This window comes from Narcine bancroftii, chromosome 10 (assembly GCF_036971445.1).
Source record: "Narcine bancroftii isolate sNarBan1 chromosome 10, sNarBan1.hap1, whole genome shotgun sequence".
In the NCBI taxonomy this organism is placed as follows: Eukaryota; Metazoa; Chordata; class Chondrichthyes; order Torpediniformes; family Narcinidae; genus Narcine; species Narcine bancroftii.
The window spans coordinates 46,969,844-47,114,022 of record NC_091478.1 but is presented as its reverse complement, the minus strand read 5'-3'; the positions used below and the strand labels follow the sequence as shown (position 1 = coordinate 47,114,022).

The 144,179-nt window shown below is 45.1% G+C and overlaps 2 protein-coding genes across 4 annotated transcripts in view; both read right to left on the bottom strand.

The window, feature by feature from the left end:
• The window catches only part of supv3l1 (SUV3-like helicase), a 58,125-nt gene extending 7,157 nt beyond the window's left edge, over positions 1–50,968 (bottom strand). The window contains exons 1-13 of one of the 3 annotated variants that reach the window (XM_069900853.1): positions 50,575–50,965; positions 48,965–49,042; positions 32,435–32,542; positions 28,357–28,471; positions 27,027–27,195; positions 25,014–25,125; positions 23,409–23,486; positions 17,253–17,344; positions 16,064–16,244; positions 9,396–9,489; positions 4,625–4,844; positions 3,901–3,981; positions 3,613–3,789 (exon numbers count right to left, since the gene is read on the bottom strand). In XM_069900853.1, the coding sequence (XP_069756954.1) occupies positions 3,613–3,789; positions 3,901–3,981; positions 4,625–4,844; positions 9,396–9,489; positions 16,064–16,244; positions 17,253–17,344; positions 23,409–23,486; positions 25,014–25,125; positions 27,027–27,195; positions 28,357–28,471; positions 32,435–32,542; positions 48,965–49,042; positions 50,575–50,809 (1,740 nt within the window). In that variant the 5' untranslated portion in view covers positions 50,810–50,965. Of the gene's footprint in view, positions 1–3,612; positions 3,790–3,900; positions 3,982–4,624; positions 4,845–9,395; positions 9,490–16,063; positions 16,245–17,252; positions 17,345–23,408; positions 23,487–25,013; positions 25,126–27,026; positions 27,196–28,356; positions 28,472–32,434; positions 32,543–48,964; positions 49,043–50,541 lie in introns of all 3 variants that reach the window. The other 2 variants (XM_069900855.1, XM_069900854.1) reach the window with 2 other exon arrangements.
• Positions 50,969–54,898: 3,930 nt separating this feature from the next.
• On the bottom strand, positions 54,899–122,363 carry vps26a (VPS26, retromer complex component A). Its single transcript, XM_069900856.1, has 9 exons — positions 122,256–122,363; positions 112,325–112,474; positions 87,896–87,971; positions 80,847–81,003; positions 77,686–77,850; positions 75,374–75,480; positions 75,208–75,276; positions 67,760–67,902; positions 54,899–55,790 (listed from the first exon to the last, which is right to left on the bottom strand). Exons 1-9 carry the CDS (start codon positions 122,256–122,258, stop codon positions 55,680–55,682), a joined length of 981 nt encoding a protein of 326 aa, XP_069756957.1. The 5' UTR covers positions 122,259–122,363; the 3' UTR covers positions 54,899–55,679.
• Between the last annotated feature and the right edge of the window lie 21,816 nt (positions 122,364–144,179).

Here is a 144,179-nt window from a genome sequence, read left to right as displayed (position 1 = left end):
CGAGGTCCACCTTGGAGAAGATCCATGCACCGTGGAGGTTAGCGGAGAAATTCTGTATGTGTGTTGGGTATGGTTGCATCGTTCAACCACCGGATGCATGGCCTCCAACCCCAGCCCCCACAGGATCTGTGCCCCGCATGTGCCATAGGTCCTGATGGTGGAGCCGTTGGCCGCCTGCAGGGTTGGACTGCGTGATTAGGTGCGAGTCTCCAATGCGGTGAGGAAGAGGATGCTCAGCTCAGACTGTGTCCACCAGGAATCAGCGGCGGCCAGTGGACCTGTCCGTCACATGAAGGAGGCTGTTTGTGTGGACAGCCGTCACAGCCATTAACGGCAGCTGGCCTGGTCGTTTCCCTGAAACCTGCAGGGTTGGCGGCACTTACAGGCTTGTGCCTCCCAGCGCTGATGGTAGAACCACCAAGGCAACTGGCCCTCCTCTGGCTTGGTCTTGGGGGCGGGCGGCGGACTGCTAGTTCCTGGACGTTGCACCAGGTTGAGGGCTGCCTCGTTCTCCCTCTTTGTGAGCCAGGGGGGCATCCGCACAGGCTGCTGTCTTTCTCAGGTCTGAGACGTCCTCGTCCGTAAGGTGCAGCCGAATGTCCTCCGGCATCCGCTCCAGGAATATCTGGCGGAAGAGAAAACAAGGCTTGTGGTCTTCTGCCAGGGCCAGCATCTCGTCCATCAGTGCCGAAGGACTATGGTCTCCAAGCCCATCCAGGTGTAAGAGCCTGGAAGCCCGATGCTGAGGGGTGAGCCTGAAAGTTCCCAGCAGCAGGTTTTTAAGGGCTGTGTACTTGCCCACAGCCGCGGGGTGGTAGATGATGTCGTCCACCCTCGCCGCCGTATCTTGGTCCAGGGCCCTCATGACATGGTAAAACATTGTGGAATCTGCGGAGATGTTGCGGAGTTGAAACTGTGCTTCTGCCTGCCCGAACCACATTCTCGATCGGTGGGTCCAAAAGGGAGAGAAGCTTGAAGAAGACAGCGTTAAGCTCTGCCGAATCCATGGTGTTCAGGAGTCCAGAAATTCGTCTGGGCTCATCGGGGTCACTACTGTGGGGGTGTGAGCAGTGGAAGAAACACAGCCACCATGTTGAGGATCGTTAACGACTGTTTTTATTCAAATTCAGCACGCCCCTATAAGGGCAGCAGGAGCTCAGTCACCTGGTGTATTGTGACATCATAATCGCTGCCCAGGGTGCGCGCTGGAAGGGATGCTGGAGTCAGAGAGAAACGTCTGACGGTGCCATTTCCCCATGGCTGCCTCACCATCTGGCGATACAAGAGGGGCCGGTTCGCCATGAGGATGTGCGCTGCCACAACTGTCATTTTTTTTGGTACCAATCCCATCTTTGAGTGAGAAGAGTGTATTCAAGCCCCACACCAGAGATCTGAACAGATAATCCAGGTTTATCTTAAGTTCTATGGAAGGTGACATTTGTTGAAGACTGTTTCTGACCTCTCAGATCTGAAAGCTTCAATCACCATATACTGAAAAAAACGGAGGTATCCAGTAATCTACTAGATTGCTTCCAGGAGTCAAGGGGCAATCAAATTTGAACTTCAGTACAACTCGGATTATCTGAAATGAGATTCTCCAAAATCCTCATTTATCCAAATTTTTTTTGGAGTCGAACTGACTAGGGACGTTGGGCTCCCAGCATGAGTGGGGCCTTGGTGGGGAGTTGTCTGTGATCAGCGGTGGCCAGCATTTTTTCTTGGTGAGAATTAAACATTATTTTAATGATTAAAAAGCTTTCCCTTATTGTTTGTGGTTTAAACACTGTTACATGTGATTTGCTGTTGCTACTGGGCTGTTTATAAAAAAATGACCAGTTCTCCGACAAAACCATTTATCCGACATAGGCCTGGTCCTGACCATTTTGGATAATAGAAACTCTCTGGAGTTTACACATATAAAAGATGATCTCATTGAATCGTACAAGGTGCTTGACAGGGTAGATGACAAGATGTTTTCTTTTGTGAAAGAATCTACATTCTAAGGGATGGCTCATTTAAAAATGAGGATTTTTTTTTTCCATGTCATAGAGTTAGAAAGCATAGAAACTGGCCCTTCAGCTCAAAGTCATCCATGCTGATTGAGCGCCTCTCTGCACTAGACCCATTTGCATTATTTGACTCATATCTCTCAGAGCCTTTTCCATCCACATACCTGTCTAAATGTCTCTTAAACACTGTAATTGTATCCACCTCCAACACACTCTCTGGCAGCTTGTTCCATAAATCCCAGCATCTTCTATGTGATAAAATTTACATCTTTCCCTTCTCCTTTTAAACCTATGCTCTCTAGCTTTAAATTCTCCTAAACTGGAAAAGGACCATCACCTTGTCTATGCCCTTCATGATTTGATAAACCTCTATAAAGTCATCCCTAAACCTCTTTCATTCCAAGGAAAACACAGTCTCTCTTACTACTTCAAGTTATCCAGAACATGCAACATCTTTACGAATCTTTCTGCACCATTTACTGCCTAATGAGATATGGCATGACAACCTCACACAATGCTCCCAGCACAGTCTTCCATCTTGTACTACTGTACTGTGATGGTTCAACTCTTGTATGCAATGCCCCAACCAATGAAACAAATGCCTTCTTCACCATCCTGTCTACCAGTGTTGCCACTTGCAGAAAATTATGTTCTTGTCCACTTACGTGGCTTTGTTCCATAACTTTCACTGTCATTCACCATGCATGCACTATCCTAATTTAACTTCACACAATGAATCTCTTTGCACTTGCCTGAGTTAAATTCCATCAGCTATTCCCTTCCCTGCTTTCCCAGTTCACCTAGGCCCTGTTGTAACTTTAGACAACCTTCTTCAATGTCCACAATACCATCAACTCTGGTGTCATCAACAAATTTACTAATCATGCTGTGATATTTTCATCCAAATAATTCGTAGACATGACAAACAAAAAAAAGTTATGATTCCCAAAGATATGGAGGTACGGCCATCAAAGATATGGAGGTACGGCCATCAAAGATATGGAGGTACGGCCATCAAGAATGTGGTGATAAAGCTTGAAACTTCAGGGAAAATCAAGGTTAATGGATAATGCAGGAAATTAAGCTGAACGAGCAGATCAGCCACAATCTTGCAAAGCAAACTCTTGGGCCACTTGCCCTACTCACTGCAAGCTCTTGGGCCACTTGCCCTACTCACTGCAAGCTCTTGGGCCACTTGCCCTACTCACTGCAAGCTCTTGGGCCACTTGCCCTACTCACTGCAAGCTCTTGGGCCACTTGCCCTACTCACTGCAAGCTCTTGGGCCACTTGCCCTACTCACTGCAAGCTCTTGGGCCACTTGCCCTACTCACTGCAAGCTCCCTTAAACAGCAATGCTTGTTACTGGCCAGGTGATCTGTTTTAATGAGGTTGATTGAGGTAAATATTGGCCAGGACAGATGGAAACACAAGAGACAAGATCTGCCAGCTTTCCTGCAATGATTACACTTAAAAAGACATGCCATCGGCTTAAAGCACCTTGAGGAGGCCTGATGTTGAGCAAGATGCTGAATAAATACAAGCTCTGTTTAAATAGTAACTGAATGTACGGGAGGGCTGACAGTGAAAGTCTGAGTAACATACCTTTAGGAAAGAGGTGCAGACAAAGGGCTGTTTCTTGTTGATTGGTGCAGTACAGAAGACGTATCGTACACGGAGATTTAAAGGAATGTGTTGAATCATATCGGCCAGGAACTTGAAGTCATCAATATTGCAAACAAAATAGAGTCCGTCCACCTGTGAGAGGCTCACAAATATATCCTGTTCCCAAAGAAAGATTTGTGAATCAGGTTAATTTTATATCTGCAGCAAATCGACAATTAAATGATTTGAATGAGAAGATTTAACAAGATCTAACAGTGAAACACTTACAATCAGATTTGATAGGGTAGCTTCAGGCAATTGATAGGCAAACATCTCAATCTGATCTGCCGTAGGGTGCAATCCTGCCATCTTGAAAGATTAATCACAATTAACAGATAAATACTTCACAAAAATATCTTCTCTAACCTGCCCTATTCTGCAAAAGCTGAGCTGACCACTAGATACCCCTCCCCTGGCATCATGAGGGTACAACTAGCCAACAGCTTTTTAAACAAAAAAACCCATATTTAAGGTTGTTACATTGCTCTCATTCAGTATTTATAAAATCTACATTCAATTAATATTGCTATTCTTGTCCAGGATGCACGCCCTCTCTCAAAGGCCTCCAGTAAGCAGGAGGTCAACACACACCCCCTCTCCAGGGACACTCAGGCACAAATATATCCTTAGAAAGACCGCTCCCTTCTGATCAATGCTCAATAGTGTCAAACTTACTCAAATGCTTGTCTGTGGGACCTGGCAAAGGTACATCAACACTTCAGAGAAATAAAAGTTATTTTAAAAACAGTAATGTATGTAATAAATATTTAAACCACTGAATTATCAATTAGTCTTATGTTCTTTCTTTCTCCAACCTGTCTTGATATAATTACATTATTCTTCTCATTCTTTCTGAGCATCCTCAATATAAAAGCTCAATATAATATAAATATCTCCCCTCACCCTTACTATCTGACCCTCCCCAGGTTTCCAAGTAAAAGAAAATGATCACCTCAATGGGATCGACTGGTCGACTCAAGATCTCTTGGAGCACAGGAAGATCATTTTGATTCATTGTGGTTACTTCGCCTTCCTTAAATGTTGTAGAGAACCTGCCAGCTCTTCCAGAGATCTGCAGGGCTTGGGAAGTGGTTATCCTGTCCATCTCCTTCTCTCCCTTTTCATTTATACTCGGTTTCATCAGGGAATTGAAAATAATCCGTTTTATACTCCTGTACAAAAGACAAGTGTTTTTGTGTTGCAAGGTCATTATCGAAAAGCTAAAAACTGCAGTTGGAATCTTAAAATAAGTGCTGAAATATTCGGGTTCATCCAGCACCTGTACAGGAAAAAAACCAAAAGTTAACAATTTGATGATCTTTCATCAGAAATAGAGCTATACAGCATGAAAACAGGGTGTTCGCCCTATTCACATAATCGCAAAGGTGCCTACATGAGCTAGGCCCACTTGCATGCGTTTGACCTGTATCCCTCCAAACCTTTCCTATCTGTGTACCTGTGCAAATGACTTTCAAATGTTGTAATTATACCCATCTCTACCACTTCCATGCACCCACTATCCTCTGTGAAAAACTTACCAGGTCCCCTTTAAAACTTTTTCCTCTCACCCTATATTTATGTCCTTTAGTTTTAGACTCCCCTATGCTAGGAGAGAGACAGTGATTATCCACCTTACCCATGCCCCTCAAAAAGATCATCATTCATCTCCAAGGTAAACAGTCTCAGACTATCTAGCCTTTCTTTATAACTCATGCCTTCCAGTCCTGGAAACATCTTGTGAATATTTTCTGCACCCTTTCTAGCTTAATGGTGTCCTTCTTAGAGGGTGTACACAAAACCAGCTTGTTTTAAGTGGCAGGGATTGCTTGTAATATGGTGAACACTAAAGATTGTGTTATTCAATGATGATGCCACTTGCCAAGATGGTGAAGTCTTAGTTAATCACAGATCACCTATCTGGAGGAGGTATTGATAGTGCAAGGTGTTTCTGTGTTAATTTGAGTTAATAGTGATTTGTGTTAATCTTTAGTTTAATGTTAAACTATCCATATAGGCACACATATGCACAATACAACTCCGATTATCCAAAATTATTCCGGAGAACTGGTCACTTTTTAAAAAACAGCCCAGTAGCAACAGCAAATCACATGCAACAGAGTTTAAACAACAACAAACAACAAGGGAAGGCTTTTTAAGCATTAAAAATAATGTTTAATTCTCACCAAAAAAAATGGTGACCACTGCCAATCACCAACACCTCCCCATGAGGCCCCGCTGCTGCCGCTGCCAAGAGGCCACTCTCCTTAATGAAACCGGGACAAGGGATTCTTCCAACTGATTGGGGCTAGGAAATAGTGCCACGCAGTTTGAGAGGGAGAGTTGGTGAGAGAAGTCAATAGGGGAAGGTAAAGTCAAAATGGAAAGAGAGAGGGGAGCCAGTTACTTGAAATGAGGACAATCACCATTTTAATTTCATGCCAGGTGAATTTTTTTTCCCAACCGGTGAGGTCAGTTCAGCTCCGAAAAAATTTTGAATAAATGAAGATTTCTGATTTGTATCAGATATCCTCATTTATCCAAAATTTTCAGATAAATGAGGATTTCAGAAAATCCAATTTCAGATAATTGGAGTTGTACTGTATATGTCTTAGTAAAGTTAGTTCTGATGGACAATGTCACACACAAATGTCACATCACATTTACAGAGACACCATTGCACTCAGAGAGAGAGTTCATTTCAGAGTCACCAAGTCTGGAAGAAGCAGACCATAATGAAACTGAAGTGAGTCTTAATTGATTCCAAGACAATGGATGTGTATACACAGCTTATGTGGCAGCTGGTCAATTAACCAAGTTCTTCCTTGAGTGACATGTGCTCAGACTTTAAGGAGTCATAAACACTTAAACCTCTTGGACAGAATGAGGTCAGATTTTTTTATAGATGTTATCATTTGAAGAAAAGTGTTTTGTGTTTTGGAGAAATGAAACTGAAATAGTGATGATGTCATGTCACATGATCAGAGAAACATATAATTGAAGGCAGAGAGAGATATTTTGAAACCAAACTGACCATTCTGTAAAAGACACAGGGGTGAAACAGTAGTCTCTGGAGAGAGAGGGATTTGCTGTTCTGCAATGTATTATCCTTATCATAGGAGATACTCAAAATAAGTGGCTTTAAAGTAAGTAAGACCACTTCACTCTTGATTAAGAAAGAAATCATCCTAAAGATCAGTTCTGTGACCCTAATGATCCATGAATGTCCAATCCCTATTTAACTCCATCCCCCATGAGAAAGGGCTCAAGCCCCCCAGTTCTCCTCCACCACCACTCCTCTCTGCCTGGCAAAATTAGTCCTTACTCTCAGTAATTTCTCCTTTGACTCTACCCATTTTCATCAAACTAAAGGTGTTGCTATGGTCACCCATATGGGTTCCAGCTATGCCTGCCTTTTTGTTGGCTACATGGAGCAGTCCATGTTCCACGTCTATACTGGTATCCATCTCCCTCTTCTCCGTTACATCGACGACTGCATTGGTGCTGCTTCCTGCACACATGCTGAGCTCATTGACTTCATCAACTTTGCCTCCAGCTTTCACCCTGCTCTCAAATTTACCTGGTCAATTTTTGACACCTCCCCCCATTTTCAGCCTCTATCTTCAGAGACGGCTTAGCTATCCATATCTACTATAAGCCCACAAATTCTCACAATTACATGGACTATTCTTCTTCCCACCCCGTCACTTTCAAAAATGCCATCCCTTTCTCTCATTTCCTCCATCTCTCCTGCATCTACTCTCAGAATGTGGTTTATCTTTCCAGGATGAAAGAGATGTCTTCCTTTTTCAAAGAAAGGGACTTACCTTCCTCCATCATCAACTCTTCCCTCACATGCATCTCCCATATTTCACACACATCTGTTTTCACACCATCCTCCTGCTCCCCTTGACCTCACCTACCACCTCTCCAGCCTCTACGTCCAACATATCATTCTCCACAACTTCTGCTATCTCCAGCAGGATCCCACCACCAAGCACATCGTTCCCTCCCTACCGCTTTCTGCAGAGACCACTCCCTACACAACTCCCTTGTCCATTCATACTCCCCAATCACTTCCCACCGATCTCCCTCCTGGCACTTATCCTTGTAAGCAGAGCAAGTGCAATACCTGTCCTTACACTTTCTCCCTCACCACCATTCAGGGCCCCAGACAATCCTTCCAGGTGAGACGACACTTCACTTGTTAGTCTTCTGGGTTGGTATACTGCATCCAGTGCTCCCGGTGTGGCCTTCTGTACATTGGCGAGAACCGACGCAGACTGGGAGATAGTTTCATTGAGCACCTGCACTCTGTCAACCTGAGGATGGGGGATCTCCCAGTGGCCACACATTTCAATTCGATGTCCCATTCCCAGTCTGATATGTCCATCCATGACCTCCTATTCTGTCGAGATGAGTCCACACTCCAGTTGGAGAAATAACACCTTCTTGGTAGCCTCCAACCTGATGGCATAAACATTCTCCAACTTCCATTAACCCTCTACCCTCTTTTTTTTCCCCATCTCACCCCATCCTCCCTCTCTTCTTTTCCCTTCACAATTTCTCCATATACCACCAAGCCTCCTCGGCCCTCCATGCATTCCTTCCTATTATACTTCTCTCTCTTCAGCCTATTCTCCCTTTTTTCAAATCTCTGAACATTTATTTCTTTCACCAGTCTTAATGAAGGGTCCCGACCCAAAACGTTGACTTACTGCTTCTACTAGATGCTGCCTGGCCTTCTGTATTCTTTCAGCATTTGTGTATTTTCATTTCATCAAGAGACTAGTGAGTTTAAAGAGATCTGAAGACATGATGTTTAAAGTGTTTCATAATTACTTCTGAACTGCAATTTAATAATCTTCAAGCAGCACAAGATGTTTGATGCTGAAGTTTAAAATTGACTTTTCAGACTTAAGTTCAAACTGTAATGGTTTGGATTTTGACACAAACACACATATCTACATCTGCGCATAGTGGGAATTAAGTTAGAGTTAAGTTTAGAGATAAGTAAGAAATGTTATGTCATTAATTTTTAATAAAAACTATTCCTTTGAATTTCCCATTGGTGAATTTTCCATTGCTGTTCCTTTGTCAGTTAATAACAAAATTAATTAGTTCATAACAAAGGCAAATGAGGGCAGAGAAGAGGAGAAAAATTTCTGGAACTGAGAGGCGCCTGTTATTACTATTGCTGTTCATTTCTATTTGCTCAATGATCCACAGAGATCCACAGAGAAGACCTGTCTCATAGTACAGAGTGCCTTCACAAAATTCAAGAGCCCAAGTAAAGAGACAAGATTCCTGTCACTTATGGTGGATAATCCGATGATCACCACCACAATCCAAAAGAATTCAGGTGTTGGTAAACAAGAAAATCTGCAGATGCTTATGCAGAAATGCCGGGGAAACTTAGCAAGTCATGCAGCATGCACAGGAAGTAGAAGCAGTCAACCTGTTTGGCCTGAAACATTGACTGCCTTTTACTACCTCTGGATGCAGCGTGGCTGCTGAGTTTCTCCAGTACTTTTGTATTATGCAGAATTCAGATGTTCATCATTAGTACACATGAGCCACTTAGGTAGATTACATCTTCAGGGGATGAGATAACAACCAAGAAAATAACCTATGAGCTGTACCCATTCATGACCTGCTAATAATTATGGAGGGATAGGGAAAGATGGGCAGAGATAAAAACTTTTCAAAGTTAGTGGTATACTCACAAATTCAAGCCCATTCCAATGGCATCAGTGGCAACCATGATCTTACAAGGATCATCTGGGTCATTAAATTTTTTTGCCTGAGCCAACTTTGTTCCTATGGTTGAAGATAGAGACAAGATCAGTAAGTCAAGGCATAAAACCAATACAACCGCTGGGTATTCCCTGTGTATGACCTTTCATCCAAAGCTACCAATGACCCAGCTGCTGAGTGTACCCAGGTGTCGCTTTATGGCCTGAAGATGAAGCTGTGATTATGTATCACTTTCTCTCAATTTGATATTTTCAAATAAAAATACATAAATAAAATAAGGCTTTACAGAATACTAAGACGGAACAAGATAACGTTATTACCAGGAACTTGAGCAGTTTGTTGTTTTCTCTGGCCCACTGGCTCCAACAACAAAAGCGAGGAACTGGATATTCTTGCCATTTGTTGTATTCCAGTTTAGGAATACCAAGAACTCCGTTTCAAAGCCTAGATTATAGCACCCCATCTGTTGAAACTGGGAGGAATATGGAGAATCTCCTCCACAGTCTGTCTAGCTCTCTCAAACAGTTTTGTGAGGCTCCATCAAAACAAGAGGTTAAGTCAAATTTATTGTCATCTGATTGTACAGCTCAACCCACAAAACAACATTCTCTGGTCTTCGGTGCAGACATCTAACCCAACATACCACACATACAGACAATACATATGCAGGACAAGTATCCACCCATATAAAAATAAGTAAACAAACATTTGTTTCATGAATATTATTGGACAGCTAGTGTGAGCAGTTCCTTTAGTCATTCAGCATTCTCACTGCCCATGGGAAGAAGCTGTACCTTAGCCTAGTGGTGCTGGCTCTGATATTCCTGTATCTTTTTCCTGATGGAGGCAGCTGAAAGATGCTGCCTGCAGGGTGGAAGGGGTCCTCAATGATTTTGCACACCCTCTTCAGACAACAATCCCGATGGATCATGTCAATGGGGGGGGGGGGGGGGGTCGGTGGGGAAGACTTCAGTGATCCTCTCTGCCACTCTTATGGTTCTGTGGATTGACATCCGATCCATTTCTCTGCAGCCACCGTACCACAGCCAGCCAAGAACTCCTGTAGAAGGTTGACATGATAGTGGCCAATAGTCTTGCCTAATTCAGTCTTCTCAGGAAGTGAAGTCACTGTTGCACCTTCCTGACAAGTGAGGAGATGTTGAGTGTCGACGATAGGTCACTAGTTAAGTGAACTCCAAGGAACTTGGTGCTCTCCACTCTCTCCACTACAGAGTTGCTGATGTGTAGTAGAGGTTGGTCATTCCTGGTCCTCCTGAAGCCAATGATCATTTCCTTAATCTTGTCTACATTGTCTTACTTCCATACATTTTCATGAGATCTTCCACCTCTGAAGTGCGACTTATCATTGCTGCTGATGAGGCCAATGACTGTTGTGTTATCTGCAAACTTGATGACAGTGTTGGAACAGGATCTGGCTGAGCACACAGTCCTCAATGTGATGGTGGTGAAGTTCTGTTACCGACCTGGACAGACTGTTGTCTTTCCGTTAGAAAGTCCAGAAAATGAAAGGTGAAAGAAGGCTCTTGTGATCATGTAGCTCTTTAATATCTCCAGCTTTTGTATAGGCTTGACCTTGGCTTTACGTGGATTCTGGAGCAAGCCTTCTAGTTTAACCTTCCATTTTTTTTTCTGTGATCTCCATCAGGGATCAATTCTCACACCAAGGTACGTTAATCTGCCCAGGTAGAATGTACCCAATTCCAGAGTCATTAAATGACCATTCCTTACAGCTGTTGCAAATACAGGTTTTCTCTTTGCAAATCACGTGGAAGTCTTTTGTCTTGTTAACATTCATTACTAATCCTGCAGCTTTACAGAAGCTCTGCAGAATTTTGACATTTCTCACCATTCCTTCATAGAAGTCGCTGAGAGAGTGAAGGCCTGAGCAGAGCAACATGCCGCACCTTCATTCTTAGTTATTTATGCTCCTGTGCCTTCACTCTCCAGGGTGCAGATTAGGGAGTCTATTCCAATATTAAACAGGGTAGGTGATCTCCTTATTTGATGGCCCTCTTGACCTGAATGTGCTCCGATTTCTCATTAATGACCTCTATAACCGTGCTGTATTGCGTATAGGTCTTCAATCTGGTCTCTAAAGAACTTTGGTAACCACATTTTTTCTAGAGGCTTCATGATGAGTTGGTGTCCTACAAATTAAATGCTTTGGCAAGATCTAAAAACAAAACAGACGGTTTTTTTTGACATCTTTTCGATCCTTTCAAGATATTCTTCAGGATCATAATGTTCTCATTGCAACCTGGAGTTTAAGCTAAAAATCCCTTCTGCCTGGGATCGATCACCACTGAGTCTTTTTGCTATCATCTTGCAAATAGCTTCAGTAACATTGGCCCAATTATTATCAGTCACCAGTTACCAATCTTCTTCAGCAAATCGCTACCCTCGGTTTTTGGGATTAGGAACAGAGAGAAAAGACTTTTTACCAGAATGTTGCCTGGGTTTAAGCATCTGGAGTATGGGGAGAGATTGGACAGATTGGGTCTTTATTCTTTGGAGCGTAGAAGGTTGAGAGGGGATTTGATAGAAGTATTTAAGATTATGAAAGGGATAGACAGAATGGATGTGGATAGACTATTTCCGTTAAGAGGAGGAAAGTTTAAAACAAGAGGACATGAGTTAAGAATTAAGGGGCAGAGGTTTAGAGGTAACATGAGGGGGAACTTCTTTACTCAGAGAGTGGTAGCTGTGTGGAATGATCTTCCGGGAGAAATAGTGGCGGCGGAGTCAATTGTATTATTTAAGAAATGGTTGGACAGGTATATGGATGAGAAGAAGATGGAGGGTTATGGGCATTGTGCAGGGAGGTGGGACTAGAAAGAGGTGTTTGGTTCGGTGCGGACTAGAAGGGCCTAATGGCCTGTTTCCGTGCTGTAATTGTTATGTTATGTTATTATGTTAAAGGTAGTATGTGCTCCTTCTTTTGTATCTTGTTTGGACCTGGAACACTATCCTCTTCAATTTCTTTAACTTCCACCTCATCAACTCAATATGTTTGAGGAGCACTCAGCCTTTATTCTTCCTCCATAACCTGACAACCCATCTAGATTCGCCTTTTTATTGCCCAGTTATTGAGGACTCACTCAAATACTTCCCCTTTGCTGAGGAGGCATTCCTGCAAAGTAGGGCCTCCCATCATTTGGTGGGCAATCCTTTTTACATGTGACCTGGGAATTCTTACACTCGGCTTTTTTTTGGCATATCTTTGGCAGTTACCAGAATTTGGATTTTTTGTAAAAGACATAATGCACTTCTTTCCACACTTTGTGATGGGTTGGTTACAGTAGTCTCCAACAAGGTCTAGGGTGATACTTTTAATCATCTTTTGCCCTCTTGTTTCATATTAGACTCATCACCTGTTCCACGTCTCCTTCACTATCCCTTCTCCTCAGGTTGCCTCCCCAGAGGTGGGGGTGCAATGGGTTTGATCTTGAGCGGGGAGTTAGTTTCCCTAGTTCAACCTATTCCTCAGACATTTCTTCGGCTACCTCTTCCCACTCTGGAGTATTGTCTCTGTCGACCTTGAGGCCCCTTCCCTCATCAGAGATTTGCTTGTTGGTCTTTCAGTTTTTCCCTTCTCCACTTACAACAGGGGTAGGTCCTTCTCCTCTATCCACTTTGTCTTTCAGCCAGACTTTCCTTGTTCAAGGTGCTCAGCCTTTCTTTTTTTCATTTCTGACATGTTCATTGCCTCGTCTTTCATGTTGTCCCTGCCCGATGCTTGTGGCAAAGGACTCCTTGCGCACCTTGCAGACAAAGTCTTTTGCCTCCTATGTACTTGTTCCCTTGCATTTGGCAATAATGCGCTGCAATAGGGTGGAACTCCCCGCTACCACCGCATCTCAAGCAGGCTGCTTTTATTCACCAGATTTTCTCAGATGCGCCTGGAATCCCACCTCCCCCCCCCCCCCCCCCACCCCCAGTGTAGAATTAGATTTCCCTGCAGCCTTCTTGTTTGTCTCAGGACAAGTACTTCTCACTGCTAAGCAGTTACATGCACCTTTCTTATCCAAGTACCTTTTAATCACCGTAATTGTTTTTGCATCTATCACCTTGACTGGTTGCTCACGCCTTTGTCTGAAAATCGTACCCCACAGATATCCTTTAAATTTCTCCCCTCGCATTTCAAACCAGTGCCTGACACTGGATCAAGGACTTCTGGGCATCACTGAGACTAGCAAAGGTTCTCTGTGAAAGGTTAACAAGTCATTAACCCCTCTTCTGACCAAGAAATACAAGTTGTACAAGCCCAAGGATTCTTGAATGTGCCAGCACAGAGTTAAAATGGTAAAAAAGGAATATGGGAAATTAGCTTTCACTAGTACGAGCAAGAGTTATGGTACATTAGTTTGGCCATTGTTGGATTACTGCGTGTAATTTTAGTCATCAGTGTACAGAAAAGATCTGATTATACTGGAGAGGGGGCAGAGTATATTCACCAGGATTTTGGCGAGATGGAGTGGTTCACATTTAAGGAGAGGTTGGATAGACTGGATTTGTTTTCTATACCCAAAGGAAGACAAGTTAGGATTTGATAAAGGTACTGTATATGCCGTTGTATAGGATAATTCGTGTATAGGAGGCCCTGGAATTTCCACCTTAAATGATGGTTTTGAGCTATATCTTTTGAATAAGATCACTGCCCTCCCAAAATTTGGCATTTACCTCTGACCAGCAAATAGTGTTAAAAAGCAAAACACAGTATTTGAGTAACAAATTATATTTAAAGATTTAAATTTTACATGGATATTTTAAAAATACAGTTGGCTCCTGTAACAGTCGGACCGGGCAGATGGACTCCGCAAAGGAGCATTGAGACTTCACAAATAGCTGTCGGGGTATGAGTGAGATTGTGTCGGAGCCGACAGGAAGACGGCAGCAGTGTTGCGACTTAATCGCAAGGTAGGAATTTCAGACCCTTTGTATGAGGGAGAGAGATAGTAGGAAAATTTTTCACAAAGTTTTATACTAGACAGCAAAATTTTATGTAAAGGGCAAGAGGTTTATAGTTAATCATTCTTCCCACCAAAATACAGCATCTTACATTTCTCAGCATTAAATTTCATCTGCCAGTTTATATGCATAATTCCTAACAGGGCACTAAGTGACATGCAAGAGCTGCCCCAGTATTAGGTCAGAAGAGCCAATATTCACCAATGATTACACAGTATTAATGTAGGATTATTAACCTTATAGAGTTGCCAGTAAGTCAGTTGCTCAAAATCATGAGCCATTTATCCATTTTGAGCAGTGGAAAGGTTTGTAACCAGATAACCGCTTTATATAATTGACAAAAGGACCATAGGATACATGAGGAAACATTTTATAATCTGGAACTTTCCTGAAAAGAGGGTAAAAAATAGATGCAGAAGTAAAAAGGAATTGGAGAAATACACAAAAAAATAAACTATGAGGAAAGAATGGGGCAGTGAGAGCATGGAATCAGATCTTTCAAGGAACTTCTGTGATGAATAATTTTTGACTTTTCACTCTCTTGAAGATCCTCCATTTATGCTCACAATTTACTATATTGTCTGAACCAACTTCCTTTTTTGAAAATGATAGCCTTTGTAATCAAATCTAGGTCTTGTAAATGATGGAAACCAAACAGTAAACATTCCTTAGGGTCAAAACCTCAGTTCATCTCAACTTTTGCTTAGACAACTTTGTGCCACTGTCACAATGAGGTTTAATTTTACAGTACACAAGAAAAGCCTTTTGCATGCTCACACATCCATCACATTTCTATTAATAGTTTCCTCTACATCAACAGACCCAATTTGCCATTAACAAATTCTCATCGATCCCCATTTATAGCATAGCTTGGTATTATGGGGCGCTGCCAGAGCTACTGTAACTACACCACTGCCACTGATGCAGACCCGGGTAAGTGGAGAGACAGCACTGCTTCAAAGAGTTCAACCACCTGGTCCTAATGCCAACAGCTCCGCACAAGCTTTAAATGGCCTGACAAAAGATGATGACGGAGTATGGAAATAAAATTCTTTGCCAAAGATGACGGCGCCTGTGCTCAGCAGCTGCCACGAGGGGTTGCAGACTATAGAAAGCAGCGGAATGATGCATGGCACCATAAACAGGAAAAACACCCCTTGCTGAGAAGGACAAGCAGAGGAGATGACCCAACAGGGAAGGTGACCAATGCAGCAAACCAAAAAGGGGCTCAGTTTCTGAGGGACAACACAAACTGTGGGTAACTTGCAATTGGGGGATCTGTATGGGCTATGGAGTGCTGGAGATGGGCTCGTGAGAACCAAGGATCGGAGCTGGGATTCGAGAGGGCAAGAAAGGCTCCTGATGGGCCTCGGGCACTAAAAGGTTCCCGACCGTGTCAGAGTTCGGGTTGCCAATGCATCGACCAGGAATCTGTATGGCTGCAGACGCTGCAGGAGCACTGGAGGCAAATCCAGGAATACTAAGTGACATTGAAGGCTCTCCTTTGCTTCTTTTCTTCTTCTACTGTATCTCACACTAAGTGACATTAATGGCAACTCCATGTCTGCCTTATGGCAGGCAAAAAGCAATTTTATGTAATATTACGTTCTGAACTATTACATGACAAAGAAGTCTTGAAAGTATTTACCTGGTGGAAGACTTCCATAGATCACCGCACATTCCAGTCCTCGTGCTTCTATCTGACGGCTCAGAGAGTAAATGTCAGCTTTATTGAAACACACAATGCAGTCACCAGGTTGGAGATTATCAAGAGACTCCAGAGCCAAGTCCAAAACAGTCAAGGGAGTTAGCCGTTCGTACGTTTCAACCTAATTAACACATCATCATTACTAGAAATAATTCTCAAAGTATATGGCAGAGCAAATTTTTCAGTGTCAATAAAACTACAGTAATATTTAAAATCCAGCCCTAATCCCCGTCAGATGACATGGTTGTGGAAAGGCTTAGAATAAATTATGCCACTAAAACAAATGTCATACAATTTTGCTCTATTCAGGTGACAGTTCAGTGCATGAAATATGAACTAGGAATGACAGCTGTGGTGACAGAGCATAGAACAGGAGAGAAGGAGATTGGGAGTGAGGGAGGTTGAGAAGAATAAGGAATGAAAGAATAATGGCTTTAAAGAGTCACAGCATGAGTAAAGCCAAAGAAGCCACTAGACAGAGGATTCAAGATAGTCAGGTAGTCAGGGACATCTCAGAATGCATTTGGTTGCAAAACCATTCCTTCATGTTGACAAATGATAAGGAGTGAGCACATCTCTTAAGAGTCCAGAGTCAAGATCACATCACCAAGGGTAGTTCAGCAAGGAGCAGGGAAATAAACAGAAGCTTCTGAGTCAAATTCACAATGGCATTGTTAGTGCAAGTCATAAAGGGTCAGAGGGCATTATCAAGAGGAAAGGTAAACTGCCACTGTAGTCTGCATTGGTACCAATTCACAGATTAAAGAGCAGAATTTCAAACAGTCCAATCCCTGGATTACTTCCTGGCAATGGGTTTAGACCAGTTGAACATGTGGCAAAGGAGCTTTAAATTTCTGGATTACTGGGATTGTTTCTGGGGAAGGTGGAACATGGACAAGTTGGACGGCTGCAACTGACACAAAAAGAGGGTCAAAAAATTTTGCTGGGAAATTTGCTAGTTCTGCTGGGAAGGGAATAGTTGGGGAGGATGGAATGTGTGGAGGTTGAGGAGTGGAGTAAACTGGAGAAGGAAAACAAAATCAGTCCAGTACTCTACTACATTTTTAGATTGATCCTTTCTCCCTGAAGTGTCAATCCCCAATCCTTAACCCAACCTTAAGATACTTACCTCCACCTCCTCTCCTGTGTCATACATCAGCTCCATCACCAAGTTAATAGCTGCAGCTTCTCCACAGATATGGATTTCTTCTGCACAAAGTCCTGCAATATGATTATATTACAAAGGCAAATCAAATACACCCAAGAAAATATTAAGCACAAGTTAAAAAAAACTACATAGAATTTCCATTTTACGTCCTTGCAAACTCTCCATAAAGATAAAGCCCTGTCAGTAGAGGATAAATAAGCCCTTGCACTGCCTCGTCAAAAGGTTGTAAGAGAATATTGCTGAAAGCTTCCAGCTCCAAAACTACTGATGAATTTACTGGAAATACTGATACATGAAATCTGCATGTTAGGAAAATATAGCTGGCAACAGCAATCCAAGTACAGGCTGGAATCCTGAAGAGGATGGTCAACAGAAACAAATAAGACTAACAAGGATTGGAGTGTATGAAAGTAAACGAAGAGTCTGCAGATGCTAGGGAACTAGTACGAGAGACAACAGTGCTACAGGAACTCACACAACAATCACAGAAAGCAATAAACAGTCAGCGTTTCAGGATGGAAACCTTCATCAGGCAAATTTCTGAATAAGAACGATGAAGGTGGAAAGGGGAAGGGGGTTAGAGATAGTTCAAAAGATATGAGGAGTTCATTCTGTTTCTGATCAGTTTGTTTTGTGGGATGCAATGAAAGCTTTTTTACGAGGTCAAATTATCAGTTATGCATCTAAATTGAAGAAAGAGAGAGTTAGAGAAACTGAGGATTTGGAGAAGAAAATAACAATCTGTGAAAAAGAATTTCAAAAGAAAGCTACTGAATTTCAAAAGATCCAATTAACTAATTTAAAGTTGAAGTATAATAAGTTACAGTCATATCGATTTGAATGTCTGTTGAATCGTTCAAAAAATAAATTTTATGAATGGGGTGAGAAAGCTCATAAAGTATTAGCTTGGCAATTAAAAAAAGAACAGTTATCTAGGATTATATCAGCTATTAGAAATAAATCGGGTATTACTTTTAGTCAAAAAGAAATTAATGATGAATTTTGTAATTTTTATAAAAAACTTTATTTGACTGAATGTAAAGAGATAAAAGAAGATGCAATAGACTCTTTTTTGAAAAATATTAATTTACCACAGTTAACTCAAGAAGATAGACAGGAGTTAGATAAACCTTTTATGGATAATGAAATTGAAATGGCTATAAAAGATATGCCAAATGGAAAAGCGCCTGGTGGAGATGGTTTTTCTATTGAGTTCTATAAGACTTTTTATGTTGATATATCTTCCTTATTTAAGAATGTAATACAACAACGTTATGATACTTTTCATTTACCTGAGTCCTGTTCTAATGCTATAATTACAGTTATACCAAAAAAAGATAAAGACCCTTTACAGGTAGCTTCTTACCGTCCTATATCATTCTTAAATGTAGATTATAAAATAGTGGCTAAAGTTATGGCTAATAGGTTAGCTCAGTATTTACCAAAGATAATACATCGTGATCAAACAGGTTTTATTAAAAATAGGTATGCTTCGGATAATATTTTACGATTAATTACTTTAATAAATAGATCTAAATCTCAGAAAAATTATCCAATGGCGGTTTCATTGGATGCAGAAAAGGCATTTGATAGAGTAGAGTGGAAGTTTTTATTTAAAGTACTTGAGAAGTTTTCGTTTGGTCCCTCATTTATTGGTATGATTAGGGCTTTGTATAATGGCCCAAAAGCTGGAGTTGTTACTAATGGTTTGCTTTCAGAATCTTTTAATTTAACAAGATCTACTAGACAAGGATGTCCATTATCACCCGCTTTGTTTGCTTTAGTTATTGAACCTTTAGCACAATTAATACGTCAGAATGAAAGTATCAAAGGTATGAGAGTTTTGAATGAAGATTATAAAATAAATTTATTTGCGGATGACGTTTTGCTGTATTTGGTGGATCCTGATGTTTCTCTGCCAGCACTTCAAGATTCTTTAGAGATTTATGGTCAATTATCTGGTTATAAGGTTAATTGGACTAAAAGTGAAATTTTATCAATTAGTAAAGATGATTATTCAATGTTTAGAAATATTATGAATTTGAAGTGGACGAAACAAATTAAATATTTGGGAATTAATGTTAATACTGATTACCAAAACTTATATTCACTTAATTATCTTCCTTTAATGAAGAAGATTAAGGCAGATTTAGTTAAATGGAAAGATTTACCTTTGGGTTTATTAGGAAGAATTAATACTATAAAAATGAATATTTTTCCTCGTACACAATATTTATTCCAATCAATTCCCTGTTGTTTACAAAAAAGATTTTTTAAGGACTTATTAGGGATTTTTTGTGGAAAGGAAAATTCCCTAGGGTGGCGTTGAAAAAATTGATGTGGGATTTTCAATTTGGAGGGTTACGACTACCTAATTTTCAATTTTATTATGAAGCAGCTCAATTTAGATTTCTTAGCGTATTAATGGCCACACAAGAAACGCCTAGTTGGGCACAGATAGAATTGGCAGTTATTTCTGAAAAATTTTCGAATGAATTTTTATTTCGATGGAATAAAAATTTGTTACGAACTTACAATGTACCAATATTGAAACATTTAATGAATTTATAGACAAGTAAATTACATAAAATGGGATTGAAAAATAAGTGGTCGGGAAGATTACCATTATTTAATAATCAACTTGTTCCTTTCACGGTATCTAATACTATTTTGAAACAATGGGAGGAGAAAGGAATACATAATTTATCTGACTGTTTTTTAGAAGGTCATTTTTGTTCTTTTGTAGAATTGCAAAAGAGATTTGATATAAGTGGTCATTCTATATTTGTGTATTATCAGTTAAGATCTTTTGTAAAACAGGTATGTGGTTGCCAAATGAATTTATTGTCTGAAACTGATTTTGAGAAATACGTGCTCTCATTTCCAAAAAAGGGTTATATATCAGGCTTGTATTCGTATTTTGTTGGAATGTGAAAGTAAAATAGATTGGGATAAAGATAAAATGAAATGGGAAAAAGATTTAAGCTTAACAATAACTGAAGAAGATTGGTCTGAAATTTGTCGTAACAGTGTTCGAAAATTGATCAATGCTAGATTGGCGATGATCAATTATAGTTTTATACATCAATTATATTTAACACCCGAAAAATTTAAAAAATTTGGTTTTAGGAAGTCAGATCTTTGTTTTCGTTGTGATCAGGTTTCTGGTACTTTTTTACATGCTGTTTGGTTGTGTGATCGGTTACAACAATTTTGGAAAGGTATTCAATCTGTATTTAATAATCTATATAATCTTCATATTGTATTAGACCCTGATATATTTTTTATTAGGGAATATGCAACCGTTGATTGATTTAGAATTAGATAATTACCAGATTTCTTTTATTTATTTAGTGTTGGCAGTGGCTAAGAAATGTATAGCGATTACTTGGAAGAATAGAAATGTATTGTCTTTAGATAGGTGGTATTCAGAGATGAAGTTTTGTTTGGTCATGGAAAAAATATCATTTTCTATACAAGATAAGATGTCTTTTTATGAGTTAAAGTGGATCCCATTCATTGATTAGATACAATTTAAATAAGTTTGAATTAATCTTTTTTTTTCATTTTTCTTTTTTTAAAAAAACTTTTCATTTATATATATATTTTTTTCTATATATGTTTTTTTTCTTTCCTTTTTTTAGTTTTTTTTATTAGTTGGCTTTTTTTCGTTTTAAGATTTTTTTTGTTTGTTTTTGTTTTTTTTATATATAGTTTTATATAATAAAAATTTTGTGGACTAATAATTAATACTTAATTAATATATTTTTTAATATATATATATTGATTTTCTTTTTAAGATATTAAAAAAATTTTTTTTTCTCTTATTATACTAACTATTAATTCTTCACTCTTTATTGTGGGGGTGGGGAGGGGGGGGTTTAGGGGTTAAAAATAGTTTCTTTTCTTTTAGTCTTAGTTTTTAGTTGTCAGGGGGAGATTTTGAGATTGGTATTGTATTAATTATGTTACTTTGTATTTGTATTACTTTGTTTTGTATTTTTTTTTGTATGTGAATTACTGACTTTCTTTATATGTTAAAATTAATAAATAAAGTTTAAAAAAAAAGATATGAGGAGAAAGCAGGAACAAGGTATCTGAGTACATTAAATGGCAAAGCAGGTTCAAAGATCAAGCTTATACTTGCTCCTGGTTTCTCCATTTCTAATCAGTAGCTGCTGCTGAATCTTCTCTCAGTCAAATGTTTGAAGGTGATCAGCAGGCATCTTAATGAAATAGAGTTGCTTAAACTTCTTCCAGTTGCAAAGATCAACAGGCAGAATTCCAAATCAGATTAGATAACAGACCTATTCTTCGGTGGCATGTTACCACTTTCTGATGCAAATGATAACTATCTAGAGTCAACAAATTCGAGGAAGTTCCCTCACCAATATGGTTCGCTCTCCAATCAAGTAAATCTTTAGAATCCATTTCTAAAGATTGGCCAATTAGCTTGACGCCTGTAGTTGGAAAAATGCTTGATGCCGTCATTAAAGATGAAATAGTGAAACTTTCGGAACGCAAGGGTTCAATCAGGCAGACGCAGCATGGTTTTAGAAAGGGAAGATCTTGTTTAACAAACTTGTTAGGATTTTTTGAGGATATAATGGGTGCGGTGGATAGAGGGGAACAGGTTGATGTTGTATATTTGGATTTCCAGAAAGTGTTTGATAAGGTGCCGCACAAGAGACTTCTCAGTAAGTTACAGGAGAGTGGAGTCCGGGGAAGTCTACTGGCATGGATCGAAAATTGGTTGTCTGACAGGAGGCAGAGAGTCAGGATAAGTGGGAGTTTTTCAGGTTGGCAGAGAGTGGCAGGGGTCAGTGCTAGGCCCACAACTGTTCATCATTTAAATTGATGACATTTGGAGGAGGGAACAAAATGTGGTGTAGCCAAGTTTGCGGATGACACCAAATTGAGTGGAAGAGCAAATTGTAATGAGGATGTGGAGAGTCTGCAGAGGGATAGAGTTAAGCTGGATGAGTGGGCAAAGGTCTGGCAGATGGAGTACAATGTTAGTAAGTGTGAGGTTACCCAGTTTGGCAAGAAAAATAAAAGAGCTGAATATTATTTAAAGGGTGAAAAACTATAACATGCTGTTGTTCAGAGGGACTTGGGAGTGCTTGTGCATGAATCAAGTGGGTGCAGCAGGTTATTAAGAAGGCAAATGGAATGTTGGCCTTCATCGCTAGAGGAATTGAATTCAGGAGTAGGGAGGTAATGTTGCAACTGTAGAAGGTACTGGTGAGACCGCAACTGGAGTACTGTGTCCAGTTCTGGTCTCCATATTTGAGGAAGGATATACTGGCTTTGGAGGCGGTCCAGAGGAGGTTTACTAGGTTGATCCCTGGGATGAAGGGGTTGACTTATAATAAAAGATTAAATCGTCTAGGATTGTATTCGTTAGAGTTCAGAAGAATGAGAGGAGATCTTATAGAAACATAGGATTGTGAAGGGTATGGATAGGATAGATGTAGGAAGATTTTTTGAGCTGGCCGGGGAAACTAAAACAAGAGGACACAGTCTCAAGATTCAGGGGAGTAGATCTAGGACAGGGATGAGGAAAAATAGTTTTTCCCAGAGAGTAGTGAATGTTTGGAATTCTCTATCCAGGGAAGTGGTTGAGGCTGCTTCATTAGACATATTTAAAATTCGGTTAGATAAATTTTTACATGATAGAGGAGAAGGCAGGTAGGTGGAGTTAAGTCATAAATTAGATCAGCCATGATCTTATTGAATGGTGGAGCAGGCTCGATGGGCCATTTTTGGCCTACTCCTGTTCCGACTTCCTATGTTCCTAATATGGACAGTACTACTCTCCTCACTACCTTTCCCATCAAACATTCCCAGAATAGGAAATGCATCAGTAAAATGCAAAATAAAGCTTGCTCTACTCTGCCAAGTCTAGCACACTGAAGCCAGCTACAGCACAGGTTTGACTGAGTTAATTCCCTCTTGTTAACCTATCAGTTATTCCCATCATCTAGACATTGTTTCCAACCATCATCTAGACATTGTTTCCAAAGGCAGCATGCAGCCACTCCATGACACATGTATCGTTTGGAAGAAATATAAAGTACAGGCGAAGTGTACTGCAGTTCAATATAAAGCCCTCACCCAATAGTGCTCTAGTCCAGGCCCATCCTCTGGAAGGATCTCTGATCATCTGGATTTCATCAATTACAGCAATTTCATCTGCAAAACATTGTAGAAAATTAATTTCTTCACAAGACACACTCGGAGGCCTCTCCAAACTCACTGGCATTTCAGTTCTCTCCCCCCCCCCCCCCCCCAACACTAAGCTGTCTTCACATTTACCGCCCTACCTCTGGCAACATCCCTGCACAAACAAGGTCATTGGGAAGCACCAAGCCTTGGTGCTTGATCTCTGGGTATTACCCTCAAACATTTGCCACTACCTTTCAAAATTGCTCTACCTCTTAATTAATAAAACTACCTCAGGAAGGGTGCAACACATCAAGTTCTCATCGCAAAAGGAGCTCAAACATTGATTGAAACTCTGATTATGATAAGCAAAAGAGGATGAGGAGTTTAAACAGTCTGCAAATGTTTGCAAGTAGCCCACATACTGTATATCAACCTCAAAAACCAATCATTGGATCACAGTACAGGGAGCACATGTCACAGCCCATCATTGACACATGCATATTTACAGACATACAGCATAGTAACAGGCCCTTCTTGCCCACAGCCTGTGCCACCCAATTACATCTAATTGACCTACAACCCTGGTACGTTTTTAAGGATGGGAGGAAACCAGAGCACCCAGAGGAAACCCTTGTAGAAATGGGGAGAATGTACAAACTCTTTACAGACAGCGCAGGATTCAAACCCCAGTCGCTGGTGCTGTAACAGCATTGCTCTAACCACTACACTAACTGTGCCGCTGAGAGGTAACTGAGCCGCTGTGAGGTAACGCTTTCAAGGAATTCATGGTTCAATGCGTAATAAAAAATTAAAAACCTTCAGGTCCCCTCATTTACATCAATCATGCTGTACATTTTGAAATACTAAAATTTATATGCTGTATAACCATGATACAGCAAAGTAGCCCATGGCACCTCACAGATCATCAAACGTTGACAAAGCAAGAAGTTCAGTGACAGAGATATCATTTGAGGGGCAACAATGGCTGCATAATTGACAAAGCAGTTAGTGCAATGCCTTTACAGCGCCAGCTATCAAGTTCTGGGTTTGAATCCTGTGCAGTAAGTGATCTGTACTTTCTCCCAGTGTCTGCGTGGGTTTTCTCCGGGGACTCCAGTTTCCTCCACCCTTCAAAGCGTACCAGGGGCATAGGTTAATTGGGTGTAAATTGGGCAGCACGAACTCGTGGGCCGAAATGGCCTGTTTATCGTGCTGTACATCTAAAAAAAAATGTCTGTGTACTTGAAAAAGCAGAGAATGCATTTTTTTTTAAATTAAATATCTAGTGCATTCAGCTGCAATCTTACAAAGCTTTAATCCAACTAAAGAGAGCAAATTTATAAAGAAAAACAAGTTACTAATGATGCTAATAATGGTAGAAAGACTGGGATCCAAGTCAATGTTCTAGGTATTTTTAGAGGGTCTGGTGGAATTTGATATTTAGTTTTCAAAAATTGATGTGTATATTTTTGTTTGTATTTCACTCCACTTAATCAAAAAGCAAAGCACATCACTACAGTAATGCAGGCAAAAAGTGATTAAGTGTACACATACATGGTGTCGTTACACTACACATTTCAATGGTACAGGCAACATGACTTGACTGCCTCCCATCTGGATCAACAAAGGTCCGCTCTTCCCCAGTCACCAAGTCGCATGGCACTCCCTTCAAATAAAACACAAGCTTTAGATGTTTGTGGCAGTTCTAAAAAGTGAGCATTTCTACTTTTGATACCTTCTGAGTTACCCCCGGTTATGCTGGATGTATCAAAGGAAAGAGGTTCACAGCTTGCAAATCAGGACCACTGTTCACTTTACAGCTTCTTTCTTTTTCACTTTCTAACTCATTATCCACCTTTCCTGAAGTTAGAAATATAACATTTGACCCAGTCACTTACCTTGTGTAATCCACATTAAAGTATCATCCTGCACCCATCCACAAGGCTTTCCACAATAGCCAAGTAATGGAAATGAATCAGATTCTTTGTAAACCATTCTCAAGCCAGGAGTAATGTCATTTATATCAAACTCATTCTGGCTGAAATCAGTACAAGCTATGAAATACGCAAGTCTGCAAACACCATAATTGTAGTAAAAACAAAAGTTCTATAGGAACTCAGCATCCATAGGTGATAAAGATATATAAACAATGTTTCGGGCCTGAGCCCTTTAAGGCCTACTGAGTTCCTCCAGCATTTTTGTGTTTCCAGAACAAGCTGGGTGGGATTTACCCAACAGAAGTATTAAAATGTTGGTTCAAGAATTAACTATCTAAATATAAATCTATCTTAGAAACATTACGGCACCTGAGATTACATTTCAGGGGCAGTTAGACACTAAGAGCCAAGGCATAGAAGGATATGGTCCCAATTCAAGCAAATGGAATTATTATAAATAGGCAAAAAGGTCAGCATGCATATTTCTGCGCTGCATAATCCTATGGCTCAGTGAGACTACAATTTGGGTCATCAACAACATTCCAGCTCTTTGTGCAGCAGACTGTTCTATGTATCGTGTTTAGCTGAACACCACCACTAAAGGGATCTTGGGAACCAGAAAGCTAGATTTGGTTGGTGGAGTTTCACCTCAGTATAGGTTGAGGAGTACACACTCTACAATGCTACTTCTGGTTGAACAATATACAGGTGCTTAACCTTTCATCTGGAATTCCAAAAACTGCCACTTTTTTCAGTAGATGACATTACACATAAGTATCATTAATTTCCTGCAATAAATTCTCCATTTCCAGCTGCATGGGGACGATGGGTAACGAAGTTGGCCATTCTTCCTGCATTGAACTGTCACCGCGATCCAGTGCGGTGCCCCGTAAACTTCAGGCTCAGCAGCACTTCACCCCTGTTGCTGCATCGGGAGTTAGGTGGGGGGGGGTGATGGATAGTGCTGCACTGCTGGGGTGTGTCTGAGGTGTCTGAGGGCTGGCCCAACGAGCTGGTGGAGCACCTGCAGCTCTGCACCTCGTATCCAGCCTTCTGCCCCGCTTGGCCACCGACTCTGAGCAGCGAACTTTGACCGCCTTTTTGGCTGAGTTCCCGGGTCACCCCATCGCCTCCAACCTTCAACTGACCAATGTGCTGGTTGAGAGCCTCCTGTACAGCACATGTTGAAACCCCTCCCCCACCCAGACTAGAGCACAAAATAGACTGGGATCGGCCCTGGGGGGGGGGGTTGCTGACAGACAGACAGTTGGAAGAGATGGACGGCAGGGGCTAGGTGCAAGACATTTGCTTAAAGGGACCAAAATCAAAATGATTCCGAGATTTGAAAGATTCCAATCAACGACACCTGTAGTTTCTATTTTAAATGATGACAGAGGAACTTGGAATGGAAAAAACAACAAATTCAACATCTATGCAATGGCATTTTTCACTAAATATTACAGGAAAACAATCAAGAAATCACCCCTTCCTAAGATAAAGAACTCCACAACAAACGGCTAATTGAAAGAGATTTAAGTTTTTAACAATTCCTGAATGAAAGTTAGAGGATCTACATAATTATTGTTTTTATTCACAGATTTTCACTGAAGAAATTTTCAGACATACTGACAGCATCATTGCTCTTTTGATATATTTCATGTGCAAGCAGTTTCAAAGGTCCACAATAGACTCCCGATTTGGCAGCTAAGAAACTCTGGATGGCCTTGTGTGTTTTTCCACTGTTCGTTGGCCCAGCATGAAATATAATCTTTCTCTGAATTGCTCTGGCCTCTGGATACCTGCAGGAAAAGACATTTGAGGTTATATGGACAAAGCAAAAAGCCAAAAGGTAGGAACATTTCTTGCATGTCTCTGAATCAGATCTCATTAGTCAATGAGAACTGCAACAGAAAGAAAGTACATTGAACCACTTTCCATAACTCCGCAAGATCTGACACACATTCATGTACTTCTGAACAGTACAGAGAGAGAACTGACTTGGTACAAAATTTCTTATTGTATAGATGCTGCCTCGCTTGCTGAATACTTCCATCATTTTCTGTTTTTACACTAACTGAAACAAAACTGTTGTACCGCAGGAGACAAGTGGCCAATATGTGCACAAAAGTTAACACATAGCGTTATGTAATAATTCTCAGATAATTTGTAACAATGTTTATTGAGGACATCAAAAAGAACTTGTCTGTTCTTCTTCATGGGATCCTTTACATCCACCTGATAGAGCAGATGGATTCTAGTTTAAAGTTTCAACAACCAAGTTCATCTCCAATTAGCCACCATATTTCACAGCGACTCCCTGGAAACCATTTTCCAGAACACCCTGAACGGTGTTTATATACTATGGCACAAAGCCATTGTGAGAAGACTACATCAAGGCAAGGCAGCAGCAAGTTCTTTTTTTTTTGCAGAAAATTGGATCTACAACTGAACTCAAGTCAGGTGGAAGAAGTAAAAAACACAATGCTGGAGAAATTCAGCAGGTTATATGTGTTCTTTATGTAGCAAAAACACATAACCAACATTTTGGGTATGGTGGAGAAAGAGTCAACCTGAAAATGGGACTGGTACACCTATCAAAGGTGAGAATACCAAGTTTGGATCCTTCTTCATGCAAATCTACCCATCTATTAACCCTGAAATTTGATTTGTGTTGTTATTGGACAATTAATTGAGATATTCAATTTTGGCTCAAAGAAATGTACATTGAGAGATTACATTTATTAATGCCTTCAAAAAGGGTTAAGAAATGTGGAGTCTGATACCCCTGATGGTGAGAATAGGAAGACAAACAACATGGAAATAAGGGAGACCACCAGAAATCTGCATCCTCATTTTGTGAGGACCCAAACTCCTAACCTCATTAGTTGACATGAAGTTAATTACAGCCTAGAATTTTTGAGAGAACACAGATATCAGGTGAGATGTCTGTAGAACCTTACCAGTTGGCCGGTAATCTTAGATCACTGATTTTGCGCAGATCATCCATGCAATCTAACATTGGGAAAATCTGTTTGGCATGTCTCATGAAATATGGAAAGAGTCCATCAACATGACCTGCAAGTAAAATTTATCATTAAACAAGCTTGTACAAAAATTGTTGCAGCATTTCCATCAAATCAGTCTCAACACCAGGACATGGGCCTGCAATGAACAAGTTGAAGGACCTTTTAAAACACCATATAAAGCAAAGCAAGTAGAACAGTTTCACGTGCTATTTACAGTAAATAAGCTGAGAGTGTTCTAATGTTGACACTCAGTTTCATGATGTGGATTTGCTCATTAAGTCTTACATTCCTAACATCGGAGTGAGGTACTTATGTGGAACTTCATGATGTGCAATTCCTGACAGTTGTTCTTCCTTCACGATAGTGTGCTAGCCGAGGGGAGGGAGGAGAGACTGCTGAGGAGGAATTCATCAAAGCCAATGTAAAGAGAGACAAAAGACAGGCTGGTTAGCTTAACTTCCTTGATTAACAACATTCTAGAGTCCTTTATTAAGGATGAGGTTTCAGAGGACTTAAAAGCTCAAGATAAAATAGGCCAAAGGATACATGATTTCCTCCAGGGGAGACTTTGCCTGACAAAACCGTTGGGAGTTCTCGGAGGAAGTAATGAGCAGGACAGACAAAGAAGAATCAGTCCATGTTGTTTACTTGGATTTTCTGAAGGCCTTTGACAAGCTGCCACACATGAGGCTGCTAAACAAGATAGGAGCCCATGGCATTATGGGAAAGGTCCTAGCATGGATAAAACATTGGCTGACTGGCAGCAAGCATAGAGTAAGAATAAAGGAAGCCTTTCTGGCTAGGTGCTGGTGGCTAGGGGTGTTCTGCAGGGGTTGATATTGGGTCTGTTAATTTTCGCAATGTACGTAAATGATTTAGATGGCAAAATTGATAGCTTTGTGGCCAAGTTTGCAAGATAGGTGGAGATGCAAGTAGTGTGGAGGAAATGGGGAGTCTGTCGAGGGACTCAGATAGGTTAGGAGAATGGCAGATGGAATCGTGTAGGAAGTGTATGGTTGTGCACTTTGATAGAAGCAGATTATTTTCAAAATGAAGAGAAAATTTAGAAAGTGGAGATTCAAAATGGACCTTGGAGTCCTAGTGCAGGAGTCCCTAAAGAGTAACTTGCAGGTTGCATCAGTTGTAAGTAATACAAATACAATGTTAACATTCAGTTCGAGAGGACTACAATATAAAGGTTAAGATGTAATGCTAAGGCTTTACAATCTATAGGTTTGACCACATTTGGAGTATTGTGAGGAGTTTTGAGATCCTCATCTGAGGGAAGATATGCTGACACTGAAGAGTCCAGAGGAGGCAACTGAAAATGATCCTGGGGATGGGAGGGTTAACATAAGGAGCATTTGATGGCTCTGGGCCTGTACTGGCTGGAGTTTAGAAGGGTGTTGGGAGTGGAATCTCATCGTAACATTCCCAATATTGAAATGGCTAGACAGAGTGAATGAGATGTTTCCAATTGTAGGACAGCCTAGATCTAGAGGGTACAGCCTCAGAATAAAAGGTTGTCCCAATCGGTTGATATGTTTTTGATTAGTAGGAGCCTCAAGGTGATGAGAAGAAGGCAGGAGAATGGGGTTGAAGGAAAAAAAATACAACAGTGATGATTTGAATGGCGGAGCAGACTTAATGGGCTGATTGGCCTGATTTTGCTCCTAATGGTCTTATAAAGAGAGCTGTCTGAGCTCAAATAGTTGGTAGATGAATAAACTATTGTTAATATAATGCTAAGGTAAACAAAAAAATGTTGAAAATATTTATGAGATTGGGTACCACCTACGGAAGGAAAAACAGAATTAACATTTCAGGTTGATGACCTACCAAATCCACAAATATTTTGCCATTTGGTCCATTGTCCATATCCACTCTCTTGTGTGGCAATGCAGTCACTTAGATGACCCTGTGCTCTTGGACGTTTACTTCTCTCATGTCCTGATTCCATTTTGCTTTTATTGTCCTAACTTCCACAACCCCGAAAAAGCAGGAACTTCAGGTCATTATATCCTCTACATAATGAAGTTCTTTCTACACACCCTCCACCCTACTGTATCTCTTACCAAAGGCCAATCTATATCCACGTTCTATTATCAACTAACAAAAAGTTTTTTTTTAAATATAAATCGACTACCCAGTACAGGAACAAGCCCTGCGACCCAACTTGTCCCTGATCCTAAATATGCTAATCCCAATTTGTTGCATTGGCCCTGTTCCTCTCTACTCCTTTTCCATCCTGGTGTAAATGTATTATAAATGCTGTAATTGTGTCTGCCTCTGCCATCTCCTCTAGCAGCTCATTCTATACAACCGTGTGTGAAACATTTGCTCCTCACATCTCCTTTAAATCCCTCCTCCATAATTCAAATCTATACCCTTTCTAGTTCTAGACTTCCCTGCCTTTGGAACAAGTCTGACATACCCCATAATACTGCAAACCTTTACAAGGTCACCCCCCACCCCATCCCCCACTGATCCAGTGAGAACAAATCAAGCTGACTCAATCTCCCATTGTAACTAAGGACCCCTCCCCCCCCAACCCCAATCCAGTGAATTTCTTCTGATGCTATCTCATTTTTTCTTCTAATGCTATCTCATTTTTCTTCTAATGCTATCTCATTTTTCATTTGATGTGGTGATCAGAATTGTACTCCAAATGCAGGCGAATAATAATTTGTAGAGCAGTGACATGATACCCTAAATCTTACATTTAATGCCTTGGTCTATGAATGTCAAGCATGCCAAATGCCACCTTCCCCATCACATCCACTTGTGTTGCCATTTTCAGGGAACTATGAACCCCAACATCAAAACTCCTAATGTGCCTGTCATTTGTTCTAGATATCTTGATGGTAATTGACATCCCAAAATGCATTATTTCACATGTCGGTATTAAATCCCATCTTCCCAACTTTCCAGTTGCCCTCTGCCGTTAGACGACTTTCTTCACTCTCTACAACTTGATTTTCATGTTGTCGGCAATATTTTTAACCAGACCACCTACCTTCTCATCCAAGTCATATCCAATTATATATGACAATCAACAAAGGTTCCAGCACTAATCCCTGCAGTACACCATTACCTACAGACTTTCAGCTAGAAAAACAGCCCTCCTCCACTAACCTTTGTCTCCTATCAGAAAGCCAATTTTACAATCAGTTTGCCAAATATTGTAATCTGTTGGTCCAGCCGACTGTGCAGGACCTCATCAAAAATCTTGCTAAAGTCCATGTGTACTTCATCTACTGCCTTGCCTTTATCAATTTTATCATTTACCACCTCAAAAATCTCAATTTAGGAGACAAAATACCCCCAGCACAAAACCATACAAATTCACCTTTATTAGTCCCTGGCTTTTCAACTGAAGTTAAATCTTTACCCTTCGACTTTTTGCCAATAATTTCTCTATTATTGATACAACCCTCAATAACCTGCTGCTTCCTGGCATATCCCTATAGCCTTTATTGAATAAGCTATCCTCCAGTTAGCTATCCTCCAGTTTTCTGGTATGCCACCCAAGGCTAAAAAAAAGAATAATCTCCATCAATGCTCCTACAAACTCCTCCCTTCTTTACCATAGAATCCTGCAATAGATCCTGTAATGCCCTGGGGATTTATCCACCTTAATCCATGCCAATATCTTGAACATTTCTTTCTTCTGGATACAAGTGTTCAAGAATGTCAGAATATCCTTCCACTCTCAGCCCCCACATACCTTTACGCTGTTGAATGGTGATGAGAAGCAGAATCTTCAACCCCTCTGCCAATTCTCTTCCAACCTTTTTTGCCAAGATCAACCACAGCTTCTACAACTTAAATATGCAGTGAAATGTAATCATTTATCTCTCTTCAGGATGTCCATTGCCCTGCTCCATATTTCCAACATTTTTGTTTCATGTCAGGCTACTGCTTTTACCACTTTAATTAGGTCCTGCAAAAATGTAATCAAGTCATACAGATACCTTCTGCACTGTAAACGCACAATTTCAGCAACACTTACCTGCACCACAGCAGATATCATTGAGAATAATGTGCAAGTCCACACTCAAGGTATCAGCTTCCATCACATACTTTCGAAAACTAATGAAGGCTTGATGGAAAAGGCGAGCTAGAGGATAATTTTTAAAAATAGTGTGTAAAGGGCATTGTGTTGCTTTCTTTCTAATCTTCTCCATTCTTTACTGGAGAAAAAGATTATACAGTACATCATATCAAACAACTCAGAGGACCATCTCAAGAACCTGCTGCAATACTTTTAAGATTCACGTTCTCCTGAAATTCCAGCTTCAGGAGGTATCCTTAACTTTAATCATAATTGATCGGCTTTCTGCTTGCAACTTCTGTCACTCTCTCTAAACATATCTACTTCAATCTTTCTTTCCCCCATCAAAATAGTCCTAAAGGTCACCATGTTTGACCAAGCTATTATTTAAATAGCCCAAAAGTTTACTTCATGTAATTCAGACAAGTTTTGAGTGAAGCACCTTGGGACAGTTTACCACATCAGTGGCATTATCACAATAATTTTCAGATATTAAAATTAACCTCTGGATTGTGAGCAACAAGTCACAGAACTGTCCACTGTATTATAAGCAAAGTGAATTAAGGACTTTTTAAACTCTGCAAAAGAGAAATAACCTTCACAATAAGCAAGTAGAAAGTCATCTTCAATGAGTAATAAGAACCCTGAGAAGGGATACACCCTCCACTATTGCAGAAACTGATGCCCACACCAGCAATGAAACAGAGGCTCTGATAAAGAGGGATTTGATCGTGGTTCTGCATCCTATCACCTAGAGACAACTGACCTTTACAAAGTGAGTAATGAAGGAGAAATGGTCTCGTCCATTATAGCCATGCTCGCATTGATACGCAAGATTGCCCCCAATTCATAAACAACTTCTTCCAGGACATTTATGCAAGGCATAGATAAGTTGTTCCCATTGGTGGGGGAGACTAGAACTAGGGGGACATAGCCTCAAGATCCACAGCAGTAGATTTAGGACGGAATTGAGGAGGAACTGCTTTCGCCTGAGGGTGATGAATCTATGGAATTTGTTGCCCATTGAAGCAGTGGCAGCTATCTAGTAAATATATTTAAGACAAGGTTGAATAGATTTTTTACAAAGTAGGGGAATTAAGGGATATAAGGAAAAGCCAGGTAGGTGAAGAGCCATTCATCAGATCAGCCATGATCACATTTGAATGACAGAGCAGGCTTGACAGGCTGGATGGCCGACTCCTGCTCCTATTTCATATGTTGTAGACCAAGTTACTGCCTGCATTGATCACTGGTAGAATTTTTTTGTACCTTCCTTTTTATCTGCCCATTTGTCAGAACTTTATATTCACACTTATTCTTTCTGTCTCTAATGATGTTAATTATTACCAACTTCAGACACTGTGATGGGGGACCTTGGTCTTCTCCAGAAGGGCACATGCTTCCAGAGAAGATCAAGGTGCCCCATCTCGGTCTCTAATCACGTTCTGCAGAACTGGTTAAACTTTAAATACCATTTGCCTTCTAAATAGTTTAGCCCGATGGTTTCCAACTCGCATACCACCTCAAGTATTTCTTCATTTACTGTGGTCCACCTGTATCAAACCCACGAATCCACAGAGAGCTAACGTTGGCAAGCGAACTCGGGTCTCTTCCTAGTCCATTGGCAAGGCTTAATATTTTGTTTTGGTGGGAAGCTATTTGGGGGAATTTTCTAACATTTTGATATCAAATTTACAACATTGTTTTACATATTACATGCATATTATACCAGTAATATTCATCTTTGCCACATTGCCACAGACCATTAGTAACGATGCCAGACATCACCAGTGGTCCATGGACCACAGGTGAAGAAATTCTGTTGCAGACTAAGCAAAGTTCAGCTTAAACCATGATGAAAGAAAACAGAATAGTAGTACAGGCAAGCACAAGGATACAGAACATTCTTCACATGCACAGTGAATGAGGGCAGGGAGCAAGAGCAAAGTTCTTTACAGGTAGTTTGTCACAACTTTGGGGGGTGGGGTGGTTGAGGAAGAAGCATAGAAGAGGCAATTAACTTTCAAATTCACTTGTTTTAGATTGGCACAATCCTGAAGGATGGATATATTCACGTACAGCAACAAAAAAAACATGTATCCTTATATAAAACTGGACTCTGAGAATTTAATGGAGTTCAATTCAGTTCAATTAGGGGCGGCATGGTTGGCATAGCGATCGGAACTGGGGTTTGAATCCCACGGTGTCTGTAAGGAGTTGGTACGTTCTCCCTCTATTTTCATTTTTATTTGCATTTTGGTAAACTAAACCAGGACAAGATTTACACAGTAAATTTGCCTTGTATAGCGACCCGCGGCCTGTTCTGCAGCCTTCTTCCATAGGCCACAATGGCAATGGAGGAAACAGACCAATCAGCAATCGGCAGATTGTAAAGCCACCAATCAGTGACATAGCAGCCAGGCTCAACCGGCCTATAAAAGGCAGAGCAAATAATATAAAAATACTTAAATGTAAAATTGAAGACTATATGACTTCTTTTTCTTTTGTATTCTTTTATTGTTCATTTATTTTTCTTATTTTTCTTTTACTTTGTTATGGGGGTGGGGAGGGTGGTAGGAAAAAGGGGAAAAATGTCACTGTGTATATTTTAATGATGAATGTACATATTGTTATTGTAGTAGTTCACAGAGAAATATTAAATAAACACACAAAAAAGGCAGAGCAAATGACCCAATAAATCAACGCGACTTCATTGAAGCTTCTGACCTTCTGGATATCACAATCACAGGTGTGGTTCAACAGGCCAAGGCACCATTCGACACATCACCGCCAACGCCACGCGTTACTGCTACGTCGTGAGCTCCCTCGAGTAAGAGATGGCAGCCAGGATCATCGATTTCTTCCAGCTCCTTCGAGAGCAAGGGAAGTATGTGGCTCTCAAAGAGCGATTAAACCGCACTTTGGGCTCTTGAAGCGCAAATGGGCAGCCTGATTGTTGCACGTGGATGGCTTGGGGGACAGGGCCCCTTCTTCCCTCATGAGCAACATGCTCATTTTAACCAATAGGCACACTTGCCTGCTCTTTGAGCAGATTTTTCTAAGGCGACTGTCGGAGGACATTCGGGTGCTGATTGTGGAGGAGGACTTCAGCATCCTCAGAAAGGTAGCTGCCTAAGCAGATGGACTGGATGGTGAAAAGGGACTCATACAGAATGTTGGAGCAAGTTACCACACCCCAGCTACAATGAGCCACAAGACAGCTAACCAAATGGCCAGCGGATGCCACCGGTGAGCAATAATGTTTCTATCATCAACAGTGGGGTTCCAAGGCCCATCGATGCCGCTCCCCCTGCGCATCCAAGGGAAACGCCAGAGCCAACCATCATTGGCTCCTGTACATTCAGGACTCCTTGTCAGGCCATCAGTTCCAGGTTGACACGGGCCAAGGTTACTGTCCGATACCCATAATGGAAGTGTGAGCCAGGGCCTGAGGGAATCCAACAATTTGAACATTCAGCACCTGCATCATACCCCTCCGCTTCAGGAACCACCGATTCACCTGGAAATTCACACTGGTGACTGTATGACAGCCTCTCCTGGGGGCAGATTTCCTCAGGGCACACTCCCTATTGGTGGATATCAAGGGGCATAGATTGGTGTATGCCAAAACTTTTGAGACCCTCTCCCTTGAGGGAACTAAGCTTAACGCCCCCCCACCTAAATTCAGTAACTGGCACTGAGTTCGCTCGGATTGTGACTGAATTCCCTTCCATCACAATGCCTCACTTCACCTCAGCAGAACCTAAGGATGGAGTGCGGCACCACATCCTCATGGAGGGCCCACCCTTTCATACCAGGGTACGCCACCTTCCCCCCAAAAAACTCAACCTCGCAAAGGAGAAGTTTCGAAAAATAGAAGAGCTCGGCATCATACAGCGCTCCAACAGCCCCTGGGCCTCCTCACTCCACATGGTGCCCAAGACAGCGAGGGTTGAAGACCTTGCGGGGATTACCACCGCCTCAACAAGGCCACCACGACGGCAGATATCCAGTGCACCACATCCAGGTGCAAGGGGCATGGATCTTCTCAAAGGTGGACCTCATTGGGGGCTAGCACCAGATAACGGTCCACCCAGAGGACATGGCCAAAACCACAATCATCATTCCTTTTGGACTGTTCAAGTTTAATAGAATGCCTCTCGGACTGAAAAACGCTGCCCAAACCTTCCAAAGACTGATGGACACAGTGGGTGGGACCTCAAGTTTACGTTAACATACTTAGATGATATTTTGATAGCCAGCCGCAACCGTGCCCACATAAGGCAACTGTGCACCCACCTGAGCACATTTGGTTTGACAATCAACCTAGCCAAGTGCGAATTCAGGCAAGAGGAAATCAATTTCCTTGGACACAGAATACATAAAAATGCCTGAAAAGGTGGAGGCCATCCAGTCTTTTGCAAAGCCAACTTCAGTAAAAGACCTTCAAGAGTTCGCCAGAATGGTTAACTTTTATCACCGCTTCATATCAGCGGTGGCCCACATCATGCAACCTTTATTCTCCCTTAAAGCAGGTCAAAAGAGAATTCGAATGGACTCAGCAAGCATCAGAGGCTTTCCAGAAAACCAAAGATGCCCTGACCACCCTCACAGTGGATGCCAACATTGCGGTCAGGGAAGTACTTGAGCAGCTGGTCAACCAACAATGGCAGCCTCTACGTTCTTCAGCAGGCACCTTTGACGAACTGAGCTCAAGTACACTGCCTTTAATCACGAGCTCCTGGCATTATACCTGGCAGTCCAATACTTCAGGTACTTCCTGGAGGGCAGACAGTTCCTAATGTCACTTTCAACAAATTACCAGGCCCATGGTTGGCCAGGCAACAAAGGCACCTGTCCTATATATCAGATTTCTCCACAGACATCAAGCACAAACGTGGTAGCCGATCACGGCCATCCATACTGACAATACAAACCCCAGCCCCAGGAATAGACTACGCAGCCCTGGCAGAGGCACAACCATTAGACCCTGACATCCCTGCATTCAGGACTGCAATAACCGGTCTCCAGCTAGAGGATGAATGCATTGGCCCAGGGAAAAAGGCATTTCTGTACCACACCTTGACTGGAAGACCTCAACCTATAGTGCTGGCAGCATGAAGAAAACAGGTTTTCAATGCGGTCCACAATCTGGCACACTTAGCCATGAGAACCACAATCAAGATGGTGGCCAGCAGATAGGTTTGGCACGGTCTCCGCAGAGGTCAGTGAGCCAGGACTTCAACACAGTGCCAGACATCATAAGTACAGACGCACATCAAAGCACCCCCCTCTTACCCAGTCTTTTGAGCCTGCCCAACGAAGGTTCAGCCATGTGCACATTGATAATGTGGATCCCCTACCAATATCAAGAAGAGCACGATACCTCTTGACGATGATGGACTGTCTGACTAAATGACCGGAAGCAGTTCCCCTAGCAGAAACTTCCACAGAAGCATGCGCCAGAGCCCTACTGAATACCTGGGTAGCACAGTTTGGGATTCCAGAGCATTTGCAGATGACACAACAGTAGTTGGACTCATCAGCCACCTCAGACAGAGGGGGTCAGTTCATTTCAGGCCCTTGGGTGGCCTTAGACAACACCCAGGGAACATTGCAGAACAGAGATCTCGGGGTACAAATATATAGTTCCCAGTAAAGGAAACACAGGTAGACAGAGTGGAAAAGAAAACATTTATCATGTTTGTCTTCATCTATCAGGGCAGTGAATACAAGAGCTGCACCTGATATTGGTAAGGCCACTTTTGGAGTACTGTGCACAGTAACTGGTGGCCCAACTTTAGGAATGATGTCACTAAACTGGTCAGGATGCAAAAGATTCTCAAAGAGGTTACTTGGACTGAAGGGCTTAGTAACATGGAGAAACTGGTACAGCTGGAACTTTGTTCCCTAGAGTGCAAGATGCTGAGGAGTGACCTTGTAAAATATGTACAAAATCATGAGGGGTATAGATAAGTCAAGTTTATTATCATCTGATTTTACAAGTACAACCCAACAAAGCAGCATTCTCTGGTCCTCAGTGCAAAAACATGCAGTCACACACCCAGACATAACACATCTAGAGACAAATAATACACATGAAGGACTAATATATCCATATAAATAAATAAATATTACTTAGTACAAAGGACCTCAGATGGTTAGTGTGAGCAGTTCCTTTGGTCGTTTGTCATTCTCACTGCCTGTGGAGAGCAACTGAAAGATGCTGTGTGCAGGGTGGAATGATTTTGCGCACCCTCTTCAGACAATTATCACGTCGATGAGGGGGGGAGGGAGACTTCAGTGAACCTCTCTGCCACTCTTATGGTCCTGTCGATTGACCTCCAATCCATTTCCCTGCAGCAACCGTACTACACTGTGATGCAGCTGGCCAGGACGCTCTAGATAGAGTTCCTATAGAAGATTGACATAATGGTGGCCGGTAGCCTTTCCCGCTTCAGTCTTCTCTGGAAGTGCAGTTGCTGTTGTACCTTCCTGACATGAGAAGACGTTAAGTGTCCACGATAGGTCACTAATTAAGTGAACTCCAAGGAACTTGGTGCTCTCCACTCTCTCTACTAGAGAAATGTTGATGTGTAGTGGACAGTGGTCATTCCTGGTTCTCCTGAAGTCCATGATCATCTCCTTCATTTTGTCCAGGTTGAGATTCGGGTTGTTATTCTCACACCATTTCACGAGGCTTTCCACCTCTTCTCCTCTCATCATAGTGGCTGATGAGTCCAACTACTGTTGTGTCATCTGCAAACTTGATACTGTTGGAGCTGGATGTGGCAGTGCAGTCATGGCTCAGTAGGGTGACAGGAGTGGGCAGAGCACAAAGCCCTGAGGTGTACTAGTGCTCAGCGTGACGTTGCTTGATGTTCTGCTACTAAAACAGAATGTGGTATTTCCGTTAGGAAGTGTAGGATACAGTTGTAGAGAGGGGTGTTGAGTCCCTGCAAGGACAGCTACTCCACTAGTTTCTGGGGAATTATCATATTGAACACCAAGCTGAAGTCAACAAACGTATAAGGCATCATTCTCCAGGTGGGCCAGGACGGAGCGAAGCGACAAGGCTATAGCATTGTCTGTGTAACAGTTTCCTTTACAGGCAAAATGAAATGGATCCAATGTCCCTGGGAGGTGCGCTTTGATGTGTTCCATCACCAGACACTCAAAGCATTTCATAATGGTGAAGGTCAGCATTGAAACTTGTTATTATCACCCTCTTGCATACCGGGATGATGGTGGCTGTTCCCTGCGGGAACAATGGATTGCTGCAGTGAGGTGTTGAAGATGTCCGTGAAGACTTCCGTCAATTGGTCTGCTCAGTCCTTCAGTACCCGAGTAGGTACGTTGTCTGGTCCCTGCCTTGTGTGGGTACACCTTGAAAATCAGCCCTCTCCAAGAAGATAGGAAAAGTTAGGAAAAAACAAAGCATAACAAAAATAGAATATAAGAAATGAAAGATAAAGATCCAGAGAAGAGAAAGAAGATAGCTTCCAAGAAGGAGAAAGTAACAAAAGCTGGAAAAAAAGTTGAAAAAGTCGCTGAAGGAAGAAGGCCTTACTTGCAGGAAGGAACAGGACGCTGTGGTGACGAGGAGTGCCCGACCCTCAAGGTCAGTACCTGCCCTACAGAGTCGTGACCCACCAGCCGGTACACCTCAAAAATGGCTCTTGGAGCCAAACAAAAGTCGGGAGGGGGGCCTCAACAGAGGAGCGGGCTGTCAGACCAAGCAGCTGAGAGACGCCCGACACCAGGGCTCTCAAAGAGAAATAAAAGGTTAAACTGATGAACAGAATATAGATAGTCTTTTTTGAGGAACAAATACGATCACTAAAAGAATGGTTGTCATTAGAGTTTAATGCAATTAAAAGAAAAATGAAAAGAACAGAAGATAAAATGCAAAGGTTAGAACTGGTAATGACAGAAATAGGGAAGAGAGTAGAGAGTGTGGAAGAGCGGGAAACGGCTGTAGAAATGGAAGTGAATTACTTAAGAGAAAAATTGGAAGAAAGTGACAAAAAAATTAAAGAGATGCGAGTTGTTATCTCAGAAAATTGATATGTTGGAAAATTATAGTAGGTGAAACAACATAAAAATAGTGGGTCTGAAGGAGGGTGAAAAAGGCACAGACATGAAGGAATTTATAAAAGGATGGATCCCAAAGGTCCTGGGAACGACAGAAATCCAGGAAGAAATGGAAATAGAAAGGGCACACAGAGCATTAGATCCAAAACCACAGGCACATCAAAAACCAAGATACATCTTAGTAAAATTTTTGAGATATACGACAAGAGAAAATATACCGGAACGGGCAAGGAATAAAATTAGAGAAGATAATAAACCATTGGAATACAAGGGTCAAAAATTATTTTTTTACCCAGACATAAATTTTTAACTCTTAAAGAGAAGGAAGGAATTTAATACAGCAAAATCAACTTTATGGAAAAAAGGTTACAAATTCATATCAAGACATCCAGCCGTGCTTAAAATATTTATGCGTGGGGAGCAAAACAGACTGTTCTCGGATCCAGAGAAAGCGCAAGAATTCACAGAACGTTTGCAGGACAGGAGAAGAAGAGATGTAACGAAAGAAAAACGGCGATAAAGTATATATAAAGATGTAAAAACAATGTATATGTAAAGAACTAAAGAGGGAAAAGAGAAGGGAAGGAAGGGAGTAAGGGGGAAAAAAAGAGAGAGCTTTGTAATATGTGTTTAAAAAAAGTGTTTTCTGGAGAGGGCGCGGTAGAGGGGGAATAACTGTCACTTCAAAAATCAGTTGACGCTGCGAACAAGATTGCAACCCAAATGAAAAGGGGAGTTGTGGTTGCCCGGCAAGGGGTATGGGGCAACTCAGAGAGGGGGAACTTTTGGAGTTAAGGCATTAGTGAATGTGGGAACTGCGGGGGTACTTTATGTCTTAAATGTGTTGTCGTATATTAAGTGAAATAAGAGAAAAATTAAGAGATGAAAATGGGGAAAAGGAAGATGGAGGTGGCAAAGAAGTGGAAAAGAGATGTATACAAGATATAAGATGTTGAACTATATGACAATAAACATTAATGGAATATATAACCAAATTAAAAGGAAGAGGCTACTAAATTTATTGAAGAAGGAAAACATAGATATAGCATTTATGCAGGAAACGCATCTAACTGAAGTAGAACATAACAAACTAAAGTGAGACTAGGTAGGACACGTAACGGCAGCATCCTATAATTCAAAAGCTAGAGAGGTAGCCATACTAGTTAACAAAAATGTACCAATCAAAATAGAGGAGGAAATAATATATCCAGCAGGGAGGTATGCAATGATAAAGTGTCAGATATACTCAGAATTTTGGAATTTGCTCAATATATACACACCTAACGAGGAGGATCAAAAGTTTATGCAGGATATTTTTTTGAAGATTGCAAACACTCAAGGAAATATATTGATAGGAGGGGATTTTAACCTTAATTTGGACCTAATGTTAGATAAAAATGGACAAAAGACAAGTTAAAAAAAATAAAGTAGCCAAATTTATGGTTAAATCAATGCAGGAAATGAAATTTATCGAGGCAACACCCAAGAGAGAAGGAATTTTCATATTATTCGAGTAGGCTTAAAACTTACTCAAGGATTGATATGTTTTTGTTGTCAGCCCATATTTAAGGGAGAGCTAGGAAAACTGAATATAAAGCTAGACTACTATCAGATCATTCACCCCTATTATTAGCAATAAAACTGGAGGACATCCCACCAAGAACATATAGATGGAGGATAAACTCCATTCTACTTAAAAGACAGGAATTTAAGGAGTTTATTGAATGCCAAATTAAAACATATTTTGAAATAAACACAGGATCAGTGAAAGACAAATTTATATTATGGGACACAATGAAAGCCTTCATTAGAGGGCAGATAATAAGTTATGTGACTAAGATGAAAAAGGATTACAATCGGGAAATAGAGAAGTTGGAAAGGGAGATAGTAAGTACAGAAAAGGAATTAGTAAAAAGGGATGATATAACGAAAAGGAGAGAACTGGCGGACAAAAAAATTAAATACGAAATATTACAAATGTACAAGGTGGAGAAGAACATAATGAAAAAGTATTACGAGTATTACGAAAAGTATTACGAACTGGGAGGAAAAAAAACACAAAATATTAGCCTGGCAACTTAAAACAGAATAAACTAAAAGAACGATACAGGCATCAAGGAAAAAGGACAAACAAATTACATATAATCCAACAGTGATTAATGAAAATTTTAAGGAATTTTATGAACAATTGTATCAAACCGAGAATGAGGGGAAAGATGATAAAATAGAGGAATTTTTAGCTAAAATTGAACTGCCGAAATTGCAAGAGGAACAAAACAAACTAATAAAACTACTTGAAATAGAGGAAGTACAGGATATATTAAAAAAGCTACCGAACAATAAAACACCAGGAGAGGATGGATTTCCAATAGAATTTTATAAAACATTCAAAGAGTTATTAATTTCTCCTCTCCTGGAAGTAATGAATCAGATAGAAGAAACACAAAACTTGCCAGATTCATGTAACACAGCAATAATTGCAGTCATACTAAAGATGGGGAAGGATCCACTAACACCAGAATCATATAGACCACAGGTGAGTTCAGCCCTGACTATCTTAGTGCCATGCTATCCCCTGCCCTGAAGGCAGCATCATGAGCTCTGAGAAGGGCCCGGACCTCTGCATCCAACCATGGTTACTAGTTAGCCCTGGTTGTAAAACATTTGATCTCTGTAACATCCTCAGTGCACTTGCTGATATAGCCAGTCGCTGAGCTCGTGGGCTCCTCTATGTTTACATGACCGTTGTAGGTGGCCACCTCCTTGAAACAGCTTCAGTCCGTGGACTCAAAGCAGACTTGTAGCACTGCTGTAGCCCACCAGCCATGTCCTGTTCTCCCTGTGAACTGACCTGATAAACTGAATGCTCAGTCTTTTCCCCAAGGTGCTGGGAACACGTTTAACATAGGAAGGAAAAGCTTTAAAAGGGTCCCGAGGTTCAAATGTTTCACACAGAAAGTGGTGCATACAAGGAACAAGTTGCCAGAAGAAGCTGTAGAGGCAGTTACAATTAAAATATTTAAAAGAAATTTAGATAGATATATCCCGACCTTGTTGGTTTTCGTGCAGTTGGATAATCATGTTGAGGAACTTTGGGGGATATCCGATGCGCTCTAGTATTTGCCAAAGCCCTTTCCTGCTCACGGTGTCGAAGGCTTTGGTGAGGTCAACAAAGGTGATGTAGAGTCCTTTGTTTTGTTCTCTGCACTTTTCTTGGAGCTGTCTGAGGGCAAAGACCATGTCAGTGGTTCCTCTGTTTGCGCGAAAGCCGCACTGTGATTCTGGGAGAATATTCTTGGCGACACTAGGTATTATTCTATTTAGTAGAATCCTAGCGAAGATTTTGCCTGCAATGGAGAGCAACGTGATTCCCCTGTAGTTTGAGCAGTCTGATTTCTCGCCTTTGTTTTTGTACAGGGTGATGATGGTGGCATCACGAAGATCCTGAGGCAGTTTACCTTGGTCCCAACAAAGCTTGAAAAACTCATGCAGTTTGGCATGCAGAGTTTTGCCGCCAGCCTTCCAGACTTCTGGGGGGATTCCATCCATACCTGCTGCTTTGCCACTTTTCAGTTGTTCGATTGCCTTATATGTTTCATCCAGGGTGGGAACCTCATCCAGCTCTAGCCTTAGGGGCTGTTGAGGGAGCTGGAGCAGGGCGGAATCTTGGACTGAGCGGTTGGCACTGAAAAGAGATTGGAAGTGTTCTGAGTGTCAAGAGTGTCGGGTCAGATACAGAAATGAGCTCTCTGAACCCTTCTCCATTAACAATGGCGTGAAGCAAGGCTGTATTCTCGCACCAACCCTCTTTTCAATCTTCTTCAGCATGATGCTGAACCAAGCCATGAAAGACCCCAACAATGAAGACGCTGTTTACATCCGGTACCGCACGGATGGCAGTCTCTTCAATCTGAGGCACATGCAAGCTCACACCAAGACACAAGAGAAACTTGTCCGTGAACTACTCTTTGCAGATGATGCCGCTTTAGTTGCCCATTCAGAGCCAGCTCTTCAGCGCTTGACGTCCTGCTTTGCGGAAACTGCCAAAATGTTTGGCCTGGAAGTCAGCCTGAAGAAAACTGAGGTCCTCCATCAGCCAGCTCCCCACCATGACTACCAGCCCCCCCACATCTCCATCGGGCACACAAAACTCAAAACGGTCAACCAGTTTACCTATCTCGGCTGCACCATTTCATCAGATGCAAGGATCGACAATGAGATAGACAACAGACTCGCCAAGGCAAATAGCGCCTTTGGAAGACTACACAAAAGAGTCTGGAAAAACAACCAACTGAAAAACCTCACAAAGATAAGCGTATACAGAGCCGTTGTCATACCCACACTCCTGTTCGGCTCCGAATCATGGGTCCTCTACCGGCACCACCTACGGCTCCTAGAACGCTTCCACCAGCGTTGTCTCCGCTCCATCCTCAACATCCATTGGAGCGCTTACACCCCTAACGTCGAAGTACTCGAGATGGCAGAGGTCGACAGCATCGAGTCCACGCTGCTGAAGATCCAGCTGCGCTGGATGGGTCACGTCTCCAGAATGGAGGACCATCGCCTTCCCAATATCGTGTTATATGGCGAGCTCTCCACTGGCCACCGTGACAGAGGTGCACCAAAGAAAAGGTACAAGGACTGCCTAAAGAAATCTCTTGGTGCCTGCCACATTGACCACCGCCAGTGGGCTGATAATGCCTCAAACCGTGCATCTTGGCGCCTCACAGTTTGGCGGGCAGCAACCTCCTTTGAAGAAGACCGCAGAGCCCACCTCACTGACAAAAGGCAAAGGAGGAAAAACCCAACACCCAACCCCAACCAACCAATTTTCCCTTGCAACCGCTGCAATCGTGTCTGCCTGTCCCGCATCGGACTTGTCAGCCACAAACGAGCCTGCAGCTGACGTGGACTTTTTACCCCCTCCATAAATCTTCGTCCGCGAAGCCAAGCCAAAGAAAAAGAAAGATAGATATATGGATAAGGAAGGATTTAGAGGAGTTTTAATTTAATTTGAACGATACAGCATGGTGGAAGTTTGTTCTGACCTTTGAAACCCATACCTCCCAATTACACCACTAACCCCATGCACTTTTGAAGGGTGGGAGGAAACTCAAGCATCCACAGAAAACCCACACCGGTCATGGGGAGTACAAGCTCCTCATAAACAGCGCCAAATTCTAACCCGGGACACTGGTTCTGCCATAGCATTGTGACAATAGCTACTCTCACCATGCCACCCATATGGGTCAAACATGGGGAAATGGGTCTAGCTCAGTTAGGCATCAAACGGTGCCTTACAGCAGCGACTCTTTGTGAGCAGTTCTGACAGCAATAATCAGATATTCCCGTTCAGAACTCCTAAAAATCAAACAAAAAACAAGAAACATAAAATCAAACTTACCCGACAGCATGGAGGTCCTAAGATTGCTTGGAAGTGGTAGAAACGGCAATCTCAGTTGGGCCGAGGGACCTTCGAACAACTCCAGCAGGTGGTACAACAACAACAACTCCAGCAGGTGGTACAACAACAACAACTCCAGCAGTGGGCCCATGAACCAAGTAAAGAAGATCCAACCATGTGGATGCAGAGAGGGGCTACAGGTCAATCTGAGACGCTAGGCCCTGAGGCTTCCTCTCCCTACCATCCTCCTGGCCAACGTACAGTCCTTGGAGAACAAACTTGATAAACTCCAAGCCAGACTTCAACATCAGAGAGACATCTGAGAGTGCTGCATGATGTGCTTTACAGAAACATGTCTAAACACAGATATTCCAGGCACAGCGCTGCACCTCCAATGTGATGATCGAACACCGGTGTCTGGAAAAACCAGGAGAGGCGACCTTTGTGTCATCATCAATTCATCGAGGTGCACAGATGTGACAGTCCTGTTCCCCCAACCTGGAACATCAGGCGATCAAGTGCCGGCCATTCTACCTGCCGAGGCAGTTCACCACCATCATCCCGGTCGCAGTGTACATTCTACCCCAGGCTAACATTAGGCTGGCACTGGAGGGACTGAGCACTGTGATAAACAGCCATGAGACAGGACATCCTGATGCTTTCCCCATCATTGTGGGAGACTTCCTGAAGAAGTCTCTGACAAACTACCACCAACACGCCACATGTGAGACCAGGGGAACCAACACACTTGACCACTGATCCACCACCATGAAAAACGCACAACGAGCCAGACCATGACCGGACTTCAGCAAGTCTGATCACCTGACTGTACTTCTACACCCAGCATACAAGCAGAGACTGAAGACCACAGCACTAGTGATGAAGACGGTGAAAGTATGGTCGAGAGAGGCGATGGAGCATCTGTAGGGCGGCTTTGAATTGGTGGACTGGAACATATTCAAAAAATCATCCATAGACTTGAGTGAATATGTTATAGGTGTCATTGACTTCATCAAGACCTGCATGGATAAGTGTGTGCCCAGACGCACATACTGGGTGTTCCCCAACCAGAAGTCCTAGATGAATCAGAGAATTCACAACCTGCGGAGGGCTCGAACAAGGATGTTGAGGCCAGGGATTGGGATCTTTACAAGTCCAAGACCTGCAGAAAGCCATCAATGAAGCGAAGTGGCAATTCCACAAGAAGCTGGAGACAGAGACAGATGCACACCAGCTATGGCAGGGAGTGCAGGTCATTACAAACTACAAAGTGAGGGTGAACACTATAGATGTCTGTGAAGCTTCATTACCCAATGAGCTGAACACCTTCAATGCCCCCTTCAAGAAGAACTAAACTTGGCCAACTAGAATCCCAAAAAAGACTGAAAATCGTGTGATATCTGTCTTGGAGAGTAACATCAAAACATCATTCAAAAGAGTGAACCCTCGCAAGGCATCAGGCTCTGATGGCATACCTGGCAGGGTACTGAAAATCTGTGCCAACCAATGAGCCAGAGTGTTCACCGACATTTTCAACCTCTCATTGTGGCAGTCAGAGGTTTCCACCAACTTCAAAAAGACATCAAACATCCCATTACCCAAGAAGAGTAGCGTGGGCTGCCTCAACGACTACTGCCCAGTAACACTAACTTCTATGATGAAATGCTTTGAGAGGCTGGTCATGGACAGAAATAACATGTACCTAAGTAAAGATCTGGACCCACTGCAATTCACCTATCGTCACAATCGCTCCACGGCAGATGCAATATCGCTGGGTCTCCACTCAGCTCTGAATCACCTTGAAAACAGCAATTTATACACATGTCTGCTCCGTAGACTCCAGCTCGGCCTTCATTACCATTATTCCCTCAGTGCTGGCCTCTGTACCCTCCTTTGCAACTGAATCTTTGACTTTCTCTTTGGAAGACCACAGTCAGTATGAATTGGAAACATTGTCTTCTCACTGATTATCAATACAGGTGCACCCCAAAGATGGGTGCTTAGCCCACTGCTCTACTCATTATACACCCACGACTGTGTGGCCAGGCACAATTCCAATGCTATCTACATATTTGCCGATGACACCACAGTTTTCGGCTGAATCACAAACGTTATTGAGGAAGCGTGCAGGAGGGAAACAGATCAGCTTGTTGAATGGTTTAACAACAACAACCTTGTGCTCAACATCAGCAAAACCAAGGAGATCTCCTAGGATCTGTCCTGGAGCCTCCACATTGATGCATCACATAGAAGGCTCACCAGCACCTATACTTTGTGAGGTGACTGAGGCAGTTCAGTATGTCACTAAAGACTCTTGTAAACTTCCACAGGTGTACAGTGGAGAGCATTCTGGCTGGTTGCATCACTGCCTGGTATGAAGGTACCAACTCCAGATGCTTATTAACTTGGCCTCTGACATCACAGGTACCAAACTTCACTCCATTGCGGACATCTACAAGGCGCTGTCTTAAAAAAGCAGCCTCTATCCTCAAAGACTCCCCACCACCCATGACATGTCCTCTTCACTCTGCTACCATCGGGGAAAAGGTACAGGAGCCTAAAGGCGAGTACTCAGTGGCACAAGGACAGCTTCTACCCTGCTGCCATCAGATTCCTGAATAATCAATGAACCAAAGATACTGCCTACCTTTTAACGCACTTTTGTTATTATTTTATTTTTTTATAGCAATGTTGTAAGATGGTTATAATTTGAATGTTTGCACTATGATGCTGCCACAAAACACAATTATATGATTTGTTTTCGGCAATAAATCCTGATTCTGATTGGCGTGGTCAAGTTGGGTAGAAGCTCCTGATTTTTTTGTTGAAAACTCTGATTATAAACATTAAATTTTACAAATTGTTTAAGAATACATCTTGACCAGACAGTAAACTATTGTTCATTCTTTACAAAAAAGGCTAAATTTGCATTACTTCAAATATGCCATTTATTACAGCAGAGAAAACATCAGTTGGGTTTTATCACATACCATCCAGGCCATTTTCGCTTCCCAGTCTCTGCATTTCTTTTCTTTTGTAAAATTTATTCAAAACTTTGAGAGCATCATCTAAAAAGCAATAACAACATTTTCAGAAGCTGTCAAACAACTTCAATGGATAGCAGAGCTGAAAGAAAGAAATGAAGCCATTGTATATCTATAAGACAGTAATTGACATGCATTCGATTCCAATATCAAAAGGAGCGCTAATACACTGGAACAAACACGTTTGCAACCTCCAATAGGAACAGGTAACCCCCGCTTTACAAAAATTTGCTTACATGAAGCTTACCTGTTCACTTTTATGAAGAAATTATAGTGAGGTTTTTGCTTTTTATGAAAATTGCCTCCAATAGTAGTCAATGGGTGCTTGCTTTTGGTATTGTTACGAGCCCAGAGGACCCCAAAACCCAGCAGCAACAGATATTCACCAGGACAAATGGCCTCTCAAACAAAAATTGCCTCTAATCATTCTTAAACATGAAAACAGAACCACACTCCAACTTAGCCTGACTAATCCAACTCAACCCCCTTTCAATTCCAAGCGCACGTGTGTGCAATGTGTGTTTAAGTTCAGAAAAGTTCTTTGGTTCACAGTCCAATCCACCTTTCACTCCTCCAAGCCCACCATTGGCAAGCAATTCTCACAATGTGCACAGAATCCAACACTCATAAAGTTCAGCAGGCTTTGGTGCAAATGGTGCCCCTGTCGGCCTTCAGAGAGAGATTTGTTGTTCCAGGACACCCACAACTGATTCCTTTTTAATCAGCCACTCCAGTGTCTTGCCGACGAAACTTTCCCCATCAGGGTTCCCCAGATGATGACCTCTTTCCTCCAGGTCACCACAGAGTTCCTTTTTGTTTCTTTTATTCCACTTGAAACATTAAGACAGCCAGTCCTCTCCTCTTGCATGAACAATAAGGGCCCTGGCTAGGTCGTCTTCCAAAATGGGGCTTTCCACAAGCTTACCAGCTTGTCCTGTTCCAGTCCCAGCTACTTCTGCTGGCTGTAACATTGTAGAAGTGATCTCTCCCTCTCCGACTGAGAGAAAGCCTGGTTGAAAGCCTTGCATGACCCTCGTAGAACAGCTCTAGGCAGAAGCTGCTCCGATAAGATCTTTCATCCTTTGCCTTTGATAAACAACATCAGTGAAGTCTCTTGAGCAGTCTCCAAAGCTCTTGCAAAAGCTCTGAGGCCCCGACCTATCTAGCATGGGGGAGAGCTACAGTATTTCAAATAAGATCCGTTTTAAAGTGTTTGTATGTGACCTACTCTAATAAACCTTTCCCAAATTTAACACCCAAAAACATCTATATACTCTGTCACAGGACACAAAAAGTTTCTCAGGAATGCTCTACCTTTGTATCATGTTCGTGAATCTTCTTGGACTAACCTAAGCATAAACTACTCTAGAGCCACCAAAAGATCGATCTGCATTGGTGAACTATCCCACTTTTGCACAATATTTCTCCCTTGAACGGGATCATTTCCCCTCCCTCGTGCCGCGTGACCATTTCTCCTACTGCGAGGCCGCAGCAGGCAAGAGCCCCGACCCGGCCAGGCTCACCCTGTCCGCGCTTCCCCTGCCGGCCTCACTCACTCTTGTTCAGGCGGTGGCTCAGCTCGGCGCCGACGTTGCCCTCGGGCCCCGCTTCGATCCTGGCCGGCAGAGGCACGAATAGTGAGGTGTCCGGGGGCCTGAAGCCGCTGTCACTCACGGAGCGCAGCGGGTCGCTGACGCAGCGCAGCCTGGCGCCGAGAGCGCGGCCGGCGGTCAGGCCGAACCCCAGGCCCCGCAGCCGCCCCAGCAGCCTCAAGTTGCGGCCGGCTGACATGGGTGCTCAGTGCTGCATCAGGCCACGGCGACGGAGGACCCGGGAGAGGCGGCCTCAGCGCGCCGCAATCCCAATTAATGATTCGGGCCGTGGACGGAGTTGGGGAAGGGGGAACTGAAGGAGGCGAACTCTAACACCACCACAAAAATAATTTTATTAAAATCTCGGTGGCTCCGACTTCGTGCAGCAGGAGAAGCGAGCCACAAATGAGACAGGCGCGGAGCGGACACGGCAACAACGGTTGCCCTGGTGACGGCTCAGTTTCCCCCTCCTCCAATGTAGCACCGGGGCGGCTCCCACGTCTGCAGGCAGCCCGTGCATGTGGGGGAGCGGAAACAGCAGGCAGATGGCGGGGTGAAGCACTGCTGGAGGTGAAGGGCAGGAGCATTGACAGGTAAAATCTAGGGGATTATAAAGATGTGAAGCAGGGATCGAAAACTGATGAGATGTGACAGCTCATTGTCAGATGCACAATCACAAAGTGTGAATGGATCGAAATTGATGCTCAATAATTGTATAAATTAAATAGGCCACAATGCACAAGACAAATCAATACTACGTTTAAAAGATGAAATCCCTATGTAGGTTAGTTAGGGCCGTCCGGGAAGATTCAAGAGCCTGTTGGAGGAGGGAAAAAAACCTTTTTGAATCTGGTGGTGCCACACTTAACGCTTCCATGCCTTCTGCCTGAAAATATCAGTGAGAAGGGACCCTTGACGATATCGCCTGCCTTCTTGAGACAACACCTTGCAGAAAGGACGGAAGGTTGGTGCCCATGGTGGGCTCGGCTAGTTCTGCCACTCTCTGCAGCCTTCTGTACAATGCCTGTCGCCTCAAGATCAGGAATGTCCAAAATTCTGAAAGCCAAGCATATGCCTCATTGCAGTTAAGGGATGAAAACGATAAACATTAGGAAGCCAATGATGGATGAGGAGAGCCAAGATCTCATCAAATTGCAATCTCAAAAGATTGCATCAATTTCTCTTACATTCTTATGTTAACGTGATTGTGTTTGTAATGTCTAACTTCTTTGAAAATTAATAAATTATCATACTTGGATATATCCCAAGCACTTTTTAAAAATATGAAGCATGTGCTTACTTTAATTCTCAAATCTTTGGAATCAGGGTGCAGTCCCATAAGAAGGTTTAAACTTCAAAAGTTTATTGTCCGAGTACATGACATCACACAAATTCCTGAAATTATTTTTTCCTGCTGGCCAGGCAGAATTGCAACTTATTGGTCATAGAGGGAGAAATGTAAACAAAGGACCGTAAACAAACTGCAATTCAGAAAAAAATAAGTAAGAGTCCTTAAATGAATCCCTGATTGAATTTGTGGTTTAGGAACCAGATGGTGGAGGGATTGCAACTATTTTGGAACCTGGTGGAACGAGTCTTGTGGCACCTTTACCTCTTTCCTGATGGCAGGAGCAAGAACAGTGTGCTGAGTGGTGTGGATCTTTGATAATTGCTGCTCTTCTCCGACAGCAGTGTCCCATGTAGATTTTCTTGATGGTGGGGAGAGTTTTGCTAGTGGGCTGTGTCCATTAACTTTTAGAGGGCTCTCCCCCAATGATTACTAGATCATACCTCAGGTTTTCCCCTCCCAAAGTCCACAATCAGCTCCATGGTTGTGGTGGCACTGAGTGCAAGGTTGTTATTACACTGATCTGCCAAGTTTTCAGTCTCCCTCCTGTATGCTGACTCATTGCCCCTTTTTACACAAACCACTATAATGGTATCATCAGAAAATTTGTAGATGGTATTATTGTCGTACTGAGCCACAGTCATAGGTTTAAAGCAAGTAGACCAAGAATTCAGCCCTGTGATGATACAAAGGTGTATTAGAGATGTTTTTACCATCCTCAGATTGCAGTCTAGAGGTGAGAAAATTACATTTCTTACAAAAGGGAGAGATCAAGTGGCAATCTGAGTAACACTGATACATTGCAAGTATATAAATCAACGTGTAGGGAGGCATAGAATAATCAAGGCTTGTTTTCTTCCAATGTCATCATATCTATCAATTTAATTTTTTGAAGAGGTAGCAAAGGGTGTAAATGAGAGCAACATATTTGATGTAATATATATGAATTTTAATTTTTTTTAAATTTAGACAAGACAGCACAGTAACAGGCCATTTCAGCCCACGAGTCCATGCCACCAAATTTACACTCAATTAACCTACATTTTGAACAGTGGGAGGAAACTGAAGCCCCCTGGGAAAACGTACAAACTCCTTACAAACAGTGCAGACACAAACCCTGGTCCAAATCTCTGGGGCTGTAGACAACCACTGCCCCTTTTAGCACAGCATTTAACAATCTCGTGACAAACTGATCAGGAGTGTAAAAGCCTATAAAATACAAAATCAAACAGCAAATTGGATTAAAACAACTCATTAGTAGAAAAAAAATCAACCAACATTTAGCGATGATAAGACAGTGCAGTGGGGTTCTGCAAGCTCGGTGGTTTTGGAGCCAGATATTTCATTACCGTTCTCACCAATTTCCACTATGGTCATACTTCACACCTGATTTGTCTTTTCCCATCCTCCATCTTTGGGCAATGCTACTGAGCAGCATCAACTGAAAGCCCAAATTCTTGTGGGTTTCAGAGTGAATCAAGCTGCTGCCTTGCAGCTCCCATGACCCAGCTTCTATCCTGATCTCCATTGCCATTTCAGTAAGAATTTGCATATGTTTCATGCAACTGTGTGGATTTCCTTACCTGTGCCATTGGTTTTTTTCTACATCCCAAAGATTTAATTCAACTATTTATTATCAAGGCTATTGAGATACAGTGGAAATACTCTGTTTTGCATACTATGAACCAATACAGCAGAGCTACAAGAATAAAGATGCAGGCAATAATGTTACAACAAAAATGCACAGTATGGCATTACACAAAAGGACAAGGTACAATATAAAGAAAAATCTACAGCTTAACAGTGCAAGGCATTATCTATTACTGATGATAGGTCCATTCAAGAAACTGTTTACAGCAACAAATAAACTTCTTGAAACTGGAAGTTTGTTTTCAAACTTCTGTCTTCTGCTTGATAGTATGATGTGCATTGAGCCTGTAAATTCCATTCCTCATCCTCACCCCCACTTCCCCAATGTAGGCAAGTAGCAGAATCTGGGCTAGTCGATGGGCATGTGGTGAGAAAAGGTAACAGGAAAAATTACACAGGGAATAGAATTGCTCAGTGAACCAGAGGCCTCCAATGCCACTAGGAAATATCAAATAATTCCTTTCACCACATGCAAATCAGACCAGCTCAAGAACATTACAGGAGTTCCAGCAAGTACAAATGGCAGATTCCATCAAGTTAAACAGGAAAGTCCGCAGACACCGCGATTTTAGTGCAATACTCAAAAGTACTGGAGAAACTCAACTGATCACATTGAATAAAAAGATGGGGGAAAAGAGGAGGGAGGATGGGGCTGGGGAGGAACACAATCAGGCAAGAGGTCATAGGTATATATGGGTGAGAGGACAGAAGTGATGCGGTTGGGGTTAGCTTTCTGAACGGAGAAGGAAGGGGACTTGAGGAGACTGGAATAGGGAGGGAGAGACAAGAGAGCAGCCTAACAGAAAATAGAGAAGTTGATGTTAATACCATCTGGTTGGAGAGAGCCCATATGGAATATTAGGTATAATTCCACCAATTTGCATATAGCCTCAGTTTGGCAGTGCACAAGGCCATGGCCTTAGTTTTCTGAAGGTTGTTATTTGGAACTGATGGACTACATACAGTATTTTGTAATACACAAGAAAAAAATGACAAATATTTATTTATCCAATGACATCTGTTGGAAACTATAATTATGTTGGTGGAAGATTTTGGCAATGATGCCAAATATCTTTTTGGAAATCATTAACTGCAGTGACAGTCTGAGAAATGGTGCATTCAAGTTAAGTCACCTTTATTTATTGTTCATACCATGCTCGCACGGTAAAGACGAGATAGCATTTCTCCAGGACCACGGAGCATATTTAGGTACCCTGTGGATCCCTTAGAGAAGCAAAGGCCCTACAAAGAATCTCCAAAAGTTCTGAAATGAATTCAAGTGTACTTGGATACAGTGCAGAATTTTTAATGAATATAGGAGGGATACATTTTTCAGGCTGGTACAAGTACAGATACTACAGATGTATTAAAATATTTCCAATTTTCCATTAATTAATATTAGGCATGGACATGCGGGGAAATATCTGGCATTCAGTGGCTTTAAACTTGCAATCAGCATTAACAGGGGAATTGGGTAGCTTTGCACAGCCACCTGCAGCGACAGAGTCCAGATTACGCGTCAGGCCTTGGATAGCACTCATCCTCCTGCAAATAAGGGGCCTCAGATCCGTGACTGAAGAGAAAGATTATGGACCTTTGGTACTGAACCAGCGTTGTTACAAATGACAGGATGCAACACACTTCAACAGAAGCAGTACCAATCACCACATTTCATCTGCCAGATTAGAATTGTACAAAAAAATAAACACACTCTTGAAATTTCTCCCCAGAACACTAACTTGTGTGCTTAAAATTGAAACTGTTAACTGTCTTGGATATATTAATCTGTACACCATAAACAGTGAATGCCAGGCCCAAGCAGCATAAATAGGCCAGTTTATGTGTACATTCAGAACCAAACCATCATCCTGCTCTGTATAGATTTTTAGTGCATCTTCAAATAAATTGCTAATTATGTGGTATAAAATGATAGCTTTATATGTTCCAGTGTTTGAAAAACTGTTAGTTTTTTTTTAAAGTTTAGTGTCACGGAGAAACAGAGGTTGGGACACAATGACCATGTCTCTGATTTTGGCAAATCTTAGAGATGGCTGCGGTGCTCACTCTTTGCTCATATTTCAGGTTGCTGAGCAGAGGCTTGTGGCTCTGGAGATTCTAAACGCTGATGGAAGTTGGTCCTCTTCCGTAATTTCTCAGGAGCTTTCCTCCATAGTACAATCTCCTGCCAAAACAAAAACTCTTGTTCACTAGGCATAGATTTCAGATTCATTGTCAGAGTACATGCACAACATCACACAACCCTGACATTCTTTTTCTGCGGGCAAGGCAGAATTACCATTTATTAGTAAACAAATAAAGAACTGTAAACAGATAGCACATGTAAACAAACTGACTGCAATACAGAGAGAATAAAAATAAATCAATAAAGTGCACAAGAGTCCTTAAATGAGTCCCTCATTGCTTCTGTCATTGAGAAGTCTAATGGTGGAGGGGTATCAACTGTTCCTGAACCTGGAGGTGTGCATCTTGTGGCACCTTTCCTGACGGCAGCAGCAAGAAGAGAGCATGTCCTGGGTAATGTCGATCTTTGATGAATGCTACTGCAGCGTTCACTGCAGCTGTTCTCATCAGTGGTGAGCCTTTTGCCTATGATGTCCTGGGCTATGTCCACGACCTTTTGAAGTGTTTTACGCTCAGGGGTATTGATGGCCCCATACCAAACTGTGATGCAGGCAGTTAGCACACTTTGCACCACACATCTGTATGAATTTGCCAGGATTTCAGGTGTCATACCAAATCTCCGCAAACTCCTGAGGAAGTAGAGGCAATGACTTGCTTTCTTCATGATGCCATTAGTGTGCTGGGCTCAATTTTATATTTTCACATGGTGGATTAGAACTTGCTAATTTACACAATAACGCATTGTGACCCCAAGAAGAAAGTGATAGAGTAGAAGAATTCAAAACTAAAGTGCATTGGTTTAAAATGAGAAGGGAAAGATTACATGGGGACAGAAGGGCAGATTTTAAATCACAGAGACTGGTGGGTATACGGACCAAAGTGGTAGCAGCTGTGTACAATTGCAGGTTCACGAATAGGAAAGGTTCTGAGGTTCTGGACTAAAGACAAGCGAACGGGATGAGCTCAGGAAGGCACCTTATTCAGCATGGTTGGTAGTGACTTATTTCTTTGGATCTAGCTACCACACCCTTAAAAGTAGTCAGACTCACTTCCTCAAAGGGTAGTGAAAGCAGAGTTCCAAAGACTCAATCCTCAAAAATAAATTGCTTACTCTTTCATAAAACATTCTTTCCACATCCACTCTATCAAGATATATCTAGATCTTGTGTTTCAAACATTTTCATTTTTCAATCAACATCTCACTCCTCCAACTTCCAGCAACTTTCCTCAAAATGGCCCAACTATTCCAGATATTTATCTAGTGTTTCTTCTCTGAATTACTTCCAATACATTTAGATCCTGAAATAAAGAGACTATTGGTTGACATAGAGGTTAGCGGAATGCCTTTACGGTGCCAGAAATTTGGACTGGGGTTCAAATCATGTGCTGTAAGGAGTTTACGTTCTCCCCGTGTTTGCAAGGATTTTTCCCAGGGGATCTAGTTTCCTTCCACCGTTCAAAATGTACCAGGAGTGCAGGTCAATCAGGTGTAATTGGGCAGCACGGGCTTGTGGGCCGAAATGGCCTGTTACCATGCTGTATATCCAAATTTAAATTTACTAAAAGTACCCAAATTCAGTCTCACTAAGAAGATATACAGAAGAATGCAGATGCTGGAATCTGAAGTCAAACATAATTTGGCAGAAGAACTCTGCATGTCAAGCAGCAGGAGCGAGAGAAAAAGAATGGTCAACATTTCAAGCAGAAACTCTTTATTAGGACGGAAGAAAGTGTACAGGAAGGAGCAGAGTAAAGAGGACAAGACTGGAGGGATCAGGCAGGAGCTATAAGCAGGACTGGCTAATCAGGTGGAGGTGAAATATGACATAGAGCAGAATGGCAGATGCCAGAATTGACTGTTCAGTGCTCCGAGATTGGAATAGGAGTTTGGCTTTTCACATTTGACCATTCCTAACTGGGACACTGAATGCTTTCACACTTGCAAGGAGCCATCCCTGGGGTTAGGACTGTTCTACCTTCTACTGATGACGTCATGATGCATGAGCAATGGTGGACCAATCCTAAATCCTGATCATTGTATTATGATCTTATATTTGAACAAAATTAATCGTGCCTAATTATAACATAATTAAGCTATATGTACAACACAGTAAGAGCCCTTCAGCCCCTGTTGTTGTTGTGATGATCTATATAAACCTTTATAAGGGACCGTGGGAAAGTGCTAGCAATAAATAGCAATAGCAGACAATTTTTAAACAGGGTAGGAAAGTTGGTATCGCTTTAGCACATAGTTTATACAGCATGGGAAAATTTGTAGTGCTATAGCGCACAATTTATCTAGCGTGGGAAAGTTGGTAGCGCTATCACGTACAATTTATAAATACCATGGAGAAAAAATAATGGCAGACCAGCCCTCCCAGAATGCTGTGTGGCAGAGAAAGGGCTGTATGCAAGGCTGCATGCATGGAGCATTCGTGGAACGGTTTCTCTGCCATAAGGTCCGCCACGGTCTTTATAAATTGTGTGTTACAGCGATACCAACTTTCCCTAGCTGTTTAAAAATTGTCCGCTATTACTATTTGTTATTTATTTCCTCTCTTTCTCCCCTCTCCCTCCCCCACCCTGGCTGCAACTTTCCCACGGCAAAGTTTATATCTTCATTTTAATCTTTTCTTCCTTCACAATCCTGCATACACGCAAAAACTTGGGTCATTTCAATCCCACAATGCAATTCCCATTTCACACTTGCCTAATTGCAATGCCAGCATATGCAGTTGCTGAGGATGTACTAGGGTACTCAGCACTTTAAAGGCCAATTGATGGTTAATTCCTGAGATCACTTGCAAGTACTAAAGGGAGAGAAGGGGGCGTGGCGTGCCACGTGATGACGTGGGGTTAGACTGATAATCCCTGATCTCAAAAAAGTGACAAAAAAAGACTATAAAAGTTACAGAAAATATAAGAACTGTCTGAAGATATATAGAAGATATTAATAATGTCACCGAAGGAGGATAAAGGCCTTACTACTGTAGAAGAAACGAACAAGAAAAGGAAGAAAGGCCTACCTTGAAAAAGGATCCTGGAGCTATCCACAAGGTGATATCCAAAGGAGAGCAGCCAGAAGCCGGGGAGACCTTGGACAATGCAGCACAAAGTCTCCTCTGCCAATGGACATCGACATTGGGTGAAGAAGTAACTTTGTGCATGCACAGAGCACAAAAAAAGGAAATTTTAAAAAAGATTCTAGCACCCACAGCTCCAGTGATTAAGAAGAAGACCTAGAAAAGCAAAGGAAAGAACAAGAACGACCTACAATCAAGAAAAACGCTGAAAAAGGTGCAGAAGCTTCTTTATCTTCTGGTGAATTAAAGCAAATGTTAGACTTTTTTTGGCAATCTATGGAAGTGTTCACTGATGAAGTATGGAAGAATGGTGATAAGATGGAAAGATTAATGCAACAAGAGGACATTAGATTTGAAATAGTGGATGGAAAAATCAAAAGGAATGAGTTTGAGATTGAAAATATTAAAGATCAAATGAAGAAAGCACAAGCAAAAGCATGACCAGTTAATGCAAAAAATTGATGTTTTGTAAAATTTTAGCAGACGGAATAATATCGAGATTGTTGGACTTAAAGAAGGGGACGAGGGTCAAGACTTGAAAAGATTTTTGCAATGATGAATCTTTGGGCCAGGCTGAATTTCAAGGAGACTTGGAGATAGAGCGAGCCCACAGGGCACTGAGACCTAAACCTCAGTCTGACCAAAGGACCTGTCTAATACTTGTCAGATTCCTTGATACAAAGTAAGAGAGAAGATATTAGAGCTGGCAGCAAAGCAAGCGAAAGAAGACAATCACTTTTGATTTATAATGGAAACAAAATTTTCTGTTATCCAGATACAAGTTTCGAATTGTTGAAAAAGAGAAAAGAGTTTAATCCAGTTAAAGACGTATTGTGGAAGAAAGGGTATGCCTTTGTTTTGAGATACCTTGCTGTTTTGAAAGTATTTGTCCCGGGAGGGAGGAATAGATTTTTTACTGAGCCTAATGAAGCAAAGGTATATGCCGATTCATTGCCTGCTAAAGATCAGCAGATGGTTGTCAATACCTGAATTCATTACATAACTGAGAGGTTTTGCTGTAATTGAAAATATATTGAGTTTCGAGAGAGTTTAAAGAGGAAGGTTTAACCTATATTGTGCGTGATCTATTATATTGGGTAAGAATAATGGATTAAAAGGTTTTTTGATAAGATTATAGTAAGGGATGGTATGGTGTTTTGAGTGAGTAAGTGGGGAATTTGATGCTGACCACTACGGAGTCATGGGCACCAAGGCGACATGCTTTGCATTCCATATAGATCAGGGGATGCTATATCGTTACGCGCCTCTGGGGTTCTTTCTTTTTTCCTATCTTTTCCCCTTTTGGTTCTTAGCCTGGACAATTTATATTCACAATATATTAAATAAGGAGGGTTGGGTTGGATGGGGAGGTGGAGGGGGATGCTAGATGGATAGAGGTTTTAATCCTGATGTCTAATGGTGGGGAAATTGTCATTGATTAGCATTAATATTAATGGAAATCAGAATTCAATAAAGAGAAAAAGGTTATATGAAAATAATTAAAGTAGCTGTGGCTTTTACACAAGAAACTCATTTAACAGAAATAGAACATATGAAATTAAAAGTGATTGGGTAGGAGGGGTATTCTCTTATTCATTTAATTTTAAAGTTAGAGGAGTGGCAATATTAATAAATAAGAGCTTACCCATTGAAATACTGGATAATAATGATTGATAAAGTGGGGAGGTATGTGATGATAAATTGCAAAATATATTCTGAATATTGGCATTTGATGAACATATATGCATCAAATGTAGACGATTGAAAATTTACACAAAATGTTTTTAATGCAGTTAACTAATGCAAATGTGAAAATAATAATGGGAGGAGATTTCGAAGTTGGATAGATCAGGTGGAGTTATGGCTAAAAATAAGGTAATAAAAGATGTAAAAAAGTGTATGAATGAAATGAAATTTGTTGATAGTTGGAGGAGGATGCATCCTGATGTTAGGGATTATTCATTTTATTCTTATAGGCACAAGACATATTCCCTATACATATGTTCTTAATCTCCACTCAATTGCAGGCAAGAGTTCATAATATTGATTATCAAGCGAGGATATTGTCTGATCATTCACCTTTAGTTATGTCAATTTTATTGGAGGAGGAGCTAAATGTAGGTTATAGATGGAGGTTCAACGCAGCATTGCTAAGAAGGAAGGATTTTGTGAATTTATAAAGCAACAGAAAAAACATTTTAAGGACCTGAATGAAAATTCTGTAGCTAATGAGTTTTTGGTTTGGGATTCTGAAGACTTATTTAAGAGGACAAATAATAAGTTATACAGCTAAGGTTATAAAAGAATATATGTCTGAAGTTAATTATTTGGAAAATGAAATAATACAGATGGAAAAAGATTGAAGAATCAAGAAAAAGATGATAAAAGGAAAATATTGGATTTAAAAAATTGAAACTTAATACAATACAAACATATAGAGTAGAGTAGACGAGCCTGTCAAAAATATTATGAGATGAGAGATAGAGCACATAAAGTGGCATTGAAGAGTGAATAATTATCAAGAACAATAGTAGTTGTAAAAGAAGATTTGGGTCATCTTACTTCTAAGACACAAGGTATTAATGATGTTTTTATGAAATTTTATATGAAATGATACCAATCAGAATCTTTGAAAGATGGGGATAAAATAGGTGAATATTTGTCAAAAATTACTTTATCACAATTAAATATAGAAGAGAAGATAGAATAAACTGATCCATTTATAGTTACAGAATTATATGAAATACTGATGTCTCTACCAAACAATAAGGCTCCAGGGAAGGACAGTTTCTCTCCAGAATTTTATTAAGAATTTAAAGACTTATAAATCCTGATATTTATGGATTAGATCAAATGGAAGATCTTTAGGACTTACCGGAGATGATAAAAACTGTGTTAATAACAGTTATTCCAAAAAAAATAACTTCATATAGGCCAATTTCATTATTGAGCACAGATTATAAAATTTTGTCAAAATTAATAGCTAACAGATTAGCTAAATGTTTATCTAAATTGATTATATGGACCAAACAGGTTTGATTAAAAAATAGAAGATCAGCAGATAATATTGTTAGATTTTTAAGTTTATTAAATATGCCACAGAAAAGAAAAATACCATCAGTGGCTTTAGCTTTAGATGTAGAAAAGGCATTTGATAGATTAGAATGAGATTATTTACTTAAAGTGTTGAAGGTTTTTGGAATTCCAACAAATGTTATAAACTGGATAAGAGCTTTATATAATTGTCCAAAGGATAGAGTGATTACAAATAAACAAATATCAAAATCTTTCTTGTTGGAGAGATCATCAAGACAAGATTGTCCATTATCTCCTTTTTTATCTCCATTGACAGAGGTGATCACCTTTAGCAGAGGAGATTAGAAAAGATAATGAGATTGAGGGCATTAAAATTGAGAGCACAAAATTAGTCTTTTTGCAGATGATGTAAGTTCCTGAAAGTTCATTAAAAAAAAGTAAATGATCGAGTATCCGTTTATAAAAGTGATTGATAAAAGTGAAGGGATGCCTATGACTGAGATAGATTATGTTCAAGTTAAGAAAATGACAAAATTTAAATGGCAAAATGGGGCAATTAAATATTTAGGAATTAATGTTGATAAGAATTTAAATCATTTATTTAAATTAAATTACATACCTCTATTGAAGAAAATTAAAGAAGATTTAACAAGATTGAAGGATTTGCTAATTTGTTTAATAGGAGGATAAATTGTGTGAAGAATACAATATCTTTACCAATTTCTCTACCAACATTGTTTTTTCAAGATTTAAATAAAAGTGTAAGATGATTTATTTGATGAGATAAAATACCTTGATAGCATTGGAATAATTAATATGGAAATTTGATCAGAGGGACTTTGACTGCCTAATTTTAAAAATTTACTATAAAGCAGCTCAACTTAGATTTTTGTCCTCTTTTCATCCAGACTGATGAAAAGACTGAATGGGTACAAATTGAAATGAGCAAAATAGGAGAAAGTAATTATGAGCATATTTTGTATAAATGGCATGAAGGATTATTAAAATGACAATTAGATACACCATTTCTGAGACATATGCTTAAAATATGGAATGGAGTACATGTAGAAAGAGTTGGCTAAAATGATATTAAACCAAAATCCTTTAATTCCTTTTATGGTTAATAATACTTATTTTGATGTTTCGTATAACTGTGGAATAAAAAGGATAAGGGATTGTTTTTTGGGATCCGTTTTCTTTTACTTTTTCCCAACTGCAGGACAAATATACCAAATAATACAATTTTCTCCTGTTATCAACTTAAATCGTATTTAAAAAGAAAATTAGGGAGGAATCTTAAATTATCAGAACAAAGTGCATTTGAATATTTAATAAGATACATTTATTGAAAGATTTATTATTAATATGTATATAAAATTGGAAGATTATCCAGAAAAAGAATTTGTTTAAATCTAAATTGAGATGGGAAAAAGATTTAAATATTCAGATTCAGGAAGAAGTAGGATCAAAATTATGTTATGAAATGTTTTAGGTGTAATAAAGAAGTAAGGATCCTTTCTGCATGCAGTCTGACAATTTGAAAAAGTAGATAAGTTTTGGAAAGATACAAGTATTTTATTGGGATGAGTTTTGAAGACACAGATTTTGAATATTTCTACTGGGAGATATTTTTCAATTGAAGTTGGATATTTATCAGAAGTTTTTAAGTGTAGCAAAAACAAAAAATAAAGTATCGTTGTAACATAGAAATCACATGATATTGTGGGGTTGAATAGATGAGGAACAGAATTATTAAATTGTATACCATTAGATAAAATAATGTATAATTTACAAAACCAACCAGAAAATTTTGATAAGATTTGGAAAGCCTATACGAATTTTATTACTAAGACTTTACCTACAGTGTCCGCCACCACCATTCCCTCACCCAATCCGCCCTAATTAGTTCAAGATTTAAGATTATTATGTAAACTTGCAAGTAATCAATTAAAAGATACATGTTTGTTAGACAGGCTTTTCTTTTTTTTTCCTACTTTTTTGGGGAGGGTGGGAGGGAGAAAATGTGAAAAACAATGTATTCTTTTTGTATCATACTTTTTAGTTTTCTTATATGGATAAAAACAGTACATGCATTGAGGCAAATGAAAAATAAAATTTTTAAAAGGGATGGGGCAAGAGGAGCAAACAGTGCACAGAATGGGGTGGGGGAAAAGGCTAATCTGATAAGTGGAGATGGTAAAAATGGAGATATGAAGAGACCAGGTAGAACCGAAGGAACAGGGGAGAGAAAGCAGAAGAATCCAGTGAGTTGGGGGGAAAAAGAACCAAAGAGGGGGAAAGATGAGAATGGGTTAGTTGAAAAGGGAGAAAAAAATGGGGGGGGGGGGAGGAGAGGAGTGGGGGAATGTGAAGAGCAGGAGGGGTACAGAAGAGAGAGGGGACTTATTATTGGAAATCAGAAAATTCTATATTCATACCATTTGCCAAAAGGTGCCAAAATGGAATGTGAAGTTGTACTTCGACAACACCTCATCGTAATTCACTCTCCACCCTTTTCCAATTTACAATAAAGACCATCCTTTTTCTTCAGAGTCATTACTCTTTTAAAACCTACACACATCATTTGAGGAGCCTCGACCACCCCTTCCAATCCTCTCCCAATCCTCCAAAGCCTATTCTCTAAACACAGGTCACTTCACTCTCATTTTTCACAATGAGATGTGATGTAGTAACAGCATGGGTTTAATGACCAGCGGAGGGCACTATTCACATATAAAGGGGATAAAGATAAATCCCAGGAGCCCGTGTCTATGTATTAAAAATTATTGCAAGGGCTGCTGGATAAGCAGTGGCTCCAGCAACAATTCCTCAAAATTCAGTGAAAAGGCAAGCAGTGCCAGACTGTAGATGGGAAATGCAATCAACTCCCAGCAGATGCAATATCATTGGCTCTCCACTCAGCTCTGGATCACCTAGGCAACAGCAGCACATCATCAGGCTACTTTTCATTGACTTTAGCTCAGCTTTGAACATCACCATGACCTAAGTACTGGTCAACAATTACCAAAACCTGGAACACTTCCCTCCCGCACCGCACCCCCCCCACCCCCCCCCACCACCACTGCAACTGGATCCTTGACTTCCTCATCAGAAGACCACAGTCAGTACAAATCGGAAACATCTCTCCCTCACTGACAATTAACACAGGTGAACCTCAAGCATGCATACTTACTGCTCTACACCCACGACTGTGTGACATGCATACTCACTGCTCTACACCCATGACTGTGTGACATGCATACTCACTGCTCTACACCCATGACTGTGTGACATGCATGCTCACTGCTCTACACCCATGACTGCGTGACATGCATACTCACTGCTCTACACCCATGAATGTGTGGCATGCATATTCACTGTGTGACATGCATACTCACTGCTCTACACCCATGACTGTGTGGCATACATACTCACTGCTCTACACCCATGATTGTGTGACATGCATATTCACTGCTCTACACCCATGACTGTGTGAAAAGGCACAAATCAAATCCCATTTAAAAATTTGTTGATGACACCATGGTCAATGGCAGAATCGAAAATGGCAATGTGGAAGTATATAGGAGTGAGATAGATCAGTTTGTGAACAACAACAACCTTGCACTCAGTGTCAGAAAAACTAAGGAACTGATTGTGGACTTCAGGAAGGGGAAATCAGGAGAACACAAACCAGTCCTCATCGAAGGGCTCAGCCGTGGAAAGAGTTAAGAAATTCAAATTCCTGAGTATCAAATCTCTGAAGATCGGTCCTCAGGCCTCCATGTCGATGCAATTACAAAGCCTCGTCAGCAGCTATACTTTGAGGATTTTGAGAAGATTTGGTACGTCACCAAAGACTCTTGGAAATTTCAACAGGTGTATCTTGGCAAGCATTCTAACTGGTTTTATCACTGTCTAATATGGAGGTACCAATGCACAGGACAGAAAAATTCTACAGGGTTGTGAATTCAGCCAGCGACATCAAGGGCATCAGTCTTCACTCCATTAGGGACATCTAGGAGAGGCAGTGTCTTAAGAAGGCAGCCTATCCTCAAGGATCCTCACCACCCAGGCCACGCCCTCTTCATACTGCTACCATCAGGAAGGAGGTAGGGGAGCCTGAAGACAAACACCCAGTGGTACAGAAACAGCTTCTTCCCCTCTGCCATCAGATTTCTGAATGGACAATGACCCAAAGACACCACCTCACTTTCACTTCTTTTTTGCACTAATTTACTTTTTTTTTAAAAATGTAATTTATAGTAAATATTTGCACCTTGTGATGCTGCTGGAAAACCCTGAATTTTGTGACATGTTTGTGACGTTCTGATTATTTACGCCAGCTAAAGAAGCCTGTTCTCACTGTTGAATGGCTGAAGCGTACAAATGCTATTTGGAATAATTAGGACAAAATTGCTCACATCCAAAAAACAAATTGTGTTTATTAAAGGCAGGATGTGAAAGATGCAGAGAAAGGATCAGTATATCAGTTGAGTCAGAATTATTTTTGTGTACAAATCAGAACCCAAGTCCAAAAATAGTTAATAAAAACAAAGCAATTAGTTTGTTGATCACACTATTGTAAGGATTGTGAAAATAGTCCTAGCACATTGGGCAGATGGATTATTTAATACTGATAAGGAAATTTATTTGAGCATCAGAATAAAATATTTTAAATATTACTAACTAAAGTAACCAAAACATTTAAAATTCCCTGGATCCAGAGAGCACTAATTATATGACAATAAAGAGATCTTGAATCAACGTGGAATGATATAAATATGCTGATAAGAGTACAGAGGAGATTCACCAGGGAGCAGCCTGGATTGGAGGGCATTAGTTATAGGGAGAGCTGAGATAAGATGAGCTAGTTTTCCCTGGAACAAAGAAAGCTGTAAGGTGACCTTATAGAGGTATATGGTCAATCGTCAGAATTCTTTACCCACAGTAGGGCTATCAAAAGAAGAGGTGAAAGGAAGAAATTTTCAAGGGAATCTGAGGAAAAGGATTTTGAAAAAAATCAAAGTGGTTAAAATCTCAAATGATTTGCCAAAGGTGGTGGTGGAATCAGATACAACTGAAGTTTAAGAGGCACTGGAATTGGAAATTCTGCTGAAGATCCAGCACGTCTCCAGAATGGAGGACCATCGCCTTCCCAAGATCGTGTTATATGGCGAGCTCTCCACTGGCCACCGTGACAGAGGTGCACCAAAGAAAAGGTACAAGGACTGCCTAAAGAAATCTCTTGGTGCCTGCCACATTGACCACCGCCAGTGGGCTGATATCGCCTCAAACCGTGCATCTTGGCGCCTCACAGTTTGGCGGGCAGCAACCTCCTTTGAAGAAGACCGCAGAGCCCACCTCACTGACAAAAGGCAAAGGAGGAAAAACCCAACACCCAACCCCAACCAACCAATTTTCCCCTGCAGCCGCTGCAACCATGTCTGCCTGTCCCGCATCGGACTTGTCAGCCACAAACGAGCCTGCAGCTGACGTGGACTTTTACCCCCTCCTTAAATCTTCGTCCGCGAAGCCAAGCCAAAGAGAAAGAGAATTGGAAAGCCATAGAAGGAGAATGGCATAACATAGGCAAATAAGATTAGTGTTGATGGGCATAAGGGTTGGCATGGACATAGCAAACCTAAAGGTAATTTTTCTGGAGTGTGGTTAGAATCAAATTAAGTGACCATTGTGTGACATCCTTCAAGAGAGCGTGCCTACACGCAACTCATGTAAAAGGGCCAAATCCATAGTATTCAATGCTGTTTGTTGGGTGAATTATTTGACGCAGCAAAGTTGTGCACACAGATAGCATCAAAAGAAGATTTAATGCACACTGCATCTGCCTTTACCATCTGCCCTATACACAACCCTTTATCCTGTGACATACCTGCTGTTTGAAGTACCGCCGGTCTTCTTCGTCAACTAGGACCAAGTTTAAAAAGTAACGAACAGAAAACTTCTTGTTGACATCCCTCATTGTTGGTGTTAGATCATATCCAGCCAAGAAGAGTCTGATTGGAATGGATTCACCTTTATAAATAAAAAGAAGTTTACTTAAGGATGAACACAATAGCTTTAGGTAATACCCGTGATCTACCCATTTCTCCCAAAGACATGGCTTCTTGGGCATTCAAATCCTTTTAGAATGCAGGAATGATTGATGAAGACAAGATGGTAGGCATCTATATAGACTTAAGCAAGGCTGTTGACAAATTTCCACATGGTTGGCTTGTCCAAAAGGTTAGATGTCCCAATGGCAACACTTCTTTGACTAGAATTTTAGATAACTCTTGAATGATTAATTGTCAAAACTAGCCTATACAGACATAGTTGATAGATATTTTCTTCCCCATACATCATCCCAATAGCAAAATTCTAATTGGAAGATATCACCATGATAGCAGCATCTCATTGGTTGACATTATGTTTCAAATCATTTTCGTGTGCAGAAGTGACCAAGGGGAATGAGATCAAACTAAATAATCTAATAAATTCCACCCTAGTTTTATTATTCAGATTGATGCATCAGTTAATATCCCTTCCTCTTCATGAATTGTTACTGTTGCTTCCTGCTAGCCAACTGTAAGCGTCTGGATCCCTTACTCTCAACGTGGAAAAAGATTGGCATGGAAGTGGCAGACTGCAATGTACTCTCTACAGCACTAATTATATTTCATAATGAAGCTCCTCGTTCTATCCCTTTCAGAGGTATTTAAAAGACACGCCATTTCAATTTCTATACACCTCCAACCCAGTTGAAGCTATCTCAACCCCGAAGTAAACAATGGGATAAACATGAAGAGATCCACTTTTAAAAAATCAACCTTGATTAAAATAATGAGAATTGTTAATTTTCTGGCGGTCGTTAATGGATCAGTATTTCTCAGTCACTCTTCAACACTTCTTCTCGTGTTGAAGAGTGACTGAGAAATTCATCTGCTTTTTCTCAAAATCATTACTACTTAAGGCCAGTGTAACATAAATGTGAAGCAAGCACATCGTTGCAGATGCCAGGTTATTCCTTTAAACAAGACAGGGGTCATCCAGAAACCCCCACAAAGAGGAAATTCGTCACATTCAAGTAGAAAAATACAACACAAAAACAGACCCAACATCCATGCTACTGAAATCCCACTCCCCTACATAAGGCCTGCACCCTTCCTATCCCAAACATCTCTCAAACATTGGAACTATCTATCCCCACATCTCTGGCAGGTTATTCCTATCTATGTTAAAAACATATCCCTCGGATCTCCTTTCCTCTCTTTTCACCTTAAACCTGTGTTCTCTAGTTCAAGACTTCTCTGCCCAAAGGAAAAAAAAGATTATGACCATCTCCTTAATTTTATAAACCTCCAAGGTCACCCCATCACTAGTTACATTCTGTCTTTATAAATACAGTCCTCTATTCTAAGCAACATCCTGGTGAATCTCTTCTGCAACCTCTGTATTGATATCTGTAATGCAGAGACCACAGGAATGTACACAATACTCTAAGTGCATGCTAACCAACGGTTTGTATCACTGCAACAAGTCCCTGCCTATGAAGGATGCATACCAAATTTTTATTGCACTACTCCGTCTCCATAAGTTCTCTGAAGGTGGTGATAATGGGCTCTTTACACAGATATGGTTCTGCACAGTTATGTCGCAAAGGTCCTTGCTACTCTATGTCCTACAAGAATACGCCTTCCAAAAGAACATTACTTCAAGTTTTCATTTATTTCTCCACATGTACTTTAACAGGGAGAAAAAATTCTATGTGAGACAGCACACTTAACCACAATTTAAGCAACAACTCCTCATCTTGCACCAGTCACGTGTACTCACTAATACTTTGCCCTACTAATTGTGCAGCTGAATTATTTCTTCAGACAACAGTATAACCAACTCCAAGAGTGGCTCCACTGTTCACAGGGACAAAATCTCACTGCGATAAACTATTAACATAGAACATTACAGCACGGTACAGCCCCTTCAGCCCTCAATGTTATGCCGACCTATATATTCCTTCCAATAAAAAATACATCTAAACTCTTCCTATCTGTTAACCCTCTATTTTTCTTTCATCCATGTACCTATCTAAGAGTCTCTAAAATGCCCCTAATTCTTAAGCCTCCAGCACCATTCCTGGAAAGACATTCAAGGCACCCACAATTCTCTGTGTAAAATAACTTACCCCTCATGTCTCCTCTAAACTTTCCTCTCTTCACTTTGTAGAGATGTCCCCTGATGATTGCTATTCCCACCCTGGCTGTCCACTTTATCTATGCTTCTCAGAATCTTGTTGACTTCTATCAAGACTCCTCTCATCCTTCTTCATTCCAAAGAGAAAAATCTCAGCTCTGCTAACCTTGCCTTAAGACTTATTTTCCAATCCAGGCAACATCCTGGTGAATCTCCTCTGCACTCTCTCCATAGCTTCCACATCTTTCCTATAATGAGATGACCAGGACTGAACACAATTTTCCAAGAGTCATCTCAACAGAGATTTATAGAGTTGCAACATGACTTCCTGTCTCTTGAACTCAATCTTCCTATGATTGAAGCCCAGCTTCCTATAGGCTTTCTTAACTATCCTATCAGCCTGCGCAGCAACCAAGGGATGTATGGATCTGTCCATCCACACTCTTAAGTATCCGACCACTAACCCTGTACTTAGCCTTTTGGTTTAACCTTTCAAAATGCATCATCTCACACTTATCTAGATTGAATTTCATCTGCCCAACTCTGCGTCCTGTCTATATCCTTTTGAAACCTTCATCACTATCCACAACTCTGTCAATCCACAAACTTACTGACCCATCCTTCCACTTCTTTGTCCTGGTCATTTATGAAAATCACAGAGCAGGAGTCCCAGAACAGATCTCTGTGGAACTCCATTTGTCACAGACCTCAAGGCAGAATGCTTTCCATCCACTACTACTCTCTGATTTCTACATGTAAGCCAATTCTGAATCCACAAACCAAGGTTCCATGGATCCCATGACTCATGACTTTCTGAATGAGTCTCTTATGAGGGACCTTGTCAAATGGCTTACTAAAATCCATATTGACCACCTCCACTACCCTACTCTCATCAATTTCTTTTCTTACCTCCTCAAAAAACTGAATTAGGCTCGTGAGGCCCTACCTTCCCTTCACAAAGCCACGCTGACTATCCTTTTTGTTTTGAAAATGTTATTTTTCATTTGCATCAATAACAAATACAGAATAAAAAAATGATGCAAGAGGAATACATAATTTTATATTTTCTCCCCTACCCTCCCTCCCCAAAAAAGTAAGAAAAAAAAGGAAAAGCCTGTCTGAATTAATCATATATCCTTCATTGATTAATTAAATTTCAAATTTACAAATATAATCTTAGACTTTAAATTAACTAGGGTGAGTTGGAGTGGGAGCAGCGGATGCAATAGAGGAACTCTTACAAATAAAATCCATATAAGGTTTCAGAATTTTATAAAAAAAATTTCTGGTTGATTTCATAAATTATATGTTATTTTCTCAGTGTACTATTTTGTAATTCCATTTGCCATCTATTCAACCCCACATTATTGTCGAGTTTCCACGATACGGTCATACTGCTATTGCTGACATTTAAAAACTTCCTCTGATAAATATCTAACTTCAAATCATGAACATCCCCTAACAAATATTTTTGGGTCTTTATGCTGACTCTCCTTGAGGAGACTAAACTTCTCCAAATGTTCATAAATTCTATCCTAAAGAATCCTCCCAATAGTTTACACTCCACTGATGCAAAACTCACCTGTCTATAATTCCCAGGATTCTCTCTGTTACCTTTTTTAAACAAGGGGACCACATTTCCCATTCTCCAACCCTCTAACATCTCCCTGGTGGCCAAGGACGACTCAAAGATTATTGCCAATGCCCAGCTATCTTTTCCCTCCCTTCCCACAGTAACCTGGGGTATATCGCATCTGGCCCCAGGGACTTATCAATCAATGTTTTTAAGAAGATCCAACACTTCCTCTTCCTTAATCTCAACATCATCCAGCACACAAACCTGTTCTATTCCAACCTCACCCTGATCCAGGTCCTTCTCTCTTATAAATACTGAAGCAAAGTATTCATTTAGGACAGGGTTTTTCGACCTTTTTCTTTCCACTCACACACCTCTTTAAGTAGTTCCTATGCCATAAATACTCTGTGATTAGTGAGGGATTGCTTAAGGTGGTATGTGCATGGGAAAAAAGGTTGAGAACCACTGCTCTAGACCCAATTGTTACTGAAATACTTTGCTTGAAAAAAATTGTCATGGGCCTATTTCCTTTGGAGTGATGAAACCGTGCACAAAACGAGTCAATGAGGTATGATTAAAACAGTGGTTTTCAATCTTTTTCTTTCCACCCACATAACACCTTAAGCAATCCCTTACTAATCACAGAGCAACCATGGCATAGGGATTACTTAAAGTGGTATGTGAATGGAAAGAAAAAGGTTGAGAACCACTGATTATAAGACCTCTCCACCTCCTCTGCCTCCAGGCACAGGTTGCCTCCTTTATCCTTAAGCAGCCCCACCTTCATTCTCATCATCCTTCTGTTCTTCACATTCAGAGAATGCCTTAGGGTTCTCCTTAATCCTACCTGTCAAGGCCTTCTAATCCCCCCCTTCGAGTTCTCCAAAGTCCTTTCTTAACTTCCTTCCTAGCTAACATATAATTCTCATGAGCCCTTCCTGTTCTCTGTCTCCTAAATCTAATGCATGACTTCTTCTTCCACTTAACTAGATGTATCACCTGTTTTGTCAACCACAGTTCCCTTTTCCTACCATCATTTCCCTGTTTCAGTGGGGCAAACCTGTCCTGAACCCTGTGCAAGTGAACCCTAAACATCCTTTACATTACTTCTGTGCTTTTGCCCATGAACATCCGTTTCATGCTTCATCCCATTGAAATGAGCCCTTCCCCATTTTAACACTTTCCCATTTTGTCTGGTTTTATCCTTGACTATAGCTATGCAAAAGCTCAGGGAGTTGTGGTCACTATCACCAAAATGCTCCCCCTTTACCCATATTAGATCCTCAAGTCAGCTGGTCCACATCCATTTGACAGGAATCCTCTTGGATGCACCTGACAAATTCAGCCCCATCTGTCCCTCTTTCAGTCAGGAGGTGCCAGTCAATATTAGGGAAATTGAAGTCTCCCACGACAACAACATTTCTGCACCTGCTTGCTTATCTGTTCCTCAGAATCCTGAGGTCTATTTAGGGGCCAAGAGACTACTTCCAACACAGTGATTGCTCCCTTCCTATTTTTGACTTCCACCCACACCAAGTCAGTACACACTCCCTCTAGAGCAGGGGTGTCAAACTCAAATTCACGGAGGGCCAAAATTAAAAACTTGGACTAAGTCGAGGGCCGAACTAAATATTTATTGAAAATGTTCTTGTTCAATAACATCTGCATGTTTTCTCTTCTTTCAACATATGTAATGTTAAACTTTAGGATATAACTTTAGGAGGATAATGTTACAGGTCAGGAGTAGGTAGCTCAAGTTCACCCTTTGCTTGACCTGAGGAAAACATATTTGGTCCCTGTGGAGATGTTGTCAGCATTCACAGGCTGTGTCCATTTTGGCCTGCATCAGGACTCAGCATTTCCTGCTCACTCCTCAGGCTCTAGGCCTCTATTCACTCTCGACCCACCATCCCTCTACCTGACCAGTCCTTTACCCAACCTCTACTCACCCCTCACTCCACTCGCTCTGCCTCTACCCACCCCATCCTATACACGCCCCTCTACTGCCTCTCCCCTCAACCTGTTCCTCCCTCTACCCGTCTCTCACCCTCTAATCACCCCTCCCCTACTCGCCCTGCCCCTCCCCTTTTACCTCTTCCCTATCCACCCCTCCTTCTACTCATCCCTCCCTCTAACTGCCCCTCGCACCACCATAACTTCCCCTGCCCATTACTCCTCACCTACACCCTCTGCCCACCCCTGCTTGCCCACCCACTCAGGCCCAGCGTGCTGCCGATCAGCCTTTGCGGACAGCCACTATCTCTCTCTTCACATGCAGGGCCGAACCAGCCGTCCGTGGGGTCCGCGCGGGTGCAAGCGCTGAAGGCCGTGGCGACCGGGAGAAGTGCGCTCGCGCTGTGGAAGGGCCGTCCGGTGCCAGTCGCGCGGGGCTCGCGCTGCCCAGGGGCCGTGCGCAGCCTGCCATGCCCGTCGCGCCGACAGGCAATCACGGGCGCTCGCCCATCCGCCGCACCGCTCGACAGATGGGAGAAGTGACTGGTTGTGCGGGGAACCTTCCAACTGGCTTGCCGGCTGATGACATCGACAGACTTCTCGTGTTACAATTTCTCGTGTTACAATGGGGAAGGATGTGCAATGAAGGGGGAGGAAGGTGGGGGTGACATTACCAAAAAACAGCATCGGCTCTCGCTGCAGGGCGGGCCACCTCTAATACATTTTTGAAATGATCTTACGGGCCAAATTTGGCCCGCGGGTTGACATGTGTGCTCTAGAGCATCCTCCCTTTCTACAGCTGTGACACTAGGCCTGAGCAGTAATGCAACTCCCCTGCACCAACCCCCCCCCCCCCCCCCCCCCCCACACACCTCCCATCCTGTTCCTTTTAAAACACCTAAACCCCGGTACCTGCATCAGCCAATTATATCCTTACATCAGCCGTCTCAATAATGGCTTCATTGTAATTCCACATACTGATCCATGCACTAAGATCATCTTTTTTCTAATGCTCCTTGCATTGAAATAGACACATTTCAAACCCTCAAACTGACTATGTTTATGCTTCCTCCCCTCTCTATCCTTCCTCACAAACTCTCAACACATTACATCATGCTTTTCACCTTCTACCCTATTCTCTGTACTCACCACCCCCCAACCAAACTAGTCGTATGGGTAAACAGTGGAAAGAATACAGGAAAATAATGAGATCAGGAACTTTCTTCATAGCACCAATGACATCCCCTCCACAACTCATTACTCCTTCCATAGCTAACAACTCCAAATATTCATCATTCAGCACTCCAGATTGGTCCATGAAAGTGGTTAATATATTTGGAAGTATGACAATTATAATTTATATAAACATTTTAACAAAGAACTACCTTGAGACATTTTGCAAAGTCAGGAAAAGGGTCAATGAATGCAGAACTTAGGATAGGCAAGCTCAAGGAGTTTGGCCTTGCATATTTCATTCAACTCTTAAAAAGTGAGCCACACTTTAGATCTATTTCCACTAATACTGAACAGTCCCATTTCTGCTGCTCTCCAGGGACCTGGTTAAATATTTTCTGTTGTTTAGTTGAGGTATGAAAACAATTTACAGTTATGTTCCTCACCTTTAACAGGGGCTCCATCCATTATTTCATACTTGGCAATAGTTTCTGTCTCAGTAGTTGTACTGGGCCCTTTTAAAAAAAAATAACATATCAGGCAACGATGTAATTAATGACACAAGGTGTCTATCACAGCAGGAATGTCCCATATTCTCATTGTCACCCTTACCAATTCCAGTAATCTCTTTTTTGATCATCTGAAGCTCCATGTGCTGGATTTTGATTCTCACCAACAAAAAGTAGATCTTACCAACAATCACATCCTTCAAGTGATATCTAAAAAAGAATTAAAGCAATATAGGATCAATAGCTCAAGGCCAAGATGGGCAATTTTATATGCACTGCATAAACACTTAATGCAGTTATAATTAAGAGATTTTAAATTTGAAGTGTCAACTTCTACAAATCTGGTATATTTCTAACATTTCATTAATTGCATTTTATATCTCAAGTACGTTTAGTCTGATAGTACAGTTTAAAATGTTTTTTGTAGCAGACAGAAGTTTGTGGCAGGCAGCCCAGGCTGTGAAGCAAAAGGGTAATGGATGATGTGCCTTCTGTTTACTGCAACCTTGAGCTTACAAGTTTTACAACACAAAATCTGCTTTTCATTGTGAACACAAGAAAAATGGAACGAGCAACACACAGAACATTAAAACACAAGGCAGATGGTGTAAGAGGCTAAATAGATATATACTCCATTTCTTAGTAGGATCAAAGTAAATCTTTTATTTAAGCAACACCTTGCACTACATATTACATGGTTCCTTCGATCTCCAAAAATCTAATTGTGGTCTTGAGCATGCGGAGCAAATGCGCATCCACTGGCCTCTTCTCACATCAGTCCTGAATCACTGGTTCTTTATTTTAAGACTCTCACTCCTGGTTCTAGACAGTAGAATGTACATAGAGCATAGATGTTGTGCCGACCATTATATCCCTTCCCAAAAAAAAGTACTAAGCCCTCCCTACCCCGTAACCCTCTATTTTTCTTTCATCCATGTGTCTAAGGTCTCTTAAATGCCCCCAATGTTTCAGCCTCCACCACCATCCCTGGCAGGGCATTCCAGGCACCCACAACTCTCTGTGTAAAAAAAAAAACACCCCTAATGTCTCCCATAAACTTACCTCCCTTAACTTTGAATATATGTCCTCTGGTGTTTGCCAATTCTTTCCTAGGAAACAGGTGCTGTTCACCCTATTTATGCCTCTCATAATCTTGTAGACCTCTATCAAAGGCTCCAAAGAGAAATGTCCTAGCTCTGCTAACCTTGCCTCAAAAGACCCAATCCAGACACCAACCTGGTAAATCTCCTCTGAACCCTCTTCATAGCTTCTACATCCTTCCTATAATGGGGTGACCAGAACTGAACACAATACCCTAAGAATGGTCTTACCAAAGATTTGTAGAGTTGTAACATGGCCTCTCTACTCCTGAATTCAATCCCCCTACTAATGAAGCCCAGCCACCCATAGACCTTAACTATCCTATCAACCTGTGTGGTGACCTTGAGGGATGTATGGATTTGCAACCCAAGATCCCTCTGTTCATCCACACTCTTAAGTAACTGACCATTAACCCTGCACTCGGCCTTCTGGTTTGACCTTCCAAAGTGCATCACCTCACACTTATTCAGATTGAAATCCATCTGCAACTTTTCTGCCCAGCTCTCCATCCTGTCTATATCAGCTTGTAACCTTTGACAGCCTTCAGTTCCATCCACAACTCTTCCAACCTTCGTGTCATCTGCAAACTTACTGAACCTCTTCATCCAGGTCGTTCATAAAAATCACAAACAGCAGGGGTTCCAGAACAGATCTCTGTGGCACTCCACTAGTCATTGACCTCCAGGCAGAAGGAGCACATATACTGTGCTCCTTTCCAAATCTGCATTTGGCAAAGAGGTGGACGAGGACAGCGTGCTTTGAGGTTGATGCTCCGTCATGCAGGAAGGATGGGATCAAGTTGCAGCTGATGGAAATGACGAAGAAGGATGTGCTGGATTTGGAGGCGGGTTGTTTGGGTGAAAGAGTGGAGCTCTGAGAGACAGATTGAGGAGATAGCTCTGCTGACCACAGTACAGAAGAAGCTGCAATGCTTGAAAAAGGAAAACATTTCAGATGTCCTGAAATGGAAGGGTTCATCTTGAGAGCATATGGAGAAACTGGGAGAAAGAAATGGCATCCTTACTAGAGACCAGGTGGGAGGTAGCAGTCAGTTTGTATTAAATGCTGGGTGTGAGAAGTGTCAGAAAAGGTCCGAGTGAATTTCAGAGCAGGGTGGAGATTAGTAACTGAGTTGGTAAAATTGACAAGTTCTGCAGAGGAACAGAGGAAAGAGTTGGTGGGTTGGTGCCAGGGTAGGTTCAGAACAAACACTGCTCCACATCGCCCAACAAAAAGGCAAATCACATCTTCTAACTCAGAGCAAGTTTTAAAAAAAATCAAATCTAACAGTAAAGAAGAACTGAATTGACTCACTTTGACTTATTGTATTCAAACTCTATGTGTAAGCAGTCTTCAATGCCAACTTCCATTTTGATGGAGTTGTTGACATCTGGGTAGGTGGCAAGCTGGTGCACAATCAGATCATATTCCTTTACCAGGTCAGTCAGACTCCGGACTAATGTCACTTTCAAAAAGTATCTGAGGAGAAATTAGATTATTAAAAATCACTGGTCTGCAGGTTACATTGAAAAATGGAATGCCAAAAATACTGCTTAAAGTGAAAAGTCAACATTTTGACAAATAGGTTGGTACTTATAAGGTACCAACAGTTCTATATACCTAATCATGAGCAATGAAAAGTCAGATCCAATTATTTAACAAATGGTACAATCTTGGAATTTCACTGCACCTCATTGATTCAATCAGAGCCAAGCATATTTGTTAAACATACTCTAACATTAGATATTTAGTAGCTTTAAGCACTGAAATATCTCCACTATTTAAGAGTGAAGGTGTGGCATAGATTAAGGTACCAGGCCTCCTTAAATGTGCTGCTTGGTTCCTCTCAGTAGATTAGCTGTTAAAACATCAAAGGCCAGAGGGAATATTGCAGGGGCTTTGCACTCCTACAAGGTGAACTATGTGGGATGGTGGGGTGACAACAATCTCGCAATTCACCCTGGTGCCCTCTGTTCACCTACAAATCTTCCCTGCATGTTATGGGATTTTAAGTAGAGGACAGCATTAGGACCGTGTACCTCCCAAATATTCAGGAGCTTTTAAACAATAGCAAAGAAAACCAGTCAACCGATTAGAAGAGAGAGAAATCGGGCAGTGATCTTAATGGTTTATTTTATTGATACAGCCCTTCTGGCCTATATCTCCCAATTAACCTATCAATCCCATATATTTTGGAGAGTGGAGGAAATCAGAGCACCTGGTGGAAACCCACACCTGTCACAGGGAGAAGATACAAATTCCTTAAACATAATGCCGGATTTCCTCGGGCTAATGGTGCTGTAATAGCGTTGTGCTAACTGTGCCACTGAAGGAGCACAACAGTAAATTATTTCTAAAATATTATCATTATTTTAACAGACATATAGCAGCCAATGTGCACACAACAAGATCTCATAACAACCAGTAGATAAAGGGAAAAGTCGAACAATATCTATGGAAGAAGAAACCAGTTCATGTTTCAAGATGAAGGGTCTTCAACCTGCAGTGTTCACTGGTTTCTCCAACACATATTGCTTCCCTCACCAAGTTTGTCCAGCATTTTTGATTTTGAATGAGAGAAATAGACTTGATTGGATATTTTTGTGATGACAGTGGAGACATCAATATTTAAAACTCTTCTGTTGTTCTAGGAATAGTGTCATGGCTTGAGGTCTTCGCTTAATAAATTATACAAAAGGCAGCATTGTTATCAGGATAACTCCCCTCAGTATGCCTCAATTTAATATACATACATCTGGAACAGGGAAAGAATGTATACCTTCTTTTTCTAACTGGGGTTAACCTACAATTCAGATACTGTATCTTTTAGTATTAATTTTTTTTTAAATTTAGACATACAGCACAGTAACAGGCCATTTTGGCCCATGAGCCCGTGCCACCCAATTACCCTACAACCCCTGTACATTGTTGAATGGTAGAAGGAAACATAAGTGTCGGGGAAAATCTATGCAGACACAGGGAGTACATACCAACTCCTTACAGACAGCACGGGATTCAAACCCCGGTCCCGATCACTGGCACTATAACAGCATTGCACTAACCTGCTGCCCCGCATTGGAATTTCCTTGCTTTATAATATTTTGGTACCACCATCACCCGAAAAGAAAATGGTTCAAAGAGTCAGTGACACAGTAGTGTATAGTTAATGCCATGGCTTCACAGCTGCAAGGATCCAAGTTGGATCTGTGTAGCATTTGCATTGTTCTCCCCCGGGTGTCTGGTTTCCTACATGACCCAAAGAGCTGCTGATAGGTTCATTAGATGCATTAAGTTACCTTTAGCATAGATGGCAGCAGGTGAATTGATGGAGTCAATGGGTACATGAGGAGAAGAATTTTTACAGGGAAATAACTGGATTAATGGAAATGCTGAGAGTTGACATAGAATTGATATTCTGAATGGCCTTCCACATTATGAAAAAAAATAACATCCAACACTATCTTAGTCTGTTCGGCAACATTGAATTTGCTGCTTAAGCACAAGATACCCTGAGACATTTTAATGGGTTTTGTGTATCAACCAGCCCTGTTTCACTGGCCCAAAACAAAAATGCCTTTTCCATTAACTGTAGAATTCCCTCATTCAGAAAAGAATCAATGACAGCACCTTCAGGAAACAATTAGAATGAATGGTATAGATGCAAAATTGAAAATATATTTCAATGCTCATTACCTCAGGACAAAAATAAAAGCATTATCAAGATACTTTCTAAATTCTCAACTACATTAACAGATTCCTAATACTGCAATGCATGAGTTTGATAAAAGGGACAAAAGTCTTATCAATCTCTTCCAGCCCCAGGCAGCATCACCTTAAAGTGTAAAACACATAGCGAGTGTGGCAATGAGCCACACAGATTCCATTCCCTACAGCAAGAAAATGCACATACTGGAAATCTGAAATTAAATAAAAACAAACGTTTGCAAACATTCAGGAGGCAAAGCAGCACCCATGGAGAGAGAAACAGATGTAACACTTCAGATCAATGACTTTTCATCTGTTTTTACTGTGTACTGTTTTACAGTCTGGTCTTAAATGACAATAAAGTATCATATCATATCTGTTCTGATTTCCAGCATATGCAGATTTTTTATAATTATTTCAGGGTCAACTGCTCTTCTAATGCTGATTATACAAAACTTATGTGGAAGCCCTTCCACAATGGCCCCCAGTAGGATAGGCAAGTTGGGGGCAGTGGGTGAAGGAGAAGCAAATCGATTTTAAAACTTTTTTCCCTCTGTGGTGCGAAAGATCAGCTTAAAAGTAAAAAAAAAATATGGGGATCAGCCCCAATATCACAAAAGATTATTTAGTAACATCTTCCCATGGTTTCCGACGCACTACCATGACTGAATAGTCCTAAAGAAATACAACTTGAAGAACTGAGGAAGAGAAATTGAAGTGTGCACAAAGGTCTCGTATCAAATAGGTTAAACACAATTGAAAATTGTTACCTTAGTCTGACATTGACCCCAATATATGATTCATAAGGCTTTTCCACCTGCATGAATTCAAAGTCATAGGTCCTGCTCTGTGTCAACTCTCCAGGTAAGGCCAGTTCCTTCACTAGGTTCACAAACTCGTGTGTGTTACTTTTATCACTAAATAGCTCTGCAATGGAAAAATGAGGGTTACAACTTCAGGTCAAACTTTTCTCTCCAAAACCACTACTTGAATGCATAGCAATAAATCCACAGATTAATAAGTCAAAGCTCACATGTTGGAACTGTGATTAGCCACCATCATTTAACCTAAAACAAAAATCACATGAACAATTATTGCACCCCATTTTAAAATTCACACCAGTGTTTGGAAACAGGGTATGAAAAGTGGAGAAGGGGACAGGGTACTTAAAGAAGATCTGCTAAAGAGTGAAAATATACAAAGAGCCATCAATGTTTGTCACAATTCATAACAGGGATCTTAGCGTGGGCTCTTCTGGCCAAAAAAATAAATATTGAGCAGAAGATTTTGTGTCAAGGCAACAGAGAAGTCACTTACAGGATTTGTGAGGGGCAGACATAATCCCTCCCTACAAAAACTGCATTTGTATTTTTGATATGAAGAAGTTGACACAGGGAATAAGGATTGAACATAAAATCTGAAGTTGCTGGAGATGCTCAGGAAGAGTTCAGGCAGCACAGGTGACAAGATCAAATTTTCAGATCCAGGACTTTTCAGTTGAATTGACAAAAGTAATACTTTAAGGTCTGGGGAATGGAGGAAGGAACACTTGTATTGTGCAGCTCTGTAGTTCTTTGGGATAGACTCAGTAGAGATCAAGAAATGCTACAGGCCATCAGAACCATTTTACACCATGTCCTGTAACCTTGTGTTGTCAGAGATCCTGTTCCTTTCTTTCAAGCTCAAAGGTTTAATGAGTATAAAGAACATGATGAATGTGACCTAAAATCATGACACAGTCTGGAGTAGCTGCAGCATAGGAATATGTAAACTCCAAACAGCAAATGTACATGCTTCCCATAACTAGCAGATTAGATCAATGTCTACAGCCAGTTGTGAGTAATGCCTAATGAGAGATTTCAAAACAACTCTTTCTCCTCACCCAATGATGCTCAAGTGCAGGTCAAATTCCAAAACCAGAAGGGCCAAAATCTTGCCAAAGGAACTGAGCTCCAGAGGGAAGGTGAGAATGAAAGCCTTTGACATTGACAACTTTTGATTCAATCAAATATGGCATGAAGGAGCTCTGGTGAAATTGAAATCAAGGGGAAAACTCTATTGACTGGAGTCCTAGCTTGCGCAAAAGAAGATTAGATGCCCCAGCCCCAACCATTGAGGGCAGTGTATGAGGCTGAAGAAACTATTGGTGCCATATAACTAAAGCATGGAGAGGCTTGGAATGCGTCAGGGACTATACAAAGTTGGGGAGGAATTCAATTCTGAAATTGTAGCTGAAGAAAAAAAAAGTTTGAAAGTTATCACCAATTAGCAGATAGGCCACATGTCAGAGAACAACACCGGAGGTGGAAGGTAACAATACAGGTAGAGTCTTACATTGGTTGAGAAACCTTAAAAGGTGTATAAACAATGACAGTTTTTCTACTGTTGTAGAGCTGGTCATATGACCGAGTCCTTTAAAACTGTGAGAAGATGGTATGTCTTTGAGAATGATCACAGAGTTTCATATTAACCAGTGGATGGTCTTATAGTAAGATCACCTGGAAATGAAATACAATGTTGGGAAATGTTCCAACATGCCCTTTGCTTGAAAAAAAAACAGGCAGGCTATTTTATAAATGGATAGAACATTAAAAATACCCAAATGCAAAGGGACCTGGAAGTGCCTGTTCAGAACAGTCTGAAGTTAAACTTGCAGGTTGAGACGGTGGTGAAGAAGGGAAATGCAATGCTGACGTTCATTTCCAGAAGAATAGGATACAAGAACAGGAATGTGATGTTGTAAGGCACTGGTGAGACCTCACTTGGAGTATTGTGAGCAGATTTGGGCTCCTCATTTAAGAAAAGATGTGCTGACGTTGGAGAGGGTTCAGAGGAGGTTCACAAGGATGATTCACGGAATGAAATATCATATGAGGAGCGTTTGACTGTTCTTGGCCTGCACTCGTTGGAATTTAGGAGAATGAAGGGGGAACTCAGAAATATTTTGAATATTGAAAGGTGTGTACAGAGTAGATGTAGAAAGGTGGGAGAGTATAGGACAAGAAGGCACAACTTTAGCATAAAAGGATATCCACATAGAACAGAGATGCAGAGGAATTTCTTTTGACATTGGGTGATGAATCTGTGGGATTTGTTGCCACAGGCAGTTGTGGAAGCCAGGTCATTGGATTTATTTAAGACAGTGATTGACAAGTTCTTGATTAGCCAGGGCATTAAAGGTTATGGAGAGAAGGCCATGCAGTGGGGCTGAATGGGAAAATGAATCAATTCATGATTAAATGGCAGAACAGAATCAATGGGCTGAATAGCCTATTCCATCTCCTTCATCTTATGGTCTTAAGGAATGACCATCTGTAGTACTCCAAACTACTCCTCCTTTCTGATCCCAACCAATGAAGGCATTATCCAGTATGCATTTTTTACCTCCTCATCTATCTGTGCTGCTGCTCTTAGGGATCCTTCTTCATGTACTTGGATGTCCTTGTTCCTCAGCACTTCCTACTGTCCTAACATTCATTGTGTATATCCTAGTCCTCCCAAAACGTAGTACAACACTTTTTAAATGTTTTAATTATTTTTTTTTAGACATACAGCACTGTAACAGGCCAATTCAGCCCTATGAGTCCATGCCACCCAAATTATACCCCATTAACCTCCACCCCTCATGTATTTTGAATGGTGGGAGTAAACCAGAGCCCCTGGAGAAAACCCACATAGACACAGGGAGAACGTACAAAACTCCTTACAGACAGCATGGGATTCAAACACAGGTCCAGTTCCAATCACTGGCATTGCCAACCAAAACCATCTGCTGTCTCTATGCTTGTCTTGCCAACTGATGAGTATTGTACTGTAGCTCAAGACCGTCCTTGCAACAGCAATATACCAATCTTTGCTATTTGTGAATTTGCCAGTTGTCCATTTACATCCATATTGGTGATGTGTGCAGCAAACACCAAAAGGTCCCAGCAGCAATTCCTGTGTACATCACTGGCCACAGGTTTCCAATTGCAAAAATCAACCCTTGACCATTCATTCTGTCTCTTATCATGAAGTTATCCAAATTGCCCTAGATCCTTTGGGCTCTTGCCTTTTGGACTTGTCATCTATATGGAACTATGGGAAAAGGCTTACTCAAGTCAAGTCAACTTTATTTATCGTTCATACCATACTCGCACTGTAGGATGAGATAACGTTTTTCCAGAACCACAGAGCATATTTTTACATAGATGTAAATTAGAAAAGCAGTTAACACATTAAAATATTATGGTATTAAGATGTATGCCCTGTAAGTCCATGGCATACTATCCATATCTGTACTGGGAGTTCAGCAGCCTGAAGACTTGGGGGGAAAAATCTGTTTCCCACTCTGGACTTAAGGCCCCGAGTGCTTCAGTACCTCCTACCAGATGGCAGAAGGGAAAACAGTTTATATGTGGGAAGTGTGGAGTCTTTCACAATGTTTATTGCTTTCCGCCTGCATCAAGTGTAGAATATGTCCTTCATTCCTTTATGCGAGGAAAAGGTTCCTCAATGATCTTTTCCGCTGGTTTCACTATCCTCTGCAGGGTCCTTTACGGTCTGTGGTGGTACAGCTTCCAAACCAGGCGGTGATGCAGTTGCACAGGATGCTCTCAATACATTCTCTGTAGAATGTAGTAAAGATAGAGGGTGGGAGATGAATTTTCCTCAGCCTTCGCAGAAAATAGAGGGCTGCTGACCATGGAGAAGGTGTTAAGGGACAAGATGACATTCTCTGCCAGATGCTCGCTTGCCCATGCCCTAGCCATCTGCCCATCCGAGCACCCAGTGCCCCAAACACCATCTCTTGCCTTGGCCACCTGTCCATCTGAGCTCCCGACGGCCCAAACACAGACTTACCACCCGGTCCCAGCCAGTCAAGCTCCCAAGGCCTCAATCAACGCAAGTGCTAACCGCAGTCAAAAGTAGTATGCACATAATAGCCGACCCCCTAAATTTTACCCTAAAAATTGGTCCCCAAACTTGATTATAACATGAGTATAAATGGTATAGATCCCCATGTCTTCATGTGCAACTTCATCTTTTCCCTCAGAAGTTTCCCCAGTCATTTCCCTATTATTGTTAAACTAACTGGCCTACAATTATCTGGTTTACTATTTCTGCTTTTGTATAAAATTATTAGTTTTGCTCTCCTTTAGGGAATATACCTTTAAATCCACTAAATCATCTTTAATCAGAATTTGTTATAAACTTCACCATCCCCCTCTTTAAATTTCCCACTCAATGAACTAAGTCACAGAGATGATTTAACATGATAATTAATGCTCCAGCCAACAACAGTGCAGACAAAACCTCAACTGATTTAATTTCATTCATCTGATTACCAGAATGTCTCCTTTTCCTACCCACATGAAGGTGTTCCAAATGCTGAATCAACATCCCATGGAACATGAATGTTAATCATCACACAGTTGATGAGTATTGTTCAGAAAAGATGCTCAGCATTAAGGTTTGAGAACAGTAGCTCTCATTTTAACACAGTCAAAATTAATTCTGTGGTAAATGCATTAAATAGACATAACTGATAAAACTTCAAAGTCATTTGAGCTCATTGGAAATTCATGGTTTTGGAGGTCTTTTTTTTAAAATGAGACTTGTTTAGGTTGCCAGCTATTTTAACTGTATCACTGTTGCCTGGATGGTGGCTTGAAATTCTTTACAGAAATTATGAGTAAAGCAGGGACATAGACCAGAAGGAGAGGAAAACAAAATCTGCAGGTGCTGGCGTCCAGTGCAATGTGCTGGGAGTACAAGTTACGCAGCAGGAGTAAAAGGCAGTCAACATTTCCAGACTGAGCCCTTCATAAAGAATATCAAAAATCAGGCTTCATTCAGAGTTGGCTGTCTTTTACCTCCTATGAATGCTGTATGATCTGCTGAGTTCCTCCAGCATTTATGTATACTTTTTCTTTGGCTTGGCTTCGCGGACGAAGATTTATGGAGGGGGTAAAAAGTCCACGTCAGCTGCAGGCTCGTTTGTGGCTGACAAGTCCGATGCGGGACAGGCAGACACGATTGCAGCGGTTGCAAGGGAAAATTGGTTGGTTGGGGTTGGGTGTTGGGTTTTTCCTCCTTTGCCTTTTGTCAGTGAGGTGGGCTCAGTATACTACACACAAAAAGAAAAACAGGCCTTGACACAACATAACTTGATGGCACCACCTGGACTTGGTTTGACAAACTCATCTCAGAACACTTAATCTTGGATCAGATTAGGAATCAGAATTTATTATCACGAACGAGTCAAGAAATTCAGTGTTTGCCACAGCATCATAATGCAAGCATTCATATGCACCACCTTACAGCAATAAACAAAAAAAATAGTGCACGAAAAGTAAGGCAGTATCTTTGGTTCATTGACTATTCAGGAGTCTGATGGTAGTGGAGAAGAAGCTGTCCTTGTGCCGCTGAGTGCTTGTCTTTAGGCTCCTGTACCTTTTCCCCGATGGTAGCAGAATGATGAGGACATGGCCTGGGTGGCGGGGGTCTTTAAGGATAGAGGTTGCTTTTTTAAGACATTGCTTCTTGTAGATGTCCTGGATGGAGTGGTCTGGTGCCTGTGATGTCACAGGCCGAGTTAACAACCCTCTGGAGTTTATTCTTGTCCTGAGAGTTGGCGCCTCCATACCAGGCAGTGATGCAACTACCCAGAATGCTCTCCATGATACACCTGTAGAAGTTTTTGAGAGTCTTCAGTAACATACCAAATCACTTCAAGCACATCAAAAAATATAACCTCTGGCAAGCCTTCTTTGTGATTCCATCGACATGGAAGCTCCAGAACAGATCTTGGAGATGTTAACACCCAGGAATTTAAAGTTCTTGACCCTTTCCACGACTGAGGCCTCAATGAGGATAAGTCCCCTGACTTCCTCCTGAAGACCACAATCATCTCCTTGGTTTTGCTAACATTGAGCACAAGGTTGTTGGCGAGACACCGGTCAACAATCTGATCTGATTCTGAGTTAAAAGAAATCTATCTCGTCTCTTGCTCATTCACAAATGTGTTTCTGAACTCAAAACTTGACTTAGTCATCATTTCAAGCAGGTCAAGATGCCAAGGACATTACTGCAAGCTACTAAGTCTTAATTGTGTGCTTTCCCATTGTCTACAATGGGAAATCTGCCACCTTTGTGGCATTCTGATATTTAGAGTAGCTGTTTGCCTCCAAAAACCAAAAAACACATTATCCAACAGTTCACTCTGGAAATCTGTACGGATGAAGTCAAGCTCTTAACAGTTCAAGTGCACTAAAACTTAGCTGTCCACATGTCATCAAAATTAAAATATTACATCAATTTCTGTTGCTAAAATCCAAAGTGAGAGCCCTCAATTCCCCAATCTTTCAAATATTTTAATAATCTAGCCTCAACAACTCTGTAGGGTACAATTCCAGACATCCACCTGAAAGGGACAACCTCTTTCTGCAACTATGCAGTCTAGTTCTCGACATCTTTACTGAAGGAAGCATCCACTCAGTTGCACTTTCATGCATTTTTCAGTTGAATGACCACTTACTTATTCTCATACTCCAATGAAAGTGAACCCATCCTGCACAATCCTTTTTTGTGCTTCAATCCTTTCAAACATGGTATTACCTGGTGAATTTTTTTTGCATCGTCTTCAATATTTCTTCAAGAATGGAGCCCAAAATGGATTGCAGTCCCATTTTTAAAATTGTGCAAGTTTTTATTTTTAAACTTCACACCCCTTGCAATAATGGCCAACATTCTTGGTACACTTGCATATCAGACAGTTACCTTTCAGGTACTAGGAGTCGCACGTCACCTTGTGTTTAGGGAAAAGTAAGGAACTTACCAATCTGTCCAACAAATTCAATTCGAATCCCTTTGTGCTCCAAACGTTTTCCTGGCTGTTTAAACACAAGGTTTACCTGCCAAAAAGAATTATTCATCACCATTCTAAACTTGCCACAAGACAAACCACAATTCTTTCATCACCCTGTTCTTTCATTCCTTTACCAATGCTGACTCCTCGTTCTTCAGAAGAGTTCAGCATTGCAAGGCACATGTGACCAGCCTTTGGCCAGTTAAATGATAAAATAACAAATTTCCAACCAAAGTAGTAACCTGTAAGATTGTCTTTATTGTAAGTCAGTAAGTTAAGCAGCACAAAACCTTGTGCTTTGAATATTCTATAGGTCCTGATTTTCCATGTGGAATAGTACAAGATAAAATTATCACAATGCCAATACAGTCAGAGGATTAAGGGTTAAGTCACTTTTTTAATTCTGTTTCTGAGAAGCTCTGCTTCCAAACGATCTGGGAACTATTTCAATCTACACACCAATTATAACGAGAAATAAAAGCATTCCATTGGCTGTGGCAAGCTTCCTTTCCAAGGTATGGTTTCCGATAAGTTAAATACAAAGTCACATTGACAAGCCACAATACTTTAAGAAATCCCTGATCTTAATTGCTTTCCATATGATGAGACTCCCACTGCAATAATAAAATGTAACACTGCACTATTTAATAAGCAGTGATCTGTAAATATTCATCTCTCAACCAATATAATGTATAAGAGTTTACTGACTATAAAATAGTTGTTCTCTAAATCATGACTGTAACCACATTTCAAAAATGGTTCACGAGTTGCAATGCAACATGGCTCGTCCCAAAGATGTGAACGATGCAACATAAATATAAATCATTTAATTCTGGACAAATAGTGGCAGTTACATCGATAGGCACCATGCTTGAAGGGAAGGCAGGCTTTCACTATAAAACAGAAGCACCAGTCACACATTTATATTTCTAAAATAATACTCTCTCTGATTTGAAAGCAAAAATATTGTGTAATGGTGAAAAGCACACCCAACCAAGGTGAGCACCACATACGAGCTGGTGATAATTGCATCCTTTCCCCCCCTTTCCTATATCATGATGCAATTAAGGTGTTTCTGTGTTGTTTAACAAGGAATTCCATGATTCTCACCTAATAACCATGATGGACTATTAATCTGGGTAGGATCCTGTTCTCATGACAGGGCTAAAAATCAAGTGGTTAATACCAGGTCAAATTTCATCATTACTGCACATCTTTCCTTGTACAGTTGTACTTCTTTAATCTGGAAACGTTGAAACCTCACCATTGCCAGACTACAGAAAATGCTGGAAAACAGAAATTTATGCTAAAGGGAACCCCCTACGTAAACACATCAAAGCTTAAAACAGGAAATAATACTGTGAGGTGGCAGAGTTATCATAGCAGTTAGCACAACGCCGAAACAGCGCCAGCAATCGGGACCAGGGTTCGAGTCCCATGCTGAAAGAAGTTTATACTAATGGCGGCAGATTCAAATGTGCCAAACTATGGGATTTGCCAGACCAGAGCACCAGGTTAGAGAGGTACAACCTGTTCCAGGGCATGTTGAGTTTTGCCCCAACCCTAAAGCTTGGAAATATTATGAACTGTCAGAATGATAGAGTGAGACAGCTGATAGAATGGACATACACATAGTAGATGAAGCTTAATGCACAGAACTACAAGGTTGTAGCGAGGCACTACTGGAGAGTGAGAGAAGAACGACACACACAGGTGTAAGGGAAGTCAAAACTGATTTATTGATCTCCCTAGCCCAGCTTTTATAGATCCAGCTTCCCATCCAGTGGCAGGATTTTCCTGCCACTGCAGACAGATGAGATTTCACCGGTGAGCTGGACTTTGATTGGCCTTGGTTCCCGCCGTGCAAGCTTCTGGCCCGTAAAGATCATTAGCGTGCGCGGGCTTTCCACGCTTGCTGCGTTAGTCTGCCATTTTGAGTGCCAGTTCACTTTCTGGGTAGCGGGCCACTGCACAATCCCCCCCCCCCCCCCCACTACTCCAGAACCAGTGATGCCAACGCTATTGTATTTGATTATAGATTGCCTTTGCTTGGGGCGGCTTACATCTGCAACATGGTGGCTGTGTGTTGAACAGTTGGTTTGCGTGCAGATGTGCTGGTTTGAGGCAGTCAACAGTGAATGTCTCTTTTTTCCTGGCGGCAGCACACCTATTGACCCATTGCGCCTAATTACCTTGTAAGGTCCTTCACACTGCTGTTGTAACTGCGCCTGGTGTGCTCCCTATAGATGAAAACATACTTACAGGGTTCTCAGGTCCTTGGGGATAAAAGTGTTTATTTGCCCATGCTATGTGGGTGGCACTGAGGCCAGGGTACCCAATCTTTCCCTGAGCTTCTCCAAGGTTGCTGCGTGTAGCTCGTCCAAGTCTTTGGTGGTGGGCACGAATTCCCCAGGAATGACCAAAGGTGCGCTGTACACTAGCTCTGCTGCTGGGGCATTTAAGTCTTCTTTAGGGGCTCTATAAATCCCCAGCAGGACCCACGGAAGCTCACCTATCCAGTTGGGTCCCTTGAGCCGAGCCATCAGTGCCACTTTTAGGTGTCTGTGGAACTGCTCCACCAGTCCGTTTGTCTGGGGATGTTATGCTGTGGTATGGTGGAGCTGCATCCCCAGTAGGTTTGCCTGCGCTGTCCAGAGGCTTGAGGTGAACTGTGCACCTCTGTCTGAAGTCATGTATTCTGGGACTCCGAACCTTGCCACCCAAGTGTTTATCATGGCTCTGGTGCAGGCCCCCGTCATTGTCTCAGTCAGTGTGACTGCTTCTGGCCATCTTGCAAAGCAATCGATCATTGTCAGTAGGTATCGTGCCCCCTCCAGGACACTGGCAATTGTCCCAAATGTCTACGTGTTTGTGGCTGAACCTTCCTCATGCCAGTTCAAATGGGCGGGGGTGCGCCCTGGTGTGCTGTTGGACCTTTGATGTCTAGCATAGTGTGAAGGTTCTGAGACACTGGCTGACCTACTTCCGGAGGCCGTGCCACACAGACTACTGGCTATCATGAGAACGGTTGTCCTGATGGCCGTGTGTGACAAGTTGTGTACCTCATCGAAGACTTGTTGCCTCCAAGCCATGGGTACTATGGGATGGGGGTGGCTGGTGTATACATAGTAGAGGAGCACTGTGTTACCTGGACCTACAGGAATGTCCTCCGGGTGGAGTCCCAACACCGCGATCCTGTATGCTCGCATCTCTGGGTCTGCCAGCTGCGCTTCTGCCAGGACCATATAGTCTATCCCCTTGGTCATGATATAGCATCGGCCACCACGTTGGTTTTCCTGGCTATGTGCTCGATGATGGTGGTGAATTCTGACATGTATGATAGATGCTTCTGCTGCCGAGCCAACACAGGTCCAACACTTCTTAAATTTTTTTTTAAACTTTATTTATTCATTCAAAATACAGATAATAAGTAACATATATAACAATAAACAAAGCATGAACATTATATTTTATATATATTAAAAAAAGGAAAGAAATTCCCCCCCTTTCAGCCAACTCTCCTAAGGAGAGCCATAAAGAAAAAAAGAAAAAAATAAAGAAAAGTAAAGCATACATATTAAAATCTAGTCAATATAAATCAAAATGTAAATATTCTGAATATAACAACCACCTATTAATTAAAAAAACTATAATTATCCACGAAACATATGTAATTTTTTCCATTATTAAACAATATTTCATCTCATTATGCCAAAAGTCTCAAATTTAATCATTTCAGGTAAAATCATATCTCTACCGAACACGTTTTACCAAAGATCGAACTTGATAAAAATATGCTTACGCTTAATCGGACTGTTTAAACCCCGAACATTAAAAGTAGCAAACTTCAACTTTGACATATCCACTAATATTACTAAAAGCTAATAATATCAATATATAAAGACTCAGATCAACGTAAAGAGGCCCTCCAATAGGAGAAAAAGAAACCACAAATTAAAGTCTAAATAAAATGAAAATTAAAACCCCCCCCCCAAAAAAAAACTACCAAAAGGTAGTAATCCCTAAACAAAAGTTGGGTGTGGATCACCCACCAGTGGCTGATGACTAGTAGAACATAATTTATCCCTCCCCAGCCAAACAAAGAATAACAACAAGATATCATAATGACATAAAAAGAAAATAAAAATAAAAAAGTTCTTCTATTCATCCAAGAAATTCCAGACTCGGCGACCCCATTTCAAGGAAACGGACTCTTTCCATTCCCATTTCTGCCGTTTCTTCCATTTCCAGAACAACCAGATTTTTCTTTAGGAGACAATGGTGAGCTACGTCTTTGTCCTCTTACATCTGGCAACAAGTCAGCAAAACTCATTGCTTCACACTCATTCTCAAAAAACCGAGATTGAAAGTCTCCACAAAACACCTTCAACACTGCCGGATAGCGAAAAGTAGACTTTTAACCTTTACGCCACAAAATTTCTTTAACTGGATTAAATTGACACCGATGCTGAATAACCTCTTGACTCCAATCAGGATAGAAAAAAACTCTACTATTCTGAATCATTAACGGAGCTTGTCGTTGTCTTGCGTTTTGCACTGCTAAACGAAGTATCGTTTCTCTGTCCAAATAATTCAAACATCGAATTATCACAGGTCTCGATGGTTGACCAGGCAGAGGTCTTCTTCTTAAGGCTCTATGAGCTCTTTCCAATACCAGACCTCCAGAGAAAAATTCCTGCCCCAGTATTTGTGGAATCCATTCGGTAAAAAAACAGAGGATCTTGTTCTTCCATACCTTCTGTCAAGTCAACAATCTTCACATTATTCCTTCTACTTTGATTCTCCAAATAATCTACTTTCCTCTCTAACTCCCTCTCATGTTCTCGCAATTCTTTAACGGATTCTTCCACCTCCAACACTTTTTCTGTATTAGAAGCCACTTGTTGTTGACATTTCAAAAAAGCAGCCTGAAACTGTTTAAAATCCTCACAAGATGCTTCCACACGTATTTTAACTGTATCCAGTTCCAAACTGAGCCTCTGAGACATTTCATTCAGCATAGGCTGAATGATAAGGCTTAGCTGTTACATTTATATATATATATATATATATATATATATCTTTGGCTTGGCTTCGCGGACGAAGATTTATGGAGGGGGTAAAAAGTCCACGTCAGCTGCAGGCTCGTTTGTGGCTGACCAGTCCGATGCGGGACAGGCAGACACGATTGCAGCGGTTGCAAGGGAAAATTGGTTGGTTGGGGTTGGGTGTTGGGTTTTTCCTCCTTTGCCTTTTGTCAGTGAGGTGGGCTCTGCGGTCTTCTTCAAAGGAGGCTGCTGCCCGCCAAACTGTGAGGCGCCAAGATGCACGGTTTGAGGCGTTATCAGCCCACTGGCGGTGGTCAATGTGGCAGGCACCAAGAGATTTCTTTAGGCAGTCCTTGTACCTTTTCTTTGGTGCACCTCTGTCACGGTGGCCAGTGGAGAGCTCGCCATATAATACGATCTTGGGAAGGCGATGGTCCTCCATTCTGGAGACGTGACCCATCCAGCGCAGCTGGATCTTCAGCAGCGTGGACTCGATGCTGTCGACCTCTGCCATCTCGAGTACCTCGACGTTAGGGGTGTGAGCGCTCCAATGGATGTTGAGGATGGAGCGGAGACAACGCTGGTGGAAGCGTTCTAGGAGCCGTAGGTGGTGCCGGTAGAGGACCCATGATTCGGAGCCGAACAGGAGTGTGGGTATGACAACGGCTCTGTATACGCTTATCTTTGTGAGGTTTTTCAGTTGGTTGTTTTTCCAGACTCTTTTGTGTAGTCTTCCAAAGGCGCTATTTGCCTTGGCGAGTCTGTTGTCTATCTCATTGTCGATCCTTGCATCTGATGAAATGGTGCAGCCGAGATAGGTAAACTGGTTGACCGTTTTGAGTTTTGTGTGCCCGATGGAGATGTGGGGGGGCTGGTAGTCATGGTGGGGAGCTGGCTGATGGAGGACCTCAGTTTTCTTCAGGCTGACTTCCATATATATATATAATTCAGAAAAGCTCAGCCCTGCTTTCTCTTGCGTAGTGGCAGAACCAGGTAACTGCAGCACCTGCTGCATCTCAACAACAGGCAGTTTAACAGTTTTACTGCGGGTCTGGACTCCCAGCGACGGCACCCCGATTTCCTCAGGGGGCTGACGCTGTTCTTCCCCTGCAACCCGTTTTTGTTTCAAAAACTCACAGAAAAGACCAAAATATTCAGATTGGAGTACATGGAGTCGTCTTCTTGCGTGCCCCCTCCGTTAAAGTCGGCAGGCTGCCAGAATCAGGATCCACATCAGGGGCACACGCACCTTCCTCCTGAGAACGGGTAATTCCAGCGATGTCCTTCTCCTGGCGAGTAGTAGTCATTTTTTCAGCTCCCACAGGCAATCTCTGTGGTTTAGGCTTGAAAGAAAGCAAACCTGAAGTTGTAGCAGACTGTTTAGGTTTTAAATCTTCAACACTTCGAAAATGTAGTTTCTTCTGTACTTGAGGTTTAATCTTTTTACCATAACAATTCCTTGATTCTTTAAACTAAGTTTTAAAAAAATTTAAACCTGAAAACAAAGAGTTAAAAATGGGTTCTTAAAAGTCTGGCCAGAGAGGTCGAGATTACACGTCTAGACTCTATGCCATCTTGCCACGCCCCCCTTAAAAATATTATTTTTTCATTTTTCTTCAATAAACAAGGAGGTAACATCACTGTTGCAGAATATATCAACATCCCCCTACCATTCTCACCCTCTCAAAAAAAGGGAAAGACAGAAAACAAAAAGGGAGAAAAGGAGAGAAAGAAAAAGAGACTGGATGTGGTGTTGGCGCTTCCAGGAAGTGTCCATAGAGGTTGTGGAGTCACCCCCCTATAAAATTACTTTCATTAATCCATCTATTGGTAGATTTCTTTGTCTTTTTATCGGGGTGTGGCTACAGCTGTGCTCCCATGTACATCAGATACGGTTGCATATTTTAACAAAGGAGCTGCGTTAGTTTGTAAGATTATACGTTTTTTTTCCATGAGAATACAGCTATCCATCTCAGTAATCCACTTGCTGATAAGAACAGGGGGGGTCAGATTTCCGGTCATCGCTATGTATTTTTTTGCTATGGACAAAGCGATAAATACAAATTGAATTTGGAATTTGGTTAATTTGTATCCAGCAGATACAACATTGGTCCAGCCGAAAGGTTACCTTCATTATTCTGGTCGGTATGTTGGCCAAATACTGCCAAAATAGGGCTATCTTTGTGCAGGACCAGGTTCCCCGCTCCATTCCACACTTGAAGCATGTCTCTGGCACCTCGGGTTTTGCCTTGTGAATCTTTTGTGGTGTGAGGTAGAGCTGGTGCAGAAAGTTGTATTGAATCAGTCTGTATCTCGAATTAATAATTGTTGTCACACTGTCTTTACACTAATCCGACCAGCATCTCTCATCAATTGTGATGCCCAGGTCTGACTCCCATCTCTCTCTTGATCTGTGTAGCCCCTGCTTTGGGACTTTCATCCTGGAGTACAGAATACATTCTTGAAATAAATTTGGGTGCATTTCACAGTTGAAGCAACCCTTCACTTCACTAGGTGTAGGTGGGGTCATTGTCGGGCCCCACATCTCCCTTAGAAATGATCTTAACTGGAAGAAACAGTGAAAAATCCTATAAGACAAATCGTATTTACCCTTTAGCTGCTCAAAGGACATAAGCTGTCTCCCCTCATAGCTGTCTTTTATGTACCAGATCCCCTGCTAATGCCATATCCCCAGGATTTTATTGCCCATGTTCATGGGCATCAATTCATTATGAGTCAGTGGTGCCTTTCGTGATATTTTCACTTTCTCTCCAATACACTCATTGATCTCGTGCCAGATTTTAATCAGATGTTTCAGTATGGGCTTATCCATATTTTTTGCTATTAATTTGGCATTCAATTTGTATATGAAATCCTTTGCCATCCTCTCCCCCAATGCATACAATCCCAGTCTGACACTTTATTAAATGTGAAAGTCAGTGATTTATGATCCGTAAAGATTTTGAATTGTCTTCCTTCCAGAAGGTAGCAGAAGTGATGGCCACAAGGATTCAATGCCAAGGGCTCTCGATCAAAGGCGCTGTATTTCAGCTTGGGAGATTGAAGGTACCTGCTGAAGAAAGCCAGAGGCTGCCATTGTCCTTCAACCAATTGTTCTAGCACTCCTCTGACCCCTGTGCTCCATGCGTCCATCACAGGGCGGTCAGGGCATCTATGCTGGGGTGCACCAGCAAAATGGCATTAGCCAGTGCATCCTTCACCTTCGAAGGCATCTGATGTTTCCTTGTCCCAGGTGATCTCTTTCTTCTTCCTTTCCATTAATGTGAACAGAAGGTGCATGATGCAGGCTGCTGCTGGTATAAAACAGTGGTAGAAGTTGATCATACTGCCAAATTTTTGAAGACCCTTCATCATGTGAGGTTCGTTGAAGTGCCTGAAGGCCTCTACCTTCTCCGGCAGTGGTGTTGCTCCAAACCTGTGTTTTTTTAATATAATTTTTTATTTAGTACTTCACCGTGAACCACGTCAGTAACAATATTTACAAATATTCAGTATTAATATATAAACAGTGACATTTTCAATTTTTTGCCTTCCCCCACCCCTTATAACTTAAAGTAGGAAATAAAAGGAAGAATAAATAAATTATAGAAGAACACAAAAGAAAAAGAAATCATGTCATCCAATATTTCATATTTAATTATTTTCATAATTGTATCTCATCACGTCAAGAGATGGAGGTCTGAAATTGTTAGTTTCTAATAAACTCTATGTACAGTTCCCAAATTTGTTCAAATAGAGCATATTTGTCTTTTAGAATGTCGGTAGTTTTTTTCTAATGGAATACACTTACTTGTTCATTTCTATATACCATTGTTGTATTTTTAAGGTTGCCTCCGTTTTCCAAGTTATTATTATGCACTTCTTTGCTGCTACAACTGTAATCTTAATAAATCTTTTTTGAAACCTGTCTAATTTTAAATCTAATTCTTTATCTTTGATATTTTTTAACAGGAAGATTTTGGGGTCTTTTGCTATCCTATTTTTTGTAATTCCATTTAATATTAGGTTTAAATCCTCCCAAAAGGTTTTCACTTTTGTACATGTCCAAATTGCATGTATTGTTGTTCCAATTTCTTGTTTATAACAGAAGCATTTGTCTGATATTATTGAATTTTATTCTTTTAACTTTTGAGGTGTAACATATAGTCCATGGAACCAATTGTATTGTATCACTTGAAACAGAGTATTTATTGTATTAATCATGGTATCTGCATATAGTTCCTTCCAGGTTTCATTCTTTATTTGTACATTTAAATCTTTTTCCCAACCTTGTTTGGGTTTATACTTTGCTTCATCATTTTCCTTGTATCATCATTTGCTCTACATGTTTATGATCATTTTGTTTCACTATTGCAGTGTCTGTAATTAAGTGTAATTCACAGCAGCTCCTCTCAGGTCATCTCAGACTAGTTCCCAACTTTTCTTTTAAATAACTTTTCAACTGATAATATGAAAATATTGTACCATGTGATATTCCATATTTATTTTTTAACTGTTCAAATGTCGGTAAATTATTCCCCAAAAAGCAATCTTTTATTCTTTTAATTCCTTTTCTTGCCCATTCCTTAAAAAAATATTGTCTATTGTAAAAGGAATTTATGGGTTTTGTGTTAATAACATTTTTGGTATTTGATCATTTATCATCTTTCATTCCAGATGAATTCTCTTCCATATTTTTAGTATATGATGTAGTATTGGTAGATTGTTATGTTGCACCCCCATTTATAGAGGTCAGGGACCTTTTATCCTAATTTATATAATTCTATCTTGAACCAAGCCAGTTTTTCTCCTGTCTGATAAAAATCTTTACTGTACTGCCCTGTAATACTTTTTGAAATTTGGTAACTGTTTATATGCCCATGTTAATTTTTCCTAAGCCACTCTTGATTTTTTACTCTTCCATAGAAACTTTATTAATTTGTTTAATTTCATTAAAAATTCCCATTAAGGGAATCAGTAGCATTTGGAACAGGTATTGTAGTTGTGGAAGTACATTCATCTCGATGCAATTTACTCTCCCTGTTAAGAGGTAGTGGTAAATCTTTCCATTTCTCTAAGTCTTCCTGTATTTTCTTTATTAATGGTTGGTAATTTAAATTATACAAATGATTTAAATTATTATCTATCCTGATACCTAGGTAACATATAGCCTGTGATTGCCATTTAAAAAGAGATTCCCTTTTACATTTTGTATAATCGACTTTGTTCATTGGCATCACTTCACTTTTATTAAAATGAATTTTGATTCCTGATAATCGTCCCATATTCTTTCAATTTTGTATATAACCTTTTTATTGATTTATCTGGCTCTGTTAAATATACTATAAGATCATCTGCAAATAAGTTAATTTTACTTTTATTCCCTTTATCATAGGTTCTTTTCTTATCAGCTCTGCCAATAGTTCTTTTCTTATCAGCTCTGCCAATGGTTCTGCCAAAGCAAACAGGGAAGGTGATAATGGGCATCCCTGTCTTGTTGACCTATTCAGTTTAAAGTGATCTGAAACATATTCATTTGTTACCACTTTTGCCAGAGGCCCATTATACAATGCTCTAATCCAATTAATAAATTAATATTTTTTTCCAGTACTTGAATTTCTGTAGTACTTTAAAAAGATAACTCCAATCCACCCTATCAAAAGCTTTCTCTGCTTCAAGGGCTACTGCCACAGTTGGTGTTTTGTTTATTTGTGCTATATGAATCAAATTAATAAATTTATAGACATTATCTGCCACTCTTCTATTTTTAACAAATCCTATCTGATCTAGTGTTGATAATTTCGGAACACAATCTGTTAATCTATTCGCTAGTAATTTTGTAATTAATTTATAGTCTGTATTTAGTATTTGGTCTATATGAAACCAATGACAATGGGTCTACTCCTGTTTTTGGAATTACTGTGATTATTGCCATTTTACACAAATCAGGCAAATTCTGGGTCTCTTCCACCTGTTTCATTACCTCTAAGAGGGCCAGAATTAACAGATTATTGAATACCTTATAAAATTCTGTGGGAAATCCAACTTTGCTTGGCGCTTTATTATTTGGTAATATCAATAGTGTGTCATGTATTTCTGTAATTGTCAGGGGCTTTTGTAATGCATTTCAATCTTCCAATTGTAATTGAAGTAATTCAATGTTTGACAAAAATTCATCTATTTTGTCATTCTTCCCTGGGTTTTCAGTTTGACACAATTGCTTATAAATTTTTTTTAAATTTCAATTAATCTCTAATAGATTATATGAGATCTGTTTATCCTCCTTCCTTGATGCTGTAATAGTTCTTGTTGCTTGTTCTGTTTTTAGTTGCCAAGCCAACATTTTGTGGGTTTACTCTCCTATTCATAATATCTTTGCTTTGTTTTCATAATATTTTTCTCCACTTTGCATGTTTGCAACATATCATATTTTAATTTTTTTCTGTCAATTCTCTCTTTTTCTCTATATCTTCCCTTCTCATTAAATTTTTCTCTACAATTACTATCTCTTTTTCCAACTGCTCTATTTCCCAATCATATTCTTTTTTTAAAATCTTGGTCGTATAACTAATTAAATAAAGGCCTTCATTGCATCCCATAATATAAATTTGACTGTACAGAATTTGCATGTCTCAAAATATATTTTAATTTGTTGTTCTATGTATTCCCAAAAGTCTTGCCTTTGTAACAATATGGGGTTTAGCCTCCATCAATATGTTTTCGGCAGAATATCCTCTAAAGCAATTGTCAATAACAAGGGTGAGTGGTCTGATAAAAGTTTAGCCTTATATTCAGTCTTTGAACCTGTGCCGACAACAAGAACATATCAATCCTAGAATAGGTTTTATGTCTTTTTGAATAATATGAATAATCTCTTTCTATATATCAATTATCTTCATATCATGCATTGAATTTGGCTGATTTATTTTTTGCAATAATCTTCCTGGTTTTATCTATTGTTGGATCAAGGTTAAAATTAAAGTCTCCCCTTAGTAAGATATGTCCCTGTGTGTCTGCTATCTTTAAAAAAAAATGTCCTGCATAAATTCCTGGTCATCTTCATTAGGTGCATAAATGTCAACAAGTTCCAAGATTCTGAATAAATCTGGCACATCATCATTACAATTCTACCCGCTGGGTCTGTTAGTACATTCCTTATCTTAATTGGCAAATTTTTATTAACTAATACAGCTACTCCCTGGCTTTTGTATTGTACGATGATGCAACTACGTGGCCTATTCAGTCTCTATTCAGTTTGCGATGTTCTAACTCAGTTAAGTATGTTTCTTGTATAAATGCTATGTCTATTTTCTCCTTTTTAAAGTAGTGTCAGTAAATATTTTCTCTTAATTTTATTATGAATTCCATTAATATTAATAGTCATATATTTCAATTTATTCATCTTATCCAACCATTTTCACCTCTATTTCACCTCTTCAACTCCTCCATCTCCCTTCTTTTAAAACCACTCTTTAGATTGTTCTTATTCTTTACTATGCGTGACAACAATTAGCAGGAAAATAACAAAAACTATAAAAAATTAAAGAATAACATTAAATAAAACAACATTAAATCCCTCTTTAACGAGTCGTCCTTGCTACCTCACAAGACAACCACAACTCCTTTTCTATGTGAAAAGATGTATACCACAAATGTCAACAGATTTCATCGTGGACAGATTCTCCCCCCTCCCCAACCCTCCCCCAGAGAAATCACTATATATTATTCTGAAAAATATAACAAAGCTTTTTATCCCCCTTCTTTTTTCTTAAACATCTATGATCGAACTATTAACATTCAAACCTATTTATATACATATCTTAAGTCCTTTTATTATTTTCCTTACTCCTCTTCTTGTTTATTTGGCAATTGATCTGCAAAGCAATGAGCTTCTTCTGGATCTGAAAACAGTCTATTTTGCCCACCAGGGATGAATATCTTCAATACTGCTGGATGCTGTAACACAAAGTTGTAACCTTTTCTCCATAGTGCAGTTAAGTTAAACTCCTTATGGTTCTTTAAAAGTTCAAAGCTTATATCTGGGTTAAAAAAAAATTTCCATTGTACCTTATTTTCCTTCACTCTTCTAATAGCCAGTTCCAATATTTTCTTTCTTGTATATCTTAGTAGTAGTTTTATTAGTATGGAGCACAATTTCTGTTGTGGCTGTGGCTTTGGTACCAATGCTCTGTGGGTTCTTTCAATTTCTATTTCTTTTTGGAGTTCTTCTACTCCAAAGATCCTTTTATATCTGCCCCTTCCTCACCTTCTTTCAAGTCCATTATTTTTATATTATTACATCTGCTAAAATTCTCTAAAATGTCAATTTTCCGGGCCAATAAGTCATGTGTCTTCTTAATCTCCTTATTTTTATGTTCCAATTTTTCTCTAATTTATTCACCTCCATTTCTACATCTATCACTGTCTTCTACTTCATCACCTCGCTTTCTCATTTCTGCCATACACTTCTCCATTCTTTGAATTTTTACATCTGTCTCTTGTATAGTTTTTTTTAATGGTACTGAACTCAGCCATTATTGTTTCCATAAAAATCTTTATTTGACTGTCAAAATATTCCTTATCTACCATCTTTGTTTGTTTTTGAATTTGTACTTCTTTATCTTCTTTTTGATCTTCTTTCTCTTGCTCCATTTCTTGGCTCCGTATTGATTTTGCTTCTATCATTGCCTTCCCCACAGCTTCTCCCATTTTAGTCAGCAGCCAGCTGTCAGCGTCCGTTCCCTTCAGCGGCTTCTTTAGCATGCTTACCACGCATGTGCAACTCATGCCATCCTCTTCGGGAGAGCTCCCTGTTCACGGACTCCGGTAAGGCCTTCCGCTTTTTTTTCTCCCTGGTGATTTCTTCACCTCTTCTTTACTTGTCACTAGACTTTTCTTTCTTTGGAGCCATCTTCAGGTTCTTCTTTTATCTTGCAACTTTTTTGTTTTACTTCTCAGCTTTGTTTTTCTGCCTTTTTTTCAATTTTCTCTGTAGAGGGCTGGTTTTCCCTAAGCAGCCACTACTCCATCATTTGACCACCTCTCCAAGCCTGTTAATCCTGCGGCCCAGTAAGTCGATAGTTTTGAGCATGAACTGGCATTTGGCTGGGTTGATTGTTAGGTGGATGCACAACAGTCACAGGTGACCTGTGTTCTCCTTGCGGTCGTGGCTGGCGACTAGGATGTCATCCAGGTAGATGAAGGTGAACATGAGATCCCATCCCACCACATCCATCAGCCTCTGAAACATCTGGCCTGCATTTTTGAATCCGAAATGTATCCTTAGGAACTCGAGCAGGCCAAACGGAGTGATGAGTGCAGTCTTTGGGAGGTTGTCTGGGTGGAAAACCCAGGTCAAGGTGAACTTTGGAGAATATGCAGGCCCCCTCTAGATTTGCTGTGAAATCCTGTATGTGCGGTACAGGATATCTGTCTGGCGTGGTGACCTCATTCAGATAGCGGTGGTCTCTGCATGATCTCCAAGAACACCATGTGCAATGGGGAAGCCCAGGGGCTGTTAAAGCACTGAATGTTCCCCATCTTCTTGAACTCTTCCTTGATGAGGTTGAGTTTTTCTAGGGGAGGCAGCATGCCCTGGTGTGAATCAGAGACCTTTCTTTGAGAATGTGGCGCCACACCCAGTGCTTGGGCTCGGTTGAGGTGAACTGTGGCACCAATATGGAGGGGAATTCTGCTAGGATGTGGGTGAACTCATTGCCTAAGAGGATGATTGAGGCAAGGTGGGGGGCTGGTAGCTTTGCCTCGTCCATGGAAAAAGTTTGGAATGTCCTGACATGTACCAACTGCTGCCCTTTCAAATCTAGTCAGGGCACCCGAAATAAGGGCCCAGGAGTGGTTGTACCACCACCGCCAACATGAAAGTCCACTTGAAGTGGCTGTCGCTGAAACAGAGCATGATGGAGCGGAATCCGAAAGTCCGGATACTGCTGCTGTTCGCTGCCCTCAGGTCCAGGCCTGGCTTCCCGTTCCAAGTAACTAGGAAGTATGCTGACGTTTGTGCCCATGTTTATCAAGAAACGCTGACCTGAGAATGTGACCCAGATGTATAAGAGGGTATCTCGTTGGTCATCCGTTGTGACCATTAGCAACGGTTGGCCATGGAATTTCCTTGAAATGCGCAGCGGGGCACGGTGGGGAGATTATCAACAGGCCTCTATACCCCATCTACCCCATCATTGGTGGTAGAAACATTATTGTACATCAGAAGGGTCCACTTGCCTTTTCGTTGTCAGATGCAGCCTCGTTAGTCACTGCCTGCGGGACCTAACGACTTGCTCTACCAATACACCATTGTCCTGCTTTCCTCTCCAGAGCACATCCACCCAGGCTGTGATTTTCCGGATTTCACTGAAGTCCTCGTCAGCCAGCAGCAGTTGCTCCAGAAAATATACTCAAAGAGCAGGCAAGGCTTGTGCCGCTCAGCCAAAGCCAGTATATCACTCATGAGGCCAGATGGGGCCCTGTTCCCCAGGCCATCCATGTGCAATAAACGGGAAGCAAGCTCACGCCTTGAGAGCCCAAAAGTGCGGATTAATAGCTCTATTAAGGCCTCAATAGCTACTTTAGGGCCTCATAATGCCCTGTTATGGAGGCTGCCGTTGGAAATCAACACCCCTTGCTGCAGTCACTTAGGGGTACTTCATGGAATCAATGGAGATCTCCTCTAGTGGTCATGATATCCAAAATGTTGGCAGTTTTAGCAAAACTGTGTGGAGTGTAGACGGATCAGTCATCTTTGGGTCCAAATTCAGTTTGGACCAGTCAGGGTTACCAATGTAGCGAAGCACTGCTGGATAGCGAGAGAAGAATGACAAATGAATGGGTGAAAGTGAGGTCAAGGCTGATTTATTGATCTCCCCAGCCCTGCTTTTATAGACCCAGCTTCCCACCACTGGCCCAATTTTCCCACCACTGCAGGCAGATGTGATGTCACTGGCGAGCTGGCCTACGATTGGCCATTGTTCCCACCATGCAGACTCCTGGCCTGTGAAAGCCATTAGTATGTGTGGGCTTTCTGCACTCTCCATCATTTTGAGTGCCGGTTCGCTTGCCAAGGTAAAACATTTGGTAGAATAAAGAATCCCATTTGAAAAGTGAAGGGCAGAAGGGCCTGGTGGATTGCGTTCACAAATTATTAAAAGTGGCAGAGCAGGTTTAAGAAAGGCATGAAAAATTCTGGGGTTTATCAAAATGGCATAGAGCGTAAAAACATGAAAGTCATCTTAAGAGGCAAGTTCTGTGGCTCTAGAACTGTACTCACAGGAGTTCAAAAGGATGAGGGGCACCTCATCAAAACAAACCAAATAATGAAAAGGCTGAATAGTATGAACTTTGAGAAGATGTTCCGAGTATTGGAGAATTTTGGACCAGAGGGCACAGCTTCAAAATAAAAAAGACATTCCTTTGCCACAGGGGTGTGGAGAAGTTTCTTTAGCCAGACGTTGGTTAATCTGGTCTAGCCTCAAATAGTGTTTGATACTGGTTGCTTCTATACAGGTTGTAGGATCTAGAAAATATTTATGAGATGATTCTGGGACAAGAGACCACAGTTTCAAGAGGATGAAACTCATTTCATTGGAAAATATCAAATGGGAGAAACCCAGCCTTTTTTTTGAGGAGTTAACCAAGAGGATTGATAGAAGTAGGACAGTAGACATCATCTACACTAGACTTCAGCAACAAAGGATCTAATGCAAGCTGGCTAATTGGACCCAAAATTGGCTTGATGGTGGGAGGATGCTTTTCTGGATGGAATTTGTGACCAGTGGTGAACTGCGGGGATAAATGCTAGAATCTTTATAACTGTGATATACATCAACAACTTTGAAGTGACAAAAGGAGGTATGCATAGTAAGTTTGCAGATGACTCAAAAATTGGTAGTGCTAATGGATAGCACCAGCAGGATATAGATCAGATGGAAAATTGGGCATAGCATTAGCAGAAATAATTTAATCCCAACAAATAACCATATAAAAATTACAGTAAGGAAACAGGCCATCTCGACCCCTCTAGTCCACACCGATTTAAGTGATCTCCTCCAGTCCCACCTACCTGCTCCCTGTCCATAACCCTCCAATCCCCTGACATCCATGCACTTATCTAACCTTTACTTAAATGACAAGATTGACCCTGCTGCGACCACCTCTTCCGGAAGGTCATTCCACTCAACCACCATTCTCTTAGTGAAGAAGCCCCTCTCATGTTACTTCTAAACTTTTGCCCTCTAACCCTTAACTTATGACCCCTCATTCCAATCTCACCTACCTTCAAGGGGAAGAGCCTATTCACATCTCAATCTTTCTTTGTATTCTAGATATTTAGTAAATCTTCTCTGCACCCTCCCTACCTTATTGATATCCTTCCTATAATTTGGAGACCAGAACTGCACACAGTATTCCAAATTTGGCATCACCAATGCCTTGAACAGTCTCAACATCACCTCCCAGGTCATATATTCTATGCTTTGATTTATAAAGGCAGCATACCAAAAGCCGCCTTTACAATCCTATCTACATGAGAATCCACTTATTCCAAGATCTCTCTGTTCCTCTGCATTCCTAAATACCCTCCCCTTCACTGCATATGTCTTGTTTTGATTATTTTTCCCAAAATGAAGCACTTCACACTATCGGCATTACACTCCATCTGCCATCTTTCAGCCCACTCTTCTAAGCATCCAAATCCTTCTACAGTCCCCAAAAACCATCTTCACTATCCCCAACTCCTCCTATTTTTATATTGTCCGCATACTTACTATCCCAATTTACCACTCCATCATCCAAATCATTAATGTAAATGACAAACAACAAGGGACCCAACACCGATCCCTGAGGCACACCGCTTGTCACTGGCTGCCATCCTGACAGACAGTTATCCACCATGACTCTCTGGCATCTACCTTCGAGCCACCGTCGAACCCAACTGACTATCTCAACATTAATACCTAGCGCCTGAACCTTCCATACCAACCTTCCACATGGAACCTTATCAAAGGCCTTACTGAAATCCATATGGACTACATCTACTGCTCTATCCTCATCAACCTTTCTAGTCACCTCCTCAAAAAATTCAACAGGATTTGTCAAATGTGACCTTCCCCACACACACCCATGTTAGATGTTCCTGATCAGTCCCTGCCCCTCTAGATACTCATACATATTATCTCTAAGAATACTTTCCATTAGTTTGCCAACCACTGACATCAAACTTACTGGCCTACACCTGAAACCCTTTTTAAACAGAGGAACCACATTTGCAACACGCCATTCCTGCAGCACCATGCCCCCCTCCAGTGACTGTTTAAAAATCACTGTCAGAACCTCCGCTATTTACTCCCTGACTTCTCTCAAAGTCCTGGAGGAAAATCCCATCGGGACCTGGAGATTTATCCACCTTTATATGCCTCAAAAGTTCCAATACCCCCCTCTTTCCTAATCCCTACATTTTCCATAATCACCCCTTTTGCTTCTCTTATACTACACGATTCTATATCCTTTTCTCTAGTGAATACCAAAGAGAAGAACTCATTCAATATCTCCCCATCTCATTGCTCCGCTCTCTAATGGACCAATTTTATCCTTCACTCTCCTTTTGCTATTCACATATTTGTAAAAACCCTTCGGATTTACTTTCATCCTGTTCGCTATAGCCACCTCGTACCTTCTTTTCGTTATCCTAATTTCTTTATGAAGCTTCTTTTTACAATCCATGTTCATACTCGTTCATACCTTGCTTCTTGTATTTAATGTAAGCCTCCCTTTTATCTTGAACCAACTTTCTAATCTCCCTTGAAAACCACGGCTAAATGAAAAGGCAAATAGGGTTGGGCTTCAGCTGCAAAAGGTAGAATGCTAAGAAATGTTGACAAACTAAGCAACCAAGGGGACCAAGTTCATAGTTCCCTGAAAGTGACAACAGGTAGATAAGATGGTGAAGGCAGATGATGGTATACTTGCCTTCATAGGTCAGAATGAAGAATATGAAAGTTGAGATGTTATGTTGCCAACTTACAAAACACTGGTTAGACCATACTTGGGAGTATAGCGTGCAGTTCTGGTCATGGAGTATGCAGGATATATTGAGGGATTTTAGTTACATTTTCTCTGGAGCAAAGGAGGTACCTGATGGAAGTACATAAAACTATAAGAGGCATGGATAGGATAGATGGTCAGAATCTAAATCCCATGGTTTCAGTACCCAAAAAGGCTTTTTTTTAAATTAAACAAAAGGAAAATTAAATTAGACGTACAGCGCTGTAACAGGCCAAGTCAGCCCTATGAGTCTGTTCCACCCAATTTACACCCCATTTACCTACACCCCAGTACAATTTTGAAGGGTGGGTGGAAACTGGAGCCCCCGGAGAAAACCACGCAGATACAGGGAGAGCATACAAACTCCTTACAGACAGCATGGGGTTCAAACCCAGGTCCCGTCTCTATCACTGGCACAGTGAAGGTGTTGCACTAACCGCTACACCAACCATGCAGCCCACAAAAGGAATGATTCTTATAAATGGATTTGAGGGGTGTTACAAGCCCAAAGGACTCAAAATCCTGCAGCAACAGAAATTCACCAAGACAATGGTTACTTAAACAAATCTGATTTTATTTTAGTAATAAATAATAAAATCAAAACTTATTACTATTAACTTAATCTCATTCTAATTCTAAGCACAAATGTATGTAATGTTTGTGTGTTTAGGAAAGTTCTTTTGCACTGTCCAATTATTCACTTTTCACTTCTCCAAGTTCACTGGTATCAGGCAATCTTCTATACTGTGCACAGAATTAAACAGATATTATCTTCACCAGGCTCTGGAGCTTTAACAAGTTATTACCACTCAGGAAGATCTTTGTTGGTTTCAGAGAGATATTTGTTGTTCGTTGGACACACAAATTGATCAAGTTCAATCAGCAACTAAAGTGTCTCACCGAATAAATGCCCCCTCTTGGTTTTTTGCAAAATATAACCTCTTTTTCCAGGTTACCACAAGGAATTATTTTTCCCCTATTCCAGGAGAAACACAATAACCAGACACAACCTCTGCAATTGACTACAGAGATTTAGAATAGGCTGAACTCAGAACTCAAAACCCATCTCAAAACTTTCAGCCTTTACCACAAACTGTTGCAGAATACTTACAAACAATGAATGATTTCTCTGTTTGCAAAACCCCATGGCCCCTCTTAGGACAATGAGATTTAAAACTGGTGTTAGATTTAAATTTACATTTAAAACTCTGAGATCAGTTTAAAAGAAGAGTTCTCAGTTCTTGAGTCTGGACACTGTTCAAACATGCTGGTCCATTAACACCTACTTGTGAAACTCCTACAAAGCCAATTGCAGACACAAAGTCTACCCTTGCATAGCTCTTGAATGGCAAATGAGATGATGGTTTGTGAAATGTGACCTGATAACTAAACCTCATAATCTTACCCTTTTAAGATATATTTTATAATTTTATTAACTTATTCCATAACAGGGAAAAGATTTTTTTTTAAAAAGATACCAGATTACAATTACAGGTATATGCTGCTTAACATTCGCTTGGGCAACATCTGACCGCATATATGCCCATAGTCCCATAATTATTCAGTTACAGTGAGAAAGTCTGCAGCAATTTAGAAAAAACGATTACTAGCTAGAGGAAATTATATACTGTATACCCAAACTAATCCGATTGCTCTGCTCTCTCTCCCCATAGTCCCATGTTGGACACACACCGATTCCACTACCCCGCTCTCTGCCCACAGCCCCATGTTGTTCCCTACACTGATCCCACTGCCCCACTGTCTCCCCATAGCCCCGAGTCGGTCCCCATACTGATTCCACTGTCCTTCACTTTGCCCACAAACCCGTGTCAATCCCCACACTAATCTCACTGCCCCATCTCTCCCCAAAGCCCTGTAGTAATCCCCACACTAATCCCAATGCCCCGCTCTCTACCCACAACCCCGTGCCAGTTTCCACATTGATCCCACTGCGCTGTTCTCTGCTTACAGCCCCGTGTCGTTCACCACACTGATCCCTACTTACAAATAAAAAGTTTATAGCTACACTATGGTATCCCATATAACTTTGCTAAGTATATAATAATGTTTGCACAATGTCCACATCACATAAAGCCAATGTCACAGAACTTATCATGGACGTTAAGTGGCACATACCTGTATTCCATTTTAGAGGCATTTGGACAGGTACTTTAATAAGCAAGGTATAGGAGGACACAATTCCAATGCAGACAAATGGAATTAGTGTACAAGGGCAAAAAGATCAGGGTGGACATGGTGGGTGTTTCTGAGCAGTACAACTCTAGGACTCCCACAGAAAACCAGGGGTAGATTCCACAGAAATATACATAATACATTGGACAAAGTGAATAATGAGGCTGGAAACACATGCAACTGCAGATGCTGAAATCTGGAACAAAAAAAACAAGCTACTGGAAAAACTCGACAGGTCAAGCAGCGCCAATGGTGCAAAATGAATTGTTGATACTTGAGGTCAAGAATCTTGCTTTGAGATAGCAAGAGTCTGTTCATTTGAATGTAGCAGTCAAAGACTGTGTTTTACTGCTCTATTACATTTGAGCTGACTAACTGGACTGTGCGCAAAACAAACTCTTATTGTACCAGATGGTCATTGATTCAATAATTTTTATGCAGCATGTGGTTGTAATCTGGCAGACAATGTCTGTAGATGTCAGAAGGTAGTTTCCATTGTGGCCTTCAAGAGCAAACTATATGGTGAGGGAATATTTGCAAGGCTAAGGAGAAAAGGCCAAGGGTGCAGTGTATTGGTAGGACTCGTTGTTCTGGTAGTGAGCAGGCACAGACACAATGGGCCAAATGCTTGTAACCAGTCTATAATTCTATGAAAAAATGATCAAAGAGTCCTATTTTTATTTCGTTTTACAATACAAAGCATGGAGGACAATGATTAGCTTCAATCTAATATTGCAAATATAGGTATTATCTTTTATCTGAAACCCTTGGGACCAAATACTTTATGGAATTTTTCAAACAATAGAATAATAGTAACTGCGGTACATTAAGTAATTATGCTGATTTCAGATTTGCGCAAAACAAAGACACACTCCAACTAGAGGGTCTCTGGACGGGGAGGAGGGAAATGAGGCTTTAACAACTCCATGCAGTTCGGCCAATCTGTCCCTGCTTGAAACTGTGGCAAGAGCCGGACCAGCAACTCATTTTGCACTGTATTTACCACAGTTCCACATGCTGCTGCGTGAAAAGGTTTGAAATGATGCTTGTCACTTTGGGGGACTAACGGTTGTGTGAATGCTGATCTTTCTGACTGGAAGGCACTTTCAAATCACATGAGAATCAAGCAGATGGCATGGCGTCGAGCTACCTGCAGTGCCTTGTTTTGGCGGTGGGGCTGCTACTCACGATCCTGAGTGCGCCTGCAGCCACAACCTCATGGGCACGCCGAGCCTTCTGCCACCATGCCATTCTGGATGCAAAAAGCAAATATCACTTCAGGTGGAAGCACGACAGTGCAAGATCATCGTCAAAGTAGAAGTGGAAACCAAGGACTATGGTGGACTTGGGATCTCCCCAACAGAATCCGTGGCTCAGTCTGACATGGTCATTGGAGGGTTTGCAAATGGGCATCTTTATCTCAAGGTAAGAATGGACAGATTCAGGCACGATCACACATCTGAAACGGTGCATTCGTTCAAAGATTTCTTCCAGTGTTATCTGTTTCATTAACTGAGATTTATTATTAAGCTGTCTCTCTTTACTTGAATAAACTGCCATAATCTCATGCTCACTGATAAATGCATATTGTTCATTGCCATCACATGGCGCTGGACAGGTATGAGTCTCGTTAGGTCATGTTTGGTGCCAAACATGAACTTTTGTGTGCAGACGACATCCAGGAAAAAAATATTCAGTTTTCTGAGGTTTCGGTTTTCAGAATTTCGGATGAAAAAGAATGTGCCCGTATCTGCTATTTCTGCCCTGCAATTAATTACTGATCATTCCTCAGATTTATTGTCAGAGGCAGAATTACTACTTATTGGTAGTGCAAAAAGACTGTACACAGCATATACAAGTAAACAAAGAACTGTAATGAATGTAAACAAACTTACTGTGCAATACAGAGAGACTTTTTTTAAATCAATAAAGTGCTCAAGTAAGAGTCTTTAAATGACTCCCCGAGTTTGTTGTTGAGGAGTCTGATGGTGGAGGGGAGCAGCTGTTCCTGAACCTGGTGGTGCAAGTCTTATATGATGGCAGCAGTGAGAACCGAGCATGCGCTGGGTGGTGTGGATCAATGTTTCACTGATTCAATGTTACTGTTTATTTTTTCTTCACTATACAATTTAAGCAAAATATACATTTGGGAGTTCCACAAGGTGTCTATGCACAATTGCCAATAGACCAGCATTTAAAAACAGAGTGTGTCCAACTGTTTAAAGACTATTAACTCATTAAGTCAACTAATTAACTCCACATTGTATGTCCATGCAGGAATGGCTAACATCATTTACCCATCTCCAGACAATTTAGACTTCAATACATCCTCAAATTTTTAATCTAAACATATAGCACAGTAATAGGCCCTTTGACCCATGAGCCCGTGCCACCCAAATACACCCAATTGACTTACAGCCCCTGGTACATTTCAATGGTGCGAGGAAATTAGAGCACCCAAAGGAAACCCACCCAGACACATGGAGATGTGTCTCCTTTATCCAGACATCTAAAATCTGGAAAGGTCCAAAATCTGGCAGGTGAGGTGGGGGGGGGAACGGCAGCACGACTGGAAGGGGGTGGGGTGGATACGGCAGCACAATTCGGTTGGACTTAAATCTGGCTTTCTGAAATCCATAAAAATCCGAAATTCGGAACACACTGTCCCCCAAAGGTTCCAGATAAAGGATTGTGTACCTGTACAAACTCCTTACAGTTAGCAGATTTGAACCCTGGTCCCAGGTGCTGACACTGTAACAGTGTGGCATTAGCTGCATTAACTGTATCACCCCTTGTTTGTCTCTAAACATCAGCTTTATCTGTGAACCAGTCACACCAATTCCAAGAGACCCAGTGTCAAGCAAACTGGAAGACTCAGGAGTTAGCCCACCAATACCTTCTCAGCATGTTTAAGATGGACAATAAATATCACCCACATACAAGGATATTATTCCAGAACTTTTCTACAGCAAGTTTGTATTTTCATGCCATTCTCCTGAGCTAATCTCCTCTCTTGTGGATTCAATGAACTTGTCTTAACTTTCCAAGGAGGTAAAAAAGTGGAAGAAGTAACTGGGGAGGAAGGAGATTGATTATTAATTCCTACCTTCCCTGTAACAGACTCTCCGTCGTAAAACAGATAATGTTTCTCGACTTTGCCATCTTCACTTTTGATCTCTGCTGTTTTTCTAGTGTCAGCATCATTGAGAATGATATCAATGTCACACACCGGCGTAAACAAACCTCCGAGGAAACTCTAGAGGACGGAAGAGACAAAACCATGAACACCATCTATCTAGAGTTAATGATGGAGTCGTAAATGTAATAGTGGACCCGAGATTACTTGACTAATGAATGCAAATACAGTTATAAACTTTGCCATTATTTATTGCTTTGCAAAGCACAAGAACTCCATTACAATGAGGGGGCACTACCACACGCAACTAGTCTCACTTCAAGTTGCATATTTGTGCAGAAAACTTTCAGGTTTTCAGAACATTTGTTTTTCCCCCCAAACATTTTTCTTAGGATTCATTATAGCGGCTCATGTCCCTTACCATGCCATGGTTTACTGTCTTTGCCAAATAAGAATCTGTTGTTTGTCTTTACAATCAACTTTAGCCTTGATGATTTTTCAAATTCGATATTGGAATATGTGTAGATGACATTTTATATAGCTTTCCTAGTGTCATTTTCAAAATATGTCATCGTCTAAGAAACACAAGCTTTCATATTCTGAATTACAATCTTATCACTCCAATAAACCAAACTTCTTTATGTAGCCTTTAATTAGATGATATAAACCATTTTGCATAACTTCGCATCAAAATTTTCATAACGATGAATTAACAAAATATTTGATTATATTTAAAGACATAATATAAGAAATGTTTAAAACTAATAAAATGATAAGATGATGAATTCAAAGTATTTTGATGCTTCTACCTTTTCCATGGTTCTTCAAAGACTGAACGCAAGCTCCTCTTTCACCCAGATATTACAACATATGATGTCATTGTAATTATGGCAACACTACAAAAACAATTTATCCTTAAAGGGATAATCATCAAAAACACAAGGTTTTAACCTTTACATCATGCTCTGCCTTTTCTAGTTTTGTCAATACTTTAAAACTCACATTCTCATTGCTCCTTTCATCATTCCATAGTAACATAACTGAATACTAGTGAGCTGGCAAAAAAAAAGTTTACCAAAGCAACAAAAAAGCTCTATTGTAAGAATAGCCAACAAAATGAGAAATCCTTTTTCTAGCCAATGTGTACCAAACTGATGCTCAATAGGACTGGGAATTATTATAAATGTCAGCCCTGGTTTCCTTCAATTCATCTACATGTTGGTTCATCTGCTCCACATTCTCAGAACTGTCTGGGATACATGTACGATATTGCTGGCCAACAATAGCACACGTACCCCAATGATCAGCAAGCAGAAACTCCGGTGCCATCTTCTCATGCATGTATTTTAACAGACAGCTGTGGCCTGAAACCTGTCAGCCGTCATTTAGCCAGCTGTTCCATACCATAAAAGTGGAACATGATCATAAAGACTTGCTCCACTGTGGAAATTCCACGTTTTGGTTCTGCATTTACCAGACCAGGCCAAATGGTTATCCAACTGTTGCACATTATGGATATAGGGAACAACATACCCAAGGTAGCATGACCCTGACCAGTTTATCAGTAACCAGGGATAGGCATGGCTACAAATGATACAAGTTCTGATATAGGCTGTAACTTATACAAAGGAGCCCCTAGGTGAAGGTACCATCATCTAACTCAGGGTCAGAGATTTCACACCAGAGTGGTCCTTATATCCACTCAAAACTGGTCAAATTGATTAATGTCAGGAGTCACTAGGATTGACCTACGCGGCACGTATAATTGTACATGCCAATTCCAACTGGAAAACCTCCTTCCTGACGTCGGTCCCAAGAGTTATCCCTTGAGAAGATCCCTTGTACAAATACCTGTAATAACCAGGGCTGGAGGTGTATTGGTGCAAAATATGGGCACAGGTAGCTGTGGGAAAAGATGGCAAGGTTCAGGGTGTTGAGATGGCATACACAATTTTCCTGAGTGCTCGTGTTTGGTACACTTTCTTGTAACATACCTTGCCTGCACCCGTGAATTTCGACTAGGTGCCCTATTCTGATACATATACCATTCAACAGATTATCGTACTAAATATGGCACTGGTCGCAAGGGAATTTCTCCCTCATAATGGATAACAATCTGTGAGCAGAAACAATAACTAGAGATGTTTGTCTTGTTGGCACACAAATAAGACGCATGAAGAAAGGTGTTAAGGTTTGATGGTCCTGCAAGTCTTTCAGAGGTGAGGGAGTTGCATTACTAAATAGGGAGAATGTCACAACTGCAGTAAGGGACACCATCTGAAGGGCCCATCCAGCAAAGCCATCTGGGTAGAACTCAAGAAAGCTGGAATCACTTGGACAGCATTCTCCAGGCCTCCCACTACTCAATGGGATTTGGAAGAACAGAAATGATTGAAGATCATGGAATGATGCAAAATACATCAGCAAAATCTCCTCAACATTGATTGGGAATAGTGTTATATGCCCAAAGGACTCAAAAACCAGCAACAACAGAAATTCACCAAGACAATGGCTACTTCAACAAAACTGGTTTTATTTTCTTAATACATAAGATCAATACTTAATTATTACTATTAACTTAACCCCTTTCTAATTCTAAGCACATGTGTATGTAATGTTTGTGTGTTCAGGAAAGCTCTTCTTCACTGTCCAATCATTCACTTTTCATTTCTCCAAGTTCACTGGTATCAGGCAATCTTCCACACTGTGCACAGAATTAAACATTTATTATAGTCACCAAGCTTTGGTGCTTTAACTAAAGTTGTTAACGCTCAGGAAGGTCTTTGTTGGTTTCAGAGAAATATTCATTGTTCATTGGACACACAAACTGATCTACTTCAATCAGAACTAAAGTGTCTCACCGAAGAAACTTGGCCCTTTTTGGGTTTTTCCAAAGGTAACCTCCTCTTCCAGGTTACCACAGAGTTCTTCTTTTTCCCCTATTTCAGTAGAAACACAATAACCAGCCACAACCTCTGCAATTGTCTATAGAGATTTAGAATAGGCTGAACTCAGAATTCAAAACTCATCTTGAAATGGGGTCTTGCAGCAGGTCTGCCAACTTGCAGCCTTCACCACAAACTGCTTCAGAACACTTCTCTCTCCTCCCTTCCTCCCCCCACCCCCCGCCGCCCAAAACAATGAATGTTTTCTTTCTGTTTGCAAAACTACGTGGCCCCTCTTAAAACAACAAACTTCAACCAAAAATTTAAAACTCTGGCACCAGTCGAGCAGAAAAAGATTTCTCAGTTCTTGTGCCTGGACACTGTTCCAACATACTGATCCATTAGGACCTACTTGTGAAGCTCTCACAAGCACTTCCCATCATCTCTGCAAAACCATCTGTGGACATGGAGTCTACTCTTGCATGGCAAATGAGATGTTTGTGAAATGTGACCTAATAACTAAACCCCACAATTTTATAATTTATCATAATTTTATTAACTTATCCCATAACAGTAGGGAAGTACACACAGGACAGTTTACTGACAGTCCAAACAGGGAATGAACCATCTGAGACCTTGTATTCAGGAATGAATTTGGCCAGTTGATCAAAGCTTCAGTGGGTGAAGCATTTTGGGAACAGTGATCATAAATCCACACATTTTAAGATAGATATATTCAATGATAAGATGCTTAACAGATGAAATTGTTAAATTAAGAAAGGCCAATTGCAATCATATTAAGCAGGAACTGGAAGAAGTAAATTTGGAGCAGTTTGAGGTGAAATCAAATCAAATGGGCAGCTTGATCAACAGGGATGAGTTGGACCAAAGAACCCGTTTCCATAATGGAGTGGTCTATCTGTTATGCTGAAATTTTTTAAAAAAATATAAAGTCCTAGACCACTCCATTCAGGACCATGGGAAGATGAAAGACAAGAACTGCAAGGTTCATGAACCTTGGAATGAGAAGGGACATTGCAAGTTTAGCCAAAAATAAAATGGAATGAAAGGATCAGGAAGGTGAAATCAGTAAAGACAAGAACATGAAATTGCTAGAGCCCTAACTGAGATCTTTGCACCATATACTGAAGAATATCCAATATTACTTGTTTCAGAGCAGCAACAAGGACAAACCAGGAAATTATGGATAGGTAAACCTTCCATCAGTGGGAGGGAAATTATTGAAGATCCTTTGGGATAGGATTTAATTGCATTTAGAAAAACATCGACTAAAGGGAACAGACTATCCTGATGCAGAGTCTGGCTACCAAATGTGGACAGTAGTTTCCTTGCACCCATGGCCCCACAGATACTGCTCTCCTCCTGAGTTCCTCCAGCAGTTCTTACTCTCATCTCACTGATTCTTTTCAGATTTTTGATGGAATAATGAAGATAATTGATGACGGTTGGGCAGTATATGTGGTCCACATGGACATCAGAAGAACATTTTCCAAGGCCCTCACTGTAAGCTGGTCCAGAAGATTAAGTCACACAGGATCCATGACAAGTTAGTAATCGGATACAAAATTTACTTGGCTATGGAAAACAGAAGGCACTGGTAGAGGGGTGCTTTTATGACCTAAGATCTGTAATGAGTGGAGTTCCACAAGCATCAGTGCTGGAACTTCCAAATTTGTGATACGTATAAATGATCTGTATGAAAATGCTGGTGATCTGATTAGTAAATTTGCAAATGACAAAAAAATGAACAGCGAGGATTGTTGTTAAAGAATACAGCAAGATGTCGACAAGTTGGAAATTTCAGCAGAGAAATAAAGATGAAGTTTAATCCAGACAAGTAGGAGTTGCTGAAAATGGCAATACCCTTTGTACACAGGGTACCAGTCCATAGCTCCCTCAAAGTGGCAACACAAGTTGATAGGGTAATAAAAGCAGTGCACGATGTGCTTGTCTTCATTGCTTGGAGCACATACACAACTGCAATGTACAGACACCACAAAAGTCTTACTTTCTACAGTTTTCCAGTTACATAAAAGACACCAACACAAGTATCATTATAACATCACGAAGAGAGAAAAAAATTATACAAAAGGAAGAGGAACTAAATAAAGAATAAATGTACAGTTGAGTACTAAAGTTAGAAATCGCGCTGCAGCTCTACAAATCTTTGGTTAGGCCACATTTAGGGTAGTGTGCCATTCTGACTGCCACATTACAGGTCAGATGTGGATGATTGGTAGACAAAGTGTTTCATTAAATGAAATAAGGCCCTCTACTGCCCTTCCACGTAGCTCGTTCCAGAAATCCAATAAGTGAGAAAACCTCATCTTCTGTCTCATCCTTCTACCAATTACTTTAAATCCATGCTTAACCATGACCCAGTCAGAATGGCACACTACCCTAAATGTGGCCTAACCAAAGATTTGTAGAGCTGCAGCGTGATTTCTAACTTTAGTTTTCACCTTCCAGCATCAGTCGTATCACCAGAAAGGAATGGAAAAAAATCAGAAGCAGAATTTATTGTCGTGAACAAGTCGTGAAATTCGGTGGTTTTGCAGCAGCTGGCAGAGTCCGCAAGCATTGAATCCATGCTGCTGAAGACCCAATTGCGCTGGGTAGGTCACATCTCCAGAATGGAGGACCATCGCCTTCCCAAGATCGTGTTATATGACGGGCAGCAACCTCCTTTGAATACCGCAGAGCCCACCTCACTGACAAAAGACAAAGGAGGAAAAACCCAACACCCAACCCACCAATTTTCCCTTGCAACCGCTGCAACCGCGCCTGCCTGTCCCATATCGGACTTGTCAGTTACCAACGAGCCTGCAGCAGACATGGACATACCCCTCCATAAATCTTCGTCCGCAAACCCAAGCCAAAGAAGAAAGAAGATAGTGCAAATATTCATATTATGAACCATCTTACGACATTACTATAAAAAAATATAATAATGCATGAAAAGTAAGGCAGTGTCTTTGGTTCATTGATCATTCAGGAATCTGATAGCAGCGGGGAAGAAGCTGTCCTTGTGCCGTTGAGTGCATGTCTTTAGGCTCCTGTATCTTTTTTCCAATGGTGGTAGAGTGAAGAGGATATGGCCTGGGTGCTGTGGGTCTTTGAGGATAGAGACTGCTTTTTTAAAGACACCGCCTCGTGTAGATGTCCTTGATGGAGTCTGGTTCTGTGATGTCGCAGGCCAAGTTAACAACCCTCTGGAGTTTATTCTTGTCCTAAGAGTTGGCGCCTCCATACCAGGCAGTGATGCAACCAGCCAGAATGTTCTCCATGGTACACCTGTAGAAGTTTACAAGAATCTTTGGTGACATTCCGAATCTCCTCAGACACCTCACAAAGTATAGTTGCTGGCAAACCTTCTTTGTGATTGCATCAACGTGGAGGCTCCAGGACAGATCCTCGGAGATGTTGACACTAAGGAATTTGATGTTATTGAAGTTACTGCATCAATAATTTCATCTTGCTTTTATCAATTTGGGATATAGTTCATTCTGGCCTAATGATTTGCCATCTTCAAAAACAGAATCAAAGTCTAACTTCAATTGCACGGTGAGAGCAGTTGTTGTGAGAGCAGCAATCATCGTGCCTTATTTGTGTGCAGAAGGAGGGACTTTTACGTAGTTAAATTCCTGGTAGTTACTGTTTTCTTGCTTCTTCAAGACCACAAAAAATCACACATCCTGGTTCCCCCCTGGGCAATGGTATCAATTCATCAGTCTCAGCTAAATCTGTTAGCTGAAAGGAAGCAACCTGGGTACCTTAGCATTATGTCACCGAGGAGCAAAATAATTTTTTAATGGAGATAACATACACATGGGAAATACATAACCCACATCCTCTGCTTCTACACGCATTTATGGTCATATTAAGTCCTTTTTCATCAGTAATTCTCTTGCTCATCATTGGGTGGCACAGACTTGTGGGCCAAAATGGCCTGTTATATCTAAATTTTTTTAAATTTAAATTTAATATTTAAATACCTTGTGATTTTTAGTTTACTCGCCAATACTTTTTCATGCCTCTATTTTCCTAATTTTGTACCTCCAGTGTCAAATTCTTCCAGATTTCTGCTACATCAAGCTTCATCACCAAGGAGTCTCCAGATCTGAAAGTCCTACCAAATCTATCCTGAATCCTCTGAATCTTCCTTCTGTACCTCCCATTACCCAGAGACTGATTTACTCCCTACTTCTCCCCGTCAAACCACCCCCCCCCCCCCACCAGTTCTCGGTGCAGTGACATTGGCCTTAACCCAATTTACAACTTTTACTCCAATTTTAATTTTGTCATTTTCCACAAGTATGCTAAATCTAACTGTAAACTACCATAAAATGCTTTCACTGAAAATTCTTACACATATCCAGATTTTCTTCCCAAAAGAACTGTCTTCTATTATTCTCTGCTCTTGTTATACTTGCTTCATCTATGCCCATCATACAGATTACAATCACACTGGGGTAATTGAAACACTTTCTCACACTGTCTTCGTGCTTTTGCATGTCAAAAGTTTGCCTACAAATGTGTTCTTCTCTGGACTGTGTGAAGGCCTTAGTAAAACACTGCAATTGCTTTTTTATTCAACCTATATTTCATGATTCTTTAAACATACAATTACTTCTCATAGTTGTGATCACTTTTCTAACTATCCAAGTCCCCCCCCCCCCCCCACCGCATCTCATTTTATTTTCATTTGATATAGGAGCCAATTTGGCCCATCAAGTCTCTTTCATGAACACGACTTTCCCCACTGTTCCAATTCTCATGCCAGCCACAAGCAGCAATTTATGGTAGACAATTATCTCAACACCCAGTACATCCTAATGATGTGGAAATAAACAGCACATGGGGGGATACCAAGGAAGTCCCAGATGAGAATTATATATACTCCACAAGCCCTGGAGGTCAGGACCAAACCTGGTTAACTACCTTGGTACTGGGTTACCTTGATGAAGGGGGTCAAGCCTGAAACATCAGTTATGTACTTTTTACCTTTGCTACATTAAGGACCTGCTGAGTCTCTCCAGTAATTTTTTGTTTTTACTACTACCTTTGCACCACCCATCTCATCAGAAGACTGCATTCAAGAACATTAAACTGCCATTCTGCCCCTCTTTAACCTACATTTCAGTTTTATGTTTTTTTTAAAAACACAGACAGTTGTGGGTGCCAGGAATGCCTTGCCGGGGATGGCGGTGAAGGCTGAAACACTGGGGGCATCTAAGAGACTCTTTACACATGGATGAAAGAAAAATAGAGGGTTATGGGATTGGGAGGGTTTAGTAATTTTTTTAAAGGAAGGAGTATATGGGATATGGGTTGGCACAACATCGAGGTTTTACGTTCAGCTGTCTTACTCTCAAAGTCTGAAAGATACTGCACAGAAAAAGGCCCTTTGACCCATCATCCACAGCAACCATCAAGTAGCCATCCTCTAAATTCCTCACATTTAGTTATACACTATTCAGCACAACTAGATACCTTTGCCTGTTTTGAAAAGCAGAAAGAAATTTGCTCACCTTGTCAGCTAACCTATTTGCTTTCTTCTGTTTCTTTTCTTCCAGAATTTATGTTCAGTGACCCACCCCTTGCCAATCTTTCTTCATCTACATTAACTGCCTATTACTACACAAGTGGCACAGGGCATAGTTCCGAGACCTCTGGCTTTGGAACTCCTGCTTCTTAAACCCCTTCCCAATTTCTTAATGTTTCTTCATGACCACATTCTTTTCTCTGCCCTTGTTAGTGGTACATGTAAAATCTCTGCTCCTTCCTTTCCAGGATGTTCCCACAACTTCCGAATGTCTTTAACCCCTTCACCAAGATGTCACATCAGCAATCACAAATGCCTGTCAACTCCCTTCACTGTATAATCCACTATAATTAATGCTGCCTTGATATTTCTTAGCTGCATACCACAGAGAAACATTCTCTATCTATTCAGTTTAGAAGATCACTTGAAGAGCAGGATGTTTCTCCTGAACTTTGTTCGTCATTTGACAGTCCTTCCAGCGACCATGAAACAGCTCCGGGTTCACCATACTTCCTGTCCTTGACAGTGATACAACTTGGAGTTCCCATTTAGCACAAAAGTGTAGCTGAAGTGCCACTATTTATTTGATTAACTCACTAGTCAGAAATACACAAACACCAAAATTCAGAGTGATCTCAATCAGTCATCCTTAGAGTGAACAGTATCAATCACTCCCATATGTCAATTTCACAACCTTTATATTTCCTAATTGGCAAAACCGACTTCAATAAGATAACCTGCAAGATGTTTTCTGAAAGGCCAGACTGTAAAGCTGCTTCACTTTCTACAGGAGAACAAAGGTCCCCAAGTGTGGACTGAATGATCCAAAAGTTGTAACTGGTTTTCACCTGACAATGCAAAATAAATTACACGATATTTCTCTCAGCAGAAACAAAATTGCATCTCCCCGTTTTCCTACATTCCCAGCTCAGGGCTCAGGCCCAAACTGCTGACTGCTTTTTATTTCCTGCAGATTCCACGTGACTTGCTGAGTTTCTCCAGCACTTCCCACGTCTACTAAAGGTCTAGCCAGAAATACCCTTTGCAAGTTTGCTCAGACATCCAACGGGTTCCAGTGCCTCTGCCTTGTCTTCAGAAGTTAATGGAGGCTCTCAGCATTAACTGGATCTTGGATCCTGTCACTGGGGCAGGGGGATAGAAAATCTCCAGCAGACAGTGGGATTATCGGACCCCGTGCAGCACTGGCTTTATTTACAGGTGTAAATAACAGGGGCCCTGGGCGGGGTCACAGCCCGTGAAATGCACCGACCAGCGGCAATCACGGCTCGCTCTCTCCGAGGCCTGGTCCGGTCCGGTCCGGCGCTCCTCCCGCCGGGCCGGGCTGCACTGCGCTGGGCAGGGATCCCAGGCCGGCCGCCGAGGCCTCCGGGAGACGGCGGCCAGCCTCGCCTCCCTGTCCCTGTCCCCATCAACCCCCCGACTCACTCACCATCTCCGACCGCTCGCTCCTCGCCGCCCGCCGGTCACGTGACCCGTTTAAAGGTACAGCGGCCGTTCTTGCGAACCGCCCTCAAAGCGGCAGCGCGCGGCTGTCAGAGGCGGGAAGGCGGGGACTCCAGCAAAGCCAGCATTCCGAATCAACCTTTTCGCAAACTGAGACCGGATAGGGGCTTCCAGGAGTTAGATCATGAATGTTTGATCTCAAAACAAGATGGGCATTGTTTTCTCAGTCCAAACTCTTACAAAGCCTGAGATGGTTGTCTTGATGATGCACCAGACCATTCCATCACAATCCCTGAGTAGGTCTTGCTCCACTGGTAGGATGCACTGGGAATGGACTCCTCGACAAGGTCCACTGGCAGGATTCTCCTCGACAAGGTCCACTGGCAGGATGTACTAACAGGATGGACTCCTGGACAAGGCCCACTGGCAGGATGTACTGGCAGGATGGACTCCTGGACAAGGCCCACTGGCAGGATGTACTGGCAGGATGGACTCCTGGACAAGGCCCACTGGCAGGATGTACTGGCAGGATGGACTCCTGGACAAGGCCCACTGGCAGGATGGACTCCTGGACAAGGCCCACTGGCAGGATGGACTCCTGGACAAGGCCCACTGGCAGGATGGACTCCTGGACAAGGCCCACTGGCAGGATGGACTCCTGGACAAGGCCCACTGGCAGGATGGACTCCTGGACAAGGCCCACTGGCAGGATGGACTCCTGGACAAGGCCCACTGGCAGGATGGACTCCTGGACAAGGCCCACTGGCAGGATGGACTCCTGGACAAGGCCCACTTGCGGGATGGACTCCTGGACAAGGTCCTCCGGCGGGATGGACTCCTGGACAAGGTCCTCCGGCGGGATGGACTCCTGGACCAGGTCCACCGGCGGGATGGACTCCTGGACCAGGTCCACCGGCGGGATGGACTCCTGGACCAGGTCCACCGGCGGGATGGACTCCTGGACCAGGTCCACCGGCGGGATGGACTCCTGGACCAGGTCCACCGGCGGGATGGACTCCTGGACCAGGTCCACCGGCGGGATGGACTCCTGGACCAGGTCCACCGGCGGGATGGACTCCTGGACCAGGTCCACCGGCGGGATGGACTCCTGGACCAGGTCCACCGGCGGGATGGACTCCTGGACCAGGTCCACCGGCGGGATGGACTCCTGGACCAGGTCCACCGGCGGGATGGACTCCTGGACCAGGTCCACCGGCGGGATGGACTCCTGGACCAGGTCCACCGGCGGGATGGACTCCTGGACCAGGTCCACCGGCGGGATGGACTCCTGGACCAGGTCCACCGGCGGGATGGACTCCTGGACCAGGTCCACCGGCGGGATGGACTCCTGGACCAGGTCCACCGGCGGGATGGACTCCTGGACCAGGTCCACCGGCGGGATGGACTCCTGGACCAGGTCCACCGGCGGGATGGACTCCTGGACCAGGTCCACCGGCGGGATGGACTCCTGGACCAGGTCCACCGGCGGGATGGACTCCTGGACCAGGTCCACCGGCGGGATGGACTCCTGGACCAGGTCCACCGGCGGGATGGACTCCTGGACCAGGTCCACCGGCGGGATGGACTCCTGGACCAGGTCCAACGGCGGGATGGACTCCTGGACCAGGTCCACCGGCGGGATGGACTCCTGGACCAGGTCCACCGGCGGGATGGACTCCTGGACCAGGTCCACCGGCGGGATGGACTCCTGGACCAGGTCCACCGGCGGGATGGACTCCTGGACCAGGTCCACCGGCGGGATGGACTCCTGGACCAGGTCCACCGGCGGGATGGACTCCTGGACCAGGTCCACCGGCGGGATGGACTCCTGGACCAGGTCCACCGGCGGGATGGACTCCTGGACCAGGTCCACCGGCGGGATGGACTCCTGGACCAGGTCCACCGGCGGGATGGACTCCTGGACCAGGTCCACCGGCGGGATGGACTCCTGGACCAGGTCCACCGGCGGGATGGACTCCTGGACCAGGTCCACCGGCGGGATGGACTCCTGGACCAGGTCCACCGGCGGGATGGACTCCTGGACCAGGTCCACCGGCGGGATGGACTCCTCGACCAGGTCCAATAGCAGGATTCTCCTCGACAAAGTCCACCGGCAGGATGGAATGGGAATGGACTCCACGACGAGGTCCACCGGCAGGATGGACTGGGAATGGACTCCTCGACGAGGTCCACCGCCAGGATGGACTGGGAATGGACTCCACGACGAGGTCCACCGGCAGGATGGAATCGGAATGGACTCCACAACGAAGTCCACCGGCAGGATGGAATCGGAATGGACTCCACGACGAGGTCCAGCGGCATGATGGACTCCACGACGAGGTCCACCGGCGGGATGGACACCTGGCACAGGTCCTCCGGCGGGATGGACTCCTGGACCAGGTCCACCGGCGGGATGGACTCCTGGACCAGGTCCACCGGCGGGATGGACTCCTGGACCAGGTCCACCGGCGGGATGGACTCCTGGACCAGGTCCACCGGCGGGATGGACTCCTGGACCAGGTCCACCGGCGGGATGGACTCCTGGACCAGGTCCACCGGCGGGATGGACTCCTGGACCAGGTCCACCGGCGGGATGGACTCCTGGACCAGGTCCACCGGCGGGATGGACTCCTGGACCAGGTCCACCGGCGGGATGGACTCCTGGACCAGGTCCACCGGCGGGATGGACTCCTGGACCAGGTCCACCGGCGGGATGGACTCCTGGACCAGGTCCACCGGCGGGATGGACTCCTGGACCAGGTCCACCGGCGGGATGGACTCCTGGACCAGGTCCACCGGCGGGATGGACTCCTGGACCAGGTCCACCGGCGGGATGGACTCCTGGACCAGGTCCACCGGCGGGATGGACTCCTGGACCAGGTCCACCGGCGGGATGGACTCCTGGACCAGGTCCACCGGCGGGATGGACTCCTGGACCAGGTCCACCGGCGGGATGGACTCCTGGACCAGGTCCACCGGCGGGATGGACTCCTGGACCAGGTCCACCGGCGGGATGGACTCCTGGACCAGGTCCACCGGCGGGATGGACTCCTGGACCAGGTCCACCGGCGGGATGGACTCCTGGACCAGGTCCACCGGCGGGATGGACTCCTGGACCAGGTCCACCGGCGGGATGGACTCCTGGACCAGGTCCACCGGCGGGATGGACTCCTGGACCAGGTCCACCGGCGGGATGGACTCCTGGACCAGGTCCACCGGCGGGATGGACTCCTGGACCAGGTCCACCGGCGGGATGGACTCCTGGACCAGGTCCACCGGCGGGATGGACTCCTGGACCAGGTCCACCGGCGGGATGGACTCCTGGACCAGGTCCACCGGCGGGATGGACTCCTGGACCAGGTCCACCGGCGGGATGGACTCCTGGACCAGGTCCACCGGCGGGATGGACTCCTGGACCAGGTCCACCGGCGGGATGGACTCCTGGACCAGGTCCACCGGCGGGATGGACTCCTGGACCAGGTCCACCGGCGGGATGGACTCCTGGACCAGGTCCACCGGCGGGATGGACTCCTGGACCAGGCCCACCGGCGGGATGGACTCCTGGACCAGGCCCACCGGCGGGATGGACTCCTGGACCAGGCCCACCGGCGGGATGGACTCCTGGACCAGGCCCACCGGCGGGATGGACTCCTGGACCAGGCCCACCGGCGGGATGGACTCCTGGACCAGGCCCACCGGCGGGATGGACTCCTGGACCAGGCCCACTGGCAGGATGGACTCCTGGTCATGGTCCACCGGCAGGATGGACTGGGAATGGACTTCTCGACGAGGTCCACCGGCGGGATGGACTGGGAATGGACCTGGACAAATTTCTCCGACAGGATGGACTGGGAATACACTCCTCGACAAGGTCCAATAGCAGGATTCTCCTCGACAAGGTCCACCGGCGGGATGGACTCCTGGACAAGGCCCACCGGCAGGATGGACTCCTGGACAAGGCCCACCGGCAGGATGGACTCCTGGACAAGGCCCACCGGCAGGATGGACTCCTGGACAAGGCCCACCGGCAGGATGGACTCCTGGACAAGGCCCACCGGCAGGATGGACTCCTGGACAAGGCCCACCGGCAGGATGGACTCCTGGACAAGGCCCACCGGCAGGATGGACTCCTGGACAAGGCCCACCGGCAGGATGGACTCCTGGACAAGGCCCACTGGCAGGATGGACTCCTGGACAAGGCCCACTGGCAGGATGGACTCCTGGACAAGGCCCACTGGCAGGATGGACTCCTGGACAAGGCCCACTGGCAGGATGGACTCCTGGACAAGGCCCACTGGCAGGATGGACTCCTGGACAAGGCCCACTGGCAGGATGGACTCCTGGACAAGGCCCACTGGCAGGATGGACTCCTGGACAAGGCCCACTGGCAGGATGGACTCCTGGACAAGGCCCACTGGCAGGATGGACTCCTGGACAAGGCCCACTGGCAGGATGGACTCCTGGACAAGGCCCACTGGCAGGATGGACTCCTGGACAAGGCCCACTGGCAGGATGGACTCCTGGACAAGGCTCACTGGCAGGATGGACTCCTGGACAAGGCCCACTGGCAGGATGGACTCCTGGACAAGGCCCACTGGCAGGATGGACTCCTGGTCATGGTCCACCGGCAGGATGGAATGGGAATGGACCTGGACAAATTTCTCCGACAGGATGGACTGGGAATACACTCCTCGACAAGGTCCAATAGCAGGATTCTCCTCGACAAGGTCCACCGGCGGGATGGACTCCTGGACCAGGTCCACCGGCGGGATGGACTCCTGGACCAGGTCCACCGGCGGGATGGACTCCTGGACCAGGTCCACCGGCGGGATGGACTCCTGGACCAGGTCCACCGGCGGGATGGACTCCTGGACCAGGTCCACCGGCGGGATGGACTCCTGGACCAGGTCCACCGGCGGGATGGACTCCTGGCACAGGTCCACCGGCGGGATGGACTCCTGGACCAGGTCCACCGGCGGGATGGACTCCTGGACCAGGTCCACCGGCGGGATGGACTCCTGGACCAGGTCCACCGGCGGGATGGACTCCTGGACCAGGTCCACCGGCGGGATGGACTCCTGGACCAGGTCCACCGGCGGGATGGACTCCTGGACCAGGTCCACCGGCGGGATGGACTCCTGGACCAGGTCCACCGGCGGGATGGACTCCTGGACCAGGTCCACCGGCGGGATGGACTCCTGGACCAGGTCCACCGGCGGGATGGACTCCTGGACCAGGTCCACCGGCGGGATGGACTCCTGGACCAGGTCCACCGGCGGGATGGACTCCTGGACCAGGTCCACCGGCGGGATGGACTCCTGGACCAGGTCCACCGGCGGGATGGACTCCTGGACCAGGTCCACCGGCGGGATGGACTCCTGGACCAGGTCCACCGGCGGGATGGACTCCTGGACCAGGTCCACCGGCGGGATGGACTCCTGGACCAGGTCCACCGGCGGGATGGACTCCTGGACCAGGTCCACCGGCGGGATGGACTCCTGGACCAGGTCCACCGGCGGGATGGACTCCTGGACCAGGTCCACCGGCGGGATGGACTCCTGGACCAGGTCCACCGGCGGGATGGACTCCTGGACCAGGTCCACCGGCGGGATGGACTCCTGGACCAGGTCCACCGGCGGGATGGACTCCTGGACCAGGTCCACCGGCGGGATGGACTCCTGGACCAGGTCCACCGGCGGGATGGACTCCTGGACCAGGTCCACCGGCGGGATGGACTCCTGGACCAGGTCCACCGGCGGGATGGACTCCTGGACCAGGTCCACCGGCGGGATGGACTCCTGGACCAGGTCCACCGGCGGGATGGACTCCTGGACCAGGTCCACCGGCGGGATGGACTCCTGGACCAGGTCCACCGGCGGGATGGACTCCTGGACCAGGTCCACCGGCGGGATGGACTCCTGGACCAGGTCCACCGGCGGGATGGACTCCTGGACCAGGTCCACCGGCGGGATGGACTCCTGGACCAGGTCCACCGGCGGGATGGACTCCTGGACCAGGTCCACCGGCGGGATGGACTCCTGGACCAGGTCCACCGGCGGGATGGACTCCTGGACCAGGTCCACCGGCGGGATGGACTCCTGGACCAGGTCCACCGGCGGGATGGACTCCTGGACCAGGTCCACCGGCGGGATGGACTCCTGGACCAGGCCCACCGGCGGGATGGACTCCTGGACCAGGCCCACCGGCGGGATGGACTCCTGGACCAGGCCCACCGGCGGGATGGACTCCTGGACCAGGCCCACCGGCGGGATGGACTCCTGGACCAGGCCCACCGGCGGGATGGACTCCTGGACCAGGCCCACCGGCGGGATGGACTCCTGGACCAGGCCCACCGGCGGGATGGACTCCTGGACAAGGCCCACCGGCGGGATGGACTCCTGGACAAGGCCCACCGGCGGGATGGACTCCTGGACAAGGCCCACCGGCGGGATGGACTCCTGGACAAGGCCCACCGGCGGGATGGACTCCTGGACAAGGCCCACTGGCAGGATGGACTCCTGGACAAGGCCCACTGGCAGGATGGACTCCTGGACAAGGCCCACCGGCAGGATGGACTCCTGGTCATGGTCCACCGGCAGGATGGACTGGGAATGGACTTCTCGACGAGGTCCACCGGCGGGATGGACTGGGAATGGACCTGGACAAATTTCTCCGACAGGATGGACTGGGAATACACTCCTCGACAAGGTCCAATAGCAGGATTCTCCTCGACAAGGTCCACCGGCGGGATGGACTCCTGGACAAGGCCCACCGGCAGGATGGACTCCTGGACAAGGCCCACCGGCAGGATGGACTCCTGGACAAGGCCCACCGGCAGGATGGACTCCTGGACAAGGCCCACCGGCAGGATGGACTCCTGGACAAGGCCCACCGGCAGGATGGACTCCTGGACAAGGCCCACCGGCAGGATGGACTCCTGGACAAGGCCCACCGGCAGGATGGACTCCTGGACAAGGCCCACCGGCAGGATGGACTCCTGGACAAGGCCCACTGGCAGGATGGACTCCTGGACAAGGCCCACTGGCAGGATGGACTCCTGGACAAGGCCCACTGGCAGGATGGACTCCTGGACAAGGCCCACTGGCAGGATGGACTCCTGGACAAGGCCCACTGGCAGGATGGACTCCTGGACAAGGCCCACTGGCAGGATGGACTCCTGGACAAGGCCCACTGGCAGGATGGACTCCTGGACAAGGCCCACTGGCAGGATGGACTCCTGGACAAGGCCCACTGGCAGGATGGACTCCTGGACAAGGCCCACTGGCAGGATGGACTCCTGGACAAGGCCCACTGGCAGGATGGACTCCTGGACAAGGCCCACTGGCAGGATGGACTCCTGGACAAGGCCCACTGGCAGGATGGACTCCTGGACAAGGCCCACTGGCAGGATGGACTCCTGGACAAGGCCCACTGGCAGGATGGACTCCTGGTCATGGTCCACCGGCAGGATGGAATGGGAATGGACCTGGACAAATTTCTCCGACAGGATGGACTGGGAATACACTCCTCGACAAGGTCCAATAGCAGGATTCTCCTCGACAAGGTCCACCGGCGGGATGGACTCCTGGACCAGGTCCACCGGCGGGATGGACTCCTGGACCAGGTCCACCGGCGGGATGGACTCCTGGACCAGGTCCACCGGCGGGATGGACTCCTGGACCAGGTCCACCGGCGGGATGGACTCCTGGACCAGGTCCACCGGCGGGATGGACTCCTGGACCAGGTCCACCGGCGGGATGGACTCCTGGACCAGGTCCACCGGCGGGATGGACTCCTGGCACAGGTCCACCGGCGGGATGGACTCCTGGACCAGGTCCACCGGCGGGATGGACTCCTGGAACAGGTCCACCGGCGGGATGGACTCCTGGACCAGGTCCACCGGCGGGATGGACTCCTGGACCAGGTCCACCGGCGGGATGGACTCCTGGACCAGGTCCACCGGCGGGATGGACTCCTGGACCAGGTCCACCGGCGGGATGGACTCCTGGACCAGGTCCACCGGCGGGATGGACTCCTGGACCAGGTCCACCGGCGGGATGGACTCCTGGACCAGGTCCACCGGCGGGATGGACTCCTGGACCAGGTCCACCGGCGGGATGGACTCCTGGACCAGGTCCACCGGCGGGATGGACTCCTGGACCAGGTCCACCGGCGGGATGGACTCCTCGACAAGGTCCAATAGCAGGATTCTCCTCCACAAAGTCCACCGGCAGGATGGACTGGGAATGGACTCCACGACGAGGTCCACCAGCAGGATGGACTGGGAATGGACTCCTCGATGAGGTCCACCGCCAGGATGGACTGGGAATGGACTCCACGACGAGGTCCACCAGCAGGATGGAATCGGAATGGACTCCACAACGAAGTCCACCGGCAGGATGGAATCGGAATGGACTCCACGACGAGGTCCAGCGGCATGATGGACTCCACGACGAGGTCCACCGGCAGGATGGACTCCTGGCACAGGTCCTCCGGCGGGATGGACTCCTGGACCAGGTCCACCGGCGGGATGGACTCCTGGACCAGGTCCACCGGCGGGATGGACTCCTGGACCAGGTCCACCGGCGGGATGGACTCCTGGACCAGGACCACCGGCGGGATGGACTCCTGGACCAGGTCCACCGGCGGGATGGACTCCTGGACCAGGTCCACCGGCGGGATGGACTCCTGGACCAGGTCCACCGGCGGGATGGACTCCTGGACCAGGTCCACCGGCGGGATGGACTCCTGGACCAGGTCCACCGGCGGGATGGACTCCTGGACCAGGTCCACCGGCGGGATGGACTCCTGGACCAGGTCCACCGGCGGGATGGACTCCTGGACCAGGTCCACCGGCGGGATGGACTCCTGGACCAGGTCCACCGGCGGGATGGACTCCTGGACCAGGTCCACCGGCGGGATGGACTCCTGGACCAGGTCCACCGGCGGGATGGACTCCTGGACCAGGTCCACCGGCGGGATGGACTCCTGGACCAGGTCCACCGGCGGGATGGACTCCTGGACCAGGTCCACCGGCGGGATGGACTCCTGGACCAGGTCCACCGGCGGGATGGACTCCTGGACCAGGTCCACCGGCGGGATGGACTCCTGGACCAGGTCCACCGGCGGGATGGACTCCTGGACCAGGTCCACCGGCGGGATGGACTCCTGGACCAGGTCCACCGGCGGGATGGACTCCTGGACCAGGCCCACCGGCGGGATGGACTCCTGGACCAGGCCCACCGGCGGGATGGACTCCTGGACCAGGCCCACCGGCGGGATGGACTCCTGGACCAGGCCCACCGGCGGGATGGACTCCTGGACCAGGCCCACCGGCGGGATGGACTCCTGGACCAGGCCCACCGGCGGGATGGACTCCTGGACCAGGCCCACCGGCGGGATGGACTCCTGGACCAGGCCACCCGGCGGGATGGACTCCTGGACCAGGCCCACCGGCGGGATGGACTCCTGGACCAGGCCCACCGGCGGGATGGACTCCTGGACCAGGCCCACCGGCGGGATGGACTCCTGGACCAGGCCCACCGGCGGGATGGACTCCTGGACCAGGCCCACCGGCGGGATGGACTCCTGGACCAGGCCCACCGGCGGGATGGACTCCTGGACCAGGCCCACCGGCGGGATGGACTCCTGGACCAGGCCCACCGGCGGGATGGACTCCTGGACCAGGCCCACCGGCGGGATGGACTCCTGGACCAGGCCCACCGGCGGGATGGACTCCTGGACCAGGCCCACCGGCGGGATGGACTCCTGGACCAGGCCCACCGGCGGGATGGACTCCTGGACCAGGCCCACCGGCGGGATGGACTCCTGGACCAGGCCCACCGGCGGGATGGACTCCTGGACCAGGCCCACCGGCGGGATGGACTCCTGGACCAGGCCCACCGGCGGGATGGACTCCTGGACCAGGCCCACCGGCGGGATGGACTCCTGGACCAGGCCCACCGGCGGGATGGACTCCTGGACCAGGCCCACCGGCGGGATGGACTCCTGGACCAGGCCCACCGGCGGGATGGACTCCTGGACCAGGCCCACCGGCGGGATGGACTCCTGGACCAGGCCCACCGGCGGGATGGACTCCTGGACCAGGCCCACCGGCGGGATGGACTCCTGGACCAGGCTCACCGGCGGGATGGACTCCTGGACCAGGCCCACCGGCGGGATGGACTCCTGGACCAGGCCCACCGGCGGGATGGACTCCTGGACCAGGCCCACCGGCGGGATGGACTCCTGGACCAGGCCCACCGGCGGGATGGACTCCTGGACCAGGCCCACCGGCGGGATGGACTCCTGGACCAGGCCCACCGGCGGGATGGACTCCTGGACCAGGCCCACCGGCGGGATGGACTCCTGGACCAGGCCCACCGGCGGGATGGACTCCTGGACCAGGACCACCGGCGGGATGGACTCCTGGACCAGGACCACCGGCGGGATGGACTCCTGGACCAGGTCCACCGGCGGGATGGACTCCTGGACCAGGACCACCGGCGGGATGGACTCCTGGACCAGGACCACCGGCGGGATGGACTCCTGGACCAGGACCACCGGCGGGATGGACTCCTGGACCAGGACCACCGGCGGGATGGACTCCTGGACCAGGACCACCGGCGGGATGGACTCCTGGACCAGGTCCACCGGCGGGATGGACTCCTCGACAATGTCCACCGGCGGAATGTACTGGGAATGGACTCCACGTCGAGATCCACCGGCGGCATGGACTCGGAATGGACTCCTCCGCGAGGTCCACCGGCGGGATGGACTGGGAATGGACTCCTCCGCGTGGTCCACCGGCGGGATGGACTGGGAATGGACTCCTCCACGAGGTCCACCGGCGGGATGGACTGGGAATGGACTCCTCCACGAGGTCCACCGGGGGGATGGACTGGGAATGGACTCCACGATGAGGTCCACCGGCGGGATGGACTGGGAATGGACTGCTCGACCAGGTACACCGGCGGGATGGACTCCTGGACAAGGACCACTGGCAGGATGGATTCCTGGACAAGGTCCACTGGCAGGATGGACTCCTGGACAACATCCACTGGCAGGATGAACTCCTGGACAGGTCCACTGGCAGGATGGACTCCTGGACAGGTCCACTGGCAGGATGGACTCCTGGACAAGGTCCACTGGCAGGATGGACTCCTGGTCATGGTCCACCAGCAGGATGGACTGGGAATGGACTCCTCGACAAGGTCCACCGGCGGAATGGACTTGAAATGGACTCCTCGACAAGGTCCACCGGCGGGATGGACTGGGAATGGACTCCTCCACGAGGTCCACCGGCGGGATGGACTGGGAATGGACTCCTCGACCAGGTACACCGGCGGGATGGACTGGGAATGGACCTGGACAAGTTCCACAGACAGGATGGACTGCCAATGGACTCCTCGACAAAGTCCACTAGCAGGATTCTCCTCGACAAGGTCCACTGGCAGGATGGACTCCTGGACAAGGTCCACTGGCAGGATTGACTCCTGGACTAGGTCCACTGGCAGGATGGACTCCTGGACTAGGTCCACTGGCAGGATGGACTCCTGGACTAGGTCCACTGGCAGGATGGACTCCTGGACAAGGTCCACTGGCAGGATGGACTCCTGGACTAGGTCCACTGGCAGGATGGACTCCTGGACTAGGTCCACTGGCAGGATGGACTTCTGGACAAGGTCCACTGGCAGGATGGACTCCTGGACAAGGTCCACTGGCAGGATGGACTCCTCCACGAGGTCCACCGGCGAGATGGACTGGGAATGGACTGCTCGACCAGGTACACCGGCGGGATGGACTGGGAATGGAGTCCTCGACGAGGTCCACCGGCGGGATGGACTGGGAATGGACTCCTCCACGAGGTCCACCGTCAGGATGTACTGGGAAAACACTCCACGACGAGGTCCACCGGCGGAATGGACTGGGAATGGACTCCACGATGAGGTCCACAGGCAGCATGGACTCGGAATGGACTCCTCGACGAGGTCCACCGGCGGGATGGACTGGGAAAGGACTCCTCGACGAGGTCCACCGGCGGGATGGACTGGGAAAGGACTCCTCGACGAGGTCCACCGGCGGGATGGACTGGGAATGGACTCCTCGACGAGGTCCACCGGCGGGGTGGGCTCCCGGACGAGGTCCCCCGGCGGGGTGGGCTCCCGGACGAGGTCCCCCGGCGGGGTGGGCTCCCGGACGAGGTCCCCCGGCGGGGTGGGCTCCCGGACGAGGTCCCCCGGCGGGGTGGGCTCCCGGACGAGGTGCCCCGGCGGGGTGGGCTCCCGGACGAGGTCCCCCGGCGGGGAGGGCTCCCGGACGAGGTCCCCCGGCGGGGAGGGCTCCCGGACGAGGTCCCCCGGCGGGGAGGGCTCCCGGACGAGGTCCCCCGGCGGGATGGACTCCCGGACCAGGACCACCGGCGGGATGGACTCCCGGACCAGGACCACCGGCGGGATGGACTCCCGGACCAGGCCCACCGGCGGGATGGACTCCTGGACCAGGCCCACCGGCGGGATGGACTCCTGGACCAGGCCCACCGGCGGGATGGACTCCTGGACCAGGCCCACCGGCGGGATGGACTCCTGGACCAGGCCCACCGGCGGGATGGACTCCTGGACCAGGCCCACCGGCGGGATGGACTCCTGGACCAGGACCACCGGCGGGATGGACTCCTGGACCAGGACCACCGGCGGGATGGACTCCTGGACCAGGACCACCGGCGGGATGGACTCCTGGACCAGGACCACCGGCGGGATGGACTCCTGGACCAGGACCACCGGCGGGATGGACTCCTGGACCAGGTCCACCGGCGGGATGGACTCCTGGACCAGGACCACCGGCGGGATGGACTCCTGGACCAGGACCACCGGCGGGATGGACTCCTGGACCAGGACCACCGGCGGGATGGACTCCTGGACCAGGTCCACCGGCGGGATGGACTCCTCGACGATGTCCACCGGCGGAATGTACTGGGAATGGACTCCACGTCGAGATCCACAGGCGGCATGGACTCGGAATGGACTCCTCCGCGAGGTCCACCGGCGGGATGGACTGGGAAAGGACTCCTCCGCGTGGTCCACCGGCGGGATGGACTGGGAATGGACTCCTCCACGAGGTCCACCGGCGGGATGGACTGGGAATGGACTCCTCCACGAGGTCCACCGGGGGGATGGACTGGGAATGGACTCCACGATGAGGTCCACCGGCGGGATGGACTGGGAATGGACTGCTCGACCAGGTACACCAGCGGGATGGACTCCTGGACAAGGACCACTGGCAGGATGGATTCCTGGACAAGGTCCACTGGCAGGATGGACTCCTGGACTAGGTCCACTGGCAGGATGGACTCCTGGACTAGGTCCACTGGCAGGATGGACTTCTGGACAAGGTCCACTGGCAGGATGGACTCCTGGACAAGGTCCACTGGCAGGATGGACTCCTCCACGAGGTCCACCGGCGAGATGGACTGGGAATGGACTGCTCGACCAGGTACACCGGCGGGATGGACTGGGAATGGAGTCCTCGACGAGGTCCACCGGCGGGATGGACTGGGAATGGACTCCTCCACGAGGTCCACCGTCAGGATGTACTGGGAAAACACTCCACGACGAGGTCCACCGGCGGAATGGACTGGGAATGGACTCCACGATGAGGTCCACAGGCAGCATGGACTCGGAATGGACTCCTCGACGAGGTCCACCGGCGGGATGGACTGGGAAAGGACTCCTCGACGAGGTCCACCGGCGGGATGGACTGGGAAAGGACTCCTCGACGAGGTCCACCGGCGGGATGGACTGGGAATGGACTCCTCGACGAGGTCCACCGGCGGGGTGGGCTCCCGGACGAGGTCCCCCGGCGGGGTGGGCTCCCGGACGAGGTCCCCCGGCGGGGTGGGCTCCCGGACGAGGTCCCCCGGCGGGGTGGGCTCCCGGACGAGGTCCCCCGGCGGGGTGGGCTCCCGGACGAGGTCCCCCGGCGGGGTGGGCTCCCGGACGAGGTCCCCCGGCGGGGTGGGCTCCCGGACGAGGTCCCCCGGCGGGGTGGGCTCCCGGACGAGGTCCCCCGGCGGGGTGGGCTCCCGGACGAGGTCCCCCGGCGGGGTGGGCTCCCGGACGAGGTCCCCCGGCGGGGAGGGCTCCCGGACGAGGTCCCCCGGCGGGGAGGGCTCCCGGACCAGGTCCCCCGGCGGGATGGACTCCCGGACCAGGACCACCGGCGGGATGGACTCCCGGACCAGGACCACCGGCGGGATGGACTCCCGGACCAGGCCCACCGGCGGGATGGACTCCCGGACCAGGCCCACCGGCGGGATGGACTCCCGGACCAGGCCCACCGGCGGGATGGACTCCCGGACCAGGCCCACCGGCGGGATGGACTCCTGGACCAGGCCCACCGGCGGGATGGACTCCTGGACCAGGACCACCGGCGGGATGGACTCCTGGACCAGGACCACCGGCGGGATGGACTCCTGGACCAGGACCACCGGCGGGATGGACTCCTGGACCAGGACCACCGGCGGGATGGACTCCTGGACCAGGACCACCGGCGGGATGGACTCCTGGACCAGGTCCACCGGCGGGATGGACTCCTGGACCAGGACCACCGGCGGGATGGACTCCTGGACCAGGTCCACCGGCGGGATGGACTCCTCGACGATGTCCACCGGCGGAATGTACTGGGAATGGACTCCACGTCGAGATCCACAGGCGGCATGGACTCGGAATGGACTCCTCCGCGAGGTCCACCGGCGGGATGGACTGGGAATGGACTCCTCCGCGTGGTCCACCGGCGGGATGGACTGGGAATGGACTCCTCCACGAGGTCCACCGGCGGGATGGACTGGGAATGGACTCCTCCACGAGGTCCACCGGGGGGATGGACTGGGAATGGACTCCACGATGAGGTCCACCGGCGGGATGGACTGGGAATGGACTGCTCGACCAGGTACACCGGCGGGATGGACTCCTGGACAAGGACCACTGGCAGGATGGATTCCTGGACAAGGTCCACTGGCAGGATGGACTCCTGGACAACATCCACTGGCAGGATGGACTCCTGGACAACATCCACTGGCAGGATGGACTCCTGGACAGGTCCACTGGCAGGATGGACTCCTGGACAGGTCCACTGGCAGGATGGACTCCTGGACAGGTCCACTGGCAGGATGGACTCCTGGACAAGGTCCACTGGCAGGATGGACTCCTGGTCATGGTCCACCAGCAGGATGGACTGGGAATGGACTCCTCGACAAGGTCCACCGGCGGAATGGACTTGAAATGGACTCCTCGACATGGTCCACCGGCGGGATGGACTGGGAATGGACTCCTCCACGAGGTCCACCGGCGGGATGGACTGGGAATGGACTCCTCGACCAGGTCCACCGGCGGGATGGACTCCTGGACCAGGTCCACCGGCGGGATGGACTCCTGGACCAGGTCCACCGGCGGGATGGACTCCTGGACCAGGTCCACCGGCGGGATGGACTCCTGGACCAGGTCCACCGGCGGGATGGACTCCTGGACCAGGTCCACCGGCGGGATGGACTCCTGGACCAGGTCCACCGGCGGGATGGACTCCTGGACCAGGTCCACCGGCGGGATGGACTCCTGGACCAGGTCCACCGGCGGGATGGACTCCTGGACCAGGTCCACCGGCGGGATGGACTCCTGGACCAGGTCCACCGGCGGGATGGACTCCTGGACCAGGTCCACCGGCGGGATGGACTCCTGGACCAGGTCCACCGGCGGGATGGACTCCTGGACCAGGTCCACCGGCGGGATGGACTCCTGGACCAGGTCCACCGGCGGGATGGACTCCTGGACCAGGTCCACCGGCGGGATGGACTCCTGGACCAGGTCCACCGGCGGGATGGACTCCTGGACCAGGTCCACCGGCGGGATGGACTCCTGGACCAGGTCCACCGGCGGGATGGACTCCTGGACCAGGTCCACCGGCGGGATGGACTCCTGGACCAGGTCCACCGGCGGGATGGACTCCTGGACCAGGTCCACCGGCGGGATGGACTCCTGGACCAGGTCCACCGGCGGGATGGACTCCTGGACCAGGTCCACCGGCGGGATGGACTCCTGGACCAGGCCCACCGGCGGGATGGACTCCTGGACCAGGCCCACCGGCGGGATGGACTCCTGGACCAGGCCCACCGGCGGGATGGACTCCTGGACCAGGCCCACCGGCGGGATGGACTCCTGGACCAGGCCCACCGGCGGGATGGACTCCTGGACCAGGCCCACCGGCGGGATGGACTCCTGGACCAGGCCCACCGGCGGGATGGACTCCTGGACCAGGCCCACCGGCGGTATGGACTCCTGGACCAGGCCCACCGGCGGGATGGACTCCTGGACAAGGCCCACCGGCAGGATGGACTCCTGGACAAGGCCCACTGGCAGGATGGACTCCTGGACAAGGCCCACTGGCAGGATGGACTCCTGGACAAGGCCCACTGGCAGGATGGACTCCTGGACAAGGCCCACTGGCAGGATGGACTCCTGGTCATGGTCCACCGGCAGGATGGATTGGGAATGGACTTCTCGACGAGGTCCACCGGCGGGATGGACTGGGAATGGACCTGGACAAATTTCTCCGACAGGATGGACTGGGAATACACTCCTCGACAAGGTCCAATAGCAGGATTCTCCTCGACAAGGTCCACCGGCGGGATGGACTCCTGGACAAGGCCCACCGGCAGGATGGACTCCTGGACAAGGCCCACCGGCAGGATGGACTCCTGGACAAGGCCCACCGGCAGGATGGACTCCTGGACAAGGCCCACCGGCAGGATGGACTCCTGGACAAGGCCCACCGGCAGGATGGACTCCTGGACAAGGCCCACCGGCAGGATGGACTCCTGGACAAGGCCCACCGGCAGGATGGACTCCTGGACAAGGCCCACCGGCAGGATGGACTCCTGGACAAGGCCCACCGGCAGGATGGACTCCTGGACAAGGCCCACTGGCAGGATGGACTCCTGGACAAGGCCCACTGGCAGGATGGACTCCTGGACAAGGCCCACTGGCAGGATGGACTCCTGGACAAGGCCCACTGGCAGGATGGACTCCTGGACAAGGCCCACTGGCAGGATGGACTCCTGGACAAGGCCCACTGGCAGGATGGACTCCTGGACAAGGCCCACTGGCAGGATGGACTCCTGGACAAGGCCCACTGGCAGGATGGACTCCTGGACAAGGCCCACTGGCAGGATGGACTCCTGGACAAGGCCCACTGGCAGGATGGACTCCTGGACAAGGCTCACTGGCAGGATGGACTCCTGGACAAGGCCCACTGGCAGGATGGACTCCTGGACAAGGCCCACTGGCAGGATGGACTCCTGGTCATGGTCCACCGGCAGGATGGAATGGGAATGGACCTGGACAAATTTCTCCGACAGGATGGACTGGGAATACACTCCTCGACAAGGTCCAATAGCAGGATTCTCCTCGACAAGGTCCACCGGCGGGATGGACTCCTGGACCAGGTCCACCGGCGGGATGGACTCCTGGACCAGGTCCACCGGCGGGATGGACTCCTGGACCTGGTCCACCGGCGGGATGGACTCCTGGACCAGGTCCACCGGCGGGATGGACTCCTGGACCAGGTCCACCGGCGGGATGGACTCCTGGACCAGGTCCACCGGCGGGATGGACTCCTGGCACAGGTCCACCGGCGGGATGGACTCCTGGACCAGGTCCACCGGCGGGATGGACTCCTGGACCAGGTCCACCGGCGGGATGGACTCCTGGACCAGGTCCACCGGCGGGATGGACTCCTGGACCAGGTCCACCGGCGGGATGGACTCCTGGACCAGGTCCACCGGCGGGATGGACTCCTGGACCAGGTCCACCGGCGGGATGGACTCCTGGACCAGGTCCACCGGCGGGATGGACTCCTGGACCAGGTCCACCGGCGGGATGGACTCCTGGACCAGGTCCACCGGCGGGATGGACTCCTGGACCAGGTCCACCGGCGGGATGGACTCCTGGACCAGGTCCACCGGCGGGATGGACTCCTGGACCAGGTCCACCGGCGGGATGGACTCCTGGACCAGGTCCACCGGCGGGATGGACTCCTGGACCAGGTCCACCGGCGGGATGGACTCCTGGACCAGGACCACCGGCGGGATGGACTCCTGGACCAGGTCCACCGGCGGGATGGACTCCTGGACCAGGTCCACCGGCGGGATGGACTCCTGGACCAGGTCCACCGGCGGGATGGACTCCTGGACCAGGTCCACCGGCGGGATGGACTCCTGGACCAGGTCCACCGGCGGGATGGACTCCTGGACCAGGTCCACCGGCGGGATGGACTCCTGGACCAGGTCCACCGGCGGGATGGACTCCTGGACCAGGTCCACCGGCGGGATGGACTCCTGGACCAGGTCCACCGGCGGGATGGACTCCTGGACCAGGTCCACCGGCGGGATGGACTCCTGGACCAGGTCCACCGGCGGGATGGACTCCTGGACCAGGTCCACCGGCGGGATGGACTCCTGGACCAGGTCCACCGGCGGGATGGACTCCTGGACCAGGTCCACCGGCGGGATGGACTCCTGGACCAGGTCCACCGGCGGGATGGACTCCTGGACCAGGTCCACCGGCGGGATGGACTCCTGGACCAGGTCCACCGGCGGGATGGACTCCTGGACCAGGTCCACCGGCGGGATGGACTCCTGGACCAGGTCCACCGGCGGGATGGACTCCTGGACCAGGCCCACCGGCGGGATGGACTCCTGGACCAGGCCCACCGGCGGGATGGACTCCTGGACCAGGCCCACCGGCGGGATGGACTCCTGGACCAGGCCCACCGGCGGGATGGACTCCTGGACCAGGCCCACCGGCGGGATGGACTCCTGGACCAGGCCCACCGGCGGGATGGACTCCTGGACCAGGCCCACCGGCGGGATGGACTCCTGGACCAGGCCACCCGGCGGGATGGACTCCTGGACCAGGCCCACCGGCGGGATGGACTCCTGGACCAGGCCCACCGGCGGGATGGACTCCTGGACCAGGCCCACCGGCGGGATGGACTCCTGGACCAGGCCCACCGGCGGGATGGACTCCTGGACCAGGCCCACCGGCGGGATGGACTCCTGGACCAGGCCCACCGGCGGGATGGACTCCTGGACCAGGCCCACCGGCGGGATGGACTCCTGGACCAGGCCCACCGGCGGGATGGACTCCTGGACCAGGCCCACCGGCGGGATGGACTCCTGGACCAGGCCCACCGGCGGGATGGACTCCTGGACCAGGCCCACCGGCGGGATGGACTCCTGGACCAGGCCCACCGGCGGGATGGACTCCTGGACCAGGCCCACCGGCGGGATGGACTCCTGGACCAGGCCCACCGGCGGGATGGACTCCTGGACCAGGCCCACCGGCGGGATGGACTCCTGGACCAGGCCCACCGGCGGGATGGACTCCTGGACCAGGCCCACCGGCGGGATGGACTCCTGGACCAGGCCCACCGGCGGGATGGACTCCTGGACCAGGCCCACCGGCGGGATGGACTCCTGGACCAGGCCCACCGGCGGGATGGACTCCTGGACCAGGCCCACCGGCGGGATGGACTCCTGGACCAGGCCCACCGGCGGGATGGACTCCTGGACCAGGCCCACCGGCGGGATGGACTCCTGGACCAGGCCCACCGGCGGGATGGACTCCTGGACCAGGCCCACCGGCGGGATGGACTCCTGGACCAGGCCCACCGGCGGGATGGACTCCTGGACCAGGCCCACCGGCGGGATGGACTCCTGGACCAGGCCCACCGGCGGGATGGACTCCTGGACCAGGCCCACCGGCGGGATGGACTCCTGGACCAGGCCCACCGGCGGGATGGACTCCTGGACCAGGCCCACCGGCGGGATGGACTCCTGGACCAGGACCACCGGCGGGATGGACTCCTGGACCAGGACCACCGGCGGGATGGACTCCTGGACCAGGTCCACCGGCGGGATGGACTCCTGGACCAGGACCACCGGCGGGATGGACTCCTGGACCAGGACCACCGGCGGGATGGACTCCTGGACCAGGACCACCGGCGGGATGGACTCCTGGACCAGGACCACCGGCGGGATGGACTCCTGGACCAGGACCACCGGCGGGATGGACTCCTGGACCAGGACCACCGGCGGGATGGACTCCTGGACCAGGTCCACCGGCGGGATGGACTCCTCGACAATGTCCACCGGCGGAATGTACTGGGAATGGACTCCACGTCGAGATCCACCGGCGGCATGGACTCGGAATGGACTCCTCCGCGAGGTCCACCGGCGGGATGGACTGGGAATGGACTCCTCCGCGTGGTCCACCGGCGGGATGGACTGGGAATGGACTCCTCCACGAGGTCCACCGGCGGGATGGACTGGGAATGGACTCCTCCACGAGGTCCACCGGGGGGATGGACTGGGAATGGACTCCACGATGAGGTCCACCGGCGGGATGGACTGGGAATGGACTGCTCGACCAGGTACACCGGCGGGATGGACTCCTGGACAAGGACCACTGGCAGGATGGATTCCTGGACAAGGTCCACTGGCAGGATGGACTCCTGGACAACATCCACTGGCAGGATGAACTCCTGGACAGGTCCACTGGCAGGATGGACTCCTGGACAGGTCCACTGGCAGGATGGACTCCTGGACAAGGTCCACTGGCAGGATGGACTCCTGGTCATGGTCCACCAGCAGGATGGACTGGGAATGGACTCCTCGACAAGGTCCACCGGCGGAATGGACTTGAAATGGACTCCTCGACAAGGTCCACCGGCGGGATGGACTGGGAATGGACTCCTCCACGAGGTCCACCGGCGGGATGGACTGGGAATGGACTCCTCGACCAGGTACACCGGCGGGATGGACTGGGAATGGACCTGGACAAGTTCCACAGACAGGATGGACTGCCAATGGACTCCTCGACAAAGTCCACTAGCAGGATTCTCCTCGACAAGGTCCACTGGCAGGATGGACTCCTGGACAAGGTCCACTGGCAGGATTGACTCCTGGACTAGGTCCACTGGCAGGATGGACTCCTGGACTAGGTCCACTGGCAGGATGGACTCCTGGACTAGGTCCACTGGCAGGATGGACTCCTGGACAAGGTCCACTGGCAGGATGGACTCCTGGACTAGGTCCACTGGCAGGATGGACTCCTGGACTAGGTCCACTGGCAGGATGGACTTCTGGACAAGGTCCACTGGCAGGATGGACTCCTGGACAAGGTCCACTGGCAGGATGGACTCCTCCACGAGGTCCACCGGCGAGATGGACTGGGAATGGACTGCTCGACCAGGTACACCGGCGGGATGGACTGGGAATGGAGTCCTCGACGAGGTCCACCGGCGGGATGGACTGGGAATGGACTCCTCCACGAGGTCCACCGTCAGGATGTACTGGGAAAACACTCCACGACGAGGTCCACCGGCGGAATGGACTGGGAATGGACTCCACGATGAGGTCCACAGGCAGCATGGACTCGGAATGGACTCCTCGACGAGGTCCACCGGCGGGATGGACTGGGAAAGGACTCCTCGACGAGGTCCACCGGCGGGATGGACTGGGAAAGGACTCCTCGACGAGGTCCACCGGCGGGATGGACTGGGAATGGACTCCTCGACGAGGTCCACCGGCGGGGTGGGCTCCCGGACGAGGTCCCCCGGCGGGGTGGGCTCCCGGACGAGGTCCCCCGGCGGGGTGGGCTCCCGGACGAGGTCCCCCGGCGGGGTGGGCTCCCGGACGAGGTCCCCCGGCGGGGTGGGCTCCCGGACGAGGTGCCCCGGCGGGGTGGGCTCCCGGACGAGGTCCCCCGGCGGGGAGGGCTCCCGGACGAGGTCCCCCGGCGGGGAGGGCTCCCGGACGAGGTCCCCCGGCGGGGAGGGCTCCCGGACGAGGTCCCCCGGC

Coding starts and splice junctions, on each gene's coding strand:
- vps26a (XM_069900856.1), bottom strand. Junction 75,481..77,685: donor TTTGAATACAATAAGTCAAA/GTGAGTCAATTC, acceptor ATTCTTTTTTAG/ATATCACTTGAAGGATGTGA. Junction 55,791..67,759: donor GGCGGTACTTCAAACAGCAG/GTATGTCACAGG, acceptor TTGTTTTGGCAG/GAGATTGTACTATGGAGGAA.